Source organism: Salmo salar, chromosome ssa12, assembly GCF_905237065.1.
Source record: "Salmo salar chromosome ssa12, Ssal_v3.1, whole genome shotgun sequence".
Taxonomy (NCBI): domain Eukaryota; kingdom Metazoa; phylum Chordata; class Actinopteri; order Salmoniformes; family Salmonidae; genus Salmo; species Salmo salar.
This window is the reverse complement of record NC_059453.1, coordinates 65,193,761-65,333,147: the sequence shown is the minus strand read 5'-3', so window position 1 is coordinate 65,333,147 and position 139,387 is coordinate 65,193,761. Positions and strand designations below refer to the sequence as shown.

At 43.5% G+C, this 139,387-nt stretch overlaps 1 protein-coding gene across 7 annotated transcripts; it reads right to left on the bottom strand.

The window, feature by feature from the left end:
- Window positions 1–38,863: 38,863 nt before the first annotated feature.
- On the bottom strand, window positions 38,864–138,119 carry LOC106565565 (collagen alpha-1(VII) chain-like). Of its 7 annotated transcripts, XM_014132829.2 has the most exons (122): window positions 137,772–138,117; window positions 118,255–118,327; window positions 117,918–118,098; window positions 117,586–117,742; window positions 117,386–117,479; window positions 116,828–116,986; window positions 116,538–116,695; window positions 114,319–114,448; window positions 113,692–113,811; window positions 110,424–110,579; window positions 108,288–108,407; window positions 107,160–107,309; window positions 104,998–105,114; window positions 104,636–104,782; window positions 104,374–104,499; window positions 104,133–104,279; window positions 103,549–103,671; window positions 103,091–103,363; window positions 101,040–101,183; window positions 100,686–100,817; window positions 99,774–99,920; window positions 99,162–99,293; window positions 98,819–98,965; window positions 98,443–98,562; window positions 98,172–98,321; window positions 97,919–98,055; window positions 97,698–97,824; window positions 97,001–97,144; window positions 96,529–96,704; window positions 96,290–96,328; window positions 96,119–96,145; window positions 95,968–96,012; window positions 95,758–95,871; window positions 95,354–95,425; window positions 94,908–94,943; window positions 94,753–94,806; window positions 94,574–94,648; window positions 94,237–94,350; window positions 90,835–90,861; window positions 90,637–90,690; window positions 90,413–90,484; window positions 90,259–90,318; window positions 89,226–89,261; window positions 89,056–89,100; window positions 88,925–88,960; window positions 88,605–88,649; window positions 88,375–88,410; window positions 88,193–88,228; window positions 87,979–88,011; window positions 87,774–87,845; window positions 87,516–87,575; window positions 86,851–86,886; window positions 86,589–86,669; window positions 83,051–83,086; window positions 82,386–82,430; window positions 80,524–80,595; window positions 80,158–80,202; window positions 80,026–80,061; window positions 79,811–79,852; window positions 79,610–79,690; window positions 78,976–79,011; window positions 78,786–78,821; window positions 78,260–78,340; window positions 78,101–78,136; window positions 70,061–70,132; window positions 69,783–69,827; window positions 69,180–69,215; window positions 68,936–68,971; window positions 68,212–68,316; window positions 68,034–68,099; window positions 67,864–67,899; window positions 67,705–67,740; window positions 67,538–67,585; window positions 67,388–67,423; window positions 67,021–67,146; window positions 66,574–66,783; window positions 66,402–66,437; window positions 66,266–66,310; window positions 66,036–66,152; window positions 65,765–65,836; window positions 65,405–65,449; window positions 64,347–64,382; window positions 62,572–62,607; window positions 62,425–62,469; window positions 62,205–62,237; window positions 61,436–61,498; window positions 61,192–61,227; window positions 60,960–61,040; window positions 60,758–60,826; window positions 59,482–59,517; window positions 55,195–55,254; window positions 54,988–55,032; window positions 54,858–54,893; window positions 54,730–54,765; window positions 54,584–54,643; window positions 54,275–54,400; window positions 54,091–54,162; window positions 53,562–53,597; window positions 53,415–53,474; window positions 53,245–53,289; window positions 50,623–50,658; window positions 50,398–50,433; window positions 50,151–50,207; window positions 49,895–49,966; window positions 49,577–49,648; window positions 49,260–49,295; window positions 48,964–49,044; window positions 47,602–47,655; window positions 47,291–47,344; window positions 47,070–47,132; window positions 46,904–46,966; window positions 45,740–45,856; window positions 45,581–45,658; window positions 45,109–45,162; window positions 44,901–44,949; window positions 44,647–44,655; window positions 44,030–44,119; window positions 43,459–43,590; window positions 42,915–42,977; window positions 40,581–40,763; window positions 39,516–39,593; window positions 38,864–39,345 (listed from the first exon to the last, which is right to left on the bottom strand). In XM_014132829.2, the coding sequence occupies exons 2-121, from the start codon at window positions 118,316–118,318 to the stop codon at window positions 39,565–39,567; spliced, it is 9,435 nt and encodes a 3,144-aa protein (XP_013988304.2). In that variant the 5' UTR covers window positions 118,319–118,327; window positions 137,772–138,117; the 3' UTR covers window positions 38,864–39,345; window positions 39,516–39,564. The 7 variants fall into 7 exon arrangements, with proteins under 7 accessions (XP_013988304.2, XP_013988303.2, XP_013988302.2 ...); XM_014132828.2 differs by lacking the exon at window positions 64,347–64,382 and adding an exon at window positions 64,732–64,767 and having other exon boundaries at window positions 38,864–39,593; XM_014132827.2 differs by having other exon boundaries at window positions 38,864–39,593; window positions 137,772–138,116.
- Window positions 138,120–139,387: the final 1,268 nt, after the last annotated feature.

Sequence of the window (139,387 nt, the reverse complement as noted above, 5' to 3'; positions counted from 1 at the left end):
CCAAATTTAGGTGTGCCAAGCTTGTAGCATCATACCCCAGAAGACTTGAGGCTGTAATCGCTGCCAAAGCTGCTTCAACAAAGTACTGAGTAAATGGTCTGAATACTTATGTGAATGTGATATTTCATGTTGTTTTTTTTATTCATTTGCACACATTTGTAAAGACATGTTTTTGCTTTGTTATTATGTGTAGATTGATGAGGGGGAAAATATGTAATACATTTTAGAATAAGGCTGTAACTCAACAAAATGTGGAAAAAGTCAAGGGGTCTGAATACTTTCCGAATGCACTGTACATGAAAATGAACATACCAAAATGAACTGCAAAGCACACTGGTTGTTATTGGCCTTGTGTTGGACAGAGGACATTAGAATAATACTCAGCGTGCTTTGTAATTGTCCATTTTTATATAACTATATTTAATTCATTTAGCAGATGCTCTTATCACAACGTAGTGCCATCAGACTTCTGACACCAATGCAGGTTGAAAGGGGCCCACAAAATTGTGAACCGCAATAAAAAATTAAATATAGAAAAGTATTTTGCATTTTGAAAATACAAATGTACAGCTCTCAAAAGTATCTTGTTACAAAATACATTGGAGTGTATTTCAGCGCAGTGTAATACAAATGTAAAAAATACTCCGAAGTAATTGAAATACATATTTCAAATACATGTAACAGAAGTACTTCCCATCTCTGCGGCTGACCCCACTTTGAGAACCCCTTCTCTAGTCTGTATCCTGCACTCTTATAAGTAAAGGAGTCTGGAAGGACCTTTCGGGGTTCTAAAAATGAAAATGGCCATACAGAGGGAACCTTTTCCAGTTCAAAAAAATCCTTGAACCCCTCTGAACATAGCTGCGGGAAGTAGTTTGGTGTTGGTGCGACTTTTTTTTACAGAGGGGGGAGGTGGATGCAGAAGTTTTTTGTTGTTGCCTGCACTGAAGATGTCTATATCAGCCACTAATACAGGACTAATAAAGGCCCAGTGCACTACTTTAGTGATATTTTTTAAATTAAATGTATTAACTAGCATTTGTAACTTGAGTCTGATAATTATCAGTACAAAAAAGTGAATCTGATAATACCTGTGGAATATAAAAATCCTTGCTTGATATATGTTTTCAAGTTTCTTGAAATACTTTGCAAATGCAACTTATTTAAGTGTGAAAACTGAAATGATATATTAATTCCTTTTCTAAAGTAGCTCTTATTCAGAGAAACAGACAGTAGTGAGTCAATACATGTTCATACTGGTCCCCCGTGGGCATCAAACCTACAGCCCTAGCATTGCAAACACCATGCTCTATCAACTGAGCCACAACATCACAAACCACTTGATGTCTCAATGTACTCAATTACCTTATTGTGCATTGTTTTTCTTCATGGTGATGGAAAGTCTACAGGTATAAACCTAGATCACCAGCCTATGTACAATACAGTAATGGACATTTACATTAAGTGGTTTGTAAGGATGGTAAATTAATACTGCACAAAATGTGATTGTTTTCCATGTTATTTGATCAAGAAAAATATTTAATTTGATGTGGGTGTTTTGTGTCTTTGCCCATAACTCTGCACCTTTTGATGTAAATGTTTGAGGACAGGGTTTTGCTCTTTCTGAATACTGTACATGAGAATGACAATCGCAGAGAAAGGGAGAGGGCAACAACTCTTACAATTCCAACTATTGAATCCTGCAAGATACTGTAGTTAATAATACAACTACCTTTTTGCCAAAGCTGAGATGCTACAAAACAAATGTGTGCATGCTACTGAAGTCTACATTGGTTCGCTAATAAGTAAAGGCCTAGTGCACTACTGTTGTGATTTTATTTATTTATTTATTCATATACATTTTTTTCTTCAGACTTTTCAGGGGGTGCAGCACCCCTACTTCTTGCGCCTATGCCTCTGAAAAGGCTATTCGAGGAACCCATGTGTAAAGAATCCTACTCATTACTCCTTGTGCTTAATACATCACATTTGTTTTAAGCCGAGTTCGCTATGGGCTTTGAACGGGGCACCTGGCTCACAAACTCCCCAGTTCCAAAAGGAATGCAATGAACTTTCACTCTGTGCAAAACACACCAGATTAATCAAATCCACTCACTGGAAATACAAAGATGGAAGGCAGGCGGGAGAAGAGATCAGGTGGGACCATTCTAGCCAATACGAGGGCAGATATGCATGTGAACAACAGGCCATAGTGTTTACTTGTCTTTGTATCTGTGCCATTATAGCGCCTGTGACAGCATGGGCAGTGCCATTGAGTCTATCTCCATTTTAAAGTATTACATTTTCTTATTCTTCCCCACTGACTGCTCCCAACTATTAGGAATCTCCACCCAGTTGACTACTTTAAACTGGTGGAAGCCCTCAATAGCAATGTCCATGATAAAACTGGTTATATCCATCTCTATTTTATTTTTTATATTTTTTATTTAACCTTTATTTAACCAGGCAAGTCAGTTAAGAACAAATTCTTATTTACAATGACGGCCTACACCGGCCAAATCCTATGACAACAGCCACAACTCCGATATAAAGTTGTTTTTTCAAAGTTGCAGAAATGCCACGTGCGTCCACTTATATCAGAGCATTTGTAACAACCTAACCATTACAAAACTTCTAATTTGATCAAATAAGCCCCACGTAGCAACTGAACAATTACATTTTTTGTTGACAAAATTAGACATTTTCTCATTGAGTTCCATACAAAAATTCCTAACTTCATGGGATTTTTCTTTTTGTGTACATATTATTCGATCGGGTTAAAACCTCTTGTTTAGCTTCTTCCTCTGGCTACATTGAACCATTAAAGGTGTCTCCAAGAACCCCTCATCTAACCAAAGGTGCAAATTCAAACCATTGACTAGCAATGGTTCCTTGACAAACTCCAGGGTTTCCTTGAGGATCTCCAGGGTTTCTTCACTAGTCACCACTAATTCTAAGAGTGTATCATGCTCTCTCTCTCTGTCTTGCACATACGCACACACACACACACACACACACACACACACACACACACACACACACACACACACACACACACACACACACACACACACACACACACACACACACACACACACACACACACACACAAGTAGTACTCAAATACACGAGTAAACAAAGACGTTCTCTAGCGTCTACCTGTCTAACTATCAAACCCTCGCCGTCGCCACATGTGCACTAAACTTCACAAAGCAAGGAATTAGTGTAGTGTATATACACAGTAGTGTATTCAGAAAAAAGCGAGAAGTACATACTAAGGGAAAATGAGGGGAGAGAAACAGAGAGAGAATACAAATCTGCAGAAGCCGGAGGGTGCTGCTGGGGAAATTATGGTGAGGTTGGAGACTCTGAGTAATTTAATTGGATTTTAGATTAGAACACAGTGGTTTGACTGACATCTCTCTGCAGCTCTCTCGCTCGCTCGCTCTCTCTCTCTCGCTCTCGCTCTCTTGCCCTGTACATGCCTAGATCTTTGTCGCTACGGGAGGTTTTTCAAGGCCATTTCCCGGTGTGCTACACACACACACACACACACACACCTCCAACACATGACTTGACAAATAAAAGGAGCTTGAAAAAGAAATGGATAATTGGATATTTTATCAAAGTCTAATGGGAGACAATTTGTTCTTAACTAAGACAAAATAATTTATAACAGAATTTTTCCAGTACAATATACAGTATGTTCCACCAATCCCCTTATTGTTTGAGATACTTTTAAATGTACCTTCAGAGGTCATAAAATTCATTATTTATCAGTAAAGAAAAAACAGTTTCTGTCTAAAGAGACAAGACTAACAAGAGAAATACAGGAACTAACAGTACAGGTAGATGGCAATAAAAGCAGTAGAACAGAGGTACAAAACAAGTTAGAGGAAAAACAAAAAGAACTGGAGGAATTTATTCAAGAACGATCTAATGTATGGGGTCAATTTCACGCCATTTGTATTGAATTCAAAATAAAATAAATCATGAACATGAAAAATAAAGTTGAGAATGTAAACATTATATTTTCGAGGACGGGTGAAATAATGGATGTGGATATCAAAAACCAAATAATTTAAAGTAAAATGTATAGAATTGTAAACAAAAATAAGACATCAAAAGCAAAACGCCAAAACTTGTTGCAAATTATTTTAAAGCGAGAACAAAACTATATGACAAATTATTTTTTTTAATATTTGAAAATGAGTGCAACATTTTTTTCGGTTAAACTTTCCGAGAAACCTATCATATTGAATACATTTTGCCTATGCTCTTGCCTGCATGTACTACCTTTTGGTTACGCTCCTCGTATCTTTGCGTTCGATGTCTATTTCTTTGCGAGTTTTGGCATTATTTTTCCATGAAGGGTGGGGTTTAGAGGGAGGCGTAGACAATGAGTCTCCATTGGTCTGCTAGTTTTGGAGTGGCGGTTCGTCTTAACCCACTCAATGAACATGATAGACAGGCTTTTTTAAAAAATATATATTTTTTATTTTTATTAACAACAAATCAATACAAATCAATACAGGAAGTACATGTGGGAACACAAGTATACACAAGTATATATGAATAATATACAATGGACAACTGGGCTAGGGGGAACAATATCACATTACACAAGGACCTTATTAACTTGTTATGGATAGGGGGCAGTATTTTCACGGCCGGATAAAAAACGTACCCGATTTAATCTGGTTATTAGTCCTGCCCAGCAACTAGAATATGCATATAATTAGTAGCTTTTGATAGAAAACACTCCAAAGTTTCTAAAACTGTTTGAATGGTGTCTGTGAGTATAACAGAACTCAAATGGCAGGCCAAAACCTGAGAAGATTCTGTACAGGAAGTACCCTGTCTGACCATTTCTTGGCCTTCTTTGTCATCTCTATCCAAAACAGAGGATCTCTGCTGTAACGTGACACTTTCTAAGGCTCCCATAGGCTCTCAGAAGGCACCAGAACGTTGAATGATGACTCTGCAGTTACTGGCTGAAAAACATTAGCGCATTTGGTAAGTGGTCGATCTGAGAACAATGAGACGGGTGTGCGCCTGCACGTGAAGAGTCCATTTTACTTTTTCAGTCTTTGAACGAAAACAACGACTCCCGGTCGGAATATTATCGCTATTTTACGTGAAACATCGCATAAAAATTGATTTTAAACAGCGTTTGACATGCTTCGAAGTACGGTAATGGAATATTTTGAATTTTTTTGTCACGATACGCGTCCGCGCGTCACCCTTCGTTACCCTTCGGATAGTTTCTTGAACGCACGAACAAAACGCCGCTATTTGGATATAACTATGGATTATTTGGAACCAAACCAACATTTGTTGTTGAAGTAGAAGTCCTGGGAGTGCATTCTGACGAAGAACAGCAAAGGTAATCCAATTTTGAGTTTGGTGAGTACCAAACTTGGTGGGTGTCAAATTAGCTAGCCTGTGATGGCGAGCTATCTACTCAGAATATTGCAAAATGTGCTTTCACCGAAAAGCTATTTTAAAATCGGACACCGCGATTGCATAAAGGAGTTCTGTATCTATAATTCTTAAAATAATTGTTATGTTTTTTGTGAACGTTTATCGTGAGTAATTTAGTAAATTCACCGGAAGTGTTCGGTGGGAATGCTAGTTCTGAACGTCACATGCTAATGTAAAAAGCTGGTTTTTGATGTAAATATGTACTTGATTGAACAAAACATGCATGTATTGTATAACATAATGTCCTAGGAGTGTCATCTGATGAAGATCATCAAAGGTTAGTGCTGCATTTAGCTGTGGTTTTGGTTTTTGTGACATTATATGCTAGCTTGAAAAATGGGTCTGATTATTTCTGGCTGGGTACTCTGCTGACATAATCTAATGTTTTGCTTTCGTTGTAAAGCCTTTTTGCAATCGGACAGTGTGGTTAGATAAAGGAGAGTCTTGTCTTTAAAATGGTGTAAAATAGTCATATGTTTGAAAAATTGAAGTTTTCGGATTTTCGAGGAGTTTGTATTTCGCGCCACGCCCTATCATTGGATATTGGAGCGGTGTTCCGCTAGCGGAACGTCTAGATGTAATTAAGGGACATACATACACTTATAATTCTAACAGCCTTTTTGTTAGTAGAGTATTTAATTGTCTTAAAATACTGTTCAAATTCTTTTTGTAAGGTAAAAAAAAGGTGTTTTTTTGTTTGTATATTTACATTTGTGAATATGAAATTTGGCCAAAAGAATAATGAAATTAATTACATAAAAATGTTTCAGCTTATTTCTATCATAGGTAAAGAATCCAAGCAGTACATCTCTCCACAATAGTGTAAGATCTTCATAAATGTGTTCAATTATAAATCTACTGATGTCTTGCCACAGTTTTCTTACATGAATACAATGCCAAAAAAGATGCAACACTGTTTCTGGGTGGTCATTACAAAAGGAGCAATTTGAGTTGATGTTTTCCTTAAACTTTTTCATATAGTGGTTGGCAGGATAATATGTCTGAATAATTTTAAAGGAAACTTCCTTAATTTTGTTAACGAGTAGGTATGTATGTGGCAACATCCAAACTTTTTCCCAACAGATATTATCAATAAATCCATTCCAATAAGGCATGACATAAGGTATAGATACAACATCCTGCTGAAACAAGGTTCGTATCGCTCTGTTGTTGAATGGACCAAAAGAGAAACAAATCTTTCCTACTGATGAGTCAACAGGGTTAATGGAAGGTAGGCTCTGAGGGTCAGGTCTTGACATGTTCCTGAATAATAAAGCAACACCTGAGGGAATGGCATCTAAAACAATTGCAAAATCTTTAGGTGTTACAGGGACCTTGTAAAGTGATAAGAATTCCTTATAACTAAGTAAAAGACCCTCTGCATTTACCAGTTGGCTCCAGATGTTTTCTTTTCTGTCTCCTCTTCACCCTTTGAATGACGCCGATTACAGTAAGGAATTCTTTCCAAATAATATCAAATATGACACATTTACAAATGCACAAAAAGATCCGTGCGAAGGCCGAATTACATAGGAAGCACTCTTTGAGGTTATTAAATCCTTTCAGACTGGAAGAACCCCAGAGCTTGATTGCATACCAGTAGAGGGACTGTATATCACGCCTTTTTTATATACTCAAAGCTACATTATTATCTTGTTTTAACTACTCCTATAGAAACGGTAGTCTGTCAGGTACTCAGCAGGAAGGTCTGATTTCACTACTATTAAAACAAGACCCAAATGGCAAATATAAAGATCCAGTATGCCTCTTCCACTTCAATGTTGTGATGTAAAAATACTAGCAAAATGCTTAGCACTCAGAATTAAAAAGGTTTTGCCAGGTATTGTTCATCCTGATCAGACAGGGTTTTTACATGGACGATACGTTAGAGAAGATATACGACAACTACTAGAAATAATAAAACAGCATGAAACATCTAAGAAGCCAGGCCTGGTATTCATAGCGGACTTTATATATACACTACAGGTCAAAAGTTTGGACACACCTACTTATTCAAGGGTTTTTCTGTATTTTTACTATTTTCTACATTGTAGAATAGTATTGAAGACATCAAAACTATGAAATAACACATATGGAATCATGCAGTAACCAAAAAAGTGTTAAACAAATCAAAATATATTATATATTTGAGATTCTTCAAAGTAGCCACCCTTTGCCTTGATGACAGCTTTGCATACTCTTGGATTTTTTTGTTGCTTTATCTGGGATGCTAAACCAGACAAGATAAAGCGGGCATGTCTATATAAGGAATATGAACTGGGTGGGCTGAGATGATTACATATGAAAGCAACAAACTTCTCTCTAAAAGCTTCACTTACTTGAATCCAAAATGGTTCTCAAGTACAGTTGAAGTCTGAAGTTTACATACACTTAGGTTGGAGCCATTAAAACTTGTTTTTCAACCACTCCACAAATTTCTTGTTAACAAACTATAGTTTTGGCAAGTCGGTTAGGACATCTACTTTGTGCATGATACAAGTAATTTTTCCAACAATTGTTTACAGACAGATTATTTTACTTATAATTCACTGTATCACAATTCCAGTTGGTCAGAAGTTTACATACACTAAGTTGACTGTGCCTTTAAATAGCTTGGATTATTCCAGAAAATTATGTCATGGCTTTAGAAGCTTCTGATAGGTTAATTGCCATAATTTGAGTCAATTGGAGGTGTACCTGTGGATATATTTCAAGGCCTACCTTCAAACTCAGTGCCTCTTTGCTTGACATCATGGGGAAATCAAAATAAATCAGCCAAGACTTGTTCAATCTTGGGAGCAATTTCCAAATGCATGAAGGTACCACGTTCATCTGTACAAACAATAGTACGCAAGTATAAACACAATAGGACCACGCAGTCGTCATACCGCTCAGGAAGGAGAAGTGTTCTGTCTCCTAGAGATGAACGTACTTTAGTGTGAAAAGTGCAAATCAATCCCAGAACAACAGCAAAGGACCTTGTGAAGATGCTGTAAGAAACCGGTACTAAAGTATCTATATCCACAGTAAAATGAGTCCTATAATGACATAACCTGAAAGGCCGCTCAGCAAGAAAGAAGCCGCTGCTCCAAAACCGCCATAAAAAAAGCCAGACTACGGTTTGCAACTGCACATGGGGACAAAGATCTTACTTTTTGGAGAAATGTCCTCTGGTCTGATGAAACAAAAATATAACTCTTTGGCCATAATCACCATCGTTATGTTTGGAGGAAAAGGGGGAGGCTTGCTAGCCGAAGAAAACCATCCCAACCGTGAAGCACGTGGGTGGCAGCATCATGTTGTGGGGGTGCTTTGCTGCAGGAGGGACTGGTGCACATCACAAAATAGATGGCATCATGAGGAGGAAAAATTATGTGGATATATTGAAGCAACATCTCAAGACATCAGTCAGGAAGTTAAAGCTTGGTCGCAAAGGTGCACCAGGGTCTTCCAAATGAACAATGACCCCAAGCATACTTCCAAAGTTGTGGCAAAATGGCGTAAGGACAACAAAGTCAAGGTATTGGAGTGACCATCACAAAGCCCTGACTTCAATCCTATAGAACATTTGTGGGCAGAACAGAAAAAGTGTGTCGCTTGCAAGGAGGCCTACAAACCTGATTCAGTTACACCAGCTCTGTCAGGAGGAATGGGCCAAAATTCACCCAACTTTTTGTTGGAAGCTTGTGGAAGACTACCCGAAATGTTTGACCCAAGTTAAACAATTTAAAGGCAATGCTACCAAATACTAATTGAGTGTATGTAAACTTCTGACCCACTGGGAATGTGATGAAAGAAATGAAAGCTGAAATAAATCATTCTCTCTACTATTAATCTGATGTTTCACATTCTTAAAATAAAGTGGTGATCCTAACTGACCTAAGAAAGGGAATTTTTTGTAGGATTAAATGTCAGGAATTCTGAAAAACCGAGTTTAAATGTAATTGGCTAAGGTGTATGTAAACTTCCGACTTCAACTGTAGATTGCTAAGAAAAGCTCATCCGTTGTTTAAAAATGCCCATTTTCGATTAATTGAAAATGAAACGTTCTCAGTACATATTTTTCAAACAAGCAATGTGTAGCTGGTTACAATTTAAATTTCACCCCCTGAAAAGATAGAACAAATTTTACAACAAATATAATGGTTGAACTCAAATGTGCTGGTTAATAAAATACCTGTATTTATGGAAAAGATGTTTGAGAAGGGTATTGTGTTTTTAAATGATATTGTAAATTGGAATGGTAGAATTTTGTCTTTAATGGAGCTATTATGGGAAGGTCTGCTCAATCCAAGATTACAACCAATAGATTACAGCACTACACCAAAAATGGAGAGGGAGGAAGTAGGGAACTGGTCTGTCTGCCCAATATAAAGGATCAAAACTGTCGGAGGAACAATATACCAGTTACCTTAGGGGACCAGAATGTTGACAGCTGTGTCATACAGATTGTTCCATACAGATTTTTGATGTTCCTATTCCATGGCACAGGGTGTATGAGTTGATACAGTATATAAAATGATGCAAGATTCAAGATTTCGTGCTTTTCAGCTAAAATTATTGTACAGAATTCTTGCCACCAACAACATTTTGAATATTTGGGGCATACAACCATCGCAGCTCTGCAGTGTTTGGTGTGAGGGTACAGAATCAATAGACCATTTGTTCTGTTATTGCCCTCAGGTAGCCTGTTTCTGGTCTCCCCCAAAAGCATAACATTAATCTAAAATTTACCCTAGAAATAAAAAAAATTCTGCAGGGACTTGTGTGTGGGGGGGGGGGGGTCTTGGATGGTTGAAGGGCAGCTCTCGAGGGGAATTGTGGGGGGGATCTTGAATGGTTGGTGGCCTGGCGGTTGGGAGCTTGGGCCGGTGGCCGAGAGCTTGCTGATTTGCGTCCCCGATTCGACCGGGTGGGGAATCTGTCCTTGTGTCCTTTGGTGGGACGCTTGACCCTGGTTGATCCTGTTGGTCGCTCTGTATGGGAGTGTCTGCTAGATGACTGAATGTAATGTAAATGTTGAGCGGCTTCACTGCAGGTAGATTGTATGTTTTCAAATTCAATAAAAAATTATAATAAATAAAATGAGCTTGATGAGTTATCCCACAAAGACAATAGCAAATTATTATTGAATTGATACTAATAAAACAGTCTACTCAAAGAAATTACATTCAGGAGGAGTGGATGGGTTTTTCTGAAGATGACTGATCTTTTTCACAAACGACTAAAATATTAATCCCACACCTAGTCAATAAAGCCATTGAGAATTAAATTAGGATGTGCTTAAGCTTTGATTTACAGTACATTCAGCCCCAGCTTGCATCGCCCTTGAAGGCTGAAATGCAGCATGAGTCTGACCTTATTAGTGCAGCAGAAAGATCAGCTGGAGGGGACATCAAAACTGAGACTGTGCCATTTAAAATACAACAACACTGTAACATGTCACCCAGCGACTCAGACATACAGTACCAGTCAAAAGTTTGGACACACCTACTCATTCAATGGTTTTTCGTTCTTTTTTTTCTATTTTCTACAATGTAGAATAATAGTGAAGACATCAAAACCATGAAATAACACATATGGAATCATGTAGTAACCAAAAAAGTGTTAAACAAATCAAAACATATTTTGTATTTTAGATTATTCAAAGTAGCCACCCTTTGCCTTGATAACAGCTTTGCACACTCTTGGCATTCTCTCAACCGGCTTCACCTGGAATGCTTTTCCAACAGTCTTGAAGGAGTTCCCACATATGCTAAGCACTTGTTGGCTGCTTTTCCTTCACTCTGCGGTCCAACTCATCCCAAACCATCTCAATTGGGTTGAGGTCGGGTGATTGTGGAGGCCAGGTCATCTGATGCAACACTCCATCACGCACCTTCTTGATCAAATAGCCCTTACACAGCCTGGAGGTGTGTTGGGTCATTGTCCTGTTAACCTGTTGGGGCTAGGGGGCAGTATTTGCACGGCCAGATAAAAAACGTACCCGATTTAATCTGGTTACTACTCCTGCCCAGTAACTAGAATATGCATATAATTATTGGCTTTGGATAGAAAACACCCTAAAGTTTCTAAAACTGTTTGAATGGTGTATGTGAGTATAACAGAACTCATTTGGCAGGCCAAAACCTGAGAAGATTCCTTACAGGAAGTGGCCTGTCTGACCATTTCTTGCCCTCCTTGATCATCTCTAACAAATACAGGGGATCTCTGGCATGACGTGACACTTCCTACGGCTCCCATGGGCTCTCAGAAGGCGGGTAAAAGCTGAACGATGTAATTCCATCCCCAGGCTGAAACACATTAGCGCGTTTGGCAAGTGCTCTGTCAGAGGGCCATTAGACTGAGGCTCGTGCATGAGGGGATAGCATGCTTTTACTTTCACTCTCTTTGTAATAAAAAACGATTTCCCGGTCGGAATATTATCGCTTTTTTTACGAGAAAAATGGCATAAAAATTTATTTTAAACAGCGGTTGACATGCTTCGAAGTACGGTAATGGAATATTTAGATTTTTTTTGTCACGAAATGCGCCATGTTCGTCACCCTTATTTACCCTTTCGGATAGTGTCTTGAACGCACGAACAAAACGCCGCTATTTGGATATAACAATGGATTATTTGGGACCAAACCAACATTTGTTATTGAAGTAGAAGTCCTGGGAGTGCATTCTGACGAGGAAGAGCAAAGGTAATAACATTTTTCTTATAGTAAATCTGACTTTGGTGAGTGCTAAACTTGCTGGGTGTCTAAATAGCTAGCCCTGTGATGCCGGGCTATCTACTTAGAATATTGCAAAATGTGCTTTCACCGAAAAGCTATTTTAAAATCGGACATATCGAGTGCATAGAGGAGTTCTGTATCTATAATTCTTAAAATAATTGTTATGTTTTTTGTGAACGTTTATCGTGAGTAATTTAGTAAATTCACCGGCAGTGTTCGGTCGGAATGCTAGTCACATGCTAGTCACATGCTAAAAAGCTGGTTTTTGATATAAATATGAACTTGATTGAACAAAACATGCATGTATTGTATAACATGTCCTAGGGTTGTCATCTGATGAAGATCATCAAAGGTTAGTGCTGCATTTAGCTGTGGTTTGGGTTTATGTGACATTATATGCTAGCTTGAAAAATGGGTGTCTGATTATTTCTGGCTGGATACTCTGCTGACATAATCTAATGTTTTGCTTTCGTTGTAAAGCCTTTTTGAAATCGGACAGTGTGGTTAGATTAACGAGAGTCTTGTCTTTAAAATGGTGTAAAATAGTCATATGTTTGAAAAATTGAAGTTTTTGCATTTTTGAGGTATTTGAAAATCACGCCACGGGATTACACTGGCTGTTGAGTAGGTGGGACGCAAGCGTCCCACCTAGCCCATAGAGGTTAAAATACAAATGATAGTCCTACTAAGCGCAAACCAGATGGGATGGCTTATCGCTGCAGAATGCTGTGGTAGCCATGCTGGTTAAGTGTGCCATGAATTCTAAATAAATCCCGATAGTGTCATCAGCAAAGCACCCCCACACCGTCACACCTCCTCCTCCATGCGTCACGGTGGGAACCACACACGCGGAGATCATCCGTTCACCTACTCTGCGTCTCACAAAGACACGGCGGTTGGAACCAAAAATCTCAAATTTGGACTCATCAGACCAAAAGGACAGATTTTTCCACCAGTTTAATGTCCATTGCTCGTTTCTTGGCTCAAGCAAGTCTCTTCTTATTATTGGTGTCCTTTAGTAGTGGTTTCTTTGCAGCAATTCGACCATGAAGGCCTGATTCATGCGGTCTCCTCTGAACAGTTGATGTTGAGATGTGTCTGTTACTTGAACTCTGTGAAGCATTTATTTGGGCTGCAATTTCTGAGGCTGGTATGTCTAATGAACTTATCCTCTGCAGCAGAGGTAACTCTGGGCCTTTCCTGTGGCGGAACTTATGAGAGCCAGTTTCATCATAGTGCTTGATGGTTTTTGCGACTGCACTTGAAGAAACTTTCCGGATTGACTGACCTTCATGTCTTAAAGGACTGTCATTTCTCTGCTTATTTGAGCTATTCTTGCCATAATATGGACTTTGTATTTTATCAAATATGGCTATATTCTGTATACCACCCCAACCTTGTCCCAACAGAACTGATTGCCTGAAATGCATTAAGAAGGAATGAAAGTCCACAAATTAACTTTTAACAAGGCACACCTGTTAATTGAAAGGTGACTACCTCATGAAGCTGGTTGAGAGAATGACAAGAGTGCAAAGCTGTCATCAAGGCGAAGGGTGGCTACTTTGAAGAATCTAAACTCAAAAATATATTTTGATTTGTTTAACACTTTTTTGGTTACTACATGATTCCATGTGTTACTTCATACTTTTGATGTCTTCACTATTATTCTACAATGTAGAAAATAGTAAAAATACAGAAAAACCCTTGAATGAGTTGGTTTGTCCAAACTTTTGACTGGTACTGTACATACTCCCTAAATAAAATGCACTAAGACAGAAGGAGTGGGGACAAAATTGAAAAATGACAGAGAGGGAGATAGTACGGAGAGTAAGAAGAAACAGAGAAGCAGCGGGGGATAGATTTCCATGGGGAGGCCCCATTAGCTTCAACAAACACATTTCAGGGGTGGCATTTAAAGAGCTTCCTCTCTTCCTCTCTATCCATCATTTTCTCTCCTTTAAATGTGCGGAAGGTCAATTTAGATCTCCTCATCAATGATTCTATGTCAGAGATCGTAGTGTTCCATGACATCAGAGATAGACAGTGACCTCAAACTGTCCTTTATTCAACAGGGGGTTGAGTGAAAAAACACATGAATCGCCCCATCAAACTTCGTGACTCCGAAGAGCGATAGAGAGAAAGTAAGAGAAAAGACCGACATTTGTGTGAAAGGAGAAAAGAGAACAGAAGAGGAGAATGAAAGGCATGTCAGTGAGCCCTTTGAGCCATTGTGTACCTTGAGTTACAGTCTGGGGCTAGTCAAGAGAGGGACACGACAGACAGAGAGGATTATAGGACAAGTAGATTAGTGGAGTGGATAAGACGGACAATAAAATAGAGGGAGAAAGAGAGAGAGAAAGAGAGAGAAAAAATGACTGATGTGAGTGATGGAAGGTAAGGGAAGACAAGACAAGATGCTGTTTGATCAGAGCTAGAGCCAATTAGGACATAGAATCATTGATGAGGAGATCTAAATTGACCTTCCGCACATTTAAAGGAGAGAACATTAGGGATAGAGAGGAAGAGAGGAAGCTCTTTAAATGCCACCCCTGAAGTGTGTTTGTAGAAGCTAATGGGGCCTCTGGCACAGAGGGGGATAGTGACAGCCTGCTTCATATCATCTCATTACCCCACTGTACACCAGTAATACATGAAGATTTAGGCTGGAATTTAACCTGTTATGGCTAGGGGGCAGTATTTTCACGGCCGGATAAAAAACGTACCCGATTTAATCTGATTATTACTCCTGCCCAGAAACTAGAATATGCATATAATTATTGGCTTTGGATAGAAAACACCCTAAAGTTTCTAAAACTGTTTGAATGGTGTCTGTGAGTATAACAGAACTCATATGGCAGGCAAAAACCTGAGAAGATTCCATACAGGAAGTGACTTGTCTGACAAGTTCTTGTTCATCTTGGCTCTTTTTATTGAAGACTGAGGATCTTTGCTGTAACGTGACACTTCCTAAGGCTCCCATAGGCTCTCAGAACCCGGGAAAAAGCTGAATGATATCGAAGCAGCCTCTGGCTGAAACACATTATCGCCTTTGGTAAGTGGCCGATCAGAGGACAATGGGCTTAGGCGCGTGCACGAGTCGACCCCATGCTTTATTTTCTTTCGTCTTTTTACCTAAACGCAGATTCCCGGTCGGAATATTATCGCTTTTTTTTACGAGAAAAATGGCATAAAAATTGATTTTAAACAGCGGTTGACATGCTTCGAAGTACGGTAATGGAATATTTAGAATTTTTTTGTCACGAAATGCGTCGTGCTCGTCACCCTTCTTTACCCTTCTGATAGTGTCTTGAACGCCGAACAAAATGCCGCTATTTGGATATAACAATGGATTATTTGGGACCAAACCAACATTTGTTATTGAAGTAGAAGTCCTGGGAGTGCATTCTGACGAAGAACAGCAAAGGTAATAACATTTTTCTTATAGTAAATCTGACTTTGGTGAGTGCTAAACTTGCTGGGTGTCTAAATAGCTAGCCCTGTGATGCCGGGCTATCTACTGAGAATATTGCAAAATGTGCTTTCACCGAAAAGCTATTTTAAAATCGGACATAGCGAGTGCATAGAGGAGTTCTGTATCTATAATTCTTAAAATAATTTATGTTTTTTGTGAACGTTTATCGTGAGTAATTTAGTAAATTCACCGGAAGTTTGCGGGGGGTATGCTAGTTCTGAACGTCACATGCTAATGTAAAAAGCAGTTTTTTTTATATAAATATGAACTTGATTGAACAAAACATGCATGTATTGTATAACATAATGTCCTAGGGGTGTCATCTGATGAAGATCATCAAAGGTTAGTGCTGCATTTAGCTGTGGTTTGGATTTATGTGACATTATATGCTAGCTTGAAAAATGGGTGTCTGATTATTTCTGGCTGGGTACTCTGCTGACATAATCTAATGTTTTGCTTTCGTTGTAAAGCCTTTTTGAAATCGGTCAGTGTGGTTAGATAAAGGAGAGTCTTGTCTTTAAAATGGTGTAAAATAGTCATATGTTTGAAAAATGGAAGTTTTTGTATTTTTGAGGAATTTGTAATTCGCGCCACGCCCATCATTGGCTACTGGAGCAGTGTTCCGCTAGCGGAACGTCTAGATGTAAGAGGTTAATCAAACATGCCATAGCATGTTTACAGTGTCTTTGTTTGAGAGCTTACTATTGGCAATGCACAAAGAGTTCTTATTCTGAAAACTGGAAGCATCTACAGGTATCAGATGAAATGTTACTAGTCACATGCGCCGAATACAACAAGGGTAGACCTTACAGTGAAATTCTTACTTACGAGCCCCTAACCAACAATGCATTTAAAAAAAATATGAATAAGAAATAAAAGTAACAAGTAATTAAAGGGCAGCTGTAAAATAACAATAGCGAGACTATATACAGGGGGGTACCAGTACAGAGTCAATGTGCGAGGGCACCGGTTAGTTGAGGTAATATGCACATGTAGGTAGAGTTATTAAAGTGACTATGCATAGATGAAAACAACAGAGAGTAGCAGCAGTGTAAAGGGGGGGGGGGCAATGCAAATAGTCCGGGTAGCCATTTGATTAGATGTTCAGGAGTCTTATGGCTTGGGGGTTGAAGCTGTTTAGAAGCCTCTTGGACCTAGACTTGGCGCTCCGGTACCGCTTGCTGTGCGGTAGCAGAGAGAACAGTCTATGATTAGGGTGGCTGGAGCCTTTGACAATTTTTAGGGCCTTCCTCTGACACCACCTGGTATAGAGGTCCTGGATGGCAGGAAGCTTGGCCCCAGTGATGTACTGGGCCGTTCATATTACCCTCTGTAGTGCCTTGCGGTAGGAGGCCGAGCAGTTGCCATACCAGGCAGTGATGCAACCAGTCAGGATTCCCATCTGTGAGGGTAGTCTGTCTGGCATTAGGAGAGTCTGTCTGGCAGTAGGAGAGTCTGTGTGGCAGTAGGAGAGTCTGTCTGGCAGTAGAGGAGTCTGTGTGGCAGTAGGAGAGTCTGTCTGGCAGTAGGGGAGTCTGTCTGGCAGTAGGGGAGTCTGTCTGGCAGTAGGGGAGTCTGTCTGGCATTAGGGGAGTCTGTCTGGCAGTAGGGGAGTCTGTCTGGCATTAGGGGAGTCTGTCTGGCAGTAGGGGAGTCTGTCTGGCATTAGGGGAGTCTGTCTGGCAGTAGGGGAGTCTGTCTGGCATTAGGGGAGTCTGTCTGGCAGTAGGGGAGTCTGTCTGGCAGTAGGGGAGTCTGTCTGGCAGTAGTAGGTGTTTAGTAGACCTAAAAAGCATTCTATAATTGTATTTGACCATAAGAAAAATAGCTACTGTGTAGGAAATACTGACCAAATCGAGATCTCAACCTATACACTTGAGGAAACAAGGTCCATCTCACAATGTGAGCATACGGGTTTATAAATCAGTGTTTGTTGGTTATCATGCACCAGGCAGCTGTTCTGTCTCTGTTTGTTTACTTGCCATTGTGGTTTTCACATGTCTAATGGGGTGTGAAATGAGTTTCTTCTGTGAACACAATGATGCTTAGAGACCAACTCTGGCCCTAAGGCAGCTCTCAATATAACATTTAGGAGGGGCATCATGTCAAATGATGGAAGCATCAACTGAAAGATATAACCACTGGCCAAGTCATTTCACAGAGGGCCGATAGTCCATCCTGTTATGTTGGCCTAAATACATAATCAGTTAAAATGTGTGTGTCAGTGTATATAACCGTGTGTGTGGATGATCTATACAAGTGTTCCCCAACTGTAGTCCTCGAATACTCCCAACAGCATACATTGTTGTTGTGGACCTGGACACCTAATTCAACTTGTCAACTAATCATCGAGTCCTCAACAAGTTGAATCAGGTGAGTTTGTCTGGAGCTACAACAAAGATGTGTGCTGTCTGAGGTACTGGAGGACGGGAGTTGTGAAACACTGGTCTATACAATGGTTCCTACATGTACACCTGTGTACATGTGGCTGTGTGTGTGCGTGCCTGTGCGAGGCAGGCTATCTGTGCAGTCTAGATAGCTTTCATTCCACAGCACCATAGAGGGCATCCAGTGACAGATAGAGGATGAGAAGCGCATTGGCTGTCACTGCAACCCCTACTTTCCCTCCTCCACCCTCCCTAGTATGTTCTCCCAGGATGCCAGTGTCCCATGTACCTATATCTGTCAGCTCACCCCCTCACCCCCTTCCTGTCAAGCCCTCCCACCTTTTCCTCCCCTCCCTCATCCCCTGCCCTCTGTTCTCTCTCACCTCCGCATCCCATTTTTTATAAATCTCCACCATATTCCACCTGAATGGCTGATGGCATCACAACGGTTCACAACTGTATAAACCTCTACTCTAGAGAGTATCCTTCACAATATGACCAGTGGTGACTGTCTCCGACTGGCTCTGAATGGGACCACTGACGTAGCGCAGTTTCTCTGGACCCCCCAGCAAAGGCAGAGCTTGCCAATAAAAATGCAGTCGATGGGATGTGGGATGCCACCAAAGGTTTTATAAAAAATTATGCACCTTAATTTGCATCTGGGTTGAATACATCACAATTAAAGAAGATATCAGAATTGGAAATGTTAACTGCCTTCTCAACCATCACTATTTTCAGACCAGGTAGCTATTACTCTTTCCAAAGTCAAGACAGAACCGAAAGGAAAGTTTCACCCATTTTGAATGTTATATTGCCTTTGTGCATCTCTGAGTGATATTCTATCGATTTCCTGGGTAATTTCATGTTTTCATGTATATCAAGCAGGCAGAAATCTGGCACAGCAGAGTTTTGTATGACCCCCCCCCCCCCCTTTGTTTCATGCTGGCTGAAGACCTAGATAACACCAGACACAGATAAAAGGGGAAGTGCAAGTGCTGGTTAAGTGTTATTTTATTATTATTATTGTTTTATTTTATTTTGGGAGGGAGGATCGAGGTGAGTAAAGTTTATGCAAGTAAAATCATACCATATATTTTAAAAAATCACGACGAAGTTTCAGTACAATTTTATAAATGCAGACAGATAATTTGTTTGTTCGAAATGGTGGGATCTTTCTGTGTCGGAAAAAATGTATAATGCGACAAATGGAGGTGGAAATGCCTTTATGCACAAATATTGATATTATAACCATCAAATCGAAGTAAACTTGGAGTCACGCAATGATATGGTGTGTGCTCCTCCCACTACGACTTAGGAAACCATGCAGTTTATTAGGCTACAGATGAAATAAGTTATGATGAACTTCACAGGGTGGTGGAAGTGCACGGTATGATCTTGATGCTCCTTTCCAATAAATGTCGAGGGTCTTATTCTGGTGACATTATGATCGATGCTTGACTGACGTTTGACAACAACAAAAAGATTCTCGCCCTTATCCATAATAATCTCATCATGTTCAGGTGATTAAAATTAGCATCACCTGATTCAACTACTCAAGGGCTTGATGAATTGTTGAATCAGGTGTGTTAATGTTGGCTTGGAAGAAAAGCAATGTGCCATCTGAGGGGGACCGAGAACTGGAATAGAACCACCTGGATTAAATCCTATAGAGCTCAAGATGGTGAATTGACTTGATAGAGAAGGCAGTGTGACATTGTCCCAGGGTTGGGGCGGAGGTAATAGCAGGGTAGGGTTGAGGGACTCAACTTACCTCAAGCGTCCAAATAACCCCGCAGTCCTCTCAATTAAATTGAAGGGCTTTATTGGCATGGGACACATATAACATTGAAATAAACAATGAAAATGAACAGTAAACATTACACTCACAGAATTTCCAAAACAATAAAGACATTTCAAATGTCATATGTCTATAGACAGTGTTGTAATGATGTGCAAATAGTTAAAGTACAAAAGGGAAAATAAATAAACATAAATATGGGTTGTATTTACAGTGGTGTTAGTTCTTCACCCTTTTCTTGTGACAACAGGTCACACATCTTGCTGCTGTGATGGCACACTGTGGTATTTCTGTCACAGGTGTCGTATGGATTTGACCAAAATGCAGCGGGAATATGTATACTCATCTTTTTATTAGGCAGAAAGAAGGAAAACCAAAACAAACGTATACAAAAACAACGACGATAAACAGTCCTGTAAGGCGTACAGCTATACAAGGAACAACTACCCACAAAATCCCATAGAAAAACACCCCTCTTAAATAGGACCTTCAATTAGAAGCAACTAGGAGCAGCTGCTTCCAATTGAAGGTCAACCCAACAAACACCACATAGAAATAGACATACTAGAACTAACATTGAAATAGACTAACAAGAACATAGCCCAACAAACCCCGAAACACTCTAAACAAACACCCCTCTTAAAACAGAACATAGCCCAACAAACCCCGAAACACTCTAAACAAACACACCCCTGCCACGTCCTGACCAAACTACAATAACAAATAACCCCTTTACTGGTCAGGACGTGACAATTTCACCCATTAGATATGGGAGTCTCTTTTTCTCCGCCCCCTTCTTTCTCTCCCTAAATGACAGCTCCACTTCCTGCTCAGCTGCAAAATTATCCTCCTTTTAGCTGAGAGAGGGAAGAAGATAGGAGGAGAGAGGAGAGAGGGAGGATGGAGAGAGACAGAGGGAGAGATGCTCTATCCTCTCATGTTGTCATTTTGTCTTGTGGTACATGTTAGTCATCATCCCTTCGTATGGTGTCCCATATAAGACAGTTCCTTGACATCTTTGAAGAATACACAGGGTCCCCCCTTACCATTCAATTCAATAACAACAAAAGACGATGAAAAGTAATAGATTTTGCATGATTTTAATGCTGCGTGTAAAGCCTCTCCCAGTTCAGACATATGTATCAACCTGTCTTTTAGTCAGGGGACTCCATGATAGGGTTGAATTAGCGCAAACCAGGTTACCGAGATTTACCGGCATTTACCGCCCAAAAATGCTTCCCTTTTCCCCGGATAAATAGCTGCAAAAAAATTATAAATTATTTATATGAATAACATGGCTTGAAATGGAACTGTTAAATTATATGCGATGTCTAAATCTGGCTTCTCTAGAGCCTCTGCATGATGAATCAACGCTCAGGGTGGGGACAGACAGCCCATCTCAGTATGGAGCGCAGTTCACAATGCATGTAGACCTATCATCTCATCATGGTAAAGGTTTTTCTTGTAGGCCTACATTTTCTACAGCAGTGCCTATGCTACAGTAATATAAAGACCGAATGCATGTCCAATTTACCTCGTGTCCAAAATAGCCCGTCATTCCTCTCTCTCTCTTTCCCATCCTCTCTTTCTCTAAATGACGTTTCTTTCCACCACTCTCCACTTCCTGTTCAACAGCAAAACAATCCTTCTATTAGCAGAGAGAGGGTAGAAGATAGGGGAGAGAGAGTGTAGAAGATAGGAGAGAGAGAGGATGGAGAGAGGGTAGAAGATAGGAGAGAGAGGGTAGAAGATAGAGAGAGAGGATGGAGAGAGGGTAGAATATAAGAGAGAGAGGATGGAGAGAGGGTAGAATATAGGAGAGAGAGGATGGAGAGAGGGTAGAATATAGGAGAGAGAGGATGGAGAGAGGGTAGAATATAGGAGAGAGAGGATGGAGAGAGGGTAGAATATAGGAGAGAGAGGATGGAGAGAGGGTAGAATATAGGAGAGAGAGGATGGAGAGAGGGTAGAATATAGGAGAGAGAGGATGGAGAGAGGGTAGAATATAGGAGAGAGAGGATGGAGAGAGGGTAGAATATAGGAGAGAGAGGATGGAGAGAGAGTAGAATATAGGAGAGAGAGGATGGAGAGAGACAAAGAGGAAGAGAAGCTCTATCCTCTTGTGTTGGTAAAGCCGAAGAACAGTTGAGAGCAGTCCAGCAAAGCACCAACCAGGGTAGAAAGGTAAGCTGAGCCACCTCTCAAAGTCAATGGCAGTTGTCTGTCCAGAGAATCTGTGTGTGTGTGTGTGTGTGTGTGTGTGTGTGTGTGTGTGTGTGTGTGTGTGTGTGTGTGTGTGTGTGTGTGTGTGTGTGTGTGTGTGTGTGTGTGTGTGTGTGTGTGTGTGTGTGTGTGTGCCATGCACACATCATGTAAGGGGAGAGCAGTGCAACAGAAACAACCTAATAAAACTGGGTCTGTTAATAGTTTTAACATCAATTGGAGTGAAGAATGAAACAGTGAATGACAGCTGTCGGGGAAGAGGAATTGCGCATGTTAATGTAGGCTTATGAGCTGGAGACGGCCCCCAGAGAGACTTTCAAGAACGCTCAGCCATTCTGGCACAGGCATTCAGGTGGCCCATAATCTGCACTGTCTTAATTAAGAGAATATGCTGATAAAAATTTAAAAAAGGTTTTGTGCATGTTCGTGTGTGAGTGTGAGTGTGAGAGAGAGAGAGAGAGAGAGACGAGAGATAGTTCACAAACACAAACAGACACCACAGAGCCCCAGGACAAGCAACACAATTTGACCCAACCAAATCATGAGAAAACAAAAAGATAATTACATGAAACAATGGACAGAATTAACAAAAGAACTGAGCAAAATAGAATGCTATTTGGTTCTGAACAGAGAGTACACAGTGGCAGAAAAACTGACCAATGTGACTGACCCAAAATTAAGGAAAGCTTTGTACCGACTCAGTGAGCATAGCCTTGCTATTGAGGAAGGCCGCCGTAGGCAGACCTGGTAATCTCCCATATCTACTGGGTGAAATACCACAGTGTGCCATCACAGCAGCAAGATTTGTGACCTGTTGCCACAAGAAAAGGGCAACCAGTGAAGAACAAACACCATTGTAAATACAACCCATATTTATTTATTTGCATTGTGAACTGCGCTCCATACTGAGATGGGCTGTCTGTCCCCACCCTGAGCGTTGATTCATCATGCAGAGGCCGGTGAGAAGCCAGATTTGGGCATTGCATTTAATTTCACGCCATGCTGTTCATATAAATCATTTATTATAATTTACCATTTCTTTGCAGTTTTTTATCCCGGGGAAAAGGGAGTGTTTTAGGCGGTAAATGCCGGTAAATCTCGGTAACCTGGTTTGCGCTAATTCAACCCTATCATGGAGTCCCCTGACTAAAAGACAGGTTGATACATATGTCTGAACTGGGAGAGACTTTACACGCAGCATTAAAATCATGCAAAATCTATTACTTTTCATCATCTTTTGTTGTTATTGAATTGAATGGTAAGGGGGGACCCTGTGTATTCTTCAAAGATGTCAAGGAACTGTCTTATATGGGAGACCATACGAAGGGATGATGACTAACATGTACCACAAGACAAAATGACAACATGAGAGGATAGAGCATCTCTCCCTCTGTCTCTCTCCATCCTCCCTCTCTCCTCTCTCCTCCTATCTTCTTCCCTCTCTCCTCTCTCCTCCTCTCTCCTCTCTCCTCCTATCTTCTTCCCTCTCTCCTCTCTCCTCCTATCTTCTTTCCTCTCTCCTCCCTCCTCCTATCTTCTTCCCTCTCTCCTCCTATCTTCTTCCCTCTCTCCTCTCTCCTCCTATCTTCTTCCCTCTCTCCTCTCTCCTCCTATCTTCTTCCCTCTCTCCTCTCTCCTCCTATCTTCTTCCCTCTCTCCTCTCTCCTCCTATCTTCTTCCCTCTCTCCTCTCTCCTCCTATCTTCTTCCCTCTCTCGGCTGAAAGGAGGATAATTTTGAACCACTGAAGAACAAACATCGTTGTAAATACAACCCATATTTATGTTTATTTATTTTCCCTTTTGTACTTTAACTATTTGCACAATGTTACAACACTGTATATAGAGATACTATGACATTTGAAATGTCTCTATTCCTTTGGAACTTTTGTGAGTGTAATATTTACTGTTCATATGTTTCAAATTGGGAGAGCGAGAGAGAAAGAGAGAGAGAGAGGTGAAAAGGAGGTTATTGCTTCTCATACTCTGACCTTACCCACATTGTCTCTCCAGAACTTCTCAAATGTGTCATGGGTATTGAAACCATGATAAGCTCTCAATTTTGCAGTTTTAGCTTCAATTAGTGGTTCTCAACACCGTCATAAGCGTTAAATCACTTCCCTGAATAAATATCTGCCATGCATTATAGACCCCCGCTAATAGTAGCAATGGTCATCAAAATTGTTAAAAAGTTTTAAAACCAATTGTAATACATGCAACAGTTGGACAATAGATTCATATATTCCAAAACTTTTAGCATTTTTAAAATCCATCAAATATTGACTGTATTAACATTTTACTGGCAGGGACAAATAATGAATTCAGTTTGAGGATTTTGGTGGGAATTCATAGAATGCAGTCATATATACATTTTCTAACAGTATCAGGTATTTTTTTTTATGTTGCGTAAAATGAATAATAATGTGCCTATTTGCATAAATACACTGGGAGCATTTGCATATACAAATACATTAACATAAATAGTGGGCCAGGGCTGGAACCACCAAAAACATGCACTGTCTAGGCCTACCTGCACTCACCTGCGCTGTCTAGACTGCCTCATTAAAGGTGAACTGCACTCACTGATTCCGCATGTGTTTCTTCCGGTGCTCATTAAGAAATACAGTGGCCATTACTGAAGACCAAAAGAGAGTTGGCTTTGGGGTGTGGTTTAATGTGGGTGTTTATTGGGTGTGTCTTTGCCATTCAATCACAACAAACAAACAAGGGCAGTAGTGAGTAACTTAGTGAGAGCGAGGTAAGATAAGCTAGCTTTGCTTTGGAGAGAAGTTTTGAAGTTGAGAACTTCTCCTCTCCTGCTCGACTCGCCATCTCAAGATCATCAGCTGATTCAGTTCTATGTGTAGGCTAAAGCCTGTGCTGACCTTGTGTGTAGCCAACCTGACAACAGCTAGCTAGCATAGCTTGGGGATAGCTACAACTGGCCAGCCTATCTAGCTAGCTGATATTATATTTCAAGAAGTACCAGTGTCTGGAATGTGTTTCATGAGACACTCGTTCTACAACACCTTGCTACGAAAGTAGCTTGCAACTTGAAGTTTTATCACATCATGTGAAGACATGTTACAGTGGAAATGGTATTAACAACTGTGAGTTGAAAGGGAAAGGGGGATACCTTGTCAGTTGCACAACTGAATGCATTCAGCTGAAATGTGTCTTCCGCATTTAACCCAACCCCTCTGAATCAGATAAGACATGAGGTCAAAGCCTGAAAGGAGATGACGGGTAAAATAGGAATCAGAGGGGTGCGGGGGATGCCAAAATTGATATCCACATCTTCGGCGCCCGGGGAACAGTGTGTTAACTGCCTTGTTCAGGGGCAGAACGACAGATTTTTACCTTGTCAGCTCGGGGATTCCATCCAGCAACCTTTCGGTTATTGGCCCAACGCTCTAATGCCCAGTCTTCAGTCAGCTCAGCTGTCAACACAATATTCTACAACTGGCTAGTTTTGTCTCGTCTCGTCTCTCCTTCTGTCTGCTGTTAGAGCTTTAGGTCTCAAATCCCAGAACTAATATCCCTACAGGTGTAGGCTACATGTGGACAATGCACAAACATGGCCAGCTTGAATGTAGATACATTTATCAACAAAAAAATCGATGGGAGTGTTTGTGTTTCAAAGACAAAACATTTTCTGCTGTAAATAGGCTATCATATTGATTTGCTTATGAAGACAGTAGCCTAAACTTTAACTAGCAAATGAAAATAAGTTGTGGGTAGAGTACAACCACAGATAGAACAAGGAGCATAAAGATATTTGTTACAACTTCAGCTGTCCCAGAACTAACATGTCATTCTGTTCTATTTCTATGGTCTATTCTAAGGATTTGTCAGTCTAACCACACTGACATGTACAGCTCTCTGTCTTCAAGTCTCCAGTGGGTGGAGAAGTCCCTTCCATCTATGTCATGTATTACAGGTTATGGACAGGTGCAGTCAGGTGACAGGAGGGGTGAAGTGCATGGCACTCCATCCTGGATATGACAGTTTGCCTCAAACCATGGGTCCAGCAGGCAGAGATCAATAAATATAGGCAGTTGTGAGATCCAGGAGGAAGCTTTGAATCGGTCAGTAGCCTACAGAGTAATATAAGAAGAGAGCAATTGCTGAACTTATGTACATATTCTTAACTTGTTTTGATAACTTTCAAGTGTAACACTTCCATGTACACCGAACAAAAATATAAACGCAACATGTAACAATTTCAAAGGTTTTACTGAGTTATAGTTCATTTAAGAAAATCAGTCAATTGATGTAAATAAATGAAATGAACACTCTGTTGTACACGTCGATCCAGACCATTCCAAACATGCTCAATGGGAGACATGTCTGGTGAGTGTGTAGGCCATGGAAGAACTGGGACATTTTCAACTTCCAGGAATTGTGTACAGATCCTTGCAATATGGGGCTGTGCATTATCATGCTGAAACATGAGGTGATGGCGGCGGATGAATGGCTCGACAACGGGCCACAGGATCTCGTCACGGTATCTCTGTGCATTCAAATTACCATCGATAAAATGCAATTGTGTTTGTTGTTCGTAGCTTAGCCTGGTTCACCAACTACCTCTCAGACAGAGTTCAGTGTGTCAAATCGGAGGGCCTGTTGTTCGGACCTCTGGCAGTCTCTATGGGGGTGCCACAGGGTTAAATTCTCGGGCCGACTCTTTTCTCTGTATACATTAATGATGTCGCTCTTGCTGCTGGTGATTCTCTGATCCACCTCTACGCAGACGACACCATTATGTATACTTCTGGCCCTTCTTTGGACACTGTGTTAACTAACCTCCAGACGAGCTTCAATGCCATACAACTCTCCTTCTGTGGCCTCCAACTGCTCTTAAATGCTAGTAAAACTAAATGCATGCTCTTCAACCGATCGCTGCCCGCACCTGCCCACCTTTCTAGCATCACTACTCTGGACGTTTCTAACTTAGAATATATGGACAAGTACAAATACCTAGGTGTCTGGTTAGACTGTAAACTCTCCTTCTAGACTCACATTAAGCATCTCCAATCCAAAATTAAATCTAGAACAGGCTTCCTATGTCGCAACAAAGCATCCTTCGCTCATGCTGCCAAACATACCCTCGTAAAACTGACAATCCTACCAATCCTTGACTTCGGCGATATCATTTAAAAAATAGCCTCCAACACTCTACTCAGCAAATTGGATGCAGTCTATCACAGCGCCATATGTTTCGTCACCAAAGCCCCATATACTACCCACCACTGCGACCTGTATGCTCTCGTTGGCTGCCCCTCTACATATTCGTCGCCAAACCCACTGGCTCCAGGTCATCTATAAGTATTTGCTAGATAAAGCCCCGCCTTATCTCAGCTCACTGGTCACCATAGCAGCACCCATACCATAGCACGCGCTCCAGCAGGTATATTTCACTGGTCACCCCCAAAGCCAATTCATCTTTGGCCGCCTTTCCTTCCAGTTCTCTGCTGCCAATGACTGGAACGAATTGCAAAAATCACTGAAGATGGAAACTCATATTTCCCTCACTAACTTTAAGCATTAGCTGTCAGAACAGCTTACAGATCATTGCACCTGTACATAGACCATCTGTTAATTTCCCACCCAACTACCTCATCCCCATATTGTAATTTTTTTGTTCTTGCTCTTTTGTACCCAAGTATCTCTACTTGCACATTCATCTTCTGCACATCTATCACTCCAGTGTTTAATTGCTAAATTGTAGTTATTTCGCCACTATGGCCTATTTATTGCCTTACCTTCCCAATCTTACCTCATTTGCACACACTGTATATATACTTTTCTATTGTGTTATTGACTGTACGTTTGTTTATTCCATGTGTAACTCTGTGTTGTTGTTTGTGTCGCACTGCTTTGCGAACTTGTTCTCAACTGGCCTACCTGGTTAAATAAAGGTGAAATGAATAAAAAAAAAATAAAAAAAAATGCCTGCCCATACCATAATGCCTGCCCATACCACCATGGGGCACTCTGTTCACAATGTTGACATCAGCAAACCACTCACCCACACGATGCAATACACGCCATACATGCCCAGTAGAGTTGAAACCAGGATTCATCTGTGAAGAGCACACTCCAGCATACCAGTGGCCATCGAAGATGAGCATTTGCCCACTCAAGTCGGTTACGACCCCAAACTGCAGTCAGGTCAAGACCCTGGTGAGGACGACGAGCACGCAGATGAGCTTCCCTGAGACGGTTTCTGACAGTTTGTGCAGCTGTCTGGGTGGCTGGTCTCAGATGATTCCGCAGGTGAAGAAGCCAAATATGGAGGTCCTGGACTGGCATTGTGGTCTGCGGTTGGGAGGCCGGTTGGACGTACTGCCATATTCTCTAAAATGACGTTGAAGGCGGCTTATGGTAGAGAAATGAACATTCAATTCTCTGGAAACACCTCTGGTGGACATTTCTGCAGTCAGCATGCCAACCGCACGCTCCCTCAAAACTTGAGGCATCTGTGGTATTGTGTAGTGTGACAAAACTACGCATTTTAGAGCGTTTGACAGTTCATTACAAACATTTCCATGGTCATAACGTTAATGGGAAAAAACAACAGGCACAAGCAAGAGTATGAAAGAGTTGTATGAGTGAAATGAAAGCAATCAATTCAGTGATATTTAAGTGACAAGTGGATTTTGCACCCATCTAACAAGAAATATAGATGGCAGAAAAAGACAGATCCTCAGGTAGGTGGGGCACCCACATTGCTACTAATGGTAATTGAGAAAGGCAGATAGGGTATGTATAAAGAGGCAGAGAGTAAGGTGTGCAATATCCATTTCTAATTTGTTTCTAGTGAAACTGCTTACTGGCAGCGGAGAGACAGCCAAAAGCACAGCAGGGTGCAACTAAGGTTCGGATCAATAGGCCAAATAAATGCTTACAGTGGCACTACTCTGAGTTAAATTCTTAGAGGACAGAGGGACCTTTGAATGCCCACACTCACACACTCCTGCAGACACACACACACACACACACACACACACACACACACACACACACACACACACACACACACACACACACACACACACGATAGATAAAGGGAAACTGAATGCATTCAGCTGAAATGTGTCTTCCGCATTTAACCCAACCCCTCTGAATCAGATAAGACATGAGGTCAAAGCCTGAAAGGAGATGACAGGTAAAATAGGACACACGCATGTGCTCTCACACATGATATGTGCACACTCATTCATGCCAAACACACACACACACACACACACACACACACACACACACACACACACACACACACACACACACACACACACACACACACACACACACACACACACACACACACACACTACGGTTATCTGAGGATTGAACAAAAGTATCATAGTTACATATATCACATGACAGAGGGTAAAAAGCAATGGAAGCAAAAAATACATGCCAGTAAATGTTCATTGCCATGGCAATAGCCCTTGGGGCACATGGATAGGGAAGTTGGCAGGAGAAGGAGTGAGCGGAGGAGAGGTGGAGGGAGGGAGAAAGAGTGACTTCTTGGCATGCGCTGTCCTCCTGTTGGCTTGTTCCTACTACTCTAGCGCTCTGCCAACTACAGACCCTGCGGCTTCAAACAGACAAGGTCACTCAAGAGGAAAAATGAACAACTTCAGAATGTGCCTCTGCTTCATGCTGATAGGTGTTAGGGTGCAGTACTGGCACATGGAGACAGGGGGAGACACCTCTGTCTAATACAGTGCTAATTTTGGCAGCTATTTTATTTGTAGTCTTTATGACTAAAATACTTTTTAGTCTTAGCCTCATTTTAGTAATTTCATCCTTCTTAGTTTTAGTTACTATTAGTAGACTAAAACTCTGGACAATTTTAGTCTAGTTTTAGTCACAGTTGTTTAGTCACCTGTCGTCAGTGCATTGTTTTCCATTAAATAATTAATATTTACCTTTAACTTCGATCATGTGCACATTAATATAGCCTTGTCCAATTAGGCCCACTATCCCCTCATATACAGGTAACTAACAAAGTAAAGGAAACACTTGTGTAAATGAGAGATATAATATAGTATATTGAAAGTAGGTGCTTCCACACAGGTATGGTTCCTGAGTTAATTAAGCAATTAAAATCCCATCATGCTTATGGTCATGTATACAAATGCACAGTTGCATATTATTTTGTCTACCATGGCTAGAAGAAGAGATCTTATCCTGGTTGCGCATTTGGACTAACAGCAGACATATCCATGAACGTGTCCTGTCTTGTTACCTGAAGGTATAAAGAAGAGATCTCAGTGACTTGAAAGAGGGGTCACAAAGGAGCATAGGGGGTTTAAAGTCTGTCTGTCTGTGTCTGTGTCTGTGTGTGTGTCATTAGATCTCAGCCCAAATGAACACCTATGGGAGATTTTGGAGGGGTGCCTAAGACAGAGTTTTCCACCACCATCAACAAAACACAGAATGATGGAATTTCTCATGGAAGGTTGATGTCGCATCCCTCCAATAGAGTCCCAGACACTTTTAGAATCTATGCCAAGGCGCATTGAAACTGTTCTGGTGGCTTGTGTTGGCCCAACGCCCTATTAAGACACTTTATGTTGATGTTTCCTTTATTTTGGCAGTTACCTGTAGCTGGCACATTGCTATTGTGGTAGATTGTAACCAAAAACACCCAGAACAAAAATTATTTTTGTATGGGTTGATACATTTTTCAAATCAAGTCTGACATTTTAAAGTGGAAATGAAAAACTTGGAAGCATTTTTAAACTTCGAATACACTGCAAGTTTTAATTTCCTGCGGCGAAGGAACATTTCTCTTGCAAAGGGGTGGTCAAATTAAGATCCTGTATACTGTAGGCCTAACAACCAATTATATGTATTGACAAGAACAAACAGCCCAGCAAACCGGGAACATTCCCAGAACATCAGCTAACATTCCCATTAAGTTCTAGTTAGGGTTTGAGCTAACATTAGGATGAAAACATCCCATAAACATTCAAAGAATGTTTTTGATCACCAAACATTATTTTCAAGAAAATGTTAGAAATTAAATATAATTGGAACATTCTCTTAACATTCAGTAAAATGTTCACAACATCAGTAAAAACTACTACAGAACATTCCATTAAGGTTATCATTACATTGCCAGGGAATGTAATAACAGTGTTCTGATAATGCTCTTAGAACATACTGGCAACAAAATGTGGGAGCAATAGAAGTGGTTCTGAGGAAACATTACAGGAACGTTCTGGATGTGTTATTCAAAACAGCCATAACAACAAGCAGGGAATATTCCTACAATAATCTCATAAAATTATAGTGTGACATTATGACATGATGGTTATAATAAAGTTCACTGAACATACAATACATCAGCAATAAAATGTTAGGGATTCCTGGAATATTCAGTTAATCTTGATGGAGATATTACTACTAACACCTACAACAACAAACATTTGCGCTAGACTTTTATAAAGTTAATCTATAAGGTAATGACATGATGATCCAGGGGCCTCATTTATCCACCGTACATACATTTCTTACTAAATTCTGGCGTACATGGAGATTCTAGGATTTGCCGTGCACACACACACAACATACAGTATATGCATGTTTTCATTGATAAATCAGAGCCATATTATATTTGTGCACTCGTGAGCAAGCTCTACAACCCCTCCTGGAAAACACCCTCTATTCACCTTTTGGTAACACTTTACTTGACACCCAGCGCCATAACACATTAAGACACGGTCATAACCATGTCATAACAGCTCACATAACTTGTCATACCCTGTTATAATATGGTCGTAACACTGCCATGACACATTTAGACCTGTTGGGACATATATTGCATTATTTTATGGCTATAATGGAAGTAGTGATGAAAACATTGCTGCAATGTTCTGCTAATATTTATATGAAATGTAACATTAATATATCAAGTTGCCAAACTTTGAATGACATTTACATTTTCTTACAACATATTTTCTTAGATTATTGTCCAAACATATAGTTTTTTAAAAGAATGACAATGAAGCACATAGATTTTAACCTGCGATCTGCCATCGTCGAGCCTTGTAGGTTACTGAGTCTGCTGCACCACCAGGATCATAATATGATTGCCTTTGATACTGTGAACCATCAGATCCTCCTCTCCACCCTCTCCGAGTTGGGCATCTCCGGCGCGGCCCACGTTTGGATTGCGTCCTACCTGACAGGTCGCTCCTACCAGGTGGCGTGGCGAGAATCTGTCTCCGCACCATGCGCTCTCACTACTGGTGTCCCCCAGGGCTCTGTTCTAGGCCCTCTCCTATTCTCGCTATACACCAAGTCACTTGGCTCTGTCATATCCTCACATGGTCTCTCCTATCATTGCTATGCAGACGACACACAATTAATCTTCTCCTTTCCCCCTTCTGATAACCAGGCGGCGAATCGCATCTCTGCATGTCTGTCAGACATATCAGTGTGGATGACGGATCACCACCTCAAGCTGAACCTCGGCAAGACGGAGCTGCTCTTCCTCCCGGGGAAGGACTGCCCGTTCCATGATCTCGCCATCACGGTTGACAACTCCCTTGTGTCCTCCTCCCAGAGTGCTAAGAACCTTGGCGTGATCCTGGACAACACCCTGTCGTTCTCCACTAACATCAAGGCGGTGACCCGATCCTGTAGGTTCATGCTCTACAACATTCGCAGAGTACGACCCTGCCTCACACAGGAAGCGGCGCAGGTCCTAATCCAGGCACTTGTCATCTCCCGTCTGGATTACTGCAACTCGCTGTTGGCTGGGCTCCCTGCCTGTGCCATTAAACCCCTACAACTCATCCAGAACGCCGCAGCCCGTCTGGTGTTCAACCTTCCCAAGTTCTCTCACGTCACCCCGCTCCTCCGCTCTCTCCACTGGCTTCCAGTTGAAGCTCGCATCCGCTACAAGACCATGGTGATTGCCTACGGAGCTGTGAAGGGAACGGCACCTCCATACCTTCAGGCTCTGATCAGGCCCTACACCCAAACAAGGGCACTGCGTTCATCCACCACTGGCCTGCTGGCCCCCCTACCTCTGAGGAAGCACAGTTCCCGCTCAGCCCAGTCAAAACTGTTCGCTGCTCTGGCACCCCAATGGTGGAACAAGCTCCCTCACGACGCCAGGACAGCGGAGTCAATCACCACCTTCCGGAGACACCTGAAACCCCACCTCTTTAAGGAATACCTAGGATAGGATAAGGTAATCCTTCTAACCCCCCCCCTTAAAAGATTTAGATGCACTATTGTAAAGTGGTTGTTCCTCTGGATATCATAAGGTGAATGCACCATTTTGTAAGTCGCTCTGGATAAGAGCGTCTGCTAAATGACTTAAATGTAAAATGTAATAATGTTTCTAGTGGATTTCCCTTTGCACTGAAATCCTTAAATTATGATCCAAACTATGGCTATATGTCTTAGTACATACAGTGCGTTGGGAAAGTATTCAGACCCCTTGACTTTTTCCCAAAACAATTTACATTACAGTCTTATTCTACAATTGATTAAATTGTTTTCCCCCCTAATCAATCTACTGTACACACAGTACCCCATAATGACAAAGCAAAAGCAGGCTTTTAGAAATAGTTGCTAATTTATGAGAAATTCCCACCTGGAAATATCACATTTACATACAGTTGAAGTCGGAAGTTAACATAGACTTAGGTTGGAGTCATTAAAACTCGTTTTTCAATCACTCCACAAATTTCTTGTTAACAAACTATAGTTTTGGCAAGTTGGTTAGGACATCTACTTTGTGCATGACACAAGTCATTTTTCCAACAATTGTTTACAGACAGATTATTTCACTTATAATTCACTGTATCACAATTCCAGTGGGTCAGAAGTTTACATACACTAAGTTGACTGTGCCTTTAAACAGCTTGGAAAATTCCCGAAAATGACTTTAGAAGATGTTGAAGGAAACCGTTACAAAATTATCTATATCCACAGTAAAACGAGCCCTGTATTGACATAACCTGAAAGGCCGCTCAGCAAGGAAGAAGCCACTGCTCCAAAATCGCCATAAAAAAGCCAGAATACGGTTTGTAACTGCACATGGGGACAAAGATCGTACTTTTTGGAGAAATGTCCTCTGGTCTGATGAAACAAAAATAGAACTGTTTGGCCATAATGACCATTATTATGCTTGGAGGAAAAAGGGGGAGGCTTGCTAGCTGAAGAACACCATCCCAACCGTGAAGCACGGTGGTGGTGGCAGCATCAAGTTGTGGGGATGCTTTGCTGCAGGAGGGACTGGTGCACTTCACAAAATAGATGGCATCATGAGGGAGGAAAATGATGTGGCTATATTGAAGCAACATCTCAAGACATCAGTCAGGAAGTTAAAGCTTGGTCGCAAATGGGTCTTCCAAATGGACAGTGACCCCAAGCATACTTCCAAAGTTGTGGCAAAATGGCTTTAAGGACAACAAAGTCAAGGTATTGGAGTGGCCATCACAAAGCCTGACCTAAATCCTATAGAAAATTTGTGGGCAGAACTGAAAAAGCGTGTGCCCGCAAGCAGGCCTACAAACCTGACTCAGTTACACCAGCTCTGTCAGGAGGAATGGGCCAAAATTCACCCAACTTATTGTGGGAAGCTTGTGGAAGGCTACCCAAAACATTTGACCCAAGTTAAACAATTTAAAGGTAATGCTACCAAATACTAATTGAGTGTATGTAAACTTCTGACCCACTGCGAATGTGATGAAAGAAATGAAAGCTGAAATAAATCATTCTCTCTACTATTATTCTGACATTTCACATTCTTAAAATAAAGTGGTAATCCTAACTGACCTAAAACAGGGAATTTTTACTAGGAATAAATGTCAGGAATGGCGAAAAACTGAGTTTAAATACATTTGGCTAAGGTGTATGTAAACTTCTGACTTCAACTGTAAGTATTCAGACTCTTTCTTTACTCAGTACTTTGTTGATGCACCTTTGGCAGTGATTACAGCCTCGAGTCTTCTTGGGTATGGCGCTACAAGCGTGGCACACCTATATTTGGGGAGTTTCTCCCATTCTTCTCTGCCGATCCTCTCAAGCTTTGTCAGGTTGGATGGGAGCTTTGCTGCACAGCTATTTTCTGCTCTCTACAGAGATGTTCGATCAGGTTCAAGTCCGGGCTCTGGCTGGGCCACTCAAGGACATGCACACAGCTGGATGCTGCCACCACCATGATTCACCGTAGGGATGGTGCCACGGTTTCCTCCAGATGTGACGCTTGGCATTCAGGCCAAAGAGTTCAATCTGGTTTCATCAGAGCACAGAATCTTGTTTATCATGGTCTGAGAGTCTTTAGGTGCCTTTTGGCAAACTCCAATGCTGGCTATCATGTGCCTTTTACTGAGGAGTGCCTTCCGTCTGGCCACTCTACCACAAAGGCCTGATTGGTGGAGTGCTGCAGAGATGATTGTCCTTATGGAAGGTTCTCCCATTTCCACAGAGGAACTCTAGAGCTGTTAGAGTGACCATCAGGTTCTTGGTCACCTCCTTGACCAAGGTACTTCTCTCCAGATTGCTCAGTTTGGCCGGGTGGCCAGCTCTAGGAAGAGTCTTGGTGGTTCCAAACTTCTTCCATTCAAGAAGGATGGAGGCCACTGTGTTCTTGGGGTCCTTCAATGCTGCCAAAATGTTTTGGTACCAGAGTAAATGTTTGTGTTAGTCCCATGTCAGTGTTGCAGTGGATTAATTCCAGAGATAACACTCCAAAGCTCCCAGGTTTTATCCCTGCTCATGACTATCAACAAAATACGGTAAAATTATGTTTGTACAATAAATGTCTAATAAATTGTCATGTGATTCCAAATTATTGCCATATATGTGTGTCTACATGGATTGTTGTATACTGTAACTATCTTCATCAACATTAAATTAACACTGACACATGAAAGAAATCTTCATGGACTGTTCAAAACTTAATTTTATAATTCTGGGAACATATGAATAACATTCAAAGGCCATTGAGGGAATGTTTCGTGTACCTTGATATAAAAATTATAACAATGTTATCACAACTGGACAGATTTTGTGTTTTGGGAATCTCTCTCTTGTCATATCCACACAATGTTCCCGAAACTTAAAGAAATGTTTTCTTTAAATTGCGTACTAGTTCACATATGTGCACCACATCATTGCTCTCTCCCTCTTTCGCGCTTCTGCTCTACCTTTCTCATTAGTACCACAGCACCCCAGCCCCCCTCTCCTCAGAAGTACCACATTCCCCCAGCCCCTCTCTCCTCATAGGTACCACATCCCCCCAGCCCCCTCTCCTCATAGGTACCACATCCCCCCAGCCCCCTCTCCTCATAGGTACCACATCCCCCCAGCCCCCCACTCCTCATAGGTACCACATCCCCCCCAGCCCCCTCTCCTCATAGGTACCACATCCCCCCAGCCCCCTCTCCTCATAGGTACCACATCCCCCCAGCCCCCTCTCCTCAGAAGTACCACAGCCCCCCAGCCCCCCCTCTCCTCAGAAGTACCACAGCCTCCCAGCCCCCCTCTCCTGAGGTACCACAGCCACACAGCCCCTCTCCTCAGAGATACCACAGCCTCCCAGCCCCTCTCTCCTCAAAGGTACCACAGCCCCCCCTCTCCTCAGAGGTACCACATCCCCCCAGCCCCTCTCTCCTCAGAGGTACCACAGACTCCCAGCAACCCTCTCCTCTATCAGAGATACCACAGCCACCCTCTCCTTTCTCAGAGGTACCACAGCCCCCCTCTCCTCTCTAAGTTGGTACCACAGAGGAAAGCAGGCAAAGAAGCCCCCAGACAGAGACTCATGGGAAGGGTAACCCCCCCTCCCTTGATCAGGCAGGGTCAGAAGATGTTACTGTATGCACCACTGGTTGCTAAAATCTGTATGATTCAATGACAGATGCTGTTGATCAGATATAAGGAGAGGAAAACATTTACTCTACACAGCAAATTGGCTAGTGTTGATTTTTCAGTGAAACATTTCTAGTAAAAAAAAAACAGTGTTGGTGTTAATAACCAGTGTTGAGTGTGAGAGTCTGGTGTGTCAGTTTTACTCTGTGGAGAGTAAAACATTTCCATCAAAACCACGCTCATCATTATCAGATTTCCCAGCATACGCTACTGCATTTTTTGGGGGCATTGTTTTAAATATCTATGTTTTTGCATGTACATTGATTAATTAATCTTATGCTAGACAAAGATAAATAACATAGATTTTCACAAACTAATCAAATCAGTCCTAACTCTGGCTGGATTCAAATGAAAATGACACATCATTTTGCAAGCCAGCATAATGTTATTTGCAGGGCCTGATGTACTTGCAGTGCCTGATGTGAGTGACCTGTAAACCAGGAGTTTAGGGTAAAACTTGTCCATCAAAGTATGTAATGTATTGTCAACCAAGGAACTCACTTTTTGACGGCCACAGGACTTTAAAAGGAACAAATTTAACAACCATGTCGCTGTCACTAACAAATAAAGTAATGGGTGGTAACTCTACAATTCACTTGAAAAGGCAAGGCACCCTGGGAAATATGCAAATTAGGGTTTTACACCAGACAGTGTTAAAACATCAAAAAACGAGTTAATGTAACACTATAGGTGTTCATTTCTTAGACAGAGAAAGATGAACAGCGTCAGCACTAAGCAAAGCGATAATAGTACACTGAAGAGTGTGAACCCATATAGACACTGGAATAGTGTTAAACTTAACACTCTTAGTGTTGATTCAACACTGGAGAATTTGCAGTGTACCATAGACAACGCACACACACACACACACACACACACACACACACACACACACACACACACACACACACACACACACACACACACACACACACACACACACACACACACCCTGAGTAACAGTAATAGACAGAGGAACTGAGCAGATTGAGGGCAAGGCTGGGTGCAGAGAAGTGTGATGAATGAATGCTAAAACACATCCAGGTCTTAGGGCTTGTCCTGAAGTGTCTCCCCAGGGGAAATCAGAGGAGAGAGAGAGAGAGAGAGAGAGAGAGAGAGACAGACAGAGAGAGAGAGAGAGAGACAGAGAGAGAGACAGAGAGACAGACAGAGAGACAGAGAGAGAGAGAGAGAGCGACAGAGTGAGAGAGAGAGAGATAGAGACAGAGAGACAGGCAGAGAGACAGAGAGAGATAGAGAGAGATAGAGAGAGAGAGCGACAGAGAGAGAGAGAGAGAGAGAGATAAAGAGAGACAGGCAGAGAGACAGAGAGAGAGATAGAGAGAGCGACAGAGAGAGAGATAGAGAGAGAGATAGAGAGAGACAGCCAGAGAGACAGAGAGAGAGAGAGAGAGAGAGAGAGACAGAGAGAGACAGAGAGGACCAGGGGAGGATGAGTCACACCCAACAGACAGAACATCCTCTCAATAATAAAACATTCTCCGTTGGAATTAGAACATTCAACACACATCATACACACAGTAAAGACATATGAAGGAGGGAAGTGTAAACAGATCGAAGTATCAGCCTCAACATGGTCATCATCAATATCCTCATCCTCTCTACGTTCCAGGTGGTGCCATCAATAATTCATCCTTACTCAGGTACAGGAACTGCACATGACATAGCTAAAACTAAGGCCAGGAATCTTTCCTGACCATGTGACCTGACCAGGAAAAACTCTTGGCTTCTCAGCTATACCGACATTATCATATATCCCAGTGTGCTGACCCAAGCCCTAAACAAACTACCACTTCAAAAAGTCTCTTTCATTAAAAAAACATTGTAGAAATACTCTTGTTCAAATTCTCTGGTTAATTTATATATTTAATAAAACAATGATTAATGTTGTCAAGCCAACATGAGTGTGTTCCTTTGCAATTTGAACATTAAACTTGACGAAAAAACTAACTTTAGTTTTTTCTTTGAAAACAACAAATGAAAAGTGCAATACAAAAATACATTTTAAAATAGCACCTTTCCTCTGTCAGGTAAAAACATGCAGAGTTTAACATGAATCATTAGGGCACACAAAACACTTTTTCCCAGGTAATAAAAATATACATTTATATGTACATCACATTGGCAAAATATTATAACATACTATATAACGTATTGTGCGTGCCTCTTCATACATACAGAACAGCTCTGTACTTTAGTGGACAGATTTGGAACTCATGAGCTGTACATCCACCAAAGGCAGGTCCTGCTTTCTGTGGTAAGGTTGTGTCAATGTTTGGACAACATTGTCTTCCAGTAATACAGGACTGCTGTAATCGCTAGATGTAATTCTGAGAGGGATTAAAATGTTTGGCTGCAATTAATGTAATATAAATGTACTTGAAATAAATAAGCAAATCAACAATGTGACCTGTGGCCATGAGACAAGATCCATTAATGCTATATATATATATATATTCAAAACCTTGCCAATGTTTATAGTTTTAAATATTAAACAAACATTTGTTGACATTCTTTAGGGTGGAGAGGTGGTCATGACATGCAGTTCATCATCGCCCCTTCTTCAAAGGAACATCACCTGCAACAAAAGACAACGTGCTGTTTTTTTTTATATATATTTGCTTGTGTGTACGTGTGTATGTGTAGCATGAATGTATCTGTATTCAGCATAATGTACAGGTAACTACCTAAATATAGGAAACATTTGAGTAAATGAGGAATACAAAGTATATGGAAAGCAGGCACTTCCACACAGGTGGTTCTTGAGTTAATTAAGCAATCAACATCCCATCATGCTTAGGGTAATGTATAAAAATGGCCAGTTGAGCATAGGGGAGTGTGTATCTGTCTGTGTGCGTGCGTGCGTGTCTGTCTGTCTGTCTGTCACCAGCTCTCAACCCAATTGAACACTTATGGGAGATTCTGTAGAGGTTCGTGGTGGCCCAACAACCTATTAAGACACTGCGTTGGTGTTTCCTTTATTTTGCCAGTGTCAGGGATTTCTTAGTCGGAGGACGATATAGCGAAATCATCATCGGAAAATGAGGACCAATATGCAGCAGAGTTGAGATGGTTCATTTTGAACTTTTAATAAATTCCAAAACGAACATACAAAATAACAAAAACGAACGCACGATAGTCCTGTTAGGTTTACACACACTAAACACGGAACAATCTCCCACAAATACACAGACAAACACACCCAACTAATATAGGACTTCCAATCAAAGGCAACACCACACAGCTGCCTTCAATTGGAAGTCCACCCCAATTAACTCAACATAGAAACAGATCAACCAGACTACACATAGAAATACATCAACATAGACCATAACTCAAAACCCGGAAATAATAAATCAAACGCCCTCCTAACTAACACACCACCCTGAACCACATAAAACAAATACCCTCTGCCACGTCCTGACCAAACTAAAATGACAATTAACCCTTATACTGGCCAGGACGTGACAGCCAGTTAACTGTATGCATGTGTGTGTGTGTGTGTGTGTGTGTGTGTGTGTGTGTGTGTGTGTGTGTGTGTGTGTGTGTGTGTGTGTGTGTGTACCTGTGTCCTCCCCAAGGCAGCGCTCCTCACAGGTCTCCTGCTGGAGGAACCGGTTGGCGTTGCCCTCACAGCCGCTGTAGATGAAGGGTCGGCAGGCCTGGACCTGGCTGTTAAAGTACCAGCGCAGAGTAAATCTCCCACAGTTTCCCTCCTCCAGGGGCAACACACAAGGATCCACTGGAGCTGGAATACATCACACACACACACAATGAGGCAGATGGAGAGAGAGAGGCAGAGAGAGAGAGAGAGAGAGAGAGAGAGAGAGAGAGAGAGAGAGAGAGAGAGAGAGAGAGAGAGAGAGAGAGAGAGAGAGAGAGAGAGAGAGAGAGCGGCAGAGAGAGAGAGAGCGGCAGAGAGAGAGGCAGAGAGAGAGAGGCAGCGAGAGAGAGACGCAGAGAGAGATGCAGAGAGAGAGAGAGTGCAGAGAGAGAGAGAGAGGCAGAGAGAGAGAGAGAGGCAGAGAGAGAGAGAGCGGCAGAGAGAGAGAGCGGCAGAGAGAGAGAGTGGCAGAGAGAGAGAGAGCGGCAGAGAGAGAGAGGCAGAGAGAGAGACGCAGAGAGAGAGAGAGAGAGAGAGAGAGAGAGGCAGAGAGAGAGAGAGAGAGAGATGCAGAGAGAGTGAGAGAGAGAGAGAGAGAGAGGGACAGACCAAAAATCTGGAATCAGAACAGAGGCAAAGTCACAGTGAGGGGTTCAAGCTTCAAAGGCTACAGTAAGCTGTAGGTGATTGTTAGATGAATGTGATATTAGTATTAATGTTACTGTACAGTTGCTAAACATTCTGTGATTATCATGAAATAAGTGATCATACAATTTAAGAGTTTATTTCCAAACGCTATATCCACAAATGTTTCACATTTATGTTTTTTAATCAGAGATTAATGCTTATGGGTACCTTTATGTGTTTGTAAAATATTACTGTCCTCAGATTTTGAATTCAATTTTTGTTATGTGTATTGCAATAGATTTAGTTGCAAAACACTATATATCCAATGTTTAGCTTGAATGGAATGCTTGTTTCCCGCATAACAAGGTTATTATATTTTTGCGTTTTTATATTTGGTTTTATTTTGATTCATTTTTAGATTTTTATTTAAAATTCTTTTTTGTTTCAGTTCGTTTTCAGACCTGATTTGCTGGTTTTTATTTAGTTATGATTGTATATTTCTATTTCATTTGTATATTATTTAGTTTCAGTTTTAGGGACTAAAAGCATGAGTAGGAAACTAGGGTGGCAGTAGTACACAGGTGATGGGTCAGGTCATAGGTTTAAAAGTCCTGAACAGTCATTCTGATAACTACTTTTACGCTCATGGCTAACTACCTGGAAGTTTGAAAAGACAGGCTCAGTGAGATTCATGAGCTCGCCTTGACTGACAGTTCTTTGAAACGCCTATGTCACGCAAATTGGATGTCAAATCATCTCAAGCAAATTTGGTGACACACAAAGCAACTCAAACATCATCCAAATTGCATCAATGATGTAATATCTTTTTATACATTTCCCGATTGGCATGTCTCTTTCGATGCAGTTCACAGCGGCACTGACAGATGTGTTGACATGACAACTGCGTCAGAGTTTTGAATGACCCTCCCCCCTTTTGTTCCATGCTGGCTGGAGACCTAGCTAGCCAGTAACTAGCTAACACCAAACACAGATGAAAAGGGAAACATATAAGTATCTTTGCCATAGATGAATAGGTTAAACAGCTAGTAAAAATATTAAGTGTGTTTTGAAGTGTCTGTCCTATATCTGAGAGATATAAGAAAGATCAATAAATTATTTCTATTTTTTTGACCCATATTTTAACACCTTTTTTGGCACTAAACTACTTCCATATATACTGTACTTCCATAAAATGTTTTAACTGGTACCGGGCTACCGTCACACGAGTCTTATGGGTGTTCTAGAGCAAAACAATGTACGTGTTCATGAGCGTGTTCACATTAGTTTTGATGCCAAACCGCTCAGACACTACAGACGTTTTCGTGAGAAGACTGATTTTCTGGATGCCTCCTGGTCTGACAAACACCGCTGTAGCTCGGTCACCTTCCACCGCAGACGCAGAAGGCCGACATTGGTGGATGCGGTGGATTGAGACGCAGCCCATACACAATAAACTGCTCTCTCTTTGGTGTTTTGATTTGTTATCGACAGAAATAAAAATACATCTCAATTGATTATTTGGGATATTTCTTCTGCGAGTGTGTATGTGTGTTCTTCAGAACATCAAAACCCATCACGCTGGAGAAGCCCATGACATGCAGAGATGGGGTGGTGGAGTAAGCCCTTGAAATACCCCAGTAGTGGAGAGGAGGAAGTGGGCGGGTTTACCTTGCCCTTTGACCTCTCTCCTGGGCCTCTTTGTTTTCAGAGGGTCAACAGTGACTCTCTCACCTGCCGACACGTAATCATACAACAAACATGAACATTTATCAACAGACATACTGTAATAAGCACACTAACAACACAAAACAGAAACACTTCAGACACATTAACACAAACAAATACAATCCTAACTTGAGAAACATGCACATAATCGAACAATTCATGTAAATCCCCCATTGTTGGAAATGAGAGATTTGCAAGGCTGTAATAAATACCCATGTATCTCAGGTTAGAAACAGACCAATGTACACAACACATACAAACACACTATCAACACAACAGAGACACCCAGGAAGCTGCATGTTGAGAGCAGAGTGTGAAGGGGAAACAGGGTTGGTCTTAGTGTGGGACTGGGTTTAGTACTTGAAGGTTAGTTAAGTGGATGGTTGGGCTGGGTATGTGAGAGGGATACAAGGTTGAGTTTGTGTGTTAGACTGACCTCAGTGTGTGAGGTTGGATCCAAGGTTAAGGGTGTGCGTGTGTGACGTACCATGGCTCTGATTGGCAGTGGGAGTCAGGTGGATGCTCTGCTCCATGGCCATGGGGTCGTCGTAACTCTCTATAGAGTAGAAGTGTTCGTAGTCGGGGTCGTTGGTGTTCACCACTACACGCAGCTCACGCCCTACAACATATCACAGGGCAGGGGCCGCCACAACGGTCACAAACCTAACCCCCAACCCCTCACTGACCACCGCAACTCCTACAGCACAACGCTGGACTTTCACCAAGGGCTCAGTCCACCAAGGAACGGCGAAGGCCTTTATTCAGCTGGAATACCCCCACTTACAAACCCCCTAACTTTAAAAATCAGACAAAACACAGAGTTAAAAAGTGTGCAAAACTGTCATAGACAGACATATTATTCCTAATGTTCAGAGATTATTGATGAGAAAACAGTGTTCACAGCATCCCCCTGGGCTGTTTGTTAAGACAGACCGACGGACACAGACAGAGACAGACAGACCAACGGACACAGACAGACATCCACACAAACAGGCAGACAGACAAGAGGAGTGATGAGGGATAGAAGGACAGTTGGACGGATGGATGGACACACTCACCGTCCTTGCCCTGCTTGCCCTTCCGGGCCAGCTGTTGCTCTGGAGCAGGACGTACCCTGGGGCTGGGCAGGGTTTCTGTCACAACAATACCTGAGAGCCGGGCCGGAACAGGGGACAGGGGGGGAAGGAAGAGGGTCCAGGAACATAAAAACAACAGGACATCCAGGTTGGTCAGTAAAACACAAACATAACAACCAGACACCACCGAAACCCACAGGCAGCCACACACACTAACATATACACACACATGAGAACATACACTACAGCCAGTGCTTGAAGTGGACTGAAATAGGTACCGATTCTCATTTTGGGTGCCGGTACTATTTATATTTAGTTGCCGATACTCATCATATTTTAGAGCCAATATTCTGTACAGGTCAGTTCTGTACTGGCCCACTTCAAGCACTGAGTAGAACACCTACATGGACCACACCACATGACAACAAAACCAAGACTACATATAGTACGAACACATGTCAGAACCAAAAACACATTGAGTACATACAACTAATAATAAAGCTAATCTAATTGAATAGTTCATGTCAAAGCTAATTATTGCTACAGCCCTTAAACCACCTAGTCCACGTGTCAGACCGTGTCAGACAGAGCCCACTCACCTCCACAAGCTGAAAGACAAAGAGAGAAGGAGGAGAAAATAGAATGTTACTCTCTCTTTCAGTCAACAGCACTGAGAGGTTCTAGATGGATGAGGATGTGCATAACACTCCGTGGCGCATTACGTTCAATAGACATGTGTTAGCACCATTACTTGTTTCACTTGATGATGATGATGATGAACTGAAGTTGAACTGAGAACACCAGCATGTTAGATTGGGACATTGTGTTTTTGGCAGGTGACTTTAAGACTTACCACAGTGTTGGCTCATCTCTGTGCGGACGTATGCACGAATCTCATCCTCCTGCCACAGAGAGCCGGAGGGGAAGAGGAGGAGAGTAAGGGACAGGCAGAGAGACATGACTACATTATAATGTGTGTGTGTGTTTGTGCATGTGTGTGTGGGCAGGTTGGTGGTAGAACCTGCAGATTTGGGCCCTTTAGGCCAAGGTGAAGCACTGACCGTCAAGCCTGGCTCTCCTCTGTCTCCCTTGGCTCCATCTAGACCCAACTCGCCCTGCAGCAGAGACAGGTATTAGAACACACAGCACATGACTGACATAAAGACACTGTTCTCAGAACAGTTGGGCAAACTAATAGCTATACAACCCCAAGGTCAGATGTACTACGCACTGGGTACCTATCTGGCTCAAAGGACCAGAAATAAGCACTGGAAAGGAACAACAGCTGTTTTTTTCAGGGGTTAAATATATAATTTCTTTACAAAACCTTTTCACAAAAACTTGTATTTGACCCTTTTCTACATTTTATGTTGAAGTCCCCAAATGTTCCATGTAGTGCATAATGTTTAGTAAAAGGCCCCCAGTGTCAGAGCTGTGTCTGTTCTATGGCCAGTTTGAAGGAGTTCTTGGGGGACAGTTGCAGTCAGATACTCTATGAGCAGACATACCACACAGTAGAAGGGTGACACTCACCTGCCCGCCTCTTTCTCCTGGTATACCTGGGATACCACGTGGACCAATCTTGGCAGGACCAATAGGCCCCCTCTCCCCCTGACAACAACAACAATCACATTGACCATGTTTAATTTACAACATAACTAGGTGGCATCAACAAACAAAGGAAGTGAGTACCTTCTGTCCTTGGAGCCCTTCTGGGCCCTTAGCTCCAGCGGGCCCCTGAGGCCCTGTCAGTCCAGAGGCCCCGTCCACTCCTGTGGGGCCCGGAGGGCCAGGGATACCCGAGGGGCCCTGTAGAGAGGAAGAGGTAGAGGAAGGGAGCCACAGTCAGATACTATTTACAACCAGTTGTTTTCATCAGACTTGAAATACAGCAGGGGAGAGTGGGGTAAGTTGAGAGAGTTTTTATATTCAGCATCACTCCGTCAAGGATAATATCACATTCTTTCTAACAAAGATATCTACATATATTTCAAGATGTTGTGTATCCCAGGAAATAATCAGACTGAATGGTCAAATTACAGTTTTGAAAACATAGCTTGCACTTGGCACAACTTATCCCGTGTAAGGTTTAAGTTGATCCGCGGGACAGGGTAAGTTAAGCAGCCCATACATTTCTGTACTAAATTAAATATTACCACTACCTTTTTAAAACCATGTCTGTCTTTATTTCCCAAACACAATTGAAAACAATCACATTCGCTTTTTTGTCTTTTAATCATTTTAAGCATCTTTTAACACAGGCTTAACACCTAAGAAACACTTTGTACTTTTTTAAAACACTTTTAACATAGGCCAGGCCCTGTTGTTACCTCATATCCCAGTGATAATGCCGTAACTTGCCATTGGCTCAACTTACCCCATGGCCAAAGGCTCAACTTACCCCAAGGCAAACATTTTTACGAAATTAGCCCACACAGCTACAAAGATGCACTTTCATGCTAGGTTTAGAGCCTCATATAGAAGCTTATAGAGACCCTACCTGATGTATTGAACAATCTTAAAAATATTTACTTTGGTTTAGATACAAGCATCATGAAACCTCTAACACAATGAATTAATTTGACTTGGTAAAATCTGTTTACCACTTTTTCCATGTGGTTTATTCCTTCACCGACCCCATGAAATTATTCTTCCTAAATATTTGGTCAAATGAATCATTTTGTGTATGGTTTCCTAGAAACAAGGGTGTCTCAACCTACCCCACTGGCTCAACTTACCCCACTCTCCCCTACATCTACAGTCAGTGGTCAGCTTGCGGTTTGGCTGTGGTCACATTCAGAGTATTTGTGCCGATCTGCACTTCATGAGTGGATTCAATTGTGGTTAAAGACTCACCCTTTCGCCCTTCTCTCCCTGCGTTCCTTTGGGTCCTAGTACTCCATCAATGCCTCGGTCACCCTACAAACACACAGAGATTAAGTAACACATTAACACACAGTTCTCTTGATACACACACAATTAAGTACACACGCACACACAGACACCATACAAAGACAAATACCTTGGGGCCGATCAGTCCCTCCTTGCCAGGGGTTCCAATGGCCCCTGGAGGCCCCAAGTCTCCCTGAAACACACAGGTACAATACCTGGTAACATGTCTACCCTTTGCTGATAAGGCTGAAAATACAGTTGTAATACCAAATTCCAGATATCAGACAATGGTGTACTGTTCAGAGCCCTTTAAACATTAGGTTATAGTGTACTTCATGGGATAATTCTTACCTGCTCACCTTTCCTTCCAGGCAACCCTGACCTCCCATGGATCCCTGAATCTCCCTGAACACACACAGAGCCAGGTCATTAGAAAGACACAGCATGGTGCATCCCCTACTGTTAATCTTATAAAATGTTCTCATTAACAACTAAAGTGAGAGAGGTCATAGTTACAGTGGTTATGAAAGACTTTCATTATAAAACTTACCATGCAACTACAATAATGGCTCCTCTGGATAAATAAAGTTGATTAAATGTAACTTCCTGTCATTTCTTTCCCTCTCCCCTCCTCATCCCTCCTTCTCTCTCTCCCACTGTACCTTTTCTCCTTTCGGTCCGTCTGATCCACACGCCCCCTTTGATCCTCGGTCACCCTGGAAACGATCAGTTAGTTAGTTAGTCAGAGAGCCAGATGAGGGACCCTGTCAGTCAAAGTGGGACAAACTGCTCCAAACTGCCAATTCAGAATGAAAGAAAGCTTATAGATAGATTTTACAATCCTTTCAGCTGCCAAGAAAAGCCAGCCTAATGCACACAACCCCTCATTCACCAAGTGACTCATCAATAACAACCTTCAATCAGATGGTTGCCAATAACAACCAGCTGGTCAGATCCGGTCTGTGTTGAGTGGGGGTCAACATGGGCTTGTCACAGTGACCAGCAGAACTGAGTTGGATCATGAACAGACCACTGTTTCAGTCTTAAAAGACTTAAAGCAGTCCATCCAGGATTTCACAGGATGTTTTGGTGATATTTGCAGGAAAAAATACTTGACAATGTTTGCAGGAAAAAAATATGACAATGTTATGATTTTGACAAATGTATTGCAAAAATGAGCTGACGAGGGAAAAAGTTTGTTGACGTGTGGCTTGATTGAACCATATCATGCAGTAAATGTGTGTGATTGGTTGAAAACACAAGCCCTGTTTTTGTACTGTGGTGATGGGTCATTTTTTTGCAATAATATTGCAATGATTTGACTGCTTTATGCACAAATAGCGCAATGATCGGTCAGATTCACAAGCCTTCGCATAATATGCAGGATATTGTTGATTTAGCAAAAAAATTGCGATCGCTGAATCCTGGATGGATTAAAGGATGAGTAACTGGGTGATTTGTGGAGAATAATAGCAAGTGACAGATAAGAGGAAATTGAGGGGGTTTGATAGCATGGTGAGACTGAGTGGGCTGGCAGATATTGTGCTGTCTGGATTAGTCATTTCTAAACCCAGATTATCATGCTGTGATTATATTGCCGTTAGTGTGGCAAGGTCATGTGAAGAAAACACAGAACACATCTCAAAGTTTTCCTCAGACACACTTTGCCTCTACTTAAGAGGACAGTGATTCACACAGTAGGAAGGTTAGAGGGTTCTGCAATTAGTCTGTCAGAATGCCAGAGAAACACACTAGTTATATTTCCAACAGTCATTAAAGGTATTTATAGAATATATGAGGATGAAAATCAATTTCCATCTGAATTTCAACTAATCCTCCACAACGTGACGTCAATTTGGAACCATTGAAGCGTTATGACCCAGTGGCATCATCTGGGAGGCTGGCAGTCGCTTAGAGGACATCTCAAGGTTGGCACTAAACTTCTTCACATTTAGTGCCAGACACGTACACAAATAAGATACATCGCGCTGCATACACACACACAAACACACGTGAGTACAAACCTTAATTCCACGCATTCCAGTTATTCCCACGTCTCCCTTATCCCCTCTAAAGCCTGGCATTCCATCTTTTCCTGGTGTACCCTGGGAGAACACACACAATCGACCAGAGGCTTTTATCCACCAACAGGAGAGTAAATGTGGAGTTAGTCATGGGGCTAGGAGTTTTTCCTGACCATGTGACCAGACCAGGAAGAACTTTGGATCCTAGTTATAGGCTATAATAGAGATTTTCAGTTCATGTGGTCAGGAAAAAGTACACATTGTTTTCATAACTGAGGGTGAAATGGGAGACTCACTGATTCTCCAGGTACACCAGGCTGTCCCGCCTCTCCCTTCAGACACAAAGACAAACCCATTAAAACATTGCATTTTTAATGGGTCACCTACAGCATCCAGTCTGAGAAATACACTGTTCATTTTCACAGGGTACACTGTTGTGTGATAATATATTCTCACACGATGGGTGGGAAAACTGTGTGCAATGTCATCCATAATACACAGAGGACATTATGACATTGATGAATATTGATTGACTATTGATGCCATTGGTTCTGACATAGATGACACAGCAGTTTTGATGAAAGCATTGACACAGATCAGGTCATGTAGTCACCTTCTGTCCTCCTGGACCTCTGGCTCCCTGGAACCCTGTAGAGCCCCTGTCTCCTGGCTCACCCCTCAGACCCTGTGGAGACATGCGCACACACACACACACACACACACACACACACACACACACACACACACACACACACACACACACACACACACACACACACACACACACACACACACACACACACACACACACACACACACACACACACACAGTTACAAACACACAGTTACAAACCTGTTATTAATAGCCTGCTCCCAGATCTGTTTATGCTCTTGAAAACTCCAATGGTGTCATTGTCAAGGCCAACCTCACCTGCTCCCCAGCTGGGCCGTCATTGCCTTTCAAGCCTTTCTCCCCCTGCACCCCTTTGGGCCCTCGGTCACCCTGATAAAGAAGAGAACAACAGTTGTAAATGACCATTCTGCACATGCACACACACAGAAGCACAGAGAGATTAGTAGTGTCATAGTCAATACTTGGTGCTCTGAGGTATTTTTGTGATCAATTGTTTATTAGATTAGTCAATAATAAGTGTTGTGGGGTATTTAAGGCAGAGAGGTTCATTCACCGTCTCTCCTTTATTTCCTTTCTCTCCTGTAGGTCCTCCCACCAGGAGAGTATCACCCTGAAAGGGGACAACATCACTGTTAGGCAGAGCAGTATATGTCGTTTTCTGTAATTATTTTCACAACTTTTTTATTTTAACGGTTTTATTCTCATTGTCTCTCCTTTGCTCTTTTCCTGCGATTCTCCACATTATTCTACCACGCACGAGCACACAAACAATATTACTCATCACACATTAAAATTCATACCTTTTCTCCTTTGCCACCTTGCAGCCCCAATTCACCCTGAAATATATTGAGAGTAGGACTCACTAGTCAGGCATGTCAATTTGATTCACTATTTTACATGAGCAGAATGCTGTGGACAGAGAGAGAGAGAGAGAGAGAGAGAGAGAGAGAGAGAGAGAGAGAGAGAGAGAGAGAGAAGCATGATGCAAAATATAATAATCTAATAATAATATTCACAATATTCACCTTATCTCCCCTGCCTCCTTTGCCACCTGGAGAGCCCTGGTGAACACACACAGACACACGCGAGCGCAACACACACACCACACACACAGAGGAATACATTTATCAAGTACAGAACACACACACCACACACACAGAGGAATACATTTATCAAGTACAGAACACACACACCACACACACAGAGGAATACATTTATCAAGTACAGAACACACACATCACACACACAGAGGAATACATTTATCAAGTACAGAACACACACACCACACACACAGAGGAACACATTTATCAAGTACAGAACACAGACATCACACACACAGAGGAATACATTTATCAAGTACAGAACACACACACCACACACACAGAGGAATACATTTATCAAGTACAGAACACACACACCACACACACAGAGGAATACATTTATCAAGTACAGAACACACACAGAAATCCCAACATTTGTACTCCCACATGCACATCCTCAACAGCAATCATCACCATTATGGTTTAAATCATCCAGAACTGCAATAAATAGCTCTCTATATCCACACTGACTAGCACTCTCCTGTATGAGGAAGGACTGTACTATAATAGAAGAGTTGCTGGCTGTTTCTCACCTGAGTTTAAAATGGAATGCCATTGGCACTCTACAATATCCAACCCCCTTTCTAGAGGTTACCAGGCAACTAATGTGAGAGAGGCTGAGTATGTTCCAGATGAGAGCTAGGGTGAAGAGTTTCATATATATATATATGTCATTTAGCAGATGCTTTTATACAAAGTGACTTACAATCATACATGTATACATTTTTTCGTATGCGTGGTCCCGGGAATTGAACGCTCTACCAACTGATCTACAAAGGACCAGGCTTAGTTTTCTCAGCCTAGAACAAAAGCCTTACTCTCAGTAGGACTGATGTACCGGAAGTGAAGAGGGTCAGAGCCTGGCTGGCAGCTTTTAAAAGAGCTATGTAGTACAAGGTCAATATCATTAAATTAAAGTGGAGGATAAAACATATCGTAAGGACAGATCTACTGCATTACTAGTGATATGTTCAGAGAAACAGGATATACCTATGTTCTATGTTTGGAGCGGTAATGGGCATGACAATAATGGATTGCATTGATTCCTACAATCAAGGTATACTAGGGATGGAGAGTGAAACGATTGAACTGTATACGCATGCTGCTGATGATGATGCTGACGATGATGCTGACGTCTTTTGCTTTCATTACTTTTCCTTTCGTTTGAGTTATTTGTGCACTGCTTAAGCAACATCGTTTTTACAGTTTTTTTTTTAGCTCAATCTATGTCCACTTCAGCCTTCCCACATGCTTTCTCTCATTTTCACTCTCTCTATTAAGTTGGATCAATATCGAGGAATGGGCCAATGACCTCTAATAGTAAACAAACACAAATAAATAAACACCATATAGGCGGTAGAATCAAAATTGGTCATGATGAATTGCCATTTGTGACCCGATTCAGGAAACTCTCTGGAGGATCAAGTTTTGAAATCAGTGGAATTAGAGTATGATAGCTAAAGAGATGGAGAAAACACCTGTATCCGGATTAGAGCTTCAAAATAAGGGCAACTGTGGCACATGTCATCCATGACAAGGAGACGCATCCATCATGCATGATGATGTATACAGGTAAGATATCGAGCGTTAGCTAGCTACATTTTCATATATTACACATTTCTAATTTTGACAGAAAGTGGTTTCATTTCAAGCTAAAGTGTACTGTTATCTAGCTAGCTTGCTAACGTTAGCTGGTTGGCTCCCTAGCTGACGTTATTATTCATATCCCTGAGCTGTTTGCTTTGCTAGTTAAAGCCTAATGTTAGCTAGCAACATTGAACCTGGTTGGTTAGCTCCCAGCATATTCATGCAGTGTAGTAACGACATGATTTGGCACTATGTTCATTGTTATTAAACTAGCTAACGTTAGCTGGCTGGCTCGTTAGCTAACGTTACGTGATGTGTGATTTTACACGTTGTTTACTCAGCTAGGTTCATTGTTTACCTATCTAGCTAGCTGCATGTCTTAAGCTAAAGTGTACTGTTAGCCAACTAGCTAACGTTAGCTGGCTGGCTTCTTAGATTACGTTGTTTTTCATATCCCACCGCTGTTTGCTTCGCTAGTTAGAGCCTAATGTTACCTAGCTAACATTGAACCTGGATGGTTAGTTCCCAGCATATTCATGCAGTGTAGTAACGACATGAGTTGGCACTATGTGCATTGTTGTTTAACTAGCTAACGTTAGCTGGCTGGCTCGTTAGCTAACTTTACATGACGTGTGATTTTACACATTATTTACCTAGCTAGGTTCATCGTTTACCTAGCTAGCTACATGTCTTAAGCTAAAGTGTACATCACGCGTTGAATATGGCTGGGTGTCAGTAAACGTCTGCAAAGAAGCGTAATGAAATTGGGCTGTTTTCATGTTATCCATAGGTAATCAAATCATCGGCCAGAGTGTGTAGACAAAGAAGAGCTCTTCACTAGATACCAACACATTCAAAGGCCAATTTCTCAAAAGTGAGTTTACAAGTTGATCAACTTTCAAAGCAGAATTACTTTCCCAGTAAAAAGACAGTGATGTTAACATTAGGCAAGAGATTTACCGCTGGTCCTCTCTCCCCGTTCTGACCACCTCGACCCTCCTCCCCCTGCAAACATCAGACACATAGATCTGTAAATCCCGCAACACACACACACAAATCTTCAATACAACACGTAACTTTCAAAATTAGATACAATTGAAATTCAAACTGAAATGGTGATGTGATTTTACCCTGGGTCCTGGGTCTCCTCTCTCGCCTCTCAATCCAGGTACTCCGGCTCCAATCGCTCCCTAAAGAGGGGATTTATGAGCATCAACATCATATTTGATAAGATATTATACAGTATAGAAGACGTGTTTATCTCGTTGTTAACTCACCTTATCCCCTTTGCCTCCAGCAGTGCCCGGTGAACCCTGGTATGGAAAAAACAGTATACTGATCATGAACACTTACATCACAAAAACGCAAACACACAAAGTCTTTCCCACTGGGCAAAGACGTCAGTTTAATGTCTAGCTTTGATTTACATTTGGTTGAGTTGTCAACTAACGTGAATTCAACAAAACATTTCACAATGTCTTTGGATTTAGTTTAAAAGTTGGGTGAAAAAAATATGACATGCTGTTACATTAATGACTTTTTGCAAATCCAATTAGTTTCCCACCTTGTTTCAAAGTCATCACACTGACTTCTTAGGTGGAAATGACGTGGAAACAACGAAGATTTAACCAGTTTCTGCCTAGTGGGTTCTCTCACTCACTCACTCACTCACTCACTCACTCACTCACTCACTCACTCACTCACTCACTCACTCACTCACTCACTCACTCACTCACTCACTCACTCACTCACTCACTCACTCACTCTCACTCACTCTCACTCATGATGCAATCCAAAGTCACTCACAACTAGGCCAGGGGGTCCGGGAGGCCCAGGAGCTCCAGGGGTCCCTGCCTGACCAGTAAAGCCTTGGATACCCTGGAGATGAGACAACATACAACATAAACATTCCACACAGAGCAGGGCTAAAAAGACCACACCAGTCACCCATGTAATAACTATAGTATTGTGGCGATATAGGCACTCTCACCCTGGGTCCTAGAGGTCCTGGGGGTCCTGGAGTTCCGTTCTCTCCTCTCAGGCCGGCCAGACCAGGGGTCCCTGCTACGCCCTGGGCTCCTGGAGGGCCTGCTGGGCCCGGGAGACCTGTGTCCCCCTAAAACACAAACATAGAGGGGTTCACATTCACTGTGGCAATGGTGTAGTTATGGAGATGTTTAGCTCAGGGAAGATGAGACTGAGAAGTCTGCATATGTTAATATGAACATAGCTACATCATTTATATGATTTATGTGTTTATGAGAACATTTAGATGTATTGTCAAGTCCATGATACTAACATTTAACCCTTGAGGTCCCAGCTGACCAGGAGGCCCTGCCAGTCCGATGCCTCTCTCTCCCTGCAACACATTTCCTGTCAGTACTGTCACATGGTTAACAGCCAGGGAAACACAGACACAGGGAATCAGCTGGTGATGTGTATTACCTTGTCTCCTTTAGGCCCTGCTGGTCCTCTGCCCCCCTGAGAGAGAGAAAGTGGATGGAGAATTTAGTAAGAGTGACATCTGTTAGATATGTGAAATATTTGATGTTACAAAATGTCAAATGACTCACATCTTCTCCAGGCTCCCCATTTTCTCCAGCAGCTCCCTATTTCAACGAGACAAACACACACACAATAACTTCCCTGATCACTGTGTCTGTGAATGTTGAGTAACGTTGTGTGTTAAGTGACTTTACTCACCCTGTCCCCTTTGATGCCTGCAGGACCCTTGTCTCCCCTCTCACCCTAAAGGACAACCATTTTAGAAAAATTGCATTTTAGAAATATGTAATTAAGCCATTACTAAACACGTTCTTGTTATAATAATCTGTATAGTATAATGTGTGTAGTAAATGCCTGAATAATAGCTGAAATATGTTGATAATTGGTTCAACCAATGAGACTCACCCGTAGCCCTGGCAGCCCGCTCTCTCCCACTGTCCCAGGTAAGGTCACACCAGGAGGTCCCTGAACCAATTACAACCAATACACTTCAATTACCTTAAACTCTGTTCCATCCTATTCTATTGCACCTAGTTCCTCACCTTAGTATTGCCGTTCTGCTTTATTCTCTTATTATTATAGGGATAACAAGAGATTTTGGCAATTAAGCCCCATGTTCCAGTAGAATTCACGTCATGGCGCTAACACTAGTTAGCAATGGCTTGCGAAATTACCTTTAACTTCCTTCAAACTGCATGCAGGGACATAAAAATAGTATCCATGTGTTCATCTGACTCTGGCATTATGGCACTATTCCTTTAAAGCAGGAGTGGGCACACTTTTTGGTTTGAGGGCCACACTGGGATTGCGAAATTCAAAGGAGGGCCACACAGATTTCAAATCAAATCAAATTATATTTGTCACATGCGCCGAATACAATAGGTGTCGACCTTACAGTGAAATCTTACTTACAAACCCTTAACCAACAATGCAGTTTTAAGAAATAAATAAGTGTTAAGTAAGTATTTACTAAATAAACTGAAGTAAACAATAAATACAAATGATTTTTTTTAAATAATAATTAAAGAGCAACAATAAAATAACAGTAACGAGGAAATATATACCGGGGGTACCGGTACAGAGTCAATGTGCAGGGACACAGGTTAGTCGAAGTAATATGTACAAGTAGGTAGAGGTAAAGTGACTATGCACAGATAATAAACAGAGTAGCAGCAGCTTAAAAATGGGGTGGTCAATGCAAATAGTCCGGCTAGCCATTTGGTTACCTGTTCAGGAGTCTTATGGCTTGGGGGTAAAAATTGTTGAGAAGCCTTTTTTGTCCTAGACTTGGCACTTTGGTACCGCTTGCCATGCAGTAGTAGAGAGAACAGTCTATGACTGGAGAGGCTGGGGTCTTTGACAATTTTTAAGGCCTTCCTCTGACACCGCCTGGTGTAGAGGTCCTGTATGGCAGGCAGCTTAGCCCCAGTGATGTACTGGGCCGTACACCCTCTGTAGTGCCTTGCGGTCGGAGGCCGAGCAGTTGTCATACCAGGCAGTGATGCAACCAGTCAGGATGCTCTCGATGTTGCAGCTGTAGAACCTTTTGAGGATCTGAGGACCCATGCCAAATATTTTTAGTTTCCTGAGGGGGAATAGGCTTTGTTGTGCCCTCTTCACGACTGTCTTGGTGTGTTTGGACCATGTTAGTTTGTTGGTGATGTGGACACCAAGGAACTTGAAGCTCTCAACCTGCTTCACTACAGCCCCGTCGATGAGAATGGGGGTGTGCTCGGTCCTCCTTTTCCTGTAGTCCACAATCATCTCCTTAGTCTTGGTTATGTTGAGGGATAGGTTGTTATTCTGGAACCACCCGGCCAGGTCTCTGACCTCCTCCCTATAGGCTGTCTCATCGTTGTCGGTGGTCAGGCCTACCACTGTTGTGTCGTCTGCAAACTTAATGATGGTGTTGGACTCGTGCCTGGCCATGCAGTTGTGGGTGAACAGGGAGTACAGGAGGGGACTGAGCACACACCCCTGAGGGGCTCCAGTGTTGAGGTTCAGCGTGGCAGATGTGTTGCTACCTACCCTCACCACCTGGGGACGGCCTGTCAGGAAGTCCAGGATCCAGTTGCAGAGGGAGGTGTTTAGTCCCTCGATCCTTAGCTTAGTGATGAGCTTTGAGGGTACTATGGTGTTGAACGCTGAGCTGTAGTCAATGAATAGCATTCTCACATAGGTGTTCCTTTTGTCCAGGTGGGAAAGGGGAATGTGGAGTGCAATAGAGATTGCATCATCTGTCGATCTGTTGGGGCGGTATGCAAATTGGAGTGGGTCTCGGGTTTCTGGGATAAGTGTTGATGTGAGCCATTGCCAGCCTTTCAAAGCACTTCATGGCTACGGACGGGTATGTAGTCATTTAGGCAGGTTGCCTTCGTGTTCTTGGGCACAGGGACTATGGGGGTCTGCTTGCAACATGTTGGTATTACAGACTCAGTCAGGGACATGTTGAAAATGTCAGTGAAGACACCTGCCAGTTGATCAGCACATGCCCGGAGCACACGTTCTGGTAATCCGTCTGGCTCCGCAGCCTTGTGAATGTTGACCTGTTTAAAGGTCTTACTCATGTCGGCTATGGAGAGCATGATCACACAGTTGTCCGGACCAGCTGATGCTCTCATGCATGCCTCAGTGTTGCTTGCCTCGATGCGAGCATAAAAGGGATTTAGCTCGTCTGGTAGGCTCGTGTCACTGGGCAGCTCGCGGCTGTGCCTCCCTTTGTAGTCTGTAATAGTTTGCAAGCCCTGCCACATAAGACGAGCGTCGGAGCAGGTGTAGTACGATTCAATCTTAGCCCTGTATTGACGCTTTGCCTGTTTGATGGTTCGTTGGAGGGCATAGCAGGATTTCTTATAAGCTTCGGGTTAGAGTCCCACACCTTGAAAGAGGCAGCTCTACCGTTTAGCTCAGTGCGAATGTTGCCTGTAATCCATGGTTTCTGGTTGGGGTATGTACGTACAGTCACTGTGGGGACGACGTCCTCGATGCACTTATTGATAAAGCCAGTAACTGATGTGGTGTACTCCTCAATGCCATCGGAAGAATCCCGGAACATGTTCCAGTCTCTGATAGCAAAACAGTCCTGTAGTTTAGCATCTGCTTCACTTGACCCTTTTTTTATAGACCGAGTCACTGGTGCTTCCTGCTTTAATTTTTGCTTGTAAGCAGGAATCAGGCGGATAGAATTGTGGTCGGATTTACCAAATGGAGGGCGAGGGAGAGCTTTGTACGCGTCTCTGTGTGTGGAGTACAGGTGATCTAGAATTGTTTTCCCTCTGGTTGCACATTTAACATGTTGATAGAAATGAGGTAGAACTGATTTAAGTTTCCCTGCATTAAAGTCTCCGGCCACTAGCAGTGCCGCCTCTGGGTGAGCGGTTTCCTGTTTGCTTATTTCCTTATACAGCTGACTGAGTGCGGTCTTAGTGTCAGTATCCGTCTGTGGTGGTAAATAAACAGCCACGAAAAGTATAGCAGACAACTCTCTAGGCAAATAGTGTGGTCTGCATTTTATCACAAGATACTCTACTTCAGGCGAGCAAAATCTAGAGACTTCCTTAGATTTCGTGCACCAGCTGTTGTTTACAAATATGCACAGACCACCCCCCACGCCCCCCGGAGTGTGCTGTTCTATCTTGCCGGTGCAGCGTATATCCCGCTAGCTGAATATCCATGTCATCATTCAGCCACGATTCCGTGTGTAACGCCCTGGCCATAGAGAGGGGTTTTTGTTCTTTATTTTGGTTAGGCCAGGGTGTTACATTGGGTGGGCGTTCTACGTTCCTTTTTCTATGTTTTTGTATTTCTTTGTTTTGGGCCGTGTGTGTGTGTGGCTCCCAATCAGGCACAGCTGAAGTTCGTTGTTGCTGATTGGGAGTCACACATAAGGAGCATGTTTTTCCTTTGGGTTTTGTGGGTAATTGTTTCTGTTCAGTGTGTTTCCTGACAGGACTGTTTCTGGTCGTTTTTGTTTCGTTTTCTAAAGTGTTCTCTTCGTTGTATTAAAATTGTAATGATGAACACATCCTCTGCTGCACCTTGGTCTAATTCTGACGACGGCCGTTACACCGTGAAACAGATTTTACAGTTTTTGATGTCCCGTTGGTAGGATATGTGTGATCGTACCTCGTTTAATTTATTGTCCAATGATTGCACGTTGGCGAGTAATATTGATGGTAACGGCAGCTTTCCCACTCGCCTTCTGCGAATCCTTATAAAGCACACCGCTCTGTGTCCTCTGTACCTGCGTTTCTTCCTCTTGCAAATAACTTGGATGTTGGCCTTGTCGGGTGTTCAGAAAATGTCCTGTGCGTCCTGCTTGTTGAAGAAAAAATCTTTGTCTAATCCGAGGTGAGTGATCGCTGTTCTGATATCCAGAAGCTCTTTTTTGCTGTAAGATACGGTTGCGGTAACATTATGTACAAAATAAGTTACAAATAATGCAAAAAAAAACATAATAGCAGAATTGGTAGGGCGCCCGTAAAACTGCTGCCATTTCTTCCGGCGCCATTTTCTCAAAAATGTTCACAATACATCTGTTTGTTGGCCTATGATTCAGTATAATTCAGTATTGTGATTCACTGATTGTGAGTTGTTTCTATTGTGTCTCCATACACCAGTTAGACATGGTAAGGTTAGTCACCATGACTGGATGTTACCACGACTGGAAGAGTAAGCATGACAATAACTCACCTGTGCTCCTTTCACACCAGGGGGTCCTGCTACAGCCTGTGATGGGGATATGCAGGGAGAACATGACATGAAACTCACATATCTGGATTAGATTGTTTGAAAATGCACTGAAGATGGACAGCAATAGTAAACGATTGAGGAAACTCCTACCCACTATGTTATTATGCAAAGTATCACTTTTATTGTGCTACTGCTTTGGCCTTTTGACCTTCATTAGAGCATCAGACCATGAACGGGAGTTTTAATTTGGTTTTCACACAAACTAGAGGAAGAGTTTAACAGATGTGCTGTCTATAAGTACAGTACATCTCATCCCTTCAAAAGCTCTTATTGCTCAAGAACCGTAGTACATCCTGCTAAAGCTTCCGGGGGAATGATGTGAATGTATGTGTGTGTGTATATATGTGTGTGTGTGTCTATATGTGTGCATCCGTGCTCATATGCTTGAGCATTGGTGTGTCATTGTTTGTGTATTTGTACATGTGCCTCTGCCCTCCTATTCATGCCAATGATTTCCTCGTCTTTGAAATGGAGAGACGTTGGATAAAGAGGATGTGAGTCATGGCCATTTACAGTAAATAGAAGAGGGAATCATGTGCAGATAGAGCTTTTGAATAAAGCACTCAAGAGTCCAAAACATGTTCTAGAATATTGGACTGTTGGCTTTCATACTTTTCGATATCGCAGAGCAGCTCAAGCTATTTCTCCAACTGTCACCACAATCAAATGAATAGGCGTTGAGAACATGGAGCTGCGTTGGTTGGGAATTTAGGGGAGGTGCTAGGTCAGGCTGTGCGTCCCCCGCGGACGGTAGTCTCACAATGGGCCGCCGGACTATCTAGGCTCTGCGGCTGTGGACTCTGAATTAGTCTGAAAGCTGCAATATGTAACTTTTTGGGTGACCAGACCAAATTCACATAGAAATATGTGTATAGATCTGTCATTCTCATTGAAAGCAAGTCTAAGAAGCGGTATATCTGTTCCATGTGCTCCGTTTCTATTCTTCCCGTTCTTCAGTTTAGTTTCTGCGCCTTTTACTTTCGGCTTCAAACAGCTGAAAATATAATATTTTGGGTTATGGAAAATATATTTCACAGCAGTTTAGATGGTACAATGATTCTCTACACTATACTTGTATGTTTGGCACATAAACTGACATTATGTGAATTTTAGCAACCAGGAAATGGTGGAGCAATTTATACATTGTGCATATTTAAGTACAGCTCAATTCAACCTCATGTCACTTCCCAGATCCCCTCTCACCCCTCTGACTCACCTTTCCTGGGGGGCCACTGTCCCCCTGCTCCCCCTTCAACCCCGCGGACCCCATTGGTCCAGCGATACCCTGTAATAAAGATCCAACACAGCACTCTAAAAAACTTTTTCAAAGAAAAATCCACACTAAACCTGATGCCATCCTAACACATACTAGAAACACAGTAGGATGTAGAGAGACAGATACCATACACAATACACACCTGTTTCCCTGGCAACCCTGGTGTTCCCTCTTTTCCAGGTATCCCGTCTCTTCCTGGGACACCTGGCTTGCCCCCCTCCCCCTGTGGAGAGACACACTTAATGTCACCACCAGAACTGATGTTTGCGTGAATGGCTTGCTGTGTGTTAACCATGGCGATGATAGAGGTGTGTGTGTGTCGGCTCTACAGTACAGTATGTGAACTGTGAGTCCCACGGAGCTGCTGTACTCACTGTCTGCCCTGGTAGACCTGGAGGCCCAGATGGACCCTGGGAAGAGACGGTATCATTACAATACATTAAACAATATTAAACACACATTGTGTTGATGGCCTTTTTAATTACAGTAAGCTTAAAGGTAAAGGTGTGAGCATACGAGGAATCCCCAGTCCAATGGGAATGTACTACAACACCAGTTCAGCCAGTAAAACTATACAGTATGAGAGTTGGTTTATAGATGATTGATGCTGTGCCCTACCACAGCTCCAGGAGGCCCTGCAGGTCCAGGCACTCCCATGCTGCCTTCGGGACCAGGAAGTCCCTGTGGAACAGGAGGGTCAATTCAAATAGATTATTATGAAGCTCTGTGACTTTCACTGTGAAAAGTGGGTGAGTAATTCTAAAATCACTGAGGCAATAAACATCTAATAGGAATATACAGTAGTAACATAAAACATATAAGGCCAGTTTCTCAGACACAGATTAAGCCTTGTCCTGGACTAAAAAGCTCTCTCAATGGAGAATCTCTATTTATAACACTTTCTAGACTTGGACTAGACTAAATCTCTGCCTGTGCCACGGATCCCTCCGGAACTGTCATTATGCACACCTGGTCTCTATTCCCTGATTAGTAATTGTATAAGTGTGGCCTTGGTTCACCATTGTCTTGTCGATTATTGTTCCGATGACCATTGGTCGTGTGAGTACCTGTGCTATGTTGTGTTGGCTTTCGTACCACGTGTATTGTGCAGATGATTACGGGTCTCGTCCCGTGTGATAATCATTGTGCGCTTGTGTTATTTATTCGAGGTACTCCTCGCTCTTTTGTTTGGGTTTCAACCTTGTGTTTTGTATAGTGTTTGTTTGGTCTTCGTCCCCGTGCCTTTACACGGCACTCTGTGATTTGGGTAAATAAAAACCCCTATTACGCATTCCTGCGCCTGTCTCTTGACCATTTATGCCATCGTGACAGCCTGGGAAACTGGCCCACAATGTACAACACAACATTTATCATATAAAGTTCTGACCTGAACGCCAACCCCAGGTACTCCTTGATTACCCTGTCAGAGATCAAAACACATTCTCAGAACAACAAAGACAACACTTAAATGGATCATTCCAGTGCTGTAATACTAAGCTACTGTAGACCAAAAAAAATCAACACTACTAAATGCATTAGCAATACCCCCACAGAGCTGGAACTAAGAATGAATGATACTGTAGGTCTATGATGGAAGAAGTTCTCACCTTTACCCCTGACGGACCTGGAGGTCCATTGGTACCGATCGGACCCTACAATTACAAAAGCGATAGCATCAGTACAGCGCGGTACAGCGCGGTGTGTGTGTGTGTGTGTGCACATGCGCATGACGGATATTAGAATATCATACTTACAGTTGGCCCTCTAATTCCAGGTTCTCCAGGGTTTCCCTGCAAACAAGATAAGAGCATGCTGGATTCACATGCCCAAGACATAACACACACACAGAGAACACATGCATGATACGACACACAAACACACACACAGCAAATTCTCCAGTGTTAAATCAACACTGAAAGTGTTAAATTAACACACTGCTTAGTGTAAAGCCTTATTTTTATTTTTCCCAGAGTGCCTTGACTTTCTGGTGAATTGTAGAGTTATCACTCATGACTGCATTTGTTAGTGACAGAGACATGGTTGTTGCAGAATTATTATTTTGTCCTATTGCCTTCACCAAGTGAGATCCTAAGCAAATATGTCATCATTAAATTAAATTACTCAACAGAATACAAGTGCTCAATAAGGCCTTATTTTGAGGGCTTTGTTTACCCTAATATAGTGGCCTGAAACCCATGGCTTTCAGGCATGCAAGTCACATTATGCTGGCTTGCAAAGTGAAGTGTAATTCCTATTGGAATTGAAGTGGGGATATCCAACAATTAGAATTTTTATTCACCCCGCCCTAACCTGCATTCAGAAAGAATGCCTGTTGGGAAGTCTAAAATATTGGACTACCTAAACCATCTAAACTGGAACAACCATTTCAGTAATGGGTGCAATAAATCCAAGTAACAGATTGGATTACTTTAGATTTGTTTATATTTCAGTAGCATAATATTAATTCATCGATGCAAAAACATAGATATTGAAACAAACTATTCTAAAAAGCAACCTGCAATAGAGCATGCTAGGAAATATGATAATGATGGGTGTGGTTTTGTTTTAACACTGGTTATTAACACCAATACTGGGGTTATTTTACACCAATGACTGTTAATTTAACAATTGAATCAACACTAGAAATGTTACACTGAAAAATCAACACTAGGTAACACTGGCCAATTTGCTGTGCATACACACAGCATACTGTACATACTTACATACATGTAGGCTTTGTATAGACATACTTGCCTAGTTAAATAAACATTACAAATAAAAAATAAATAAGAAAAGACATACATTTCATACATGAACATCAAAGAAAGTGTTCACACACACAAACAAATACACAACTGCATACACACACAACTGCATACACACACAATACACAAAGACACACACATGATATACAATGTACAAACAGTGCTTTGGGAGGGCTGAGAAGCAGACAACAGAGCAGGTGAAGCCACATGCACAGAAAGCTAGCACACAATGCACAGAGAGCTATGACACTAAGCAAAATGCATCTGTTACAATTCTGATGGGGCAGGTAATCCATCTCAGTATTCACAACCCTATTGTGTCCAATTGATCTTGGTTAGTGTATGTGGCATATGTGTTACAAACGTGTGGTGTTTAATACATAAAACATTTCAGACATCAGTGGTACTCTGGGAACAGGTGGTCCAGATTAATATTTCATGAGTTTCCTATCAAGGCACAACTCTAGTCTCAGACCCCAGGGAGATGGGACCTAATTCAAATGAAAGAAAATTAAAGTGGAGACATGAATGCAGAGGATGGCGCGGTGGAGGACTCTGTGACTGTGTGCATGTTGATACTGATGACACTAGCGTCCCCTGACAATACTCCCCTCTCTCCAAACCCCTCTGCTGCAGTGCAGTGGAAACTGGTACCGTCACAGCATCCTTGGGTCGTGCTTGTACCCCTCCACCCGACTCATGTACCCCCCCTGCCCCCATTTCCCTGGTCACAAGCATGCCAGCCAGCAGCACAGAAAACCTACCGGTCTCCCCAGCACTCCAGGGAACCCAGGCAGGCCCTAGAGTCAGAGAGGGAGGAGAGGAAGAAGGAGAGGGGGAGAAGAAGGGAAAGAGTAGGATAGTAGGACACAAGGGTAATTGGAAGTGTTGAAAAGAGAGGGAGGGACAGAAAGGGTGTAAAATAGATAAAAATTAGACAGATTGAAGGGGGGAGGTAAGAAGAAAGAGGGAGGAGTTGTTAGAAGCAGGGTTGCAAAAGGTTACATTCTAAAGGTTCTACGTAGCCTCAGCCCAAAGGAAAACATACATCAGCTCCATCAGCGGCCTAGCACTGGCAGCCAATCCACAGGCTTTCCTACGCAGGGCCAGCCCTAAAGGAGGCTGCATGCCTGGGTTACTGTTACTCACTGAGCGGCCTTGAGGACCAGCTGGCCCTTGTGGACCCTGCTTCGAAATATTGTGGGATGAAACAAGAAGCGTGAGTTATCTTATCATCTCTCCACCTCCACACCTCCAAATCTCTTTCTCCTTCTACCCATCTCTTTCCTCCTCATGTTATGACTACTAGGACCCTGAGTTCTTACAGAACAGGAGAAACTCCGGACCCTAGTTAGTCATGGCTGATTACACAACATCAACATCAATGCTTCAGTTACTCACCTTCTGTATGGTTGGACATATTATGATCACTGGAACTCAAACACAACATTATCTGCTTAACTATATACTGTAGTGCAGCCATTCTATTGAAGACCTGAAAACTGTGTAACTCCAGTTTGTCCTTTGATGTCTGGGACCTGTCTCCTGGAAGCTGTCTCTTTGAAAACAGATGAGTGCACAGTGTGCACCTGCATAATGCATCCATGCAGTCATATCTAAAAGGCATCATATATCAACAAAGAAGCACCACCGTATATCACTGTATAATTGTATGGTTATTGATATCAATGAAAATAAAAGCCTGATAGACCGACTTTTTCTGAAAATGTATTAGGTAGGCTAGCTACAGTAACCTTATCATACGATTACAATATTATCATCATTTTAATCTTCCCTTCAACCCCACCCCTCCTCCTCTCACCGGCTTCCCATCCTGTCCCGGTTTGCCAGGTTCTCCTGCTGCCCCCTGAAATGATCAAAACACAACCTGGTTACTACTAGCTACCACTACAACACTGTCTTCACAACCTCCTCCGCACCATAATCACACAATGATAAGGGTAATACAACCTGGTATCAGGTAGTGCCAACTGTTAACCCATATGGTTAGAGCCAGTCACATCTCATCTCACAGCGTAGCACAGAGGTGTCAAAGTCCTTTTCACCAAGGGGTGCACATTGAATCAGATGGCGGGCCAGAAATGGCCCCCGGGCTGCATGTTTGACACCTCAGTTGTAGATGAGATGAGGGATAGCCACTTATTGTAAAGCACACAGTCACCTGAAAACCATCGCGTCCCTGTTCTCCAGATGGACCCCGATCACCTTTATCTCCACGGAGCCCTGCAATACCCTGTAACACACACACACACACACACACACACACACACACACACACACACACACACACACACACACACACACACACACACACACACACACACACACACACACACACACACACACACACACACACACAGCTGATTAAACACAGGGACCCACATCAGGCTTCATGATGAAGTACTGTAATATTTTGAGTGAGGTGTTCTGACCCTGTCGCCTTTGGATCCCTGTGGCCCTGAGGCGCCAGGCTCTCCCTTCGGTCCTGTAACCCCAGGGAGGCCCCTTGCTCCGGGGAGTCCAGCTTCACCCGCTACTGCAGCAGCACCCTTAAACACACACACACACCCCAATAAACACACTGCACCCAGTAACCTCTGGATAAACTATGATATGTTTACTGTAATTACGACTTATTAGAAAAGTAGTCTGTACAGGTCACCTTTGGTCCAGGAGGTCCCACTGAGCCACCTAGCCCGTTTTTCCCCTGGAGATGAGAACAGTCATGCTCTGGTCAACATCCATACAGTATATACATTACATGAAATGATGATTATTGTGGTGATGAATATACTCACAGCCTCTCCTTTGTCACCCTTCTCTCCTCTCTCCCCCTGGAAGTCAAAGTGGTATCACATGACACATCTCTAATCTACATGATCTTCCTCTTTAAAAAAAATTGTATTTCCTCCTTTCATATTCCTCTCCCTCTCTATCTCTCTCCTTAAACCACTCCTTCCTCCTCCTCACCTTATCTCCAGGTCGTCCAGCCTCTCCCAGTTCTCCGGCTCTCCCTGGTACTCCAGGTATTCCAGGTTTTCCAGGCTCTCCAGCCTGTCCTGGGGGTCCCACTGGGCCCTTCTCTCCAATGGCCCTCCCTGTGGGTCCTGTGGCCCCTACAGGCCCCCGTTCCCCCTGCTCTCCCTTCACACCCCTCTCCCCAGACAGCCCGCGGGCACCCTGACATGGAAATGAGTAAAGACATTACTTACACATACTGTCCTAGAAATCATAATTGTTTTACAGTCATACAGAGAATCACTTTTAGAGTAAGCAGAGAGTTATGCATTACATCATGGGTCAAATAAACACACTAACACCATGTTTTAGTTCACTCTACTACACCATTTGCGTGGAGGTCTTGATATAATCTCTTTGTTCCCCACACTGCTCCCAAATTGGGGACCGCTCACTCACATCTATCCCTGCTGGTCCTCTCTGCCCGGCCTCTCCCTTGTCTCCTCTCTGGCCCTTCTCAGCCTTCTCCAGCACACTCTTGCCCGGCACATTACTGTTATCCACAAGCACCTTCAGGTCCTGCATCTACAGACAGGACAGTACAGGGACAGAAAGGTCATATTCATCAGGCACCAAACAAAAAGAAGCAAACTGAAACAGGAGGGGCCTACTTGGACTTCGTTTCAAGTTGAAATAAACGTTTTAACACCTTGATACGGTGTGTCCTAATGAAAAGAACCCAGGCTTGTTCAAAGGGAAGGAGACTCATATACAGCACTGCTATGCCTTAATGTCACATCATTGCAAACATTTAGTATCCACTTACCTCAATGCCAAGGTTAGAGAGGGCCTTCTGCACATCCTGACGGGAGAGAGGCACAAACAGTGTCAAGGAGGAGTGAATACAGTACATGGTCATGCCTTTATTAGTCACGTGCTGGGGTTATTCTCCTTTCTTGAATCCGTATTTTCTTACCACTGCTGTTCCAGGCCTGCCCGGTTGCCCGTCCTCTCCTGGATCACCCTGTCAATAACATCTCACATCAGTAATACTAAAGATGCACTAACACATACACCCATACACATACTCAGGAAACAGCATGTGTACACATTCATATGCAAGACACACACACACACACTTACCCTTTCACCTTTACTGCCCACTGCTCCTCTCTCCCCCTGAAATACAAGAGTGAGTGGGTCAGAGATCAGACTGAAGGACAGATGAATGGACAGAGCTGGAGCAGACTGACTGACCATAGAAATAGATAATAGTAAATTATCTCTATGAAAATGACTTACTCTAGCTCCTACGGTCCCTGGGATTCCAGGCACACCCTGAGAGACACAGAGAGAAGGGCATCAGAAACAGAATGCATTAGAAATGTACTTAAGACAAGCACACAGTACTGCTACATCAGGCTATACTATACTGCTATACTACACGGCTCATATCCAACATAGTAACTTACTGGGGTTCCTGGAGGCCCCTGAGGGCCAGGGATAGATGGTGTTGGAGCTCCCTTCGCATAGACCACCTAAGAGAGAGAAGAGAGGGGAGAGAGAGATAACTGTATAATCAGAGCACCAAGTGACACACACACACACACACACACCTCTAGGAAGCAGAGTCATATGACTGTTCTGTACCTGTCCTGGAGGTCCGATGGTGCCAGGGACCCCTTGGGGCCCAGATAGACCAGTTGGCCCTGCAGGCCCGCCAAGGCCCCGGTCCCCCTTCAGCCCGTCACGGCCCTGAAACGCACGCACGCACGCACGCACACACACACACACACACACACACACACACACACACACACACACACACACACACACACACACACACACACACACAAACACAAACACACGACAACTTCAGACCAGCACGGACACTCTATTCCATTCCTAAGGGCTCTGGCCTGAACTAGAAAGGAGGCAGATGTCCTAGATAATTTCTATGAATTTGGACATGAAACCACAGCCTTGACATTCTATGCCTGTGCGGATCCCCTCTCAGAAGCGGCTGGCCCTCAAAAGCAGAGCTTGATCATTACCCACCGGTTGCATTTATACAGCTGCTGCTTAGAGCGCTATTGATTTCATCGTGAAGGTAGGGTGTGATAGAAATATCAATGTCACAGGAGAGTCCGCTTAATAAACACACACTAGGAGGGGGATTGATGGCGAGAAAGAAACGGAACAGGGATAATCGAGAGATGCTCAGGAGCCGAGGAGAGCAGGATCAATGAAGACGGAGGGAAAGAGGGAGCGAGAGGAAGAGAGAGACAGCAGGGGAGGAAAGAAAGGACATTGTACAGACATTAAAAGAGAGCGAGAGGGGAGAGATAAAGATACAGGGTAACAAGTTACTAACGTCTCTTCCAGAAACCCCAGCCTCTCCTTTGTCACCCTGTGAGGTAGAGAAACATCATTTTCATCACATCACTAAAGACAACAGTGGCACTGCAAAGACACTCACATTAACTCCAAATGAACATGAACAGCAATATCAGCACAGCAATGGGAGGAAACCGTGATGTTTACTGGTCAGTGGACCATAGACCATGAATAAAGTTATGTGAATTTAAATAGTCCTGAGTGCCGTAACGAACACTGACCTTTCTGCCATCTTCCCCTGGTACGCCATCCTCACCCTGCGAAAAACAACAACACAATAACAAACTTACCATACTAACAACACTGAAATGCGCATTTATAAAAGCTCACTATGCTGTTGTATCAAGCTGAGCCTCTCAGTTAGATAGATAATGTATTGCAGAGGCTTCGGTTGATCATCCTATTACCTCCTCACTTAACATTACAACAGATGGGCAGCTCCCCAAATGGCTCCCTAACCCTACATAATGCATTCATTTTGACCAGAGCCCTATAGGGCATGGTCAAAAGTAGTGCACTATATAGGGAATAGGGTGCCATTTGGAATGAACACAAAGTCAGCACAGCCACTTAGGTGGAATAAAAGCCTCAGAGTCACATCTGATCAGTGCACTTTAACCTGAGGATGTGACAAACATGTTTAATGGTAATTACACAGACTGACAGAGACAAATAGGACTAACTGGTGATGATAAAGCTCATAATAAATAGCACTGAATCGCATCCAATTAAAAAAAAAATTCAGTTTGTTATTAATCAGAGGTATGATGTAGTGTGGTAATGCCCTGCAGGATGCTATGTTAGAGGTCTGACAGATCCCTCACCATTTTCCCAGCAGCCCCTGGTTTTCCATTTTCACCTGCTTTGCCCTGAAACACAACAATTAGAGTTATGAGACATCAATGAGACACGTGCTTTGGAAAGTGGAGCGTTGTGTGTGTGTGTGTGTGTGTGTGTGTGTGTGTGTGTGTGTGTGTGTGTGTGTGTGTGTGTGTGTGTGTGTGTGTGTGTGTGTGTGTGTGTGTGTGTGTGTGTGTGTGGGTGGGTGCGTCGTGCATGTATGTGTTTTTGTTTGTGTGGTTGACAGTGTTGGCAAACTCACAGGTGTGCCTGGATTTCCAGCGGGCCCAATAGGGCCTGGGAGGCCCTGTACACCTCTTAGTCCTGGCAGCCCCTGGTGAGACAGACAGACAGACACAGTGGAGGAGTGAGGGCTGAAACCACAGAGCAACACAGTGCCCTCTAGTGTTCAAACACAGTAAGTGACGGCTGGAATAAATAAAAAAAATAGGACAAACCCACATCACGACAAGAGAGACAACACAACATAAAGAGAGACCTAAGACAACAACACAGAATGGTAGCAACACATGACAAAAACACAGTAGCAACACAACACAGCAGCAGAAAATGGTAGCAGCACAAAACATGGTATAAACATTATTGGGCACAGACAATAGCACAAAGGGCAAGAAGTCTGAGAGAACAATACATCACGCGAAGCAGACACAAGTGTCAGTAAGTGTCCATGATTGAGTCTTTGAATGAAGAGATGGAGATAAATAAGCATCAACCAGTGGGTCTTGCGACGGGTATACAGAGATGACCAGTTAACAGAGGAGTATAGAGTGCAGTGATGTGTCTTATAAGGAGCATTGGTGGCAAATCTGATGGCAGAATGGTAAAGAAAATCTAGCCGCTCAAGAGCACTCTTACCTGCCGCCGATCTATAAATTACGTCTCCCTAATCTAGCATGGATAGGGTGGTCATCTGAATCAGGGTTAGTTTGGCAGCTCGGGTGATGGAGAAGTGATTATGATAGAGGAAACCAAGTCTAGATTTAACCTTAGCCTGCAGCTTTGATATGTGCCAAGAAAAAGAGTGTACCGTCTAGCCATACTCCCAAGTACTTGTATGAGGTGACTACCTCAAACTCTAAACCCTCAGAAGTAGTAATCACACTGGTGGGGAGAGGGGCATTCTTCTCACCAAATCACATGACCTTTGTTTTGGAGGTGTTCAGAACAAGGTTAACTTCACTAGGGTTGGGGGCAGCATTCGGAATTTTGGATGAAAAGCGTGCCCAAATTAAACTGCCTGCTACTCAGGCCCAGAAGCTAGGATATGCATATAATTAGTAGATTTGGATAGAAAACACTCTAACATTTCCAAAACTATTAAAATAATGTCTGTGAGTATAACAGAACTGATATGGCAGGAAAATGAGGAAAATCCATCCAGGAAGTACTATTATTTTGAAAGGCTGTTTTTCCATTGAAAGCCTATCCACCATACAAAGACTTAGGACCCAGTTCACGATCTCTATGGCTTCTTCTACATGTGGCCAGTCTTTAGGCATTGTTTCAGGCTTTTACTCTGAAAAATGAGGGAGATATAGCGCTTTCAATGAGTGGACAGTGGACATTTCCAGACATGAGTCCAGCGCGTGATCGGGAGCATGCCTATCTTGTTTCTCCTTTTCTATTGACGAAGCTTTTGTCCGGTTGAAATATTATTGATTATTTATGACAAAAACAACCTACTAATCTCACTGCAACTCCCCTCCAAGTCTCTGACCACTACCTTGAATCCTTTTCCCTCTCGCTCTCCTCCAACACTACTCACTCTGCCCCTACTCAGATGGTATTGCGCCGTCGCAACCTTCGCTCTCTCTCTCCTGCTACTCTCTCCTCTTCCATCCTATCATCTCTTCCCTCTGCCTAATCCTTTTCCAATCAATCTCCTGATTCTGCTTCCTCAACCCTCCTCTCCTCCCTTTCTGCATCCTTTGACTCTCTATGTCCCCTATCCTCCTGGCCGGCTCGGTCCTCCCCTCCTGCTCCGTGGCTTGACGACTCATTGCGAGCTCACAGAACAGGGCTCCGGGCAGCCGAGCGGAAATCGAGGAAAACTAGCCTCCCTGCGGACCTGGCATCTTTTCACTCCCTCCTCTCTACATTTTCTTCCTCTGTTTCTGCTGCTAAAGCCACTTTCTACGACTCTAAATTCCAAGCATCTGCCTCTAACCCTAGGAAGTTCTTTGCCACCTTCTCCTCCCTCCTTTTCCTCCTTCCCCTCCCCCCCTCCTCCCTCTCTGCGGATGACTTCGTCAACCATTTTGAAAAGAAGGTTGACGACATCCGATCCTCGTTTGTTAAGTCAAACGACACCGCGGGTCCTGCTCACATTGCCCTCCCCTATGCTTTGACCTCTTTCTCCCCTCTCTCTCCAGATGAAATCTTGCGACTTGTGACGGCCGGCCGCCCAACAACCTGCCTGCTTGACCCTATCCCCTCCTCTCTTCTCCAGACCATTTCCGGAGACCTTCTCCCCTACCTCACCTTGCTCATCAACTCATCCTTGACCGCTGGCTACGTCCCTTCCGTCTTCAAGAGAGCGAGAGTTGCACCCCTTCTCAAAAAACTTACACTCGATCCCAACAACTACAGACCAGTATCCCTTCTTTCTTTTCTCTCCAAAACTCTTGAGCATGCCGTCCTTGGCCAGCTCTCTTGCTATCTCTCTCAGAATGACCTTCTTGATCCAAATCAGACAGGTTTCAAGACTGGTCATTCAACTGAGACTGCTCTTCTCTGTGTCACGGAGGCTCTCCGCACTGCTAAAGCTAACTCTCTCTCCTCTGTTCTCATCCTTCTAGACCTATCTGCTGCCTTTGATACTGTGAACCATCAGATCCTCCTCTCCACCCTCTCCGAGTTGGGCATCTCCGGCGTGGCTCACTCTTGGATTGCGTCCTACCTGACAGGTCGCTCCTACCAGGTGGCGTGGCGAGAATCCGTCTCCGCACCACATGCTCTCACCACTGGTGTCCCCCAGGGCTCAGTTCTAGGCCCTCTCCTATTCTCGCTATACACCAAGTCACTTGGATCTGTCATATCCTCACATGGTCTCTCCTATCATTGCTACGCAGACGACACACAATTAATCTTCTCCTTTCCCCCTTCTGATAACCAGGTGGCGAATCGCATCTCTGCATGTCTGGCAGACATATCAGTGTGGATGACGGATCACCACCTCAAGCTGACCCTCGGCAAGACGGAGCTGCTCTTCCTCCCGGGGAAGGACTGCCCGTTCCATGATCTCGCCATCACGGTTGACAACTCCATTGTGTCCTCCTCCCAGAGTGCTAAGAGCCTTGGCGTGACCCTGGACAACACCCTGTCGTTCTCCGCTAACATCAAGGTGGTGACCCGATCCTGTAGGTTCATGCTCTACAACATTCGCAGAGTACGACTCTGCCTTACACAGGAAGCGGCGCAGGTCCTAATCCAGGCACTTGTCATCTCCCGTCTGGATTACTGCAACTCGCTGCTGGCGGGGCTCCCTGCCTGTGCCAATAAACCCCTACAACTCATCCAGAACGCCGCAGCCCGTCTGGTGTTCAACCTTCCCAAGTTCTCTCACGTCACCCCGCTCGTCCACACACTCCACTGGCTTCCAGTTGAAGCCAAGACCATGGTGCTTGCCTACGGAGCTGTGAGGGGAACGGCACCTCCGTACCTTCAGGCTCTGATCAGTCCCTACACCCAAAGAAGGGCACTGCGTTCATCCACCTCTGGCCTGCTCGCCTCCCTACCTCTGCAGAAGCACAGTTCCCACTCAGCCCAGTCAAAACTGTTCGCTGCTCTGGCACCCCAATGGTGGAACAAGCTCCCCCACGACGCCAGGACAGCGGAGTCAATCACCACCTTCCGGAGACACCTGAAACCCCACCTCTTTAAGGAATACCTGGGATAGGATAAAGTAATCCTTCTACCCCCCCCCCCAAAAAAAAGATATAGATGTACTATTGTAAAGTGGTTGTTCCACTGGATATCATAAGGTGAATGCACCAATTTGTAAGTCGCTCTGGATAAGAGCGTCTGCTAAATGACGCAAATGTAATGTAAATGATTGATTTTAAACATCGTTTGACATGTTTCTATGAACTTGACTTTTCGTATGGGTGTTGAGAGCGCGCTTTGTGCCTTTGGATTACTTAACTAAATGCACCAACAAAAATAAGATTTTTGGACATAAAGAGGGACATTATTGAACAAAACGAACATTAATTGTGTAACATGGAGTCCTGTGAGTTCCACCAGATGAAGATCATCAAAGGTAAGTGATTAATTTAATCGCTATTTCTGACTTTTGTGAGTCCTCTCCTTGGCTGGAAAATGTCTGTATGGTGTTTTGTAGCTAGTCGCTGTCCTAACATAATCGCATGGTGTGCTTTTGCCAGAAAGCCTTTTTGAAATCTGACACAGCGGCTGGATTAACAAGAAGTGTATCTTTAATCCTATGTATAACACTTGTATCTTTCATCAATGTTTATGATGAGTATTTCTGTAATTTGATTTGGCTCTCTGCAATTTCACCGGATGTCATTTGAGACAATGCATTACTGAACATAACGCGCCAATTTAAACTGAGGTTTTTGGACATAAAGAGGGACATTATCGAACAAAACAAACATTTATTGTGTAACATGGAGTCCTGGTAGTGCCACCAGATTAAGATCATCAAAGGTTAGTGATAAGAGAATTATCTAATAAAGGTAAATGAATAAAGAATCCATTATTAATTAGTAGTTATGTAGCATGGGTAATGAATAATTAAAGTACTGAACGTTAGTCCCATAAGGTCTAGTAGAGACCCGGAAGGGAGAGAAGTGTATGTGTGTGTGTGTGTGTGTGTGTGTGTGATTAGTGGGTCTAAGGGAACTGTAGACATGTGTGTGTGTGTGAAGAGACCGGGAGTAGCCTTCAAGGTTCTTCTAATCTCGGGGGAAAGGAACAGGCAGCGCTGGATGGTGATTAACAGTGGTGGGAAGTCAGGGGAGGGATACTATTCACCTACTGTTTGTGTGGAGGTGTGTGCGTAAGCGGAGAGAGAGGATAAAATGAACTTCTTTGTTAATGTTGGGCAGAACGTTCTCTGAGTAAACCGTACGAACCTTTTGCAGAAAGCTGAGTCCTTGCCTAATTATTCTTTACCCAGTGTCTTACAAACCTTAGGCATTAGTCAAGGCTTATTGATTGTTAATTATTATCATGGGGATAAAATAATTCCCATGACAGCTAGTGATTCATTTAATCACTATTTCTGACTTTTGTGAGTCCTCTCCTTGGCTGTGAAATGTCTGTAGGGTTTCTTGTGGCTAGGCGCTGTCCTAACATAATCGCATGGTGTGCTTTCGCCGTAAAGCCTTTTTGAAATCGGACACTGTGGTTGGATTAACAAGAAGTGTATCTTTAAAATGGTGTATAATACTTGTATGTTTGAGGAATTTTAATTATGGGATTTCTGTTGTTTGAATTTGGCGCCCTGCAATTTCACTGACTGTTGTCGAGGTGGGACGCTAGCGTCCCAATGATACCAGAGAGGTTAAGGGCAGAGAAAGCTTGTTGGACACTAACAAAGCTTTGTTGTAGAGCGTTTAAGAACAAAATCCGGGAAGGGGCCAGCTGAGTATAAGACTGCATATAAATGGATGAGAGAGCTTCCTACTGCCTGAGCTATGTTGTTGATGTAAATTGAGAAGAGCGTGGGGTCTAGGGTCGAGTCTTGGGGTACTCCCTTGGTGACATACTCCTTAGCCGGCCCACAAGAATGGAATGGTCTACCGTATCAAAAGCTTTGGCCAAGTCAATAAAAACATTAATTAGAATCAAGGACAATGGTGACATCATTTAGGACCTTTAAGTTGCAGTGAACCAGATGTTTTTTTGGGGTCCTTTAGCACCTCAGACTCAGTGACTGCCTGCAGGGAGAAACTTTGTAGTTGGACAGGGGAAAAAGAGTGAGCAGGCAACGGGAGTAGGTGTCACACCCGCTTGGGAGAAGCTTTTTTCAGGAGGCAGAATCCTTGTAAAAAATCCCAGCTAACGTAGCTAGCAAGTCTCTGTCCACCGTTTTTATTTGTTTATTTTTTTTTTACATGCAATCGGAGAGCATCCTCCACCACATTTACAGTATACTGAACAAAAATATAAACATGCCACAATTTAAGATTTTACTGAGGTACAGACTTCATAACAGTGTGTTATGTGAATGTATTGTAATGTTTAAAAAAATGTATAAACTGCCTTAATTTTGCTGGACCCCAAGGCAGCAGCTAATGGGGATCCATAATAAATACAAATAAGGAAATCAGTCAATTCAAATAAATTCATTAAGTCCTAATCTATGGGTTTACCATGTTTGGGAATACAGATATGCATCTGCTGGTCATAGATACCTTAAAAAAAAGGTTGGGTCGTGGATCAGAAAACCAGTCAGTATTTGGTGTGACCACCATTCTCCTCAATCAGAGCGACACATCTCCTTCGTATAGATTTGATCAGGCTGTTGATTGTAGCCTGTAGAATGTTGTCCCACTCCTTTTCAATGGCTGTTCGATGTTGCTGGTTATTGGCGGGAACTGGAACATGCTATCGTACATGTCGATCCAGAGCATCCCAAACATGCTCAAGGGTGACATGTCTGGTGAGTGTGCAGCCATGGAAGAACTGGGACATTTTCAGGACTTGTGTACAGATCCTTGCGACATGGGGGCATGCATTATCATGCTGAAACATGAGGTGATGGCGGCGGCTGAATGGCACGACAATGGGCCTCAGGATCTCATCACGGAGCATTCAAATTGCCATCGATAAAATGTCATTGTGTTCGTTGTCTGTGGTTTATGCCTGCCCATACCGTAACCTCACCACCACCACGGGGCACTCTGTTCACAACATTGACGTCAGCAAACAGCTCGCCCACACGACGCCATACACGCTGTCTGCTATCTGCTCGGTACAGTTGAAAGCGGGATTCATCCATGAAGGGCACACTCCTACAGGGTGCCAGTGGCCATCGAAGGTGGTTACGACGCCGAACTGCAGTCAGGTCAAGACCCTGGTGAGGACGACGAGCACGCAAATGAGTTTCCCTGAAACGGTTTCTGACAGTTTGTGCAGAAATTCTTTGTTTGTGCAAACCCACAGTTTCATCTGCTGTCTGGGTGGCTGGTCTCAGACGGTCCTGCAGGTGAAGAAGCCGGATGTGGGGGTCCTGGGCTGGCATGGTTACACATAGTCTGCAGTTGTGAGGCCGGTTGGATGTACTGCCAAATTCTCTAAAACGATGTTGGAGGTGGCTTATGGTAGAGAAATTAACATCAAATTATCTGGCAACAGCTCTGGTGGACATTCCATAGGTCAGCATGCCAATTGCATGCTTCTTCAAAACTTGAGACATCAGTGGAATTGTGTTGTGTGACAAAACTGCACATTTTAGGGTGGCCTTTTATTGTCTCCAGCACAAGGTGCACCTGTGGAATGATCATGCTTCTTGATATGCCACACCTGTCAGGTAGATGGATTACCTTGGCAATGGAGAAATGCTCACTAACAGGGATGTAAACAAATATGTGCACAAAATTTAAGAGAAATACGCTTTTTGTGCGTATGGAAAATTTATGGGATCTTTTATTTCAGCTCATGAAACATGGGACCAACACTTTACATGTTGCGTTCATATTTTTGTTCCATGTACATTGACATTTTAGTAATTTGGCAGATGCGATACTAGCCTGAAGCTGAAAGCAAGAGGCAAAGCGAGAGGGTCGACTCCGCCCAAAAGCTGTCCGCGCAGAATGAGCAGATTTGTTCTGCTTAACGCTATAAGCAAGTGAGGTGTTTTTGTCTGGAGGGCAATGTGAAAGTGACAAATTTGTTTAAGCTGAAAGTGAATTGCTATTTTGATAGCTGAGGCTTATTTGATTTCATAATGCTTTGGTTGTTACGAGTGTATTGATACATTTTCTACAAAAGATCACTGGCTAGAATGTTCCCACCTGATCTCGCCTCCTCCCGCCTGCCTTTCACCTTTGCAGACATGTATTTCCATTGAGCGGCCAGTGGACCCATCAATATAATAGATCATCTTTGCATGAAATCCTTTCTCACTTCTTAATGGGACCTCTCCAAGGTTCAGATAAGACAAATGGTAACAGCTCCACTCACTGACTTTAACAGACCAATGAATGTACCAGAGAGCCACACAAGCCAGCAGAAGTGCTGCCCTCTGGGACTGGGGTTGGGCACCCCGAGTCTAGGGGTTGATTCTGGCCTGGGGAACAGTGGTACTCACATCTCTTCCTGGATCTCCTAGTTTCCCTGGGTCTCCCTGTAACACCAAGGGGAAAGGATTGAGAGACAACTAAAGACAGTAATGTTTATGTCATGTTCACAGTACCCTGAGAATCTACAGCTGTTGTAATGTCTGTATGACAGAGACAGAGGTACTGACCCTCAGGCCGGCCGCTCCTGGTGCCCCTGGTTTGCCATCCAGACCGTTGCGTCCATCCAGCCCAGACGCACCTCTCTCTCCCTACAGAGAGAAGCACACATGATGCATAGAGTATGATCAGAATAAGGGCTGCACAGTGGTTGTATTGGACCGGGGAACATTTTGCACAAGAGGATAAAACTCTACTACTACTGTGGAAAGGCAATTCAGTGCTCCAGCGTCGTTACTCAGAGTTAGTTCAATGTTTGAAAATGACTACGGTGAGGTATTTTTTAGGATGCAGAGCATGTGTGTATACAGTAGTAAGTTGCATGTCTCAGGCTGTGGTGATGTTGTGAGCAGGCCCCACTGAGCTTCATCCCACTGGGAATCTGCAGACTGGTAAACAGGATCCGGTGGAATGAAGGACAGCGCAACCTGCCAATCACCAGCCAGTTTGGAGAACCATATCCTATCAGGATTTGTCAATTACAAAATCTGCCTGTGTGAGAATGTGAGAAGTCACTGTAGTATGTGTTGTTCAGACCTTGTCTCCTGGGCCTCCTCTCTCTCCTGTGTCACCCTAGAGAAAAAGAAAGAAAGAGCAATGAGTGAAATAGAGAGAGGGTAGGTGAGCGGGATAGTGATTAGACAGACAGACAAACATAAGAGACAGACATACAGGCAGACAGGCAGACAGAAAGACAGACACACATGACAGACAGACAGTGACTTACTCTCGACCCTGGAGGTCCACGCTGTCCCTCGAGACCCTACACAGACAAACAACAGAGCAGGTGAGAGAGAGAAGACACAGGGTAAGAATTACACACACTACAGCACACAGACAGACAGACAGCCATCACAGGTCAGTATACTTCAGTAACCGACCGAAGCTTAGGCTTCTCAAAACACTAGATTTGGAAGGATAGCCCTGTAAGACTCTGCTTAAAGTTTAGAGGTAGTTAAGAGACAGTGACCCATCAAGGGTACTTATCTATTGAAAAAGTGTCATCCTACAAATACTTAGGTATATGGTTGGATGACAAGTTGTCCTTTAAACCCAATTAGAAATTGGGTTTTTATTTTCGTAAAAAGGCTTGCTTCCCCCTTAAGGCTAGAAAGGAGCCGAGTGGCGCAGTGGTCGGCACTGTATCTCAGCACTAGAGGCATTACTACAGACCCTGGTTTGATTCCAGGCTGTATCACAACCGACCGTGGTTGGGAGTCCCATAGGGCGGCGTACAATTGGCCCAGCATCGTCCGGGTTTGGCCGGGGTAGGCCGTCATTGTAAATAAGAATTTGTTCTTATCTGACTTACCTAGTTAAATAAAGGTTAGATAAGAGACATAGACAGCAGTCTTACTCACCCGGAGCCCCGCGGCCCCTGAGGACCCTGCCTCGCCCTTCTGACCTTTGCCCCCATGCTCTCCCGGGTCACCAGCATCTCCCTAGACACAGGAAGTGACATCAGACACTGGGAGGTTAGGTGTACTGAGAGAGAGCTGTGCTGTATACACACAAAGATGTGTTCGTACAATGTTAGAAGTAAGTAAGGGACATCTACATACCTTTTCTCCTCTTTCTCCTTTAAGCTTTTGCACTGTATCGCCCTGTAGAAGTTAGAGAGAGACAGAGAGGTGTAGGTAGCTATGTGGTTCTTGTGCTTGTAATACCATTTCTTTGGTATGATTCTCACAGGGACCATATTTGTTGACTGAAAGTCACATTTAGTCTCTGCTAAATGAACATATTGTTAAAGAGTTATAATCTTATCAGGACTCACCACTTTCCCTGGAGGTCCTGGGGGGCCTTGAGCTCCCTATTGTGTCATAAACAACATACAGTTTTGTTACTTTGAGCAGATTTGAACTATTATATCAGATTAGATTAGATAACAAACAGCATAACCTCTGACCTCAACTCCTTTCTCTCCTCTTGGTCCGATAGGTCCTGGGCTGCCCTGTGGATGACACACCATACACATCACACCACACACACACCAACTGTCACTACAGACAGACACCAACTGCTACTGTATTACTCACAGTAACCAACACAAATACTGACACATATAGAGTATCAGATCAATCAGGCAGAAGAGTGTCAGATGTGTGCCACATGAATTATTGACTTATTCATGGGTGTACAGAAGTGTCACGTCACAAACACGCGTCTCACATGTCTTCCATGCTCTCAATAACTATTACACAGAAGACACAGACAGTATATCAGCTCAATCTGTCAGAGGAGTGTCACATTGTCACATAAACATGTGTCTCACATTACGTCCGTGCTCTCCAGGGTCTCCCAGGTCTCCCTTCTCTCCTGCTCGTCCAGGCTGACCCGCAAGGCCCTGAGGACGGGGGATAAAACCCACACAGATTGTGCTTAGTTACCATGGCAGTCCTAAAAATATCTTAGAAAAGACAGGAATAGCTGCACACTGATGGCTCCGATGCAAAATTGCATTTAATCAACGACAGCTAAGCGGTCTTCATCAGGGTTTCATCTGTCCTGACAACATCCACTTCATATCATGTAGGTCATGGTTCATCAAATCAAATCACATTTTATTGGTCACATACACGTGTTTAGCAGATGTTATTGCGAGTGTGGCGAATTGCTTGTGCTTCTTGTTCCGACAGAGCAGCAATATCTAACAAGTAATATCTAACAATTTCACAACACATACCTAATACACACAAATCTAAGTAAAGGAATGGAATAAAAATATATAAATATATGGATAAGCAATTTCACTGATTGATCATGACCTACATTAGTGATCAAGCACCATAGACAGTACAGCAAGACGATTCTGAAAAGAGGGCATAAAGGGAGTTTTTTGATGTTTTATAGTGCCCCCTCTCATTGAAGCCACGGAAATTCAAGGCCGACTGCGGTACTGCAGGCATTGTAAGCAGAAAACAGAATCCCCCATTATAGAGAATGGAAAAATGGCAATCTTCATGGTCAATCTTTGTGTAAATATACACTGAACAAAAATATAAACCCAACATGTAAAGTGTTGGTCCCATGTTTAATGAGCTGAAATAAAATATCCCAGACATTTTTCATACGCACAAAAAGCTAATTTCTCTCAAATGTTGTGCACAAAATTGTTCACATCCCTGTTAGTGAGCATTTCTTCTTTGCCAAGATAACTAATCCACCTGGCATGTCAAGAAGCTGATTAAACAGCATGATCATTACACAGGTTCACCTTGTGCTGGGGTCAATAAAAGGCCACTCTAAAATGTGCAGTTTAGTCACATAACACAATGCCACAGATGTCTCAAGTTTTAAGAGAGCGTGCAATTGACATGCTGACTGCAGGAATGTCCACCAGAGCTGTTGCCAGAGAATTTAATGTTAATTTGTCTACCATAAGCCAACTCCAACGTCATTTTTGAGAATTTGGCAGTACGTCCAAATCGCCTCACAACCGCAGACCACATGTATGGCATCGTGTGGGCAAGCTGATGTCGACGTTGTGAACAGAGAACAGAGTGCCCCATGGTGGAAGTGGGGTTATGCTATGGGCAGGCATAAACTACAGACAATGAACAGAAGTGCATTTTATCAATGGCAATTTGAATGCATAGAGATACCATGACGAGATCCTGAGGCCCATTGTATGGCACATTTTTTAATGGTATCTATGACCAAAAAATCTTATCTCTATTCCCAGTCATGTGAAATCCATAGATTAGGGCCAAATTAATTTATTTCAATTTACTGATTTCCTTATATGAACTGTAACTCAGAAAAATCTTTGAAATTGTTGCATGTTGCATTTATATTTTTTTGAAAATGATGCATGGTACAAAAAATGGTATGTCCTTGAACCGAATCTTTTAAACTCACACAGAATAAGATAAGGATAATTTAGTTGCTCATGGCAGCCTGCAGTACACCGGTCGGCCTTCAACAATGAGAGGTGGCAGCACTGAGCAAGCCTGCAACGCCCATTCCTGGAGTAGCTCAAACGGTGCATGTTATGTCTCCGTGAGACGCCATCTTAACCGACTTCTTTTGGCTTCAATATGCTATTGGAATGAATGGTGTCATGTGATCAATGGCTCTGTCCATTCATTTACACCATTCATTGGTTGTATGTAACACAGACATATGACTACTCACCCTAAGTCCTCTCTCCCCTGCCTTCCCTGGGAGTCCAGACTCCCCCTGGTGGAGAGAGCGAGAACATACGGAAAATTAGAGAGACCGATGGAGGAGAGGAAGAGGGGAAGGAGGAGGTGAGGAAGACATAGAAACAGATAAATACTATTCTATTGTCTGCTATTGTCTCTAGTCTCCACCAATCCCCTGTCAGATGAGCAGAGGGTCTGAGGCGTGACTGAATCATATGACAATAATACACATCTCTCACTCACCAATATTAATAAAGAGAATGGGTGCCAGAGAGAGAGAAGTGGCATTCAAACATGGAACACTTTGAATGGAACTGATAGAATCAGATAAGGGAATAAGGGAGCGACAGAGAGAGACAGAGAGAGAGTGAGAGAAAGAGAGATAGAGACAGAAACAGATCGCGAGACAGAGCGAGCGAGCGAACTTTGGAACTTTTATGAGTGAAATGTTTACAGTAAATGTATTAATTGTTTATTTCACATTTGTTTATTACCTATTTCACTTGCTTTGGCAATGTAAAAATATGTTTCCAATGCCAATAAAGCCCTTAAACTGAATTGAAAGAGAAAGAGAGAGAGAGAGAAAAAGAGGTATCATGGTTTGTCACAGGACAAAGTATATATAGAGAGCTGGATGGAGAGATTGTTTCTTACGGGAGTGCCTTCGTCGCCCTTGTCTCCTTTGGCTCCCTGTAAAACACAGTGATCCATAATTCAGTCCCACCACAGTGACCACAGTGACACAGTCAAAATACATCAAACTTTTAAAACTGAACCCCACAACATCACATAGGGAAATGGGAAGTATTCAGACCCTTCCCCTTTTCCACATTTTGTTGCGTTACAGCCTTATTATAAAATTGATTAAATACAATTTTTCCTCATCAATCTACACACAATACCCTATAATGACAACGCGAAAACAAGTTTAGAACACTCCTTAGCACATTACTTAAAAATAAAAACAAACTTTATTTACATAAGTATTCAGACCCTTTGATATGACACTCAAAATTGAGCTCTGGTGCATCCTGTTTTCAATTGATCATCCTTGAGATGTTTCTACAACTTGATTGGAGTCCAGCTGTGGTAAATTCAATTGATTGGACATGATTTGGAAAGGCACACACCTGTCTATATAAGGTCCCACAGTTGACAATGCATGTCAGAGCAAAAACCAAGCCATGAGGTTGAAGGAATTGACCATAGAGCTCCAAGACAGAATTGTGTCGAGACACAGATCTGGGGAAGGGTACCAAAAAATGTCTGCAACCTTGAAGGTCCCCAAGAACACAGTGGCCTCCATCATTCTTAAACGGAAGACATTTGAAACCACCAAGACTCTTCCTAGAGCTGGCCACCCAGCCAAACTGAGCAATCGGGAGAGCAGGGCTTTGGTCAGGGAGGTGATCAAGAACCCAATGGTCACTCTGTGGAGATGGGAGAACCTTAAAGAAGGACAACCATCTCTGCAGCACTCCCCCAATTAGGCTTTTATGGTAGAGTGGCCAGACAGAAGCCACTACTCAGTAAAAGGCACATGACAACCCACTTGGAGTTTGCCAAAAGGCACCTAAAGGACTCTTAGACCATGAGAAACAAGATTCTCTGGTCTGATGAAACCAAGATTGAACTATTCGGCCTGAATGCCAAGCATCACGCCTGGAGGAAACCTGGCACCATCTCTACGGTGAAGCATGGTGGTGGCAGCATCATGCTGTGGGGATGTTTTTCAGAGGTAGGGAATGGGAGACTAGTCTGGATCGAGGGAAAGATGAACGGAGCAAAGTACAGAGAGATCCTTGATGAAGAGGTTCACCTACCAACAGGACAACGACCCTAAACACACAGCCAAGACAACGCAGGAGTGGCTTTGGGACAAGTATTTGGAATGTCCTTGAGTGGCCCAGCCAGAGCCCGGACTTGAACCCGATCGAACATCTCTGGAGAGACCTGAAAATAGCTGTCCAGCGACGCTCCCCATCCAACCTGACAGAGCTTGAGAGGATCTGCAGAGAAGAATGGGAGAAACTCCCCAAATACAGGTGTGCCAAGCTTGTAGCGTCATACCCAAGAAGACTTGAGGCTGTAATCGCTGCCAAAGGTGCTTCAACAAAGTACTGAGTAAAGGGTCTGAATACTAAGGTTGTAACAAATTTCTAAAAATCAGTTTTTACTTTGACATTGAGTGTAGATTGATGAGGGGGAAAAACGATTTAATTAATTTTAGAATAAGATTGTAACGTAACAAAATGTGGGAAAAAAGTCAAGGGGGTTTGAATAATTCCTGAATGCACTGTATACAGAAAAGAGATTGCGGTAGACATGAAATAGACTTAGTAGTAGTAGTAGTAGCAGTAGTATTGTTTGTGTATTATTCCAAAAAGTAGTTGTAGTAATAGTCATTAGTGGTGATGTACCTCTAGTGTCATCAGGGTATGAGGGGGAGAGAGATAGAAAGAAAGCCTTATATGACTGGTTAGGTCATCGTTATATCATAGCAACACTTACACAACAAAGAGGTCAGAGTTAGACACACTGTATTAGTACAGTTATTAGTTGCACTGGAATGGCAGTATGACATTCATTCCCTTTGTGGTACAGTCTTGAATAACATACTAATAGTTTAATTGTCGATCGCGATCTCCAAGCCATTCCTCGTCGATCACCAAACATTTCTGTAAAAAACCCAACATTAAAGCCTTGCGTTCCAATTTTTTTACATTTTGTTTCACTCTGTTGGTGGTAGATGCACTTGATTCAGCAGCCCTGGTGCCGGGAAGGCAAATGTTCACATTTTGAACCATTTCATGCAGAACTTCGCCTACCCTTCGCCTACCCTTGTCAGGCCCAGAGGGAAAATCAAGTGCACTTATAGGCCTACCGCTGGCCAATCAGATAGCTCAGATCACCATGTCTGCACAGTTTCCTCGCACTATGGACTGTAAAAAGAAGCCTCGAAAAGATTGCAAAACATTTAAAACCATGACTAGAGAGAGACTCAACGAAAACAGCTGCTGATTTTATGAGTAAGTTCATGTTTAACTTGTGATTCAGCACTGCCAATACTTTGTTCAACGCAAAAAAAGTTGGCTATATCAGTCTGCTAATTACACAACTAGGACCACTTTGTTTGCCCGCAAAACAGTCAGCTATATCGGTCCGTTAATACAGGACTAGTAAAGGTCCAGTGCACTACTTTTGTAAGAATAAAACAAATATATATATATATATACAAAAAAATGTACATTCTGACTTTTCAGGGGGTGCTGCAGCAACCTCAGCATCCCTACTTCCCGCGGCTATGTTTAAGTTGTTATTATAGGCAGCTTGTCTTTTTTTATATCAAGGAATATTTCACTTTCTCTGGTCATAGGAGTAACAACATGAATTGGTGCATGAAGCACAAATAATGCAGTGTGACTTAAGTTTTGCCATCAGCTAAAAGTCTGTCCCTTTTTCTCATGGAGGGAAGGAGAGAGGCGGGACGGTGAGTCGGGTGAGAGGCAGCCTCACCGCTGTTCCCTCCCTCCTCTCAGACTGACCATCAGATGCAGGGCATCAGTCCAGCAAAAAAACTATTTATTATGCTCACTCAGCTGTGCCTCACAAGTAATACAACATACAATCTATTACCAGTGTGATAACATACTTACAATTTTGAAATATAATGTCAAAATGGTCTGAGAAGAACAACATTGGCAGGGCAATTCAAGCGTAGCCAAAATGAGGGTGATGATGTATTGGGCCTGTAGCATACTGCACGAACCTCATCGCTGCAGAACTGTTTTTAATTGGTTAATGTTGCATAGGCTTACATTTTGGAAGTCATGTTTTTAAAGAAATCTGAGCGGTAGATCTCGGGTTGCATTTTGACTCAGAAAGTGATTCTGGCTCAGAAAAGGTTGGTGACTACTGCTGTAGGTTGATTGAACTGGAGAAATAAAAGTGTAGACGTAACCAGGTAATGGGCCCAGTAGTGAAGAAGCAGAGTTTGAGAAAATACAATAGCTATAACATAATAGTTGTATAGATATAACAGAGTAGTAGTATTAGAGTGATAACAGGTCATTAGCGCAGTAAGTGACTACTATTGAAACTGGGATTATTTGCATTGGGTGCGTGATAGTATAACATGCAGGGGTTTGGCAGAGGTGAAAAGCTCCAGGGTCGAATGGGTAGTGTCTCAGACCTCTTTCCCTGGGATGCCATTCTTTCCTGCAGGTCCGGCCCGTCCTGTCTCCCCTCTCTCTCCTGGTTCACCTGAATCTCCCTACAATAGGAACACATTGATATCAGCTGGACACGACACAGTAGTTTTACTATAAGAAAGCTACGAATTACTTACAAGAATGTACAAGTTACTTTATGAGAAAGCAACACTGATCCAACAGAAATACTAAATAGAAGTTAAAATAAAAAAAGACAAAAGCCAGTCAAAGCATGTGTCTCACCTTGATCCCCATTCTTCCAGCTAAGCCAGAGAGTCCCTGAAGGGGAAAGAACATGTTTATGTGTTTACAGACTCTCAGTCTGAGTATGTAGGACATGACCTACATGCTGAGCATCTTTCAGCAGCTACACAGGGAAGCTCAATGAATGATACATATGTTTTACAATATACCTTTGGGGCTTTCTGCAGACACAGTACCAGTCAAAAGTTGAGACAAACCTACTCATTCAAGGGTTTTTCTTTATTTTGACTATTTTCTATATTGTAGAATAATAGTGAAGACATCAAAACTATGTTAAACAAATCAGAACGACAGATTTATACCTTGTCAGCTCGGGGATTCGATCTAGCAACCTTTCTGTTACTGGCCCAACACTAACCACTAGGCTACCTACCACCCCTTAATGAGGTAGTCACCTGGAATGCATTTCAATTAACAGGTGTGCCTTGTTAAAAATGTATTTCTGGAATTTCATTCCTTCTTAAGAATCTAAAATATAGAACACTTTTTTGGTTACTACATGATTCCATATGTGTTATTTCATAGTTTTGAGGTCTTCACTATTATTCTACAATATAGAACAAAATAAAGAAAAAACTGTATATCAAGGAGATTTGTAGCTTAGATAAAGACTGATAAATTATCACAGCTTCCTCTGAACTCACCCGATCCCCCTGCTCTCCTTTAGATCCAGCCTGGCCAGGAGAGCCAGCACCTGGGGATCCCTGGAAGAATGAAAGAGGAGGGAAATTAGAGAATGAGAGACAGTGAGGAACAGAAAGACAGATGAACAGCATAAAACATCGATACCCGCTTGCATAGAGAACATCATTAAATCCCCTGTACACACACACACCACCGAAGGGCATGGAGTGCCAGTTTCCTGCAGAGCACCATCATGTAACCTGTGGGTACCAACTCACTTTTTCACCTTTCTGGGCTGAATCGCCCTTCTGGCCCCTGGGCCCCTCTGGACCTGGCAGACCCGGCTCACCCTGAGGGAAGAGAGGAGAGGGGGAAGAGAGAATGAGTCTATGGAGAAAGTGTTGTAACTGTGTCCAGTACATCAACATATCAACCATTAATATGGAGATGGGAAGTATGAGGAAGTAAAAGTGGGAAACTTGCCTGTTCACCTTTCTTCCCACTTAATCCTGGCCCCTGGATGTGTAGAAATATTCAAAAGGAGGAAATATCATTACATTGACCAACACTGACCAATACTGATCTCTGCCTTTTCAATTACTGTAGAGAAGTACTTCCATAAAAATCCATAAAAAGAAATCATATCGGTCCATCTAACGATGAGGCATCAAAATAAACCATGTATGTGGTGACTCACACTCCGGCCAGGTTCTCCTTTAGCGCCCTCACTGCCCTGGAGACAGACAGGTTAGGGTGTTTTTATCTGATGTTCATCTGTGTTTAGTTGATGTCATTGTTCTGATTACATAGTTCACTCATGTTTATTTTGTGGAGATTCACTTTAAATGATCAGAGTCAGTCAGACTGTATTAGCCTCACCTTCTCCCCTGGTAGTCCACTGGCGCCAGGCAAACCCTGTGAGCAAGTTAACACACACTTACTCACATACACACACATGACTCACACATGGTAATAAAATATCACAAATATCTAAAGCCTCTGCATGTATCATCAAATCCTATAACTGAACAACATCAATCAATAGTGGTGGGTCACGATGTGAAGATAACCCAAATCATGTAGAGGTACAGTAAGACATGGTTACTCACCCTCAGGCCTGGAGCCCCTGTAGAGCCTGGCTGTCCACTCTCCCCCTGAAACACACAGCGCCACACTGTGGTCAGAACAACACACTGCATGACAACCCTCAGCAGGCATTTCCGATACCTGTGACCTTCATGCTAATACAAATGGATTCGGTTCAGTGTAGGAGTAGAAGTGAGCGAGCGAGGATAAACTCTAGTGAACACATGAAAACGGAAAACAAATGTGAAATTCATATACTGTAGCTGTATAATCTCTAGCTTCATGGTCATGAACAAGGTCACAGTGAAAAGAGGCATAACCAAATGCATGGTACTGTACTCACCCTCTCCGCTGCCAAGCCAGCAGGTCCTCTCTCCCCCTGGAAAGACAACACAGTCAGTTACAACCCACAGCAGACAAACCAGTTTAACAGCAGCAGTCTAACTGGGTTAGAGGGGCTGTATCCATACTCACCCTGTCACCTTGTGATCCAGGCTCACCTGGCTGGCCCCGGTCCCCCTGAGAAGACAGAGAGAGCAGGGTCATCCATCCACCCAAACCCACCCAACCACCCAAATATACATTCTATCATACATTCTAGTCCCAAACATGGAGATTTGATTCAATGTTTTGCATTGTCTTACCTTGAGTCCAATGCTTCCAGCAGGGCCACGGGGACCCTAAAACACACAAACGTGTTGGAATATGTTGTACATGACTTGAGTATGTCCTTCATTTTACAGTAACAAGATAAGTATGTATGCATGTATGTACTGTACAAATTTATGTGGACACCCTTTCAGATTAGTGGATTCGGCTATTTCAGCCACACCCATTGCTGACAGGTATATTAAATCACAAGCACACAGCCATGCAATCGCCATAGACAAACATTGGCAGTAGAATGGCCTTACTGAAGAAAGAGCTCAGTGACTTTCAACATGGCACCGTCATAGCATGCCACCTTTTCAACAAGTCAGTTCGTCAAATTTCAACCCTGCTAGAGATACCCCGGTCAACTGTAAGTGCTGTTATTGTGAAGTGGAAACGTCTAGAAGCAACAACGTCTCAGCCGCGAAGTGGTAGGACACACAAGCTCACAGAATGGGACCGGCAAGTGCTGAAGCACGTGGCACGTAAAAATCATCTGTCCTCGGTTGCAACACTCACTACCGAGTTCCAAACTGCCTCTGGAAACAACATCAGCACAATAAATGTTTGTCGGGAGCTTCATGAAATGTGTTCCCATGGCCGAGCAGCTGCACACAACCCTAAGATCACCATGTGAAATGCAAAGGGTCGGCTGGAGTGGCTTGCCACCATTGGACTCTGGAGCACTTAAAAAGCGTTCTCTGGAGTGATGAATCACACTTCACCATCTGGCAGTCTGTTTGGGTTTGGCGGATGCCAGGAGAACGCTACCTGCATAGTGCCAACTGTAAAGTTTGGTGGAGTTGGAATAATGGTCTTAGGCTGTTTTTCAGGGTTTAGGCAAGGCCCCTTAGCTCCAGTGAAGGGAAATCTTAACGCTACAGCATACAATGACATTCTAGACGAGTCTGTGCTTCCAACATTGTGGCAACAGTTTGGGAAAGGCCCTTTCCGGTAACAAAATGTGGAAAAACTCAAGGGGTCTGAAAACTTCCCGAATGCACTGTATGTAAATGTGTATCCTACCCGATCACCAGGCTCTCCTGCCTTCCCAGCCGGTCCTGGCAACCCCTCTGCACTCTCCCCCTGAAACATAAAAAACACTCAGTACACACTCTGTACACACGCATATACTGTACACACACAGGCGCACACACACAGGCACACACACAGTGCCAACCTTGTCTCCTTTGGCTCCTTGTTGTCCTGTAGATCCTCTGGAACCCTGAGCTCCTGGGTTTCCAGTAGACCCCTGAACACAACAAAGCACAATAAGATATGGTAAATAAGTCAGTTATGGTAACACATCAAACCATAGACGTGTACTGTATAATTATCACCCCAGAGATCTGCAGGATACAAAAAGACACACATGCCACATGTCCAGTGATTGACAGAGCTTACCGGTGATCCCTTCTCCCCCTTCACAGCCAAGCCACTGCCCACTCCTGGAGGTCCCTGTCAGCAGGACAAACAGACACACAGACAGAGAGAGACAGAGAAAGATAACAGAGAGGTGACAATCATTATGCTCCATCATTCCTCCAGAGATATATGCAATGAATCTACAAGACATGCTAGGGATAGCCCTGTACGACTCACCCTCTCTCCGGTGCTGCCCTTGTCTCCCTGAAAGGAGAGAGGGAGAGGAAGAGAGCGAGAGGGATAGAGAGGGATAAAGAGAGAGAGAGAGAGAGAGCGAGAGAGAGAGAGGGATAGAGATAGAGAGGGATAGAGAGAGAGAGAGAGAGAGAGAGAGAGAGAGAGAGAGAGAGAGAGAGAAATGATTAGTGATTGAGCTTTGTAGTTTTGCAGACTCTACATCCCAGTATAGGAATACGTTTGAATTCTAGACACGCACACGTGTGCCAACACACACCCACTCACACCCACAGAAACACACACACAATGCCCGTCTACTGCACTATGACGAAACATCAAGGCCTCTCCAAGTCTAAAGATGCTGGTTGTCAAGGAAACTGATGGAAGGGCATGATCAGGTGGAAGATGAAAACATAAAGAGGATGATGGCAGATATACTCAAAGGCAGAGAATGAAAAGAACCTAGAAATCTAAAATGTAATCCCACATTATCATATCACAGCCATACTGTTGGGAGGTTACTCTTAAGGTGAAGATATATTTTACATGAGGAAGTAAAATATATATGAACATCCCTCACAGCACTTCAATCATTCCAAGTTAGAACCATCTGAGAACTTTTGAAAAGGGGGCATGTTTTTGGGAGCAACTTGAATTGAACTTGAACTGATGAGGTGCCTGTTAGTGGTGCGCAGGTCAGATTTTTGTTCACCGCCCACCCGCCCGCAATTGCTAATAACTTATCCACAACTGCCCGACTACATGTGATCAAGTGAAATCTGAGGCCCACACCCAACCCTAACCCGCAAATATAGAAAATGCACTATAGGTTACAGTCAAAGACGGCATATATATGTTTCTGCTTAGAATTTCCAACATTTTGGTAGGCTGTTTAATAGTCAACTTGTCTATAATTAGATACATGTAGCTTCTCTTCTGTCATTACATGTTGCCCTAGAAGACTAAATAAACCCTTGCCCAACAGAATAATGTAATAGATCGATAGAATAAATGCTTCAATCTAGTTGACATCGGTACAATTTTCTCTGTCATCTTTAGCAGAACAAAGATGTTTAGGCACTCGGGAGAAAATACAATAAAGCAAGCAAAAAAACCTGAAAGATTTCCTGCGCAAAATGTCCAAATTACATCAGTTTCACCAGTTGTAAGGGAAAAGAAAGCTGTGAAAACGACCCAACATGTTTCTGATAAGATTTCAGTTTGGCATACTTTATGTGGTTGAAATACTATCAGCTTTTATGTTGCTTTTATGATAAAGACAGCACCTCTACAGATGCTATCTAACAAAGCATTGCATGCTCTCAAGATGCAGAAAAAAAGAAATTATATTTCTCCACTCCTGTCCCAAGTCCAAAACACAATATTTAATGATCCTAAACCCTTGCAGATATAACTGCGGGCACTGCGGGTTATGAGTCAACCCCCGCATCACTAGTGCCTGTGAAACGAGTAACAACTCTCTTTCACCCCAATGTGGCCAGGTCAAATCAAATGTTATTTGTCACATGCTTGTAAACAACAGGTGTACACTAACAGTGCAATGCTTACTTATGCCTCCTTATCCAACAATGCAGAGTTAAAGATAAAAAATAAAATAAAATGTGACATGAGGAATAAATATATGGATAAGCTGACAACATCAGGGAAACGATGCACGCGCTTTAATGGGGCAGAAGTCTGTGCGTGTTGTGATCCTGGATGGCCAGACAGCTACCAACAATGACAAGAAACTGCCATGTGGGGAATCGTAAGTGACTCGTTCCATCTAGTTTCATTTTGTTCTTGATACCATGTCTTGTTTTGAGGTGTTTTGACTAACCAACAACTGTAACGGTGTATTAGAGAGACAACAAGTGCTCATTGTGCAAATGTATTTATGTTTTCAATAAACATTGTAGACAAAATATTGTTGACAACATGTCAACTATCTAAGCCAGGGGTAGGCAACCCTGGTCCTGGAGTGTTGCAAGCACTTCCTGTTTTTTGATTTAACCAACCTGGAAGACCAGGTGTGTTGAATTTAGGCAATCACTGAACTGATAAATGAGCTCAGTGGTTCAGGTGTGGTGCCTAGTTGGAACAACATCCTGCAGGACCTGAGGCACTCCAGAAACAGGGTTGGCTACCCCTTGATCTAAGCCAACCCAGTTTGTTTTGCCCCATAGTTGCACAAACATCAGTTCTGTTGCTGAACAACCAACCCGTCTATACACAGTGAATAATGAATAGCAATAACATGCCTATATACAGGGAGTACCAGTCAATGTGCAGGGGTACGCAGTAACTACATACATATTTTTTGTTTTTAACTAGGCGAGCCAGTTAAGAACAAATTCTTATTTACAATGACGGCCTAGGAACAGTGGGTTAACTGCCTTGTTCAGGGGCAGAACAACAGATTTTTACCTTGTCAGCTCGGGGATTCGATCTAGCAACCTTCCAGTTACTAGTCAACCCTCTAACCACTAGGCTACCTGCCACCCCACATATAGGTAGGGTTAAAGTGACTAGGCAAGAGGATATATAATAAAGAATAGCAGCAGTGTATGTGGTGAGTGTGTGTGTATGAGTGTATGAGTGTTTGGCGTCAGTATGCATGTATACGCATGTTATGCGTGTGTGGGCGTATGTAGTGTGTGTGGGTGTGTGTTGGGCTGTCAGTGTAAGTATGTGTGAGTGTGTGGGTAGAGTCCAGTGTGTGTCAGTGCAAGAGAGCAAAAAAGGGTCAATGCAGGTAGTCTGGGTATTTAGCTATTTAGCGGTCTTGTTCAGCAGTCTTAATATGGCTTGGGGGTAACCACTGTTCAGGGTCCTGTTGATTCCAGACTTGGTGCACTGGTACCGCTTGCCGTGCGGTAGCAGAGAGAAATGTTGGGTGGGTAGAGAAATGTTTTTGGGCCTTCCACCACCTGGTATAGACGTCCTGGGTGGCAGGGAGCTCAGACCCGGTGACGTACTGAGCCGTACTCACCACCCTCTGTAGCGCCTTGCGGTTGGGTGCCCTGCAGATGCCTTACTAAGCAGTGATGCAGCCAGTCAAGATGCTCTCAATGGTGCAGCTGTAGAACTTTTTGAGGACCTGAGGGCCCATGCCAAATCTTTTCAGCCTCCTGTAGGGGAAGAGGCGCTGTTGTGCCCTCTTCAAAATTGTGAGGGTGTGTGTGGACCATGTTAATTCCTTAGTGATGTGAACACTGAGGAACCAGAAGCTCTTCCACTACAGCCCCATTGATGTGGATGGGGGCGTGCTCGCTCCTCCTGTAGTCCACGAAAGGCCCTTACATGTTATACAGGTTACAGGCTGCTGGTACTACTCTCTTTCTCCCCCCATGTGTTCTGTTCACTAGTTACTGTGTCAAGGGCCAGACCAGGGTAACTGACCTTGATGGAGAGGCCGGGGGTGCCTGGTATCCCTGGGCGACCATCCTGTCCAGGGGTCCCTGCAGGTCCCACAAAGCCCTTGGCCCCGTCATTCCCTGGACGCCCTAGGGTACCCTGGGTAACGGAGAGATAGTCATTCATCGTCATTCAGAATGAATTAAACTGAAGAGAATATGACTTACCATCACACGTGTCTGACTGTGTGTGTGTGTGTGTGTGTGTGTGTGTGTGTGTGTGTGTGTGTGTGTGTGTGTGTGTGTGTGTGTGTGTGTGTGTGTGTGTGTGTGTGTGTGTGTGTGTGTGTGTGTGTGTGCGTGTGCGTGTGTGTGTGTCTCACTGGTACTCCTGGGATCCCTGGTTCCCCTTTCCTCCCGGGCAGACCTCCTCCTGAAACAGCTGACCCTGGCTCACCCTGGAACACCAGAGAAACAGCTTAGTGAACATCCAACACACACAGCAGATGGGATTACCTACAATGTATAGTTCACAGAGGATAAAGAGATGTGCTGTACTCACCCTGTCGCCCCTGTCACCCTTTGTCCCTGGTGCTCCTGTAACCCCAGGATCACCCTGCCACAGAGAAAACATCAAACTTCATAATACAACAACACACACATAAACACAAGATACAGTATAAACAGATCCCATTGGCGTTGCTGAGGGATACTCACGGGATCTCCTCTGACACCCGGTAGCCCCTGTGAACCCTGAAAAAGACAAAATAGCAAAACATATTTTGTTAAACCACGTCTACAGCAGGTTGGACCAATTCAGTGGCAATGTGGTTAGAGTGCCACCCTGAGATTGAAAGGTTGGGGGTTTGATCCCCAATAACTCCATTAATGGGACCAGATGCCTCCCTGCTTGACACTCTGCATTAAGGAGATGGATTGGGGCTAAGGCCCTGTGACAGCCTAGTGTCCTCTCCAGGTGATGTACCTGTACATCAAGCTGCCTGCCCCTATGGGCTGCTCAGAAAAGGCTTACATACTTACAGCAGGTTGACCATCTACTACTTACAGTATAAGAACATCAGGATAAAAAACATGTGTTATTGGCAAGTTGACTGACACATTGTGATTGCCCCTGGCTGTAACTGTGGCCCCTGACTACTCACCGGCACACCTCCAGGGCCTGGGGACCCTGGTCGCCCTGGCAACCCTGGACTCCCATCCAGACCAGGAAAACCCTGGAGAATAAACAACAGTAAATACAGCAGTACAGATGTAGGATCTTAATTTGAGACAGTTTGCTACAGCAGGAAAATAATCCTACAGGAAATGTGGATTATAATGAACATACATGTTTGAAGAGGTTGATACATTTTTAGTTTAGTTAGTAAATCAAATCTGACATTTTAAAGTGTAAATTACAAACTTTAGAAGCCAAACTTTAGAAGCCTCAGCAACATTCTTAGCAACAAGAGTGATCAAATTAAGATCCTACATCTGTTCACTACATCACTACAGCAGTACACTACAACAGTACAAGTGTTGAGTATAAGTGTTCATGTGTACTCACCCTCTCCCCCTTCTCCCCTCTGACCCCCACTGAGGGGTCCTCACTTCGGCCAGGCTGACCCTGTCGCCCCTCAGGCCCCCTGGGGCCATCCCTGCCAGGCAAACCATCACGACCCTGGAAATCACACACACACAATCTCAGTGGATGATACGCGAATGCTAATGTTTGAGCTACCAGTATTAGATCAGTAATCAGTGGTGAAAGACTCACAGGCTCTCCTTTGCGTCCGTCAGCACCATCTCTTCCACTCTCTCCCTGTAACAGAGTAACTGATCAGGACATCTGACACAACTACTGACCATAGAGCTTCCAAGACAACATACAGTAACAGAAAATGGTATTAAAACAATTCAATTGTTACCTTTCCTCCTCGCTCTCCCCGGTCACCCTAGAGAGAGTAAAATGAACAGATATGAGAGATAGCAGGGCAAAAAGGGATGAAAAAGAGAGCACACAGAAGTTGTAAGGTATGGTGAGAGTGTAATGATGGCTATGTGTGTGTGGATGGAGGAGGTAAAGTACAGTAACTCACCCGAGGACACTGTACGGTACACTGCTCTGTCACTGGCCCCTGATATAGAAAACAACAACATACACACTGAGACACAGAGCACTCCACCATATAGTTGTCACTGAGTCCCTGGAAATGATTCACTGACTGACTGGGAGAGCTTACATTGACAGCAAAATCATGGGCTCTACAGCATGGTCTGACTTCTAATCTCTCTCTCTCACCTCCCCTCCCTACCAACTTTTCCCCTTTTATCTCACCACTCCCTCTGGTATCCTGGCGACGCCACACAGCAGGTCAGCCAGGTCGGCGTGCAGGGTGCCCAGCTGGGTGGCATCACGGGCATATAGAAGGTTCTGGGTGCTGCCATCTGTCACTGCCTGGCGCAGCTCCTCAGAGTCCGCCCTACCTATACCCACCGCCAGCACCGTCACACCTGATACACACACACACACACACACACACACACACACACACACACACACACACACACACACACACACACACACACACACACACACACACACACACACACACACACACACACACACACACACACACTAAATATTGGGCTTTTTTAAATTTATTGTTCAAAATGTTAGTTTTAAAACAGTGTGTGACAAGGGACTGTAGGTTAAAAGTTACTGTAGAAAATTCCATTAGTAGAGATGTGCAGTTGCTGTATATGTGCTTGTGTGTTTAACGCTCTCAACACAGTCTGTGTGAGGCTACCTGAGGCTTTGACAACACTGGCTGGGCCAGTGACGTTGTCGGAGGATTTTTCATCTGCAATGATCACCACCGCACCAGGAACTCTGGGTCTACGACCAGCTGTGGGGCTGAGAAGGAACTGTCTGGTGAACGTCATTGCCTGGCCTGCAGGGAGAGATATATTTAAATATCACCATAGAGATGTATAGAGATCTCAACTTTGTATCTGTGCCATTATGGTATCTGTGACAGCATTGGAATCCCCACTGAGGTTATCTCTATTTTAAAGTAGTATGTTTTCTTCTTCTTTTGATGTTTGAAAAAAGTGTAAAGCTAATATTGGTGATTTACTGCCACCTGCAGTGCTGGAGTCTTGAACCAAGTGTTATGTGTCATTTATTTATTGTGGCCACTAGATGGCGGTGATATAGCTTAAAGCCATTTACAAACTAGGCAAACCAACTTGAAGAAGGCAATGCTCTGAGCATTGGCTGATCGCTCCCAACCTATAGAAATCCCCACCAAGTTAACACTAAAATGGCGGAAGCCCTCAATGGCAATGTCCATGCAAAAATTGGTTATTTTCAAGTAATGATCTCTATACCTCTCAATGTTACATATACACATGCACAGGCACCCACGCGCACACACAAACTCACTCACACACACACTCAAGCACGCATGCACACACACACAAGTACGTACAAAACACACACACCTATAGCATTCCCTGGGCCGTCCTCAAAAGGCGTGGACAGGATCTCCTGAAGCAGCGTCTCACTGTTGCTATGGCGATTGAGCAGGAACCAGACCTTGGGTCGGGCGCTGTACACTACAATCCCCAGCTGGAGGATATAGGAAGAACACGCCACAGAATCACACAGAAGAACACTAGCAGCCAACACACACATATCACAGACGTCTGTATGTGTACATTACCTGTGAGTCCCGTTCTCCAATGGTGGTGAGGGAGCCGGCAGCGCTGGTCAGGAGGGAGAGCAGAGAATCAGCCAGGCTGGCCCGATCCCTGGAACCTGGAACCAGGAATACCACGTCGAGACGACCACCCATACACACTGAGGACAGAGACACAGAGACAGAGGAGGGGTTGGAACATAATGGGCCAGTATGAGGACTAAGGAGAAGGGAGGGAATGGAGTGACCAGTTAAAAAGGAGTGATGTCAGTCTTACCAGTGCGTTCGTCCACTGAGGTCTCAGGGCCCACCTCCCTCTGGAAGTTGGGCTGCAGGGTGAAGCGGTATCTCAGGCCCAGACGTAGCCCTGTCACCCTGTAGGAGCTGGATGACCCAGGCAGCGTGGTGGATTGACCCGGACCAGTATCTGGTTAGAGACCAAACACACACAGGCACACACAAACAAAGATTAGCGATCAACCTTTCATCGTGGAACATAGTCAATAAACTACCAAATGTGACCCCATTATACAGTGTTTCTGTCTCACCTCTCTCCTCTTTCCAGCGCAGGATATATCCTGTGGCACCAGTCAGTGGAACCCAGCCTAACAACACAGAATTCTGGGTAATCTCTGCCACACGCAGACCTGTTACAGGCTGTAGGGGAGCTAAAAGGAGAAGAGGAGGAGTGAGTGATCAGTTAAGAGAGAGACAACCGTATGTGAGTGACTTCAGTAATCGTGTGATAGAGAACATTGAGAGGTTGTGACTATACAACAGTTAGAACCTATAGCCATAACCACAAAGACCTTGGGCTTTTATAAGGTTTGATCTTAGTCAGGTCACATGGTGAGGAAAACTCCTGTCCATAACTATAGTGAATGAAAGGAAAGGAGAGGAGATGGTGTGGGCAGAGAAGTGTACCTGTGGAGGCAGTGATAGTGACAGCTTGACTCTCTCTGTCCCTGAAGATGGCAGCCAGCCTCATTGTGTAGCTCACCCCAGGCCGCAGACCATCCAGGTCAAACGAGGTCGCATCTCGACCTATCAGACGGCTCGATTCAGCCTCACCTGCATGGAACCAGTAGAGAATATTAGAAAACGGAAATAAATATTAGATGCTGCCAAAAAATTGCAGACATTTGTTTGGATGAGCATTTTATGTACGTATCTGTGTGTGTGTGTGTGTGTGTGTGTGTGTGTGTGTGTGTGTGTGTGTGTGTGTGTGTGTGTGTGTGTGTGTGTGTGTGTGTGTGTGTGTGTGTACCCAGGGCTGATCTCCAGTAGATGCGGTACCCTGTGACCCCAGCCATTCCTCTCCAGACCAGACGCAGCACCCCTGGGGTAGCCTCCAGCACCCTGACCCCTTCCACCCGGTCTACAGCAACAGGTTCCCCAGCTACACACACACACACACACACACACACACACACACACACACACACACACACACACACACACACACACACACACACACACACACACACACACACACACACACACACAGAAAATGCACAATGAGCAAGGAAATACTGAGAATATTGAAAGAGGGAATACAGTACATAGAAGAACACATCAAAATACCACGTTACAGTACTACTGGACATAGTACTATATAGCAGGGTTGGGGTAATTTCCACTTCTTTCCAGTGAATTCAGGAAGCACACTGACATTCCAATTATCTTCAGTGCTTTTCAATGAGGACCATTTGGAATTGAAATTTAGTTTACTTTCTGATTTGACTGGAATTGACCCCAACCCTGCTACATAGTAATTCTGTAAAGTTGTACCTTCCAATGTTTTCATATCCATTCTAATCAAACAGATGTACAATGTAACCGCACAGTCTCTTTTCTTTAAGACTGTAGTGTAACTCACGTGTTGTGACTCTGACAGAGACTGGGGATCCCTCTCTGTTCTGAACCAGGGCCATGACCTGCACCTCGTACTGAGCCCCTGGGTCCAGCTGCTCCAGGTCCACCGCTGTGAGGTCACCACCTACCAGCTGGCTCCTCTCCTCCCCACCTATACCAAGACAGAAGGGGTGGTGGTAAGTGGTCTGGCACAAAATGGCTGCCATGTTTTATTAATACACAGCAAAATCTCCACTGTTAAATCAACACTGACAGTGTGACATTTAACACTGGTCCAGTGTCTATACGGAGTGTTAAATTAACACACTGCTTAGTTTAAAGCCTTATTTACATATTTCCCAGTGCCTTGCCTTTCGAGTGAAGTGTAAAATGACCACCTACGACTGTATTTGTTAGTGACAAAGACATATATCCATCCATTTTCAGTCCTGTGGCAATCCTAGTGAGATCCTAAGTGAATATGTTATCATTAAAATGTAATTATTTAACACAATACAAAGCGTATGTCATAAAGCCTTAGACTCTTATGGGTTAACTAGAACAACCTTTCAGTAACGGATGCAACGTCTAAGTAACAGAAAATGTATGCTATTTATATTTTAGTAGCACAAGGTCAATTAATCAATCAATGCACATGCAAAAACATAGAAATTGAAACCAGCAATTCTAAAAATCAACCTGCATTAGAGGATGCTGGGAAATATGATAATGGTTTAACACTGGTTATTAACACCAACACTGGGGTTACTTTACACCACTGAGTGTTAATTTATATATATATATGTTAAGTGTGGCTGGTGTGAATAGAGGTAATTCCAATATTAAAATGAGCTATGGATAGTACACTATTTAATCATGAAATATTATGGGAATATCATTCACATTTCAAAACAGTAAAGCTAATCAAATCTCTCACCGTCAATTCGCTTCCAAGCCACACGATAGGCTGTTGCTCCCTGCACGCCCACCCATGTTACTCTGACGACCTCACCGCGGGACTCTTGGGCTTTGAGTGAAGTCACTGTTCCCACCACCACCTGGTCTGAGTCTGAGGACATCGAAGTGGAAGAGATCAGTCACCAATTTACAAGCACTGTTCTATAGGATAGCACTCATTTAATTACTTAATTCAATCTTTAAATTTACTAAGTGAGTGCTAAGTGAAGCTGTTACCATATTGTTGATGGCTAACCAACTCATTCAAATCTACTAGGGGTTATCAAGAAGAGAAGGGGTTAGGGGTCAATTTGGTAATGGAGTGATAGAGTACCTGTTCTGGTGTTCAGGGAGGTGGGGTACCCTTCCCGAGACCCAATCAGTGAGGAGACTGACACCCGGTAGGAAGAGTCTTCCTGAAGGCTGTCGATGGTGAAGGAAGTGACATCAGCGGCCACCGTGCGGGAGGACTCCACTCCTGTAGACAGATGTGGTCAGGCCATAAAGAATGATAGAGAAAGCCTCCCTATATAAACTCAGCAAAAAAAGAAACGTCCTCTCACTGTCAAATGCGTTTATTTTCAACGAACTTAACATGTGTAAATATTTGTATGAACATAAAAAGATTCAACAACTGAGACATAAATTGAACAAGTTCCACAGACATGTGACTAACATAAATGGAATAATGTGTCCCTGAACAGGGGGGGGGGGGCAAAATCAAAAGTAAGTCTATATCTGGTGTGGCCACCAGCTAGTTATTTGCCAGTTATTCCATTGAGATGTTACCCCACTCTTCCACCAAGGCACCTGCAAGTTCCCAGACATTTCTGGGGGGAATGGCCCTAGCTCTCACCCTCTGATCCAACAGGTCCCAGACGTACTCAATGGGATTGAGATCCGGGCTCATCGCTGGCCATGGCAGAACACTGAGATTCCTTTCTTTCAGAAAACCATGCACAGAACGAGCAGTATGGCTGGTGGCATTGTCATGCTGGAGGGTCATGTCAGGATGAGCCTGCAGGAAGGGTACCACATGAGGGAGGAGGATGTCTTCCTTGTAACGCACATCGTTGAAATTGCCTGCAATGGCAACAAGCTCAGTCCGATGATGCTGTGACACACCGCCCCAGACCATGACGGACCCTCTACCTCCATATCGATCTCGCTCCAGAGTACAGACCTCGGTGTAACACTCATTCCTTCGACGATAAACGCAATCCGACCATCACCCCTGGTGAGACAAAACCGTGACTCGTCAGTGAAGAGCACTTTTTGCCAGTCCTGTCTGGTCCAGCGACAGTGGGTTTGTGCCCATAGGCGACGTTGTTGCTGGTGATGTCTGGTGAGGACCTGCCTTACAACAGGCCTACAAGCCCTCAGTCCAGCCTTTCTCAGCCTATTGCGGACAGTCTGAGCACTGATGGAGGGATTGTGCGTTCCTGGTGTAACTCGGGCAGTTGTTATTGCCATCCTGTACCTGTCCCGCAGTTGTGATGTTCGGATGTACCGATCCTGTGCAGGTGTTGTTACACGTGGTCTGCCACAGGCGTCTCACAGACATTGCATGCAATTTATTGCCCTGGCCACATCTGCAGTCCTCATGCCTCCTTGCAGCATACCTAAGGCACGTTCACGCAGATGAGCAGGGACCCTGGGAATCTTTCTTTTGGTGCTTTTCAGAGTCAGCAGAAAGGCCTCTTTAGTGTCCTAAGTTTTCATAACTGTGACCTTAATTGCCTACTGTCTGTAAGCTGTTAGTGTCTTAATGACCGTTCCACAGGTGCATGTTCATTAATTGTTTATGGTTTATTGAACAAGCATGGGAAACAGTGTTTAAACCCTTTACAATGAAGATCTGTGAAGTTATTTGGATTTTTACGAATTATCTTTGAAAGACAGGGTCCTGAAAAGGGGACATTTCTTTTTTTGCTGAGTTTAGTTCCAATTATGCCGTCTGGGAGCGCACAGGCAGCGCCATTGAGGCAATCTCCATTTTGAAGTAGTAAATGTTTTTCTATACAATTGGCTGATCCCTCCTGATGACCTGCTTGGACATGACTCCAACAGGGTCATCAGCCAATAAAGTTGTAAGTCCCACCGAATTGACTACATTAAAATGGTGTAAGCCCTCAATGGCTCTGGCCACGCTAAAACAGCCTTTTGGCCACTAGAGGCCTCTATCATTCTCTATGGGTCAGGCAAAGAGGTGAACGCTACTGGGGATTGCTATTACTGTATTACTAGACTACAGCAACTACTAGACAATCCCAATACAATGCGTTCTTTGAGCCTTAATGTGCTTTGAGACCTAAGGTAAGGATCCTTAGGAATGTAATTTATACGTCAGATAACACCCATCTCACTTATCCTAACCACGCCTACCATTTCCACTGCGCCAGGTAATCTTGTAGCCAGTTGCCCTGGAGACCGGTGACCATGTGATGCGTATCCTCTGAGAGGTGACATCAATGATACGCAGGCCGCTAACTGTGCTTGAGCCGTTGTTGCCATTGGTCCTGGCCGAGAGGGTGACCACCTCCCCGATACGTTGACCAATCACAGCCGCCACGCCCAGGACCACAGCTGTGTCTGGCTGCAGCCCCTCCACCGTATAGGACGAGGCCTCTGGCCCCAGAACACGGGACTGCTCCGCATCTAGGAGAGATACACACTGTTAAAGACACACTGGGACTGGTCTGCATCTAAAGGAGAAGGTGAGAGACAGTAACACATACATACAAAAATAGGGACTGCTGCTATAATTATGTTATCACAACATTGTATTTCTGAGGACTAGTTAATCACAAAATCATTCCAAGCATAATTCAGCTGACACTTACTGTTGCCTTGTCTCCAAGTGACCCTGTACCCTGTCGCCCCGGAAACCCCTGTCCAGGCGATTCTGAGTCGCCGACCATTGGTGTTTGTCACACGCAGGTTAGTCACTCTCTCCAATGCTTGTTCTGAAATCACACATCAATAAGAACATTGCAGTTCAGTGCACCACCAAACTATTTCCCATGTTCAATATCAAACTTACATTTCCCATTTCAAAACATTTTGCCATTTCGTGCCTACTAAACACGGCCCTGTTCTTTTATATCTGTCTGTGCTTGCCTCAGCTCACCTCACCTCCCCTCAGTATCACTATTCACCGCCTATTCATATTGACAATCAGCTGGCAGCCATTCATCACACAGCCACAGCACAGCACTGTTTACCAAACTGGCAAACACACTGCAGCCCTGAGCCAAGATCCGCACGCATTCAATCCATCCCCATCCTGTCTCTCACAGGCTGGAGCACGCACTAGCATTCAATCAGTGTGTGTGTGTGTGTGTGTGTGTGTGTGTGTGTGTGTGTGTGTGTGTGTGTGTGTGTGTGTGTGTGTGTGTGTGTGTGTGTGTGTGTGTGTGTGTCTCACCTGCTTTGATGTAGACAGTGACTGGGTCCCCCTCGCTGTCTCCCACCACAGCTGTCACGCTGACCCCATAAGACACGCCCTCTGTCAGACCCCTAAGGTCAAGGGTCGTCTGGCTTCCAGGGATACTGCGGGTTTCCTCTGTTTGCGCTGTAAGTGCAGTGTTAAAACATATGTGGGTTCCGGTCTAAAGTAGTGCACTATATAGGGAAGGAATAAGGCGTCATTTGAGATGTGCCCTTACCTTCAGTGTTGACCATGAGGATACGGTACTGCGTTGCCCCGGCAACCCCTGTCCATCCCAGTCGCACAGTGCTGCCCAGGTACTCTACCACTCGCAGGTTGGACACCCTCCCCACCGGCTGTTCCACTGTACACATGAGGGGGGAGGAAAGTCAGTAAAATGGTGAAACAAATAAAATACAAATAATAAGTGAAATATAGAAGTAAATATAAAATACAAAGGGGCTAAAACAAAGCGGGTTGCCCATGCCCCTATCCCTGACCTGTGGGAGAGGTGGTGACAGGGGTGGCCTCTTCTCGTCCCTCATACAGGGTGAACAAGGTGATGACATACTCAGTGCTGGGCTGCAGCCCTGACAGATCATAAATAGTGGTGTTCCTGGAGAACGACTGACTCTGCATTCTGCCACCTGAGGAGAGAGAGACTACAGTAAGGCAGTTTGGCGTTGACAGTCAGTCAGCGAGGGTACATCTATGTTTGTGTGCGTGGATCGGTGTACTCAATGTTGAGGGGTTTGAAAGTACATGAATCTTTCGCTTGTATGTGTGAGTGTACGTATGTGTGTGTGTCCTTAGGTGTGTATGCGAGCATGAGTGTGTGTGTGTGTGTGTGTGTGTGTCTGACCTTCCCCCTGCCTCCACTCCAGGCGGTATCCCCTGGCAGACTGGATGAAGTTCCAGGTGAGGCGGATGGAGGAGGGCCCGGTGGTGGCTGCCCTCAGCACCTGCTGCTCTAGACGCTCTGCATGGGGGGAACAGAGACACAACACAACCATGGGTCTTATCAACTGATATATCATGCTATGCCAGAATCTCTTAAATGGGGTCAAATTAGGGTCATGATAGGGGTTACACCAAATATTTGATGTATTATAATAATTGATTATGCTTATGTTGTATTAATAGAAGAGGAGGGGCTATGGGACCCCTCCTCCTCCACATATATAGGGTCCTAGACTACTGATTAACAATATATATATTCATTATAAGGTTTTAAAATTGTTCCACAGTCTTTTCTAAGTCTCTGCATCTTATGAAGAAATGGTGTGAGAAATGTGTGAATTATTGCATGGGGTCTGTGAGAAAGCACTTGAAAGATAAACATACAGCCCTGTAGGGGGGTAGAAGAGATAAGAGGCTAGTCAGACATACCTCTATAAATCAACTTGGGGGAGTGGACATTTACTGCTGAGGCTTTAGAAAACACTGGAACTATTGTATCTCTCTTGCAAGTTTGTATAGCTGTGTATGCATGGGCTTGGTCGGATGAGTAGCAGGTAATGACGTATGCAGTAACATCACTAGGGCTGGACTTCGGGCTTAATAAAATAACTTGGGACTTTTCCTATGGGGCAGAACTCAGGAGAGACATCAGTTGTATGTGTGATGTTTGAGCTTTGACTTCTGTTTACAGCTATATTTTGATTAAAATTGTTATGATTTATAAGTGCACATTTTGAGTGTTCCTTATTTGATAAGTAAATAAAACAGAGCACAGAAAAACGGAACCAACAAGGGGATATTTAAGCAATAAGGCACAAGGGGGTGTGGTATATGGCCAATACACCACAGCTAAGGGCTGTTCTTACCACAAACGCCCAAGGTGCCTTGCTATTATAAACTGGTTAGCCAACGTATTTAGAACAGTAAAAATAAATGTTTCGTAATACCCGTGGTATAGCTGATATACCACGGCTTTCAGCCAATCAGCATTCAGGGCTCAAACCACCCAGTTTATAATCAGCTATTAGAGGGGATTTCAATTCATAATGCATCTTAGTTGGACTGCCGGTATACTTGTTTAGAACAACTCTTAGCTACACAAACGTGTGTTTCCCTTCCATTTGAGATCAAAGATCCCAGAGAGGAGCATTAGGAGGCATTCTGTTTTAAATAACTACAGTATGCTACCCCCTCTCTGATTTCAATCCAGACCAAGAAACATGATGATGACTCAACTTTAACTCAAACAGCACAAATCCCTGTTAAGTGAAGACATCCCTCAAAAATGTGTCATACACAGGAAGCGGTATATGTGTGTGTTTTTGTGTGTGTGTTTTCTGCACAGTATACATGTGTGCAACAGATTTAACTTCCAAAAAAGGATAAACTGTAAATATTTAGTAAGCAGAATAATATCATTATCTCTCTTCCTCTATTTCCTCTATTTTCTACTGCCTCTATTATCCTCCTTTACACTACGGTCTGTTGGACGCAGCAGAAAGAGTCTTTCATAAAGGCATTCTTTCACTGGCTAAAATGAACCACAAGTGGAAGTTACTGGGACAAAGACTGAGAGGAAAATAGACTGAGGGGAAAATAGATTGAGAGGAAAATAGCCAGAGAGGAAAATAGAACGAGAGGAAAATAGAATGAGAGGAAAATAGAACGAGAGGAAAATAGAACAAGAGGAAAATAGAAGGAGAGGAAAATAGAAGGAGAGGAAAATAGAAGGAGAGGAAAATAGAAGGAGAGGAAAATAGAACGAGAGGAAAATAGAATGAGAGCGAGAGAGGAGGAGAGGGAAATCTGTTTGTGTTTCAGTGATCTCTCCAAATTTGCTTAACTTTGTAAAATGATTAGGAAGTTACTGAATCGTGTGTGTTGTGTATGCGTGTTGTGTGTGTGTGTGTGTGTGTGTGTGTGTGTGTGTGTGTGTGTGTGTGTGTGTGTGTGTGTGTGTGTGTGTGTGTGTGTGTGTGTGTGTGTGTGTGTGTGTGTGTGTGTGTGCGTGTGTGCAGTGCAGTGCAGTGCAGTGCATACATGGGTGTGTGTGTAGCTCTATACCTATCTTGAACCTGGTGGTAGCACCAGGACCCTCTGTGTTGCCTTCGTAGAGAGCGATGACAGTGACAATGTACTCAGTGTCTGGCTGCAGGTTCAACAGGGTGTGAGTCTCACTGTCACCAGCCACCTCCACAGATTCCACATCACGACCTGGGATAGACACAGAGGCAGGGGGAAAGGAGAGATGGGTGGGGGGAGAGGAGGGTGGGGGGAAAGGAGAGGAGAGAGGGGTGGGGGGAAGGAGAGGGGGTGGGGAGAGAGGTGTGGTGAAAGGAGAGGTGGGTGGGAGGAGAGGAGACAGGAGAGATGGGTGGGGTGAGAGGAGGGTGGGGGGAAAGGAGAGGTGGGTGGGTGGGGGGCGAGGAGAGAGGGGGAGTGGGGGAGAGGAGAGGGGGTGGGGAGAGGAGAGGAGAGATTGTTGGGAGAGAGGAGAGAGTGGGAGAGGAGAGATGGGTGGGTGGGGGAGAGGAGAGAGGGGTGTGGGGAGAGGAGAGGGGGTGGGGGAGAGGAGAGAGGGGGGAGAGGAGAGACGGGGGAGAGAGTAGAGACGGGGGAGAGGAGAGAGGGGGTGTGGGGAGAGGAGAGGGGGGGTGGGGGGAGAGGAGGGAGGGGGAGAGGAGAGATGGGTGGGGGAGAGGAGAGATGGGTGGGGGAGAGGAGAGAGGGGGGAGAGAGGAGAGATGGGGGAGAGGAGAGAGGGGGGAGAAGAGAGATGGGTGTGGGAGAGGAGAGAGGGGGAGAGAGGAGAGACGGGGAGAGGGGGGAGAAGAGAGATGGGTGGGAGAGAGGGGGAGAGAGGAGAGATGGGGAGAGGAGAGAGGGGGGAGAAGAGAGATGGTTGGGGGAGAGGAGAGCAGAGGAGAGAAGATAGAGGAAGGTATGGAGGGGTGAAAGAAAAGGACAAGGACAGTAGTTGTGCACACATAAATTGTGTCACTGACTGCTCACTATACAAAGTATTAACAGCCTTGCTGATTCTCTCATAAATTCCATTCTGTGTCACTATAGATTTCTGAAGAACAACCCTTCTGTGTAAATATAAATGTTAATAAGGTAAGTCTATATTGATTGGTGCATGTGTATACTGGCACATAATCTGCTGTCAATGGTCACTGTCTCTCTCCTTACCGGTGAATGGTCCCCAGACCAGTCTGTAGGCCCTGGCTCCACCCACTCCTCTCCACAACACCCGGACACTACGCTCTGACACAGTATCCACTGACAGCTGTTGGGCCGCTTCTAGACGCACTGCAAGACACACACAACACACACACGCAAAAGCACACAAAAATAGTGCTAAACACAGTGCACATGAAATAGGGCACAAATGAACATATATGAGAGCTTCAGACTTTTTATGTTTACTGCAGTGCAAATAGTCACCACCAGATGGCAGTATGACGTTCTAACAATTTGAAAGAATAGCGTCAGAGAAAGACGTGCAAAGCTCCCTATCTGGCGATGACAACCTTTGCTGATCACTGTTACCTTTCCACCTATGGTTCACATAAAGTCACAAATGCATGAGGCCAATCGGTATGGTTTTCATGGCATGAAATCCATCCATCCAAAAACAGTTCCAAATGATTTCCTCTTAATATAGCCTTCACACGACTGCCACAAGGTACTGTGCTTGCTGTGAGGTCAGGCTCAGGAGCATGACAACTGTAGAACTTCTGTTCTCCTCTTCCATTGACAAACAATGGCTCACAACAATGGCTCAAATTGTGTTTGACCAGATACAATGTTATTTCACAGGAAACAAATTGACAACAGAATTTCAGCATGCTTATAGGGAAGGACACTCAACAAGCATAGCACTTACACAAATGACTGATGATTGGCTGAGAGAAATTGATCATAAAATTATTATGGGGCTGTCTTGTTAGACTTCAGTGCAGCTTTTGACATTATCAATCAAAGTCTGCTGCTGGAAAAACTTTTACACCTCCTGCTATTATGTGGATAAAGAGTTACCTGTCTAACAGAACACAGAGGGTGTTCTTTAATGGGAACCTCTGAAATATAATCCAGTTAGAATCAGGAACTCCCCAGGGCAGCTGTTTAGGCCACCTGTTTTATTTTCAATTTTTACTAATGACATGCCACTGGCTTTGAGTAAAGCTAGTGTGTCTATGTATGCGGATGACTGCAACACTCAACAAAGAGCTGCTGTTAGTTTCAGAGTGTGTGGCAAGGAATAATTTAGCCCTATATATTTCTAAAACTAAAAGCATTGTATTTGGAACAAAACACTCACTAAACCTCAACTAAATCTTGAAATAAATAATGTGGAAATTGAGCAAGTTGAGATGACTAAACTGCTTAGATTGTAAACTGTCATGGTCAAAACATATTGATACAACAGTAGCTAAAATGGGGAGAAGTCTGTCTATAATAAAGCGATGCTCTACCTTCTTAACAGCACTATCAACAAGGCAGGTCCTACAGGCCCTTGTTTTGTCGCACCTGGACTACTGTTCAGTCGTGTGGTCAGGTGCCACAAAAAAGGACTTAGGAAAATTGTAATTGGCACAGAACAGGGCAGCACGGCTGGCCCTTGGATGTACACAGAGAGCTAATATTAATAATATGCATGTCAATCTCTCCTGGCTCAAAGTGGAGAAGAGACTGACTTCATCACTACTTGTATATAGGAGAGGTACTGACATGTTGAATGCACCAAGCTGTCTGTCTAAACTACTGGCACACAGCTCGGACACCCATGCATACCCCCAAGACATGCCACCAGAGGTCTCTTCACAGTCCCCAAGTCCAGAACAGACTATGGGAGGTCCACAGTACTACATAGAGCCATGACTACATGGAACTTTAATCCACATCAGGTAACTGACGCGAGCAGTAAAATTATATTTACACACACACACACACACACACACACACACACACACACACACACACACACACACACACACACACACACACACACACACACACACACACACACACACACACACACACACACACACACACATTTAGTACTGTAGATATGTGGTAGTGGTGGAGTAGGGGCCTGAGGACACACAGTGTGTTGTGAAATCTGTGAAAGTATTGTAATGTTTTAAAAATTATATAAACTGCCTTAATTTTGCGGGACCCCAGGAAGAGGAGCTGCTGCTTTGGCAAAATACAAATACAAATACATCAATAATGTGAAGTTCACTTAGAACAGAAGATGATATAATGATGCATCATGCAGTACTGACTGAGGGTAATGGGAGAGAGTGGGTGAGGTGTACTTACATGTCCGTGAGGTGAGGGTGGCGGGGGAGGCAGAGTTTCGGGGGAACAGCGGGTAGAGGGTGAGGACGTACTCTGTGTCGGGCAGTAGCCTCTCCAGGGTGACAGAAGTAGAGTCTGCAGCCAGAGACTGCTCCAATAGCTGGGCCTTGGGCTGACCTGTCAATCAATCACAGCCAGCCATTCACAAGGGTTAGAGCAGGCAACAGGCAAGTAAATACACAGCTGACTATAGACATCTTTAAATGCACATGCTTGTGCTTGTAGTGTATGTGTATAATATGAGGAAGATCAAGAGCAGTCTGGAGAACCGTTTGTGTGTGTGTGTGCCTGCCTCTCTGTATGTCTGTCTGTCTGTCTGTCTGTCTGTCTGACCTGCAGTCTGAGGCAACCCCAGCCCCACCCAGCTCCACACGCACTTTCAGGCTGTTGCCAAGGCAATGCGCCAGCCTGAGAGGAATGTGTTGCCTGGCGAAATGGGCACAGATCATTATCCTACCACAGACAAGGCATACAAGGGGTGTGTGTGTGTGTGTGTGTGTGTGTGCGTGCGTGCGTACGTGCGTGTGTGTGTTGTGCAGAGATTGTCAGTATTTCTGTTAGTGAGAGGAAAATATGTATTTCAATTACTTTTGAGTATTTTGTCATATGTATTTCATCGGCCTAAACTACAATCCATATATTTTGTAACAAGATACTTTCAAGACCTATAATTTATATATTTGAAATACAAAATACTTCTTCTATATCATTTTGTATAACAGTTCACAATTTTGTTACCCCCTTTCACCCTGCATTAGTATCAGAAGTCTGATGACACTTGGTGTGATAAATGACCAAAATGTAAATGTAAAAATGAACACTTGCAAAGCCTGCTTGGTCATTTAGTAGACACTCTTATCCAGAGCGACTTACAGTCAGTGCATACTGCATTCAACTAAAGTAGATAAACAACCACATATCACAGTCATAGCAAGTGGAATGTTTTTTGTTACCATTACTGAGAATGTTGCTGTAGTACTTGCAAATGTATCTTGTATTTAGAAAAGACAAAATACCTGTATTTTAGTTTGATACATTGGTCTTTAGAGTATCTTGTATTTTTAACAAGACACATCGAAATGTATCTTTTGCCCATCTCTGTGGGTGTGGATGTACTGAGTGCATGATTTAGGGCCTGCAGTTGCTTGCTCCTACACAAAGAATGGCTCCCCCATGTGAAAACTAGGTGAATTACAACAGTACTAGGCTGCATTCAAAACAAATCTCCCGCCTTACTGCATCCCATTTCCCTTAACGGTGAGTTTTGATGGGGTTAAGAATTAACATAAAATCAGGAAAAAGGACCAGACTTGAATGCAACACTTTGACTAGTTGCCCTCAACGCAGCTCCTTACTAACTCAACGAACACCCGCTGCTGCTAACTGCCAATCAGCTTCCAAGCCTGTAGCAACGTTTTAAAGAGTTGACGTTACCGCAGCTCCTCAACATCATCAGCTGCAACTCATTGCTAATCAGCCTCCACACCTGTCCTCACTCTCCGTAATCACCACTGCCGCCCTACTTAAATCTGACCAAACTAAGATTCCTCCTCTGTGTTGTGCAGTGCATGTCGCATTCTACGGCACTGTGTGGTACTAGCCTTCTCAAGTGTCTCTTAGGTTCTTCCAAGGATCTCCTGGGGGGTTGCCATCACCATAGCAGCCTAACTACCATGGCGTGATGGATGTCTACCTGCCTTTGGCTTCATCCAGCTCATTCTCATCCCCTCCTGAATCCTTCTCGCATCCGTTAAATTTTTTTACATAAATATTCTAAGCCCATTTCAATGTCTGGTCCTTCAACTCGTAAAACCAGAGTCGGTGCCTCCTCTTGACAACGCTTCGCTTGAAACGTGCATAAACTAGAGAAGAGTTCAACTTTTTCTGGCGCTCCGCTAGCAGGGTTCTCGCCACTCACAATCCCCCAAACATTTCTCTGCATGCACTTGTTGAAAATGAATGGGGGCAGAAATTCTCCTGCTGAATTCCTTGTTGGTAAAAACCATACGTTACATGGTGGAGACTCGCGTTTGAGCCGTTTACTTTCAGTTTTGGCACACCGGATTCAAACGGCTATAAAAACTTTTTTATTGTTGAAAATATATTTCACAGCGATTTAGATGGTACAATGAATGATTTCCTACACTATTCAGTGCTTGTTTTCTGAAATTGAGCGAACAGTAGAATTTTAGCAACCAGGAAATGACAGAGCGATGTTTACATTGGCCGTTTCCACTAAATGACACAGTCACAAATTCAAAACAGATTTCCCTTTTTGACAACAGAAGCCTTTTGTTGTAAAATAGAAATTCTGCATTTTAGAATGCGATTTTGCATGTGCCCAAAATATTTTTTGGGAGAAAAATATTATGAAACACTATCATTCCACTATTACTGCAGATATATTATGGAAATTGTGTGTAGTACCCTTAAAGAATACACACGGACCTAATTTAAAACAAACACATAAGAGTGCCAGTCTGTCCTCCTAAAGGTTCTCCATGTGAGACTGGTACTCCTGCCACACCCTGACTCAGGGATGGAGCTGCCACGCTGAGTTATGGTGTGCGTATGGTGGTAGTTCCTCTGGGGCACGTCACACCACGCACCTCAACACACCCCATAAATAGATCTGACATAACACACGCTTTCCCTGTATAGAATTGCAGCCACATTCAATCCCTACTACACACCTGAAGTTTCCCTACGTCTCTCCTGCATAGTTTTTAACGTCTCTGTAAAACTATCTGTCAAAGTGTATGTGATATTTGTGGTAATGATTGGGTAATAAAACTCTTCGTTGCCAGGCAGGGAGCGACGGAGGGCGGTATAAGGTAAGACATCGTATCTCCACCATAGTACTGCATACTACCCTGCTGTCCTTAAAACTACACACAGATTTACATTTCTCAACTTGCCACATGTAGGTTTTTATCCCCATCCCTCCCTCTCTCCCCCCTTTCTGTGTCTGTTACACTCTCACCTGCAAAGAAAAGATGTAAGGAGTTTAGTGTTTTGTAACGTCAGTTAACATGAAAGCATGTATTTCTCCTTCATCTGTGAACAATCAATCAAATGTATGTTATAAAGCCCTGTTTACATCAGCAGTTGTCACAAAGAATGAGAGTATGCTTGACTGAGCAGTAGTCGGAGTATAGGTGTTTAGGAATGTGTGCGTGTCTGTGTGAGCATGAGTGTGTGTGTTTGTGCATGCGTGCACGTGTCTCACCTCGGGGTCCGTAGGTGAGTCGGTAGCCCTGGAACTGTGAGGTGGGAGCGTCCCAGGTCAGAGAGAGGGAGAAGAAACCAGCCTGGACCAGACGAAGACCGGACACCCCCGGTAGCGAGTCTGAGAAACGAGGGGTGGAGAGGGAGGGGTGCGAGGCAGATGAGACATACGTGTGTTCTACGAGGATGGTTTGGCTTCACATTAGAGAGTGACACATTGAGGAGAAACGGGAGAGAACTTGTTAGTGCCTAAAGAAAGACAGATGTGGAGAGAGGAGATGATATGACATGTCATTAAGAGATAAGAAAGACTGTGTTGGTATGGTATCCAGAACTCATCTAAAATATACATAGATTGAAAGTAAAGATAAAGCTCCATTTATAAAGTGGTCTTGCTTCTTCCTGTCATCCCCATATCCTCCCCTTCCACACCCGTCTGTCAAATGTAATTGAAATGCATTGACATTTTACTCTCTCCTTCTCTCCTCCAGGCTTCCACTCCCCCTCTTCCTCCCTGCATCTTTCTGTGTGTACTCACTGATTCGTGCATTGGTTTCTAATTATCTCAGCTTCTCCCCTCTCTCCCTCGATCTGCTGCCTCTGTCCCACCCTCTCTCTGTGAACTCACTGGTTCTTGCCTTGGCGGACACAGGCTCTCCCACACTGTTGGGATACTGGGCGATGACCGTCACCAGGTAGTCTGTCCCTGACTTCAGCTCTCTGGCCACGAAGCTCCTCTGACTTGCAGACACCGTCTCCTGCAGGGGGAGAAGGAGGGGTTTGGACATTAGACAGAGGTGCTCAGTTCTGCTCCCCTGAGGGGCTGCAGCATCATCTGATTTTTGATAAGAGACTGGTTTCTACCTGAAAAACTAGGCGTGTGTGCACTTTCTAGACAAACAGGATCACAAAGAAAAGCAGCAGGATTGCAGAACTTGATGATTGTACTTGTGCACCCCTGATACAAAGCTACTGCTGTAAATGGGTCTTCAATGTAATAACATAGCAACAGGTTTTGTCAAAGCCTTTGACTGGGGTGATGTTTCCTTTAATCTATGTCATTCCTCATTATGGTCATGAGTAGGGTTTCAAAGGGAGGGTATATTACTGGAAACATTCTAAGTTTACCAGTAAACTACCAGAAGTCTGGTAAATTTAAAGAATTGTATGTATTTATCACAAGACATCTAGTGGCCTTTTTGGGTTCTTCAGATTATCAAAAGTCTAATTATCTCTGGCCCTCTGTGTGGCCTCATCACATCAAATATATAAAATATTAAAATAAGATGATTTAAAAAAGAAAAGAATGACGAACCTGTAAAACATTATACCAAATATAAACCATCAACTTAGTGAATACCATTGGTGTTCAATCTGAGGGTTTCAGTATGAAATCTATTTATTTATTTTACTACTGTATGTCAATATCTCTTTGTTGTTGTAAATGTTTTGGCACCAAACTGGTGGCAGTTGTGAAAAAAGTCAAAGAGAAGAGTTGCAGAGTTCATTAAAAATAATGCAATTGTTGATTAGATGCTTTTTTAAAATTAATTAGGCAATTTTCTCTTGAACCATATGGTTTATCCACTAGAAACTCATGGACCATATGGTTTATCCACTAGAAACACATGGACCATATGGTTTATCCACTAGAAACTCATGGACCATATGGTTTATCCACTAGAAACTCATGGACCATATGGTTTATCCACTAGAAACTCATGGACCATATGGTTTATCCACTAGAAACTCATGGACCATATGGTCTATCCACTAGAAACTCATGGACCATATGGTTTATCCACTAGAAACTCATGGACCATATGGTTTATCCACTAGAAACTCATGGACCATATGGTTTATCCACTAGAAACTCATGGACCATATGGTTTATCCACTAGAAACTCATGGACCATATGGTTTATCCACTAGAAACTCATGGACCATATGGTCTATCCACTAGAAACTCATGGACCATATGGTTTATCCACTAGAAACTCATGGACCATATGGTTTATCCACTAGAAACTCATGGACCATATGGTCTATCCACTAGAAACTCATGGACCATATGGTTTATCCACTAGAAACTCATGGACCATATGGTTTATCCACTAGAAACTCATGGACCATATGGTTTATCCACTAGAAACTCATGGACCATATGGTTTATCCACTAGAAACTCATGGACCATATGGTTTATCCACTAGAAACTCATGGACCATATGGTCTATCCACTAGAAACTCATGGACCATATGGTTTATCCACTAGAAACTCATGGACCATATGGTTTATCCACTAGAAACTCATGGACCATATGGTTTATCCACTAGAAACTCATGGACCATATGGTCTATCCACTAGAAACTCATTACCCATATGGACACAGATACAGTATAACAAATGAATGCTATATATGAATTCAAAAAAGGTCATTATTGTATAAATTACCAACATTACCATAGATGACCTGTTAATTTCCAGAATTACAGAGGATTCTGGTAACTTTGGTAAATTACCAGTAGCTTTGCAACCCTAGTCATGATTGCCAACATACACACCCAGTCACAGAGGGGGAATTTCACTGTTTTCCTGCCAATGTTTCATCTGCACAGACACAGAAATTCAATTAAACTCCAGATCCACCCATTGAAACATGTTCCTACTCAACCCAATCCCTCTCTCTCTGTCTGTCTGCCATATAATCAGGCTCCCTGGCTGCACCCACTCCCAGAACTGCAATGAGCCATTAGAATCTGGGTCACATCTACAGTATGAGCTGCTGCCCATCCCCTGAGTCAGGAATGAACACCACACCCCCCACCACCCAACCAGCAGTGCCCACCTGACGCAGCTCCGCTGTGATTGGCTGGCCAAGGCCAGAGAGGGGCGTGTACTGTACCACATAGCCAGTCACAGGCCCCCCTGCGGGAGTCCACCGGAACCTGAGCGAATCAGAGGTCTGGCTTGAGAACTGGAGGTTAGAGGGACCGGAGAAGGCATCTGCAAAAAAAAGAGAGAAAGAGAGAGGTAGAGTGGAGGAGAGGTAAGACAATGAAAGGGAGATAAATATAGAGAGGGGATGTTTATAGTGTAATAGACTGTAATGTATTGTACTGAGCTGTGTGTGTATACCATCGCTAGCGTACACTCCACCAGAGCTGGAACAAACACGCGGGCCCACCAGGGAGAGCAGTGTGTTAAGCAACTTAAAGTCCCCCACAAAGAATGTGTAGTCTCTCTGAGGAGGAGTGGCTATCAGAGCCAACTCAGTCTGGTCTGCACTCTTTATACCTGACAGAGACAAAAACAACCAGTTAAATACTGTACACACCCAAACGATCAAGATATACAGCCTGAGGCTTGTGGTCAGGTTTAATGAGTTTTGGCAAATTTGGCATTTGGCAGACAGTGTCGGAACATCAGGTCCTGGACCAACAGGTTCTACCTCCAGGCCATAAGACTGCGGAACATTTAAACCTAGCTATATACCTGCACAGACCTTCTATTCGTCTACTTCTAGTGCTTTTCTATACTTCTTGTTAATATTTTGATTTTGTCATCTGACTTTGATATTTTCTACTACACTGTTGAGGAGCACTTGCAAGTAAGCATTCCACTGTACTGTTTACACCTGCTGTATCCTGTGCATGTGACAAATAAACTTTGATTTGAATGTCTTCCCAAACCTACCCACTGCAAACATCTCGACTCCCAGACTCCGCAGCTTCTGAGCTGGTTCCCTTACACTGTCTTGAGACTTCCCATCTGTGATCAGTATACAGACCTGCATATATATGAGAGAGAGAGGGAAGGAGAGGGAGAAATATGTCATGGTCTGTCACAGGACAAAATATAGTCTGTCTTTCAGCCCACTCTATCCCCCCTCAAACCTTTGAGACGTTCCGGATGGAAGTGGGGTTGAAGAAGTTGTCAGCGACAAATTTGAGGCCAGCACCGGTGCGAGTGTTGCCTCCCTTATAGTTGAGGTTCTCCACAGCGCTGACCAGCTCTGTGCCATTCAGGTACGTGGTGAAGGTGAACTCCACTCTGAACGGGACAAAACACACAACAATAAACAACTTCATTACCTGGGAAAAACCATACACTATTATTATGGCAGTAAGAAAGAAAGAGAGGAAGAGACAAGAATGGAGAGTCAAGTGTTATAGATAGATATTGTCACTAGAAACAAACATAACAGACAAAACTCTCAGTATCTGACCTTGAGGTGTCGCTGTACTGCACAGCGCCGAAGCGGATCCCTGATTGGCCCACGGAGCTGGTGAAGGGCTTGACGATACCGGCCATGAAGCCCTTGACCTGCAGGAAGTTGGCCCTGCCGATACTGGACGAGCCATCTATCAGGAACACTATGTCTGCTGGTCCAACATTATTACACCTGCCTGAGGAGAGGTGCATTAGTGAGTCTCTGTATCTTAGCTCTGGGAGTCGTGGGCTAGAGTAGGCTAGTATGATGATGCATATAGAGAGAATTAGTGCAGAGGCATAGTATGACAGAATAGATAGCTGTTTTACTGTAGGCAGAAGGGTCAATTTACCTTGGGCTTCAGCCTGGTGCACTGAGGACAACAGGACCGCCAGGGGGAAAACCCAGCTCCACATCTTCACAACCTGCACACAGACACACACAGCTGTTACAAAATACACATTCACATGCACATCTACACTGTAGACACACATCTACACTGAGTTGTAAAATATACACATAAACACAGACTGAGTGTGGTCTGACTCACAGCTGTCCCACAGTGTGTCCTCAATAAGTCAGTGAGGCCTCTCTGAGGGTCACAGAGTGGAGGGACACATCACTCTACAGCCTGCCTTGCATCCCCCACACTTCCCTACAAGGGCCTCACTATGTCACAGGTCAATGAAGCTAACTAACTAACACTCTCAGTGATAGTTACTCAGTCTACTCACTTTGAACACCAATATCACAACGACAAAAAGCTCCTGGCCTTAGTCAGGAGGAAAAGGATGCAAGTTATTATTTACTTTAGAATTTTTGGGGAAAAGGAGAGAAGTTAACCAAGCTATTAAGCACAGGCCTCAGATGATTAGCTAGTGATCACTGTTCAGAGCCTTCTCTTATTTCTCATGCAATACCTTGCCTCATCCAATGGTTTAGGATCTGGCAATAAGGTTTGTTTCTTTCCGCGACATGGAAACAGGCAAGGTGATGCACAACAGAAGTAGGGATGGGCATTTGAAATGATTTCACTATTCAAATAATATAATGATTAGTCTAAAAATAAATAACTACAATTCTCTACTCTATTGCCCAATCAGAATAATGCAAAACGCCATAACAGGGTGCTATTCCAGTAGTATTTGGGTAACAGTAGCTTAGGCTAACATCAACAGTGAAAGAGTCTGATGTTCGCCATCATAGAACTGATTCTGTTTAAAAAAAAAAGTTTTCTGTTGAGTGTTTAGCCTTGATCTGTGTCAGGTCTTCTGGACCCTCTGTTGTTGCACGCCTATAGGCTAATCCCTATTTGAAGAGGTGAAAATAGCATACCGCTGTAGGGTCTGACCGGAGGGCTAAATGCTCTATGATAGTAAAATGACTTTTCATGTAAAACCCATCCCATAATCCATGAGAGAAAATTAGCTTGAACATTAAAACAATCAGTTATCAAGATCCTCAGAACTGTAGGTTACATTTACAGTGCACAATGGACTGTCAAAGACACGTGACATCTGACGCAGAGTAGCTTAATGTGCTGAGTAAACACTACATTCTAACGTTTGCTGTTTTATTAAATGAAGCATTTAAAATGTCATGGTACATCCTTCTGTGTAACAATATAACATGGACATTTAAACAAAGCTTTTTCATTATTAAAAATACGCCTTAAAAAATATATCCAAAAATGAATAGCCTACTCTCAAGTGTTTAAACACTAACGGCTGTTTGGATATCCGGATATTCATTTAACCATGACCATCCCCAGAGATCTACCATAGTGACATCTGCTGGTCAATAAATAGCAGCGTGTGAATATCAGATAGAAGCTTTTTATTTGTTGATTAAAACTCCATGGAGCAGTGGTAAGCCATTATCACCAAAAACCTTGAAATTTCCATCCCTAACTATAACATTTTCCGACAAGATAGAACTGCCAAAGGGGGCGGTGTTGCAATCTACTGAAAAGATAACCTGCAGAGTTCTGTCTTACTATCCAGGTCTGTACCCAAACAATTCGAGCTTCTACTTCTAAAAATGAACCTTTCCAGAAACAAGTCTCTCACCGTTGCCGCTTGCTATAGACCACCCTCTGCCCCCAGCTGTGCCCTCGACACCATATGTGATTTGATTGCCCCCATCTATCTTCTCAGCTCGTGCTGCTAGGTGACCTAAACTGGGACATGCTTAACACCCCGGCCATCCTACAATCTAAGCTTGATGCCCTCAACCTCACACAACTTATCAATGAACCGACCAGATATAACCCCAAATCCGTAAACACGGGCACCCTCATAGATATCATCCTAACTAACTCGCCCTCCAAATACACCTCTGCTGTTTTCAACCAAGATCTCAGCGATCACTGCCTCATTGCCTGCATCCGTAATGGGTCTGCGATCAAACGACCACCCCTCATCACTGTCAAACGCTACCTAAAACACTTCTGCGAGCAGGCCTTTCTAATCGACCTGGTCGGGGTATCCTGGAATGACATTGACCTCGTCCCGACAGTAGCGGATGCCTGGTTATTCTTTAAAAGTGCCTTCCTCACCATTTTAAATAAGCATGCCCCATTCAAAAAATGTAGAACCAGGAATAGATATAGCCCTTGGTTCACTCCAGACCTGTCTGCCTTTGACCAGCACAAAAACATCCTGTGGCGTTCTGCATTAGCATCGAATAGCCCCCGTGATATGCAACTTTTCAGGGAAGTTAGGAACCAATATACACAGGCAGTTAGGAAAGCTAAGGCTAGCTTTTTTAAACAGAAATTTGCATCCTGCAGTACAAACTCAAAAAAGTACTGGGACACTGTAAAGTCCATGGAGAATAAGAGCACCTCCTCCCAGCTACCCACTGCTCTGAGGCTAGGAAACACTGTTACAACCGAACAAATCCACTATAATTGAGAATTTCAATAAGCATTTCTCTACGGCTGGCCATGCTTTCCACCTGGCTACCCCTACCCCGGTCAACTGCCCGGCACCCTCCACAGCAACCCGCCCAAGCCCCCACCATTTCTCCTTCACCCATATCCAGATAGCTGATGTTCTGAAAGAGCTGCAAAATCTGGACCCCTACAAATCAGCCGGGCTAGACAATCTGGACCCTCTCTTTCTAAAATGATCTGCCGAAATTGTTGCAACCCCTATTACTAGCCTGTTCAACCTCTCTTTCGTATCGTCTGAGATTCCCAAAGATTGGAAAGCTGCCGTGGTCATCCCCCTCTTCAAAGGGGGAGACACTCTAGACCCAAACTGCTACAGACCTATACTGTATCTATCCTACCCTGCATCTCTAAGGTCTTCGTAAGCCAAGTTAACAAACAGATTACCGACCATTTTGAATCACACCGTACCTTCTCCGCTATGCAATCTGGTTTCAGAGCCGGTCATGGGTGCACCTCAGCCACGCTCAAGGTCCTTAACGATATCATAACCGCCATCGATAAGAGACATTACTGTGCAGCTGTATTCATCGACCTGGCCAAGGCTTTCGACTCTGTCAATCACCACACTCTTATCGGCAGACTCAACAGCCTTGGTTTCTCAAATGATTGCCTCGCCTGGTTCACCAACTACTTCTCTGATAGAGTTCAGTGTGTCAAATCGGAGGGCCTGTTGTCCGGACCTCTGGCAGTCTCTATGGGGGTGCTACAGGGTTCAATTCTCGGGCCGAGTCTCTTCTCTGTATACATCAATGATGTCGCTCTTGCTGCTGGTGAGTCTCTGATCCACCTCTACGCAGACGACACCATTCTGTATACTTCTGTCCCTTCTTTGGACACTGTGTTAACAACCCTCCAGACGAGCTTCAATGCCATACAACTCTCCTTCCGTGGCCTCCAACTGCTCTTAAACGCAAATACAACTAAATGCATGCTATTCAACCGATCATTGCTCGCACCTGCCCGCCCATCCAGCATCACTACTCTGGACGGCTCTGACTTAGAATACGTGGATAACTACAAATACCTAGGTGTCTGGGTAGACTGTAAACTCTCCTTCCAGACTCACATCAAGCATCTCCAATCCAAAATTAAATCTAGAATCGGCTTCCTATTTCACAACAAAGCATCCTTCACTCATGCTGCCAAACATACCCTCGTAAAACTGACCATCCTACCGATCCTCAACATCGGCGATGTCGTCTATAAAATAGCCTCCAACACTCTACTCAACAAACTGGATGCAGTCTATCACAGTGCCATCCGTTTTGTCACCAAAGCCCCATACACTACCCACCACTGCGACCTATACGCTCTCGTTGGTTGGCCCTCGCTTCATACTCGTCGCCAAACCCACTGGCTACAGGTTATCTACAAGTCTCTGCTAGGTAAAGCCCCGCCTTATCTCAGCTCGCTGGTCACCATAGCAGCACCCACTCGTAGCACGCGCTCCAGCAGGTATATCTCACTGGTCACCCCCAAAGCCAATTCCTCCTTTGGTCGCCTTTCCTTCCAGTTCTCTGCTGCCACTGACTGGAACGAACTACAAAAATCACTGAAGCTGGAGATTCCCATTTCCCTCACTAGCTTTAAGCACCAGCTGTCAGAGCAGCTCATCTATCTACCTCATCACCATACTGTATTTATTTATTTATTTTGCTCCTTTTGCTCCCCAGTATCTCTACTTGCACATCCATCTTTTGCACATCTACCATTCCAGTGTTTAATTGCCATATTGTAATTACTTCGCCACCATGGCCTATTTATTGCCTTAATTCCCTTATTTTACCTAATTTGCACTCACTGTATATAGACTTTTCTTTTCTTTTTTGTACTGTATTATTTTACTGTATGTTTTGTTCATTCCATGTGTAACTCTCTGTTGTATGTGTCGAACTGCTGTGCTTTATCTTGGCCAGGTTGCAGTTGCAAATGAGAACTTGTTCTCAACTAGCCTACCTGGTTAAATAAAGGTGAAATAAAAAATTAAATAAAAAATCTGAAGTAGCCTAGAATCAGCGGTAAGCCATTATCTGAAGTAGCCTAGAATCAGTTGGAATACCAGGTTCGCATCTTACATCATGCATCCCTTTTTCGCCTTCCAGTTTACTATTTTTTTTAAAAACAGAATCTATGGCATTATTTAGGATGCTTAAGACAGAAGCTTATACTATACTAAATAAAACTAATTATTTGAACAACAGTGCAGAAAGTGTGGTTTCACGTAAAAAAAATCTAAATAGTGTCTATTTGTAATGGAATTCACCCTCATGTCCCTGAATATTCCATAGTTCCCTACTCTATCTGCTAAACTACCGGTCAGGTGAAACAGTTTGTACAAAATCCTAACTAGATTTGTAAGTACAGTGTCCAGTAGGGGTCGTTGTTTGAAAGCAGCTTGGAATCGGAGAAAGCACCGGAACCATGGCAAAATCAGTGGGATCTCGCATTTTCCAGCACACGGTTTGAAAAAGCATGTGATAAAACTAACCTTCGGACGTCATTGATGATGTACTTCTGATAAAGTGATACACACATCGGCACACTGCTTTGAAGTTAGCTGCTTAGCGATTTCGAGACATGCCTCGGAGCTCCGGTATCAAATGTAACATCACTAGAATCCAGCCAGAGTGAGGATATCCAACATGTTTTTTAATTTTTTATATAACCCACAAACTGCATTCAGAATGACTGCCAGACTGGGACAACTTCAATATGAAACGACCTAAACTGGAACAACCACTTCAGTAACAGGTGCAAAAGTCCAAGTAACAGATTGGATTAGTTTAGAAAAATGTATGTTATTAATATTTGAATAGCATGAGATTAATGAATCAATCAATGTACATGCAAAAACATAGATATTGAAACAAACAATTCTAAAAATCAATAGATGTCACGTCTTGACCATAGTAAGTTGTTATTTTCTATGATATAGTAGGTCAGGGCGTGACAGGGGGTGTTTGTCCGTTTTTGTATTTCTATGTTTAGTTTCTAGTTTTGTATTTCTAGGTTGGTTTTTGTTTGGCATGACCTCCAATTAGAGGCAGCCGGTTGTCGTTGTCTCTAATTGGAGGTCATATTTAAGTTGCTTTTGTCCCACTTGTGTTTTGTGGGTGATTATATTTTGTGAGTGTGTTTTTTCATCCTGCGTCACGGTTTGTTGTTTTGTTCCTTCAGTTTATTTTCGTATCGCATTAAGTTTCACAGTCCAATAAATATGTGGAACGAAACCGACGCTGCATTTTGGTCCGACGCTGCATTTTGGTCCGACGCTGCATTTTGGTCCGGACGCTGGAGGAACAATATGTCACGGCTGTGCCTAATGTCACAGCCGTGACATTAGGCTAGGAAATATGATAATGATGGGCGTGGTTTTTGTTTAACACTGGTTATTAACACCAACACCGGGGTTATTTTACACCAACGAATGTTAATTTAACACTTAAAGAGTGTTTAACACCTGAATCTACACTAGAAATGTTACACTGACAACTCAACACTAGATAATATTGGCCAATTTGCAGTGCAGATTTTGGTGATAGAGAAACCTCTCACTTCGCAATCCCTCAACAGAAGAGTGACTACAAATAACAACCAGACGCTACTTTGGTACTAGTCGTACCAACAGGGACCACTTCAAACCTTCCTTGGGTTAAGAGAGGGAAAAATACATGTTCTGTTCTGATACCATAACAAACGTAGACATTCATAATCATAACTACTGTAGGCTATGCAGATTCCAAACCATTGAATTAAATACAGTTGAAGTCGGAAGTTTACATACACTTAGGTTGGAGTCATTAAAACTAGTTTTTCAACCACTCCACACATTTCTTGTTAACAAACTATAGTTTTGGCAAGTCGGTTAGGACATCTACTTTGTGCATGACACAAGTAATTTTTCCAACGATTGTTTACAGACAGATTATTTCAGTTATACTTCACTGTATCACAATTCCAGTGGGTCAGAAGTTTACATACACTAAGTTGACTGTGCCTTTAAAGAGCTTGTAAAATTCCAGAAAATTAAATCATGGCTTTAGAAGCTTCTGATAGGCTAATTGACATAATTTGATTCAATTGGAGGTGTACCTGTGGATGTATTTCAAGCCTACCTTCAAACTCTTTGCTTGACATCATGGGAAAATCAAAAGAAATCAACAAAGACCTCAGAAGAAAATTGTAGACCTCCACAAGTCTGGTTCATCCTTGGGAGCAATATCGAAATGCCTGAAGGTACCACGTTCATCTGTTCAAACAATAGTATGCAAGTATAAACACCATGGGACCACGCAGCCATCATACCGCTCAGGAAGGAGAAGCGTTCTGTCTCCTAGAGATTAACATACTTTGGTGCGAAAAGTGCAAATCAATTCCAGAACAACAGCAAAGGACCTTGAGAAGATGCTGGAGGAAACAGGTACAAAAGTATCTGTATCCTCAGTAAAACGAGTCCTATATCAACAGAACCTAAAAGGCCGCTCAGCAAGGAAGAAGCCACTGCTCCAAAACCGCCCCAAAAAAACTGACTACGGTTTGCAACTGCACATGGGGACAAAGATCGTACTTTTTGGAGAAATGTCCTCTGGTCTGATGAAACAAAATAGAAATGTTTGGCCATAATGACCATTGTTATGTTTGGAGTAAAAAGAAGGATGCTTGCGAGCCGAAGAACACCATCCCAACCGTGAAGCACGGGGGTGGCAGCATCATGTTGTGGGGGTGCTTTGCTGCAGGAGGGACTGGTGCACTTCACAAAATACATCACATCATGAGGAAGGAAAAGTATGTGGATATATTGAAGCAACATCTCAAGACATCAGTCAGGAAGTTAAAGCTTGGTCGCAAATGGATCTTCCAAATGGACAATGACCCCAAGCATACTTCCAAAATTGTGGCAGAATGGATTAAGGACAACAAAGTCAAGGTATTGGAGTGGCCATCACAAAGCCCTGACCTCAGTCCTATAGAAATGTGTGGGCAGAATTGAAAAAGCGTGTGCGAACAAGGAGGCCTACAAACCTGACTCAGTTACACCAGCTCTGTCAGGAGGAATGGGCCAAAATTCACCCAATTTATTGTGGGAAGCTTGTGGATGGCTCCCCAAAACGTTTGACCCAAGTTAAACAATTTAAAGGCAATGCTACCAAATACTAATTGAGTGTATGTAAACTTCTGACCCACTGGGAATGTGATGAAAGAAATAAAAGCTGAAATAAATAATTCTCTCTACTATTATTCCGACATTTCACATTCTTAAAATAAAGTGGTGATCCTAACTGATGTAAAACAGGGAATTTTTACAAGGATTAAATGTCAGGATTTTTAAAAACTGACTTTAAATGTATTTGGCTAAGGTGTATGTAAAATTCCGACTTCAACTGTATGTTTATATGTAGGCATGACAGAGTAACAGAGGCAGAGAGGACAGAGTATATGTATTGGTCTGTAAAGTGAATCAAAATCCCAGCATCTGTAAGCATTTACAGTAGCATAGCATGTCACACTACTGAACTAACCCTAACCCATAGAGCAGACAATGTCAAGCTGTTCTTCCACATGAAAGAGGTCATGATGGGACTCACCAATTAAAACGCTAATAAACTGCCAGACTCACTAACTACATTAGACTGGAGACCTTTAGAAGCTGACACTGCATTACTTTGTGTAGTCTACAATATGTCCATAAAAACACACACACATGCATGCACATACACAACACACATACACACATGCACGCACGCACGCACACATACATATTGGGTACACACACACATTTTAGATATACAGCCCGCGGCTTGTGGTTGGGATGAATGAGTCAATGTCCGACTCATGCTATCAGTCACTAAACACAGACAAGCACACCTGCCTTCAGCAAGGGTGGAATCTATTTAGAGTTGCGATTTGAGTATCTAACTCAAAGCTCACTCTGTTTGTGAAGGGGTAAATGTTTGTCCTGGTACTGGTATGCAGAACTCGTGCTGAACTTCTTGTATCTCAACAATCGACAGCAGGACAAATTTAGAAACATACACAATCTTAGATCCTTGAGGTGACTACGTCGCTTTGGATAAAAGCATCTGCTAAATGGCACATATATTATTATTATTACTGCTACGTGTCAGTGCACAGTTTATTAAAAAGTCCATCATATATTTATTTTTCATAGGATAACCCTTTTAGATAATTGTCTGAAGGCAGAAACTCAAGAGTCTGAAATGTTTGTTCCCCTTGAATAACTTCAAAACCACATAACCGCCATTTCCTGAACTTTTCTCCTAAGCAACCGACATACATATTTAATTCCAAATGTTGTGTCCCTTTCCCCTCTAAAACCCTAGACAGATCGAGATCCTCTATATAGGTTCCTCACCTATAACATGGAATTACTCACAATTGTGCAATAACAGAAACCAAATCCACCCTCTTACGTTTCATGTTATTTTTTACATTTTCTGTGGAATCTATAAAGTTACAGTTCAATTATGGTCCAATTAAATCAAATTGTATTTGTCACATGCGCCAAATACAACAAGTGTAGACCTTACAGTGAAATGCTTACTTAAAAGCCCTTAACCAACAATGCTTTAAGAAGTTAAGAAGAAAAAAAGTGTTAGGCAAAAAATAGATAAGTAAAAAATTGAAAATAAAAAGTAACAAATAATTAAACAGCAGCAGTAAAATAACAATTGCGAAGCTATATACAGGGGGTACCGGTACCGAGTCAATGTGCGGGGGCACCGGTTAGTCGAGGTAATTGAGGTAATATGTACAGTTAAGTTAAGGAAACCAGGTTGTGAGAACACAGTCTGACCACATGTCTTTAAGATCTTAATTTACAACTGAAACACTATATGTTAATGACAGTTAGATATAAAAACAACACCAGTTGGAAACTATATGATCAGTTATAGCATGGTAAACATCCTACAAAGTGCATTCAAGTGGTCTCTCTTGTATTTTCTCTCCCATCTTAGTTTATATGCCAGCTTCTCTCTTCCTTTGGCTCTCCCCCCTTTCTCTCTCTCTTTCTGACTCTCTCGCTCACATTTTTTTTTTACCTTCTGAGACAGCACCTGTCCTTCTGGTATTCATCAATTTAACATAGCTATTAAAAGCTTTTTAACACCATCATTTATTACCACATGGTGTGATCCAAGGACACCCCCATAAGAGTCCATACTTATGCTGCATTCACAACCAAGTGGAACGGTGGTATTTACCACATATGACTAGGACAAATCCACATGAACGCCCCTCCAACTTGTAACTACTAGTGGGAAAATCATCAATCATCCCTGAACTCCGACTTCTCCCACATAACTGACCTCTGACGTCACCTACTAAGGAAATGACCTCGATAACAGCAGTTTCTGCAGTTAAATGTAACAAAACATTATTTATAAAAAGCTATCAATTAATATGTGTGGCAGCCTAGGAAAACGCTAAACTTTGAATTCTTTATAGCTCTGAAAACTACCAACTGTCCCAAATCCAGATTTCTTTAAATCACTGAGATAGCTTTATCAGAACCCGAGTTATGAGCTTTTAAAGTTGACTTCAGCCAAAATGTTAAAACTGAGAAAATGGCAATGAAAAATTCTGTTAAGTTTATTTCTAATTCCATTGAGACGAATGAGAGAAAAACACCAACACTCAGCTTGATTGTTTCAAAAGAGATTGTCAATATATTTATTATTTTTAAAACAGCAACTGCTGGTATTATTTGCATTAAATAATGAAATTATTATACGTAAGAGATCATTTGCCACTAGAAATGGTCCTTTGCCGGTAGAAATGTATTCAACAATCACTAATAAAGGTGCTAGCAAGTTTACTAGATAGCTACTGTAGTTGCCTTGATAACCAAACAAACAGACTTGCTACAGTAGTTTAGCTAACCAAACCATCAGTCCTAGCTTGCTATTATGAAAATCGAATTCAACAATGCCAATAATGTTTTCAAAACAACTTTTCTTTCAAAAGCAGCTCAAACAGAACCTCCCGCACTTCAGACTCCTGGAGCGGACCAGCCACCACCGGCCTGAGGAGAGACACATGGAACGAGGGGTTAATATGGTAATTCGGGGGGAAGCTGTAACCTGTAACATACCTCGTTCACTCTCCTCAGGACTTTGAATGGCCCCACAAACCGCGGGCCCAGCTTCCAGCAGGGCAGGTTTCGGGTCGAGAGCCAGACCCTGTCCCCTAGTGCAAACACCGGGGCCTCACTGCGGTGACGGTCCGCGCTGGTCTTTTGGCGCAGCGCGGCCTGCTGGAGGTGAACATGGGCGGCTTCCCAGGTCTCCTCCGCGCGTCTGAACCACTCGTCCACCGCAGGAGCCTCGGTCTGACACCGATGCCACGGTGCCAGAACCGGCTGGTACCCCAATACACACTGAAAGGGGGAGAGGTTAGTGGAGGAGTGGCGGAGCGAGTTCTGCGCCATCTCTGCCCAGGGCACAAACGCCGCCCACTGGCAATAGGACCGCAGAAACCTGCCCACATCCTGGTTCACTCTCTCCACCTGCCCATTACTCTCGGGGTGGAAACCCGAGGTAAGGCTGATCGAGACCACTAAACGTTCCATGAACGCCCTCCAGACTCTCTAAGTGAACTGGAGACCCCGATCAGACACTATATCCTCAGGCACCTCATAGTGCCGGAAGATGTGTGTATACAGGGCCTCCGCAGTTTGTAGGGCCGTAGGGAGACCGGTCAGAGGGAGGTGACGACAGGACTTAGATAAACGATCCACAACGACCAAGATCGTGGTGTTCCCCTGTGAGGGAGGGAGATCCGTTAGAAAATCAACCGACAGGTGTGACCAAGGCCGTTGTGGAATGGGTAAGGGAAGTAGCTTACCTCTGGGCAGGTGTCTAGGAGCCTTACACTGGGCGCGCACTGAGCAGGAGGAAACATAAACCCTCACGTCCCGAGCCAAGGTGGGCCACCAGTACTTCCCAGACAGACAGAGCACCGTCCAACCAATCCCCGGATGACCAGAGGAGGGTGATGTGTGGGCCCAATAGATCAACTGGTCACGGACAGCAGACGGAACGTACTGAAGTCCGACGGGACACTGGTGTGGAGTGGGTTCAGTACGCAACGCCCGCTCAATGTCCGCGTCCAGCTCCCACACGACCGGCGCTACCAGGCAGAAGGCTGGGATAATGGGAGTCTAATCCATGGGCCGCTCCTCTGTGTCATACAGCCAGGACAGTGCGTCTGCCTTAACATTCTGGGAACCTGGTCTGTAGGACAGGGTAAACACAAAACGGGTAAAGAACATGGCCCACCTTGCCTGACGAGGATTCAGTCTCCTAGCTGCCCGGATGTACTCCAGGTTGCGGTGGTCAGTCCAGATGAGGAAAGGGTGTTTAGCCCATCTCCACACCTTCAAAGCCTTAACCACAGCCAACAGCTCCCGGTCCCCCACATCATAGTTCCGCTCCACCGGGCTGAGCTTCTTCGAGAAGAAAGCACAGGGGCGGAGCATCGGTGGCGTGCCCCAGCGCTGAGAGAGCACGGCTCCGATCCCAGCCTTTGACGCGTCCACCTCCACTATGAATGTCAAAGAGGGATCCGGATGGGCCAGCATGGGAGCCGAGGTAAACAGAGCTCTCAGCTGCCCAAAAGCCCTGTCCGCCTCAACCGACCACTGCAGACGTACAGGACCCCCCTTCAGCAGTGAGGTAATGGGAGCAGCCACCTGGCCAAAACCCCTGAGATCCAGTTTAGTGAAGAAGCGCGCCCCGTGCTTTGACTCAATCGCCGTGGCGATAAGAGGTAGCGGGTAACTGTACCTCACCGTGATTTGATTGAGACCTCTATAATCAATGCATGGGCGCAGACCTCCATCCTTCTTCTTCACAAAAAAGGAACTCGAGGAAGTGGGTGAAGTGGAGGACCGAATGTACCCCTGACGCAGGGATTCAGAGACATATGTCTCCATAGCCACCGTCTCCGCTTGCGACAGGGGATACACGTGACTCCTGGGAAGTTCAGCGTCTACCAGGAGATTTATCGCACAATCCCCCCGTCGATGGGGTGGTAATTGAGTCGCCTTCTGTGCCAAATTGGCATATTCTGGGGGGATGCGCACGGTGGAAACCTGGTCTGGGCTTTCCACCGTGGTAGCACCAACGGAAACCCCTACACCACTCTCGCGACCACCCCGTGAGAGCCCTCTGTTGCCAGGAAATGGTGGGGTTATGAAGAGCCAACCAGGGAAGGCCTAGTACCACGGGAAACGCAGGAGAGTCAATGAGAAAGAGACTGATTCTCTCATCGTGAACCCCCTGTGTCTCCATGGCCAGGGAGATGGTGGCCTCCCTGATTAGCCCGGACCCTAATGGTCAACTATCCAGAGCGTGAAGGTCTATCCACAGGAATAATGGGGATCCCTAAACTAAGTGCTAACGCTCTGTCAATAAAATTCCCAGCTGCGCCTGAATCGACGAGCGCCTTATGCTGGGAATGCGGAGAGAACTCAGGGAAACAAACAGGTGGACAACAGAGGACTCTGGATGAGAGTGGTGCATACTCACCTGGGGTGACACCAGGGTGCCCTGCCTGCTGCCTCGACTCCCAGAGGGACCAACCCGGCACCGACCGGCAGTGTGCCCTCTGCGGCCACAGATGGTGCACGTGATGGCCACCCCTCCAGCCTCCCGACGCACAGCCCCGTCTGACGTCCTCACGTAAGCTGCATCGATAGTGGTCGATGAGGGCCCTGTCGTTCCATCCTGCTCCGGCGGCCAAGGTCCGGAACTCCAGCGCGAAATCCTGTGCGCTCCTCGTCCCCTGCCTCAAATGGAAGAGTCGTTCACCCGCCGCTCTACCTTCGGGCGGATGGTCAAAGACGGCCCAGAAACGGCGGGTAAACTCCTCAAAGTGGTCCAACGCCGGATACATGAAAAATGGAGCGGCGATGGCTAGAAAGCCGGTGACGTCGACCGCCGAACGCTGCCCGAACAAGGAGAGGAGCCACTTGCATTGATAACTACATTGTTGATTGTAAATTACAACTTTATACTACTACATTACTAATTAGCTAGCTAATTATTCTGTGTCTAAACCAGCCGATTTCATTCATCTGTAGCATGTTAGGCTATCTTAAATGGGCCAAGTCAGCTGTGACACTCTCTGGGAAGTTTGAGATAGCGTGTTCACATTGTGCATGCTAGTTAATGTAATTTTTTTTTACCATTTTGGAAATTAACCATTTTCCTTAAGTAATCATACAATATTGTTAAATTACAATAAAGTAAAGGATTTAAAGTATCCAAAACAACCAAAATCGCAATTTCCACAGAAACGGAATTTCATTGCATTTGGCTTTTTTCCCAGCAATAACTCAATGCGACATCCGACGGATTCTCGTAGGCCGATTCACATATGTTTTTTTAAAAACTATAATTTATTAACAAGCATGATAGCTGTACTTTTAGTTTATGTTTGATGCAGATTGTTGGCCATTAGCCAATCTGCATTTCTAAACGGGTTCAAAGCAAGTGAATGCATCCAACTGGTATTTATGACTTCACAACTGGTAATTACCACTTTTCCACTTGGTTATGAATGCAGCATTAGCACATTCTGGGAGCAGCTTTCACACCTGGGTATGACCACACCCACTGTAGCCCACCTGGGGTATGAAGCATAGCACTGAGGTCATAAGGTCATCCCTTTGGTAACAATGACACTGCTGCCCTGGGGTGACCTAATAGACCACTGACTGATTGAGCTGTGTTCCTTACATAGTCATTGATGGAGAGGCAGGGTGTGTGTGTGTGTGTGTGTGTGTGTGTGTGTGTGTGTGTGTGTGTGTGTGTGTGTGTGTGTGTGTGTGTGTGTGTGTGTGTGTGTGTGTGTGTGTGTGTGTGTGTGTGTGTGAGAGAGAGAGAGAGAAAGAGAGAGAGAGGGGGGGGGGGGGGGAGAATTAGAGGGTCTGAGTGAGAGATAGAAAGATGAACAAGAAAGGGAAATAGTAGCTAAGGGAGAAAGGAAGAGAGTGAAGGAAAGTAAGGAGGCAGTGAACACACACTGTACTTTCTCCCAAGAGAGCAGCTGTGAAATGGCAGTGTTACAGTTGGTGAGAGATGCCATTCGCCTGGAGTGACAGAGAGGACTGTTGTGTAACAGCAAGGTTCCCTTGGCGTGACATCAGCACAGGGACAGAGGGGGACAGAGGGGAGGGGGACAGGGGGGGAAGTGTCATAGTCAATTATCCCACTATTTCACTCACCGGTGAGATGTTGTGTAGGCCTAAGTGTTCTGTACAGTGTACTGTACACTGGGTAACACAGCATTTGTCTCTTTTTATAACAGGAGCCACGTTAAAGAGCAACTCTACTGTATAAGCCTACAGTACATGTCTGAAGTCAAGAACAGGACGGACAACCCAGTCAGTGACCTCCATGGTAATGCCCCGTTAAAGTGCATATCGGAACTCTGAAATGTCCCACTTGCTAACTGGTTGTAGTTAATCACGTGCCGCGTTCAACGAATTACCAAGTCGGAAATGTATGAGTTTCCTAGTTCCGACAATCATGGAACGCACTAAAGCGTCAAGCTCGGTCATGTCCACGCTCTTTTATCAGCCAAACCAAACAAAGAGACTCCATTTTGATCAATTGTCTTTGAGAAGTCCATAACCCTGTTTGCACAAGCTCCCAACATGCCCCTGGGGATTACAAAATGTAGCAGATGAAATGTCAGGGACCTCATGAACTTGTCTCCAAACTGTAAGAAATGTTTAAGTTTCTTTAAGCTCTGCAAGTTTCACCTGGCTCGTTGTGAGAACATCTATAAGAAAGTAATGAGTCACTTTCACCACATAGACACAGAGAAAGGAAAGAGAAGCCGAGGCAAACATACAAAGAGACTCTTTCCTGTCTAGATTATAGCCTTTGTCCTGTTCATTTTCCATGAGACATTAACGACCACTTAAGAGTCAGCTATCTAACACTAAACCCACTTAAGAGTCAGCTATCTAACACTAAACCCACATAAGAGTCAGATCAGTTCCATACTACTGTATGTCTAGACCTCCCCAACCTTTATAAATACCTTACATTAACTCAGCTTTACTTCATTTCTATTCTGAAACTCTCTGAAGACAATAGAGAATCAGCTCCCTGACAACACCAACATGGACTAACACAGCAAACAGACAGTAACCAACAGCAGTCTTCCCTTCCACAGATGACACACTTGGTAACCGTCCAGGTCTCTACACAACACAGCCCAGGAAAGTGGCACGCCATGAGCAGCAAACAAACCATGGATGAGGAGTAGGAGAATGAATGGATGAAAAAGAAGGATAGAGGGGTGAAAGTGAAGTCTGAGAGGAAGCGAGAGACAGGAAAGTGATTATTGAGAGAAGGTGAGGAGGAAATAAAGACAATTCAGAGAAGGGGGGGCTATGCAGTCTCAGTCGCTGTGGCACTGGAAGGTTAAAAAACCCCAGCAAAAGGCAGAAACCCACAGCAAAGACAGAACTTTCCCAGGGAATGGAACACACGATTGAAACCATTGATACAGACGACCGCTTAATTCATAACAGCTCACAGAAAGGGATGGAATGAGACAGACAGACAGACAGACAGACAGACAGACAGACAGACAGACAGACAGACAGACAGACAGACAGACAGACAGACAGACAGACAGACAGACAGACAGACAGACAGACAGACAGACAGACAGACAGACAGACAGACAGACAGACAGACAGAGGAAAATAGAGAACATAGCAAGGAGAAAGAGAGTGGGAAAGAGAAAGAGAGATGAGTGGAAAAAAACAGAGGGAGAGGAGGGGCTTTGCACAGCAAATTAAAGTTGTCTCATTGGATCTGGTCGCCATATTTGTCATGGTAGCATGCCAGTGACAGATAATAGCAGGGGAAACTACAGGATGTTGGCAGAGTTGTTCTCAGGTGGGCCAGTGTGGCTCAACCCGGGCAGGCAGGTGTTGGGTGGGATGTGGTGGCTGATGCTGAGGCTTCCTCTGACATTGTTAAACCGCTGCCAGGGGCAGGGTGGTGGTGGTAACTAACTGGTGCTTTCTGACTCATTCCATTTCCCCCATGCTAGTCTCTTTGATGTGGTGGAATGAAACAGTGTAGGAATCCTAGCTGTTTTTGATCTTCTCCAAACTTTGTGCAAAATCCTGACTACAATTTCAGTCACGACATACAGTACATGGATATTGCAGATAGTTTGGAGTATAAGCAACGACAGCTAAGATTCCTGCACTGTTCCATTCTAGCACATCAAAGAGAATAGCATGGGGGAAATGAGACCACCTGAGAACAACTATCTGCCAGCATATAGGCCTGGCTGTAGTTTTCCCTACTATTACTTAAACAGGGTGGGGTGAGCCCGCTGCATTGCCCCCAGCCTGATATAAAATGGCTACAATTGATTTAAAAATCATAGAACATTTTGATGGACCTTTGGAAATAAACCTCTTGAAATAAATGTCAGTGGCAACAGTTCCAACATGGGTAGACACGTAAGGGGCCCAGCTCTTCAGAGTGTGAAATATCTTCTTTTTAAGACTTTTACACAAAGTGTGAAATATCTAATGTCGCCAAGCAGACAAAGTCAACGCTTATGTCATCACCTGAGTCAAACACTGCAACTACACTATATTTACAGTAACTGCATGCCACAGAATACCATACCAATGTAGAAAGAACATAGGCTGATACTTGATCAAAGACATCCTGTTCTTTTAAATTAACAGGAGGGTCGTTCCACGAAATGAGTTGGTGGATTTTTTTTTTTTTAAGTTCACTTAATTTTAACATTCAAAGCTGATTGTATGCAACAGGGTGGGGCAATTGAATGCAAACTTCACCCAAAAAAAATTCATTGTTCAAATATTTCTAGCCTGTCTATATATGGTAACATGGTTGATGTGTTATAATCGACTCATTTAGTTTTCCACCACATAACACCAGAAAATTGCCAAAAAGAGTAGAACCAGCTCACCTGCTTTTACACTACGATGATTTGACTATTAGAGGTTCAATGTTTCTTTGTTTTGTTCTGTTTTTAAACAGGAACAGTTTCACCAAATTAAAACAACAGTTAAGTTCAAGTCACAGGGTTGACCCTAAAATGAGGGACAGGTTGAATCACATTAAATAAATAATCATCTTCAGAAATGACTTCATCAAAGCAACAAAATACCAAGGGCTTTACAATGAAACTTGAAGAAATGTTGGGGTTAAGTGGGTTAAAATCGTCAGAGAAGTCACAGAGAGTGCACAGAGGGGCATACATTCTGAATTTCGGCACTTTAGCAAGTCTTTATTCATATAAAAAAACTGATTCATTGAATTGTCCATGTGATCTATATTAAAGGGAACTTCATTTAATATAACAGGCTTTTAAAATCCAATATTGGTGTACATTTTCTACTTAAAGGTAGACTCTGCGATATGACGTTGATGCAGAAAGTATACAGCATAGTGGGTCAATTTCCGCAACAACTAATAGCATTAAAGCACAAGGCTCAACTTTGCCGCTGTTTTGGTTCCCTGGCTACCACGCTGTAACAGTGTGAAGCGAACCCGTGCACATACGCAGATACTGTGTGTGACTGTGTGAGAGCGAAGTCTTGCATTTCGCTCATCTCAGTACCTACAGTGCTGCTCGTGGCAACATAATTTCTCTGAGTCTACCTTGAAAATATCAAAGGGACTCATTTTGTGGAATGACCCATGAATGAATGCCTGTTTTTAGAAGGTTCTTCTCTAAGAGTTCAGGCCAGGTGCATACAACCTATTCACTTACTCTCTGTGTTTCAAACTCAGCTTTTTTCTTCTTCGGATTATAAAGTCTAATGAACCAGGTGATTTCAGCATTCTGATGCTGGATGCTGAGGTAATGAGATATGCTTACCCCGAAGGCTACAATTTGAGAGTCTGAGACTGTGAAGCAATAGAAGTAGCCTACACTGTAAAACCATGAAACATATGACACGTTTATAACCTAAATGTCAGTGTTTAAAACTTAAACTTTAGGCATTTAGATTTGCCAATAAGTGTTCTCATCTTAAACACATGCGTTTAGAATGCAAGATTAAACATGATAGTCAGCTTTTTCCAGTCAGTTTCCAACCAGGAAAATACCTTTATCTCCTAAGTGTCGGGATTTTAAACATCAGTGTTTCATTTCCCATCGTCCTGTTTAGAGTGCATTTAATCATGAGAAATTTGGCTTTACGGCTTTACACCCTACAGTGTTAAAACAACACCCCCAGTGTTTAGTGTTTAGAACCGAACCACCTTGTGCTGAATAAACATATGTGTGTGTTTAAAAGTGTTACAGCAATCTAAACACTTATGTGTTTTCATTTAAATTCTAAATGCCTTGATGCGTTCAAAAAGTGTTACAGACAAGTGTTTAGTTATGTTTTCAGATCCTAAACACTTGGTTTGACAGTGAAGTCTGACTGTATCAAAAACCAGATTTTAAAACAATTAGGCTGCATTTTGCACCGCAGGAAGAATAGTTGCTGGCTCTGCAAAAGCTAATGGGATCCAAATGAATTTGAATAAAAAAAATATATGAAATAAAAAATGTACAGTTTAAATCATTTGACAGGTAAACAGCTAATCAGTTGTCTGGTCTTGTTCAAGTGCTTTTGCCTCAGGGAGAATGGTGATTTGTGGTTGATTGATTGACATAGGCATATATTTCTGTGTTTAAGCACCACCAGGCTAGAGCAGACATGAATAAACCAAATAAGCATGCACCATAGAAACGGTAGCACTTTTATTAAGTGAGTAAGAACCGTGCGTAATGCTGCATGTCCCGAACCTCTCAGCCGCCGCATCCGAGCTCACAACGGACGGCAACGACCTCACCTGGCAAACTTCCAAGTCCTCACTCACCTTTCCACTTGTTGCATAATAATCCACCCGTCTCCCCGTTCTTCCTCCACGTCTACTGCGAGTTAGTAAATTAATAGGCAAACTATATATTCACTCTGTCACTCCAGTCAGTTGTCAGATAGCCTCCTCTGCTGCATAAAGTTTACGAAGCGTCCCGTGGCGCATGCCAGGTCCCGCGAAAGGATAGTCAGTGTCGTGTTAAGTTTAGCTGTAACACAGGCAGATTGGGTGGCTCAAGTTGGGCAGAAACTGCAGTACTGGGAGGACAGACTTGTTCAGTTGCTTGAACGAGAGTCGTGAGCAATTCCCTCGTTTTCCTTTTTTTTGTCTCACTTTTCTCGCTCCCTCACAGTCCGGGGCTGGGGTTCGCACGCTCTACCCGCCCTCATCAGCAGCAGCCAATGGCGCGAAGTCCTCGTGCGTTGATGAAATATTTGCCTCTATACCAAACCCTTTACATTGGAATAAGAGATACAGTCAAAAGTTTGGATGATTTTAGCATGTAAATCTTTGTGGGGTATAAAATGCCAGCAAAGCCAATACACAGCACAACACTAACAACACATTGACTACTAACAATACATTAATTGCACTATAACGGTGACAAACGGTGCCCACAAACTGTTTGGGCCTACATAAAACTGTTCCAACAGCAGAGTCCCAACAGCAGTCCCAACACTTTAACACTGCTACTGTACACCTGGCTATCAACAGAGCCTTGTCTGGATGTGAAACAGTTCATTTAGCCTCCTTTACTGCTTTAAAAAAAAACATAGCTGATATGGCTGACTTCCTTAAACAAATACAGTTTCTACTGACAATTGAGATGTACAAACTATGGAATAAGGGGATGACAAGCGGATAAGAGGCAATCCGTAATTTTGATTAAGACATTAATGAGCGAGCTAGAACGGACGTAGTCAATATAACTATTTTTTCAGCACTTTTGAAATGTACAGCGACAGAATATAGAACAGGGGCCATTCTTACAGTGTTCTCCCTGTAAGAACCGTAGGATAAATAAAGGGGCCATATAAGCAGACAATGAAAGCTCTTACAATATTCAATTATTATATTTATCTAAAACAAGTTATAGGCTACATGTGCACCACCAAGTCAGAACAGTAGGTGAAATTAAGAGGGGAATATAGACTAAATTATTAGGGTGGCACATTGACTACTAACAGCTTACTACACAACATGCACTTAGTATTACTTTCTTAGCTACAGTATACATACAGTACCAGTCAAATAGTTTGGACACACCTACTCATTCAAGGGTTTTCCTTTATTTTTACTATTTTCTATATTGTAGAGTACTAGTGAAGACATCAAAACTATGTTAAACAAATCAAAATATATTTTATATTTGAGATTCTTCAAAGTAGCCACCCTTTGCCTTGACGACAGCTTTGCAAACCCTTGGCATTCCCTCAACCAGCTCCATGAGGTAGTCACCTGGAATGCATTTCAATTAACAGGTGTGCCTTGTTAAAAGTTAATTTGTGGAATTTCTTTCCTTCTTAATGCATTTGAGCCAATCAGTTGTGTTGTGACAAGGTAGGGGTGGTATACAGAAGATAGGGCAGCGCATAATTGACCCAGCGCTGTCCGGG

Excerpts from the sequence above, each read along its gene's own strand:
- LOC106565565 (XM_014132828.2), bottom strand. The coding sequence starts at position 118,318 with ATGTGGAGCTGGGTTTTCCCCCTGGCGGTCCTGTTGTCCTCAGTGCAC. Across the intron at positions 66,784-67,020 it reads GAGGACCAGCAGGGATAGAT|GGTGCCCGCGGGCTGTCTGG; the intron begins GTGAGTGAGCGG and ends TTTCCATGTCAG. Across the intron at positions 46,967-47,069 it reads AGGGACTGATCGGCCCCAAG|GGTGACCGAGGCATTGATGG; the intron begins GTATTTGTCTTT and ends GTGTGTTTGTAG.